At 37.8% G+C, this 144,179-nt stretch overlaps 4 protein-coding genes across 4 annotated transcripts in view; 2 read left to right on the forward strand and 2 right to left on the reverse strand.

Moving 5' to 3' along the window:
- The window catches only part of LOC139719823 (uncharacterized), a 12,971-nt gene extending 5,081 nt beyond the window's left edge, over nt 1–7,890 (forward strand). The window contains exons 5-8 of the mRNA XM_071631210.1: nt 366–473; nt 1,747–1,854; nt 6,084–7,543; nt 7,828–7,890. Of these exons, the coding sequence (XP_071487311.1) occupies nt 366–473; nt 1,747–1,854; nt 6,084–7,543; nt 7,828–7,890 (1,739 nt within the window). The remainder of the gene's footprint in view (nt 1–365; nt 474–1,746; nt 1,855–6,083; nt 7,544–7,827) is intronic.
- Nucleotides 7,891–8,044: 154 nt separating this feature from the next.
- Nucleotides 8,045–10,549, forward strand: LOC139719852 (uncharacterized). Its single transcript, XM_071631237.1, has one exon. The coding sequence runs from the start codon at nt 8,102–8,104 to the stop codon at nt 10,259–10,261; it is 2,160 nt and encodes a 719-aa protein (XP_071487338.1). The 5' UTR covers nt 8,045–8,101; the 3' UTR covers nt 10,262–10,549.
- A 17,539-nt stretch (nt 10,550–28,088) lies between these two features.
- On the reverse strand, nt 28,089–84,546 carry LOC139719824 (PAX-interacting protein 1-like). Its single transcript, XM_071631211.1, has 21 exons — nt 84,348–84,546; nt 81,499–81,636; nt 80,395–80,502; nt 80,077–80,190; nt 78,854–79,555; nt 77,893–78,007; nt 76,558–76,649; nt 75,357–75,452; nt 74,527–74,667; nt 73,237–73,358; nt 72,427–72,611; nt 70,660–70,703; nt 69,271–69,368; nt 67,953–68,070; nt 66,722–66,890; nt 66,003–66,103; nt 64,176–64,386; nt 62,138–62,239; nt 30,682–31,072; nt 29,343–29,495; nt 28,089–28,155 (listed from the first exon to the last, which is right to left on the reverse strand). The coding sequence occupies exons 1-21, from the start codon at nt 84,441–84,443 to the stop codon at nt 28,089–28,091; spliced, it is 3,363 nt and encodes a 1,120-aa protein (XP_071487312.1). The 5' UTR covers nt 84,444–84,546.
- A 13,024-nt stretch (nt 84,547–97,570) lies between these two features.
- Nucleotides 97,571–101,779, reverse strand: LOC139719825 (proton-coupled folate transporter-like). The gene is made up of 6 exons (XM_071631212.1): nt 101,356–101,779; nt 99,890–100,395; nt 99,249–99,429; nt 98,846–98,977; nt 98,439–98,522; nt 97,571–97,731 (listed from the first exon to the last, which is right to left on the reverse strand). The coding sequence occupies exons 1-6, from the start codon at nt 101,777–101,779 to the stop codon at nt 97,571–97,573; spliced, it is 1,488 nt and encodes a 495-aa protein (XP_071487313.1).
- Nucleotides 101,780–144,179: the final 42,400 nt, after the last annotated feature.

Consider the following 144,179-nt stretch of genomic DNA (forward strand, 5'->3'; position numbering starts at 1 on the left):
TTGTACGTGTGTGGGCGAGACACATTACGGCACTTGCCTTGTTTTGAGTGTTTGGTTTCATTAGTCATGTCATTAAATTACACGTTAAGCAATGCTAACATGTCTGATGTAATGCTCAGTATTTTTTTTTTTTTTAATATAACCCTAGATTTCATAGTTCAGTTTTCATGTATTGTATTAGTAGGCCTCCTATGTCTATTACAGGGAAGGTGCAAATTTATTTTTTTCCAACAAAGATATGCCTTTCCAGCCCTAAGAATACTTCAATGCTCTTTATAAAGCTGACTTCCCCATAAACAATTGGTTATTCTTCATCTTCCCTGTCATCATTCTTATTTGGATTTCATCCTTGATTTTTATTGCAGGGAATCTTCCTGGAGTCCAAGCAGTGAGCATGGCCGGCGACATGGCTCCAAAACAGCTTCAGATATTAGGTTGGTTCTTGGTCAGAGGCAGGGACCTCCACCACAGAGGTCAAGTATTTGCTGCTTCGTCTACTAGCAATTTATTACACACAAAAACAGGAGGTTATTAGGAGGTTTACAAAACCGATTGTAATGTTTGAAGAAAATATATTTTTAACCCTGTATTTAATCTTCCAATAATCTTCACCACAAGGTCAAAGGTCACAGGTAGGGGTTAATGAATTTTAGGGCCTAATGTTAGGTTTTTAGGGCCCTGTGTTAAGTTTTTTGGGCCCAATGTTAAGTTTTTAGGGCGCATTTCGATTATATACCATAACATTTGATCCGTAAGTCTATTTGTGACCAAACTTGGATGGTAGATGTACCTTGGGGAGTTAATGGTCACCACAAGGTCAAAAGTCACAGACAGTGGTCAATGAACTTTTAGGGCCCAATGTTAAGTTTTTAAGGCACGTTTCGATTATGGGTCATAACTTTTGATCCATAAGTCTGTGATTAAACTTAGGTGGTAGATGTCCCTCAGGGGAGTTGATGGTCATCACAAGGTCAAAGGTCACAGGCAGGGGTCAATGAACTTTTAGGGCCCAATGTTAAGTTTTTAGGGCACGTTTCGATTATGGGTCATAACTTTCGGTCCATAAGTCTGTTTGTGATTAAACTTGGGTGATAGATGTCCCTCAGAGAATTGATGGTCACCACAAGGTGAAAGGTCACAGACAGGAGTCAATGAACTTTTAGGGCCCGCGTTTTGATTATGGGTCATAACTTTTGATCCGTAAGTCTATTTGTGACCAAACTTGGATGGGAGATATACCTTGAGGAGTTGATGGTCACCACAAGGTCAAAGGTCACAGGCAGGGGTCAATGAACTTTTAGGGCCCAATGTACTGTGCATTTAATTATGACTCCTAACTTTTTATCCGTAGGTCCATTTGTGAACAAAATGAAAAAAAGGTGTTGTACATTTGTGGGCGAGACACATTACGGCACTTGCTTTGTTTTGAGTGTTTGGTTTCTGTAGTCATGTCATTAAATTACACGTTCAGCAATGCCAACATGTCTGATGTAATGCTCAGTATTTTTTTTTTTAATATAACCCTAGATTTCATAGTTCAGTTTTCATGCATTGTATTAGTAGGCCTCCTATGTCTATTACAAGGAAGGTGCAAATTTATTTTTTTTTCCAACAAAGATATGCCTTTCTAGCCCTAAGAATGCTTCAATGCTGTTTATAAAGCTGACTTCCCTATAAACAATTAGTTATTCTTCATCTTCCCTGTCATCATTCTTATTTGGATTTCATCCTTGATTTTTATTGCAGGGAATCTTCCTGGAGTCCAAGCAGTGAGCATGGCCGGCGACATGGCTCCAAAACAGCTTCAGATATTAGGTTGGTTCTTGGTCAGAGGCAGGGACCTCCACCACAGAGGTCAAGTATTTGCAGCTTTGTCTGCTAGCAATTTATTACACACAAAAACAGGAGGTTATTATTAGGTTTACAAAACCGATTGTAATGTTTGAAGAAAATATATTTGTAACCCTGTATTTAATCTTCCAATATCATGCCATATATTTCAAAATTGCACAATAGTTGTGATGATTATGAAAAGTTTAATAGGAATGATAGTAAGAAAAAAGGAAAAGTGGTGTTCAGTAGAGTAAGCTTGCCCTACAGGTGTTGCCCTGTAGGTACAGCTGTATTGTTGGGTTTTGCTGTACAAATAGCTCAGTAAGAAGTACATCTACAGTGCACTCCCGTTACAACGAACACGGTTATAACGAAATTTCGTTATAACGAAGTATATCTTCTGGTCCCAAAATTATCACCATTAAAGTCTATGGTACAAAATTCGCTTATAACGAACACGGTCATAGCGAAATTTCCGTTATAAAGAAGTCTTTTCCGAGCGCCACAGACAAAGAATAGCAAAAGAAATGTGCTCCGTTATAACGAAATTCGAATTGCTTTCGAAAATACGTAGCGGAACCACAGCGGAACAAACATTTATAGCGTCTCTGCATGGGTGAACGCTTCTCACCACTGTGTGTTCGCTCCTTGTGTCACGCACAGTTTCTGAGGGGAACTAGCGTTTATCATTGTAATAAAATAATCCCTTCACATTTCACATAGCTTTCCAGTGAATGATGAGTATTCAGCAAACATAATATATTATATACGTGGTTCCTTGGTTCGTTATATATGTGACCCTGCACCTCAAAACAAACAAAAAGTCGCCAGACATTAATTTTTAGTTAAGACCATATTCTGAAAGAGCAGACTTTAAGCTTTAAAATGATGTATAACTCAAATCAAATGGACTCTCCTAACCTATCTAAATATTGGAAAGAAAGCACAAACTCAGGAAAAGTGTGAACTGAGAAAACAGGCTCTGAAGTACAGTGACTATTCAAGCGCTTAATCTTTACCAAACCGTGCTGGCTGTGCGATGAATAGGACAAAAAAAGGAAGTAAACCACCAGAGTAATAACAATGAAGGGATTATCAGATTAAATTGAAATTAAGCATGCCTCATTAACACATTCTGTCCATAATTAATGTCAACTTTCAAAGCAATAGCACTATCCTGTCAAAAGTTATTAGAGTTTAAAATGAACAGTGTGGACAAGTTTTTTTTCAGAAATGAAATAGGGATTCTAAAGACACACCTAATCACACTATTCTACCAAAAATGTTCGAGATAAACTGCTAAAAAAACACACTTTCCTGCCCGTTTTATGATACCAAATTTTAGCATAATGTAAAAGAAGACCCGCTCTTTCAGAAAATATGAAAAAGTCAAGTTCGGCTAGGTTGACCCATATCACTTATTTTCAGTCCTCACGCAAAATCAGTGTGTGCGACTTTATGTTCGTTTTGAGGTGCACGGTCACATATTGTATTTGTTAGGTTGTAACGAAAGAAAACTGCCGGTCCCGAGCATTTCGTTATAACGGGAGTGCACTGTACCTTGTAATCAGATGGCTTGGGTTCGGGTCTCAATGAGTCCAGCCCGACAGTTTCAAGTGGAAACACACCATTCCCTTTGGTAAGACAACAAAATTAGTAGTTGGATTCCCTTTTTGTTACAGAGCCACGACTCACCTAGAATTGTACAGAAAACATCCCAGCAGAATGCAAACCTGATGAAGTGGTGTTCCCCGTATACCCACACTTGGGCAGATCCTGAAAGAACAGACCCTAATCTTTAACCCGTTGAGGATGAGTCCCAAGTACACTCTGGCAAATGTCTATAGGAAAAACATGTTGTGGGAAAATAAGGCCTTCCTAAACAGGTTAAAATGATGTACATGTACATGTACATATAACTCAATTTACATGGACTCTCCTAACGTTTCTAAATATGGGAAGAATACACACATTTCTGAGAAAGAGGCTCCTTAAGATAGGGTCTATTCAAGCGCTTAATCTTACCATGCCATACTTTGTGCAATTAAGAATCGGACAAAAACATACATGAAGTGAGCAACCACTACCGCTTTCCCAACTAAAGTCATTATTGTCAGCTTATTACTTCTCTTAGCAGAAAGGTAGAAGTAACTCATTACTTTTGATTTGAAACCATCATGGATCAAAAACTAGAATCACTGGATTTGATTTTAACCCTAACTAGGCCGGGGGGGCCTCCGAGGCCCCCCCTCGACGTTCCGCGCGATGTATCGCAATCGCAAAAAGCTATCGCCGCGACGTTTCATGACTTTTTTTTTCCGAGTCTCCCGCATCTTTTGACACCAAATTTGCGACGCCCGGGCGCACGGATCCGAAGTTACGCATAAATATGTAGGCCTACATGCATGTCAGACCCAAAATTGCTCAAAAACGTTAATTTGTGTACAATTTCAATGCAAACTGTGCTTACAGGCAAATTTCATAAAAGCATGATTATTTGGGTGTTTTATTGATTAAAATCAATGAATAACATGTTTTCTTGTTCGGAGCGGTGTTGACCCACCCCCCTCGACATTTCACGCCACGATTCCGCAACGCGCAAAGATTTTGCCGCGGCGTTTCATGACTTTTTTCATTTAAGTCTCCCGCATATTTTGAGACCAAATTTGCGATGTCCGGGTACGCCGTTCTGAAGTTACTACGCAATGTGTTTTGCATAAATGCATGTCAACCCAAAAACAGCTCAAATTCATGATTTTGTGTGCAAATCCAATGCAAATTGTGTTTTTTGGTCTAATTGATATAAATTAGATTATTTCAACTTTTAACCATTGAAATTAATCAATTCTAATGTAGATCAGCTTGGAATAGTGCCTCCAGCAAATTTTGGCAAAAAAACAATAGAAAACTAAAGGTCGAAAAAATAATAAAATACATAAGAAATTAACAAAACAATACAAATCAAAAGAAACTGATTTTGATTGCGCTATTTTTTTATAAGAAAATTGTTCGATATGTCTTGAGGTACTCTGACACAAAAATTTATCAATCTTTCAATCTTTTCAATGGAGTTATAGGTGAAAATATGATTTCATGCGTAAATTTGCATAATTAATTTATTCAAAAGTATAAAATCACATTTTTTCTACTGTATGACGATATAATCTTATAGTTGACATCCGGCTCTATGTACAGGCAAAATTTTGCGGCGATCGCGTGATGGGCGGCCGAGATCTGAAGGGGGTTTCAAATTGACCCCCTCCCCCCCCAGTAAAAACTTGGTCTCAAATAGCCCAGTTAGAATAGGGTTAATGCAAATGGACTCCCCTAATCTACCTAAATAATGGAAAAAAAGCACACACTCTGGAAAAGTGTGAACTATTTAAAGAAAAGAGGCTCAGAAGTAAAGCGGTTATTTCAGTGCTTAATCTTTGCCAAGTCGTGCTAGCTGTGCGATGAAAGAGACAAAGCACAGGATGTATACCACCAGAACATCAGGAATTGAGGGTTTGTCAGATTAAGCTGAAATTGAGTATGTTCTATGAACACATTCTCTACATGATCAATGCCAAATTTCAAAGCGGTAGTGTTATCCTTTCAAACGTTATTAGACTTGAAAATGAAGCGTGTGCAAAGGAATTCAAGAGATGGAAAGGGGCCTGTAAGAGATACCTTGTCATTTTACTGAAAACACACATCACCATTCATGTTATGATTCCAAACTAAAGAATAATGGAGAAGAAGCATAACTCTTTCAGAAAATATGAAAAACTCAAGATTGACTTGGTTGACCCATCCACATTTTTTTTTTTTTTTTGAGTCCTCACACAAAATCAAGGGGTGCAACTTTTTGTTCATTTTGTGATGCACAGTCACATATTTATGTTCGGCAAGCTTGACTGTAGTGGCCTCTCTGTCTGGTAACATAAAGCATGCAAAATGTCAAAATGCCATGGGCATCTTTGCATGCTTTATTTGAAATGTATATTTGTTTTGAAAACTTGCAGGGAAAATACTAGGCGGTAAATTACACAGTAATTGTGAGTTTCGAAACCAATCTTGAAAAAAGAGTCTAACATGACAATTTAAATAACAAAGTAAACATAACTAACAAACAGACATAGACTAGATCTGAGTTTCTTTTCGTACACCACATCTTCCTGCAGAGTAGAGCTACGTATTGCTGATCCTCAAGGTATAAATTGTCTCATTGTATTTGTATTTCCTACATGTTGAATTCCACTATACAGTGAACAAGAGAGACCCAAGGAAAACTAAGGTCAAGGCAAAGCTGAAAACCAAACCTGAGTCTGTCAAGAAGAACAGCCTGGCCATCAAGATTTCCAAGAGACCGACCAAGACAATAACCATGAAGGTGGCTGCAACAGCCACAAGTATCATCTGCCAGTTCTGCTGGAGGGAGTTCAAGAAAGAGCGCCTCTATGAGGTCCATAAGAAGACTCATGCCAAGGAGGATGAGCCGTACGTGTGCCGATACTGCAACAGCTGCTTCGAGAAGGACTCGCAGCGGAACAGGCACATGCGAAAAAAGCATGACTACTTGAAGTGCTTGCAGTGTGGCGCCTCGTTTGACAACAAAGTGTTCTTTGAACGGCACATGCTGATGCACAGTGGGCAGCCAATCATGTATGCCTGCAAAGTTTGCGGATCAACATTCACACGGAAGGACTACCTAGTCGTACATATGGAACTCCACAAGTCTGAGATGCCTGCTGGCTGGGATCCTGCCAGCATTCTACCTGAAGATAGTGGTGCACCCAAGAAGAAAGGGACAAAGGTGAAAAGGGGCACACTGTGCTGTCCACGCTGCAATAAAACCTTCAAGACCCTACTGCTACTCCAGAAGCATATTGCTATGCACAAGAGGAGGTTTAAGTGCCATTTCTGCCCAAAGCGATTCACGACAAGGATGAGGCGGGATGATCATATGAACGTTCATGCTGAAAATTCTCCATACAAGTCCCAGAAGGTGTTGGCTGACAAGAGCAGCAGTAGTCAGCATAAAAGCTGCCAAAGAATCAGGGAAACGGGAGAGAAGCCAGACCAGTGTGCCGAGTCCACAGTGAGGAATCACCAGCTGCCCCACACAGAAGGCAAGATTGAGTGTGACGTGTGCCACAGAAAGTTCGCGCGAAGATACGACATGCGAAAACACAGATTGTGCCATGGGGGCCAGGAGCACAGGGAGGCAAAGCTTGTGAGGTGTGACACTTGTGGCAGGGGTTTCCTTAATGCCAGCTGTCTACGAAAGCACCTCAGGGGCGATAGATGCAAGGCAAACTTCCAATGTGCTTTCTGTGAGCGGCATTTCAGTCGCAAGTCAGTTTGCACTGTGCACATGAAGGAACACATGGGTCTATCTGATGTAGCTTCCGTAGCAGAGGGCAGTCAAGGTGACAGCGAAAGGGGGAGTGAAGACAAAGGCAGTGAAGAAAAAGAGAGAGAAAAGACAAAGTCAGAGAGCTATACTTGTCCCATTTGCGGAAAGACCCTTGCCAGTTTTAAATCGCCGACAGGTCACTACAGCACCCATTTTGACAAGAAATTGTTCAAGTGTGATATGTGTGACCAATCTTATGCACAGCGGAGAAATCTGAGGAAACACAAACTGAGCCACAATGCGATCAATCTAGCCTGCCGCAAGTGCAACAAGGTGTTCTTGGACAAAAATGCTCTACAGAGACACATGGTTATGCATTCGTATGAGAAAAAGTATGTACATGTATGTGATGTGTGTGACAAGGCATTCATTTCAATGGCCTTTCTCAGTCAACACAAGAAATGCCACATAGTCAGGGATACAAGAAAGAAGCCATACCAGTGCAACGAGTGCGAACGTTCCTTTTTGGACCGAAAATCTTTGAGGAAGCATCTGTTGATTCATGCAAAGGGCGACATATCAAGAATCAGGAAGATTGAGTGCGAGGTGTGCCAAAAAATGTTTGTAAGCACTTACCAAATGCGAAAACACAGGTTGTCCCACGGGGGCCAGGAAAACAAAGAGGAAAGGCTGGTGAGGTGCGAACGATGTGGTAGGGGCTTCCTCAATGCTTTCTTGCTGCGCCGGCACCAGGGGCATAAGGGTTGCAGGGCGAAATATGTGTGTGCTGTCTGCAAGCAGTACTTCAGTCGTCGAGCCGACCTCACTGACCATATGAAGGAACATGATGCCCCTATGGACGGGAAGTGGTTCAGGTGTGATATTTGTGACAAATCATATGTGAGGAAGAAATGTCTAAGAAGACACATGCTCAGCCACAGTGGGAACAAAGAGGTTTGCCTGGTGTGCAATAAAATATTCTTTAGCAAGGCCGGGCTTAAGAGACACATGATGACACATTCAGGCGAGAAGCCATACGTATGCAATGTGTGCCCAAAGGCATATGCCACCAAGAGCGGGTACAGATACCATTTGCTTATGCACGCAGGGATACGATCACACAAGTGCCCAATCTGCGACAGAGCATTCATCATGAAGAATGACCTCACAGAGCACATAAAGATGGTGCACAAAGTATGTGCTGCAGCCAACAAACCAGGAGCATGGAGGTGTCGCATTTGTGACAAGGAAATAAACAGCAATGCAGAGGTGGTGGAGCACAAGAATTCACACGTGGAGGCTGCTAAAAGAGAAAGAGTGTACACACAAGATGGCAAGCCCTACTCCTGCACCTCTTGTGATCGGTCTTATACCAAGAAAGCCTTTCTTGTGAGACACCTTGTGCAGGTTCATGCAGCCGAAAAACCTTTCAAATGCGACGAGTGTGACAATTGTTATGCCCACCCACTTTCTCTGCGGCATCACAAGTTGGTTCATGCCGATGCTAGGCCACATCTTTGTGACATCTGCGGGAAGTCTTTCCTTGATGGTAGCTCCCTGAATAAGCACAAACAAACACATTTGGACCAAAGGATGCATGCCTGTCAACTTTGTGACAAGAGATACAGTGACAAAAAGGGGCTGTACAGGCATGTGAAAATGAAGCACACTGTAGGCGGCACTACATCGGAAAGCCACCCATGTAAGATATGTGGCAAGGTGCTCACTAGTCGAGCAGGGTTGGTGCTGCACCTGAGAATGCACACCGGTGAGAAGCCGTTTGAGTGCCAGATGTGTGGTAATGCTTTCGCCAGCAAACAGCAGCTGATCGGTCATACAAGAACGCATACTGGAGAAAAACCTTATAGTTGCGAAGAATGTGGCCAGTCCTTTGCACTAAAAAGCACTCTACGGCGACATGCCATTACACACACAGATCTGCGGCCGTTTGTTTGCAAAATTTGCAACAAGGCTTTCACCGACCCGAGTACGCTTTACAACCACAACAGAAAACACACTGGGGAGAAGCAACACCAGTGCAAGGACTGTGGAAAAAAGTTTTGGGCAGCATATAAGCTTAAGAGACATAAGCAAAGCCACCTGAACCGGACTGTTTTTAAGTGTCATGTCTGCAACCAGCCGATTTTCGGGCAGAGGAAACTGACAGAGCATCTGAATGTACATGAGAAGGAACAGCAGGTCGCCTCCAAGGCACTAGCAGCAACCAAGACCGAAATGGAGCACGTCATAGAGAATGGTGGATATGGGCAACCTCTGCAGGAGACAGGCAACCTGTTCTCAATCCCAAAGATGGAGGAATTTGCATGTAAGGTGTGTGGGAAAACCTACAGCCACAAGAAAAACCTCGTCAGGCATCAGAGGCAGACAGATCATGGGAAAGTATTCGGGAAGGAATATGATAGGCTGCCAGCAACCGTGACGGAAATACAGCACACCATAGAGGATGATGGATCTGGGCAACCTCTGCAGGAGACAGACAACCAATCCTCAACCACAAAGAATAAGCAGTTTGCCTGTAAGATATGTGGGAGAACCTACAGCCACAAGAAAAACCTTCTTAGCCATCAGAGGCAGACAGATCATCGGAAAGTTAGCATTAAGGAATATCAGGCTCTGGCAGCAACCATGACAGAAATACAGCACACCATAGAAGATGATGGATCTGAGCGATCTCTGCAGGAGACAGGCATCCAGTCCTCAACCCAAAAGAAGGAGCAATTTGCCTGTAAGACGTGTGGGAGAACCTACAACCACAAGAGAAACCTCCTCAGGCATCAGAGGCAGATGAATCATCGGAAAGTACACAAGAAGCAACATCAGGCTCTGGCAGCAACTGAAACAGAAATGCAACACAAAGGCAACCAGTCCTCTACCCCAAGGAAGAAGCGATTTGCCTGTAAGACGTGTAAGATAACCTACAGCTCCAAGAGAGAGCTCCTGAAACATGCCAAGATACATTTGTCGCAAAGGCCATTTCAATGTGACATCTGTGATAAGTCCTTCAGCAGACGATTGCTCCTCAAAGAACATGCCGCCTCACACAAGCGAGACAAACGGTGCGCCTGAGAAATCTGCGGCAAGATCTTCCGCACCCAGACCAAGCAGAAAGTGGCACATGAACACTCACAGTGATTAGCAGAAGATTACAAGTGCAATGCCTGTGAAAAACAGTTCCTAGAAAAGAGGGCTTCGAGTTTGCCAGACCTTTGAGGAGAGCAGAGCAAAGTCCTGGGAGATCTCGTGATTTGATTTTTTTTTTTTTTGAAAGCTAAACTGTACTCTAAATTCATCTTTGCTGCAATTGGCAAAGACAACAGAGAGCTTTAAAACTGCAAAACCGTTGATTCATGCATTCTGGAGTGAACTTCATTTAACACAATTCATACTACATGTATGAGGATTGTCGGCTGCATGTTGGACTTATTGATGCAGATGTATGTGAACAATAGAAGCTGTAAGTGCAACAGCTTTTCTGGAAATTTTGCTACAAACATGCAGAGATTATGTCACCTCTGGTATACTGGACTCCACAGGATAGCCCTGTTGTCCTTTTTTCTTTTGAAATCATAGATTATCATCTCTATAAACATGCATGATTACATATACAAAATGTATATTGTATACATGAGTTCAGAAAGAAACAAACTGCAATGCATTTTTGACCAATAAATTCAATTTTACCTAAGAAATGGTGCCCCAATGCCTTCCTCAGTAAAGTCTGAACAATAACGGTGTCAAAGTAAAGTAAAAATAAGTCATTTCGGGGTTCCACTTTTAGCATGAGCAGAAAAAGGTCATCTGTACCAGCAGAGCATGTTGGTTTTTAAATTCAGGTACTGCATGGTACCTCGATCTTGAAAGAATGCACGTTTTCAACTCTCTTGGAGGTGTGTCGCGTGTGAAGACTGGTCGATCATTTGTTTCACACTAAGTAAAAACAGCCCACGAGTTCGACAGATACGCACATGACTTTAATGGCCTGAATTCACGAAGGTGGTCCAAATGAAACCATGGTTTAAACCATGGACAAAAACCATGGAGCGCCAAGTGTTGCATGGAATATTCTGATACGAAATTGGTCATTTCGTCGACAAAATGACCGTTTCGTTCACGAAATTATCATGTCATGGACGAGATGTTCATTTCGTTACAAAATAATCATTTCATCGACAAAATGACTGATTTCATAACGAAATATTCCATGCCACACTTGGCGCTCCAACCATGGTTTCATTTGTATCATCGTCCTAAATTCGGGCCAATGTGTCGTTCTCATGGGCCTTGTTGGCTTAGTGTCAAACTAATTGACTGTATGACTCATGAGCTGTATAACTAATGGGCTGTAGAACTTGTGAGAGCTCTGCATGACTTGTGGACTGTATTATTCATTGATGTCGTCTAGTGATGTGCACCCTATTTCTTTTGGCAACAGTGAACTCATCCACCATTAAAATTTTAGATACTCTGTTTTCTGGGGAGGGAGGTTCCCCCCCCCCCCTTTCTCTCTCTCTCTCTCTCTTGCTCTCTCTCTCTCTCTCACTATCCCCTGGTGCCAAGCGCATGGCTTGCTGAGCATCTCTCTCATCTTAGATTTGAAAATTGATGAAAAATTTAGCTGCTATACCGTTAACTCCAATACGATGTGTCCTCCATAGGCGTTTTCACATCAGCCCGATAAAAATCCAAGCCCGAGATATTTTTCGCAATTGCGAATTAGCGCGCTGTTTCATTTCCTATTCACATCAGCCCGAAGAGAATCATCCCAAATTGTTGTCGAGCTAATTCGACAGCTGAGTATGTTCAAACAGCATCAGTAATGTGTGTGCCCTCTCAAAAATTCCTCTTGATTTGTGTGCAGTTTGCCTCGATCGATCGGGTCACACACGCTACGCATGATGGGATGCATCGCGCTGATTTCTCGAGTTGTTTTGACATTACCAAATAGCACGCTACTAGCCCACTATTTCAGAAATTTCCCGAGTGGGACTCGAGAAATTTTCTCGAGCAGAGCGATACAATTAGCGCGCCAATTTGTGTCCACATCAAATAGAGCGCTATTTCGTGATCGGGTTAATTTCCCAAGTCAGAAAATAGCGCGCTATAACGAAACATTGGGCTGATATGAAAACGCCTCATGATGGCTTTTAACGGTCATTCGGAAGTAACCTAAAGTTTGCACCGAAATTAAGCAGACCATTTCCTAATTGTCAGCATATCTCAATGGTTGTCGGAAAGTCATCCTGATTGTCCTTTACCAATTGTCTATGGTTTTATAATTCCTGGTGCGATCTTAGAGTGTGTTAAGTTTTTTGCAAGTCCTTAAAGACTACAATAGCATTTTGGGTTTGTTTTATATTGTTTTGTTTTGTTTGTCTTTTGATATGTTGAATGGGTTTCCGGCACTGAAGTGACAACAAGCAGTTCACCTGTACATAGGCCTACAGTGCATTGTGTGGAGCCGAATGTGAAATGGTGTGCATGCCCTGTGATATTAATGTGACTAACAAACATGGCGAGAGAACATTATGCAACTTATATGCAGAGTCGAGGAGAAGGTGCATTCCAATGTCTTTTGTTAAACATATCAGTACTTTGGCGATTATTGACAGATGAGGTCACAACAGGAATATTTGTTTGGAAGTATTTGTGTGAATGTGTGTGTGTGTGTGTGTGTGTGCGTGCGTGTGTGTGTGTTTGTGGGTGTATCTAAGCATTCTGAAGAAAAAATGGAAGAAAAAATTGTTAAAAATATATGGAATGTTCCTAGATATTTGCATCTCCGCAAAGTGATGTTGAGGGTATCATACATCAACACAAATCACCATGCATTTTTAAGGGACCTTTTCACTATAATTATTATAAATATAGTACACGTACGGTAGCTGCCCTGGCAGTTGTGACCAAAATATTTTCATTCACATATAGATGCCAGGACCATCCCAGTACTTGGAAGAAATGGACCCATGCTCTACGAGGACCCACATTATTTCCTCTGCATGACCACTGAAGGAAAAATAGATTTCATTTTAGATTGTGTAATTATTTTGGAAGTTATAATACTGGAAGTCTAATTGTATATAAATATATATATATATATATATGTATATATATATATATATATATATGTATATATATATATATATATATATATATATGTATATATATATATATATATATATATATATACAAAAATATAAATATACAGTGAAACCCCGTTATAACGAGGTCCGTGGGACCGGCGATATTACCTCATTATAACCGGTACCTCGTTATAACCGTACGCATCAAAAACAAAGAAAAACATAAGCATGACATCATATACCCATCAACGAAACTAAAGAACATCCTTTGCGTTGTTAGTACACAATTATGGATCATTATTATTGAGAGAATAAAGGGAAATTATTTGTGAATTAGACGAAGAAATAGGGGCTTAAATAAGTTAAATCTTTATTGTAATTCTTGTTTGTTTGTTAAGTTTTTTCTGAACACCAGCGCAAATAGAGTAAAATACAGGCGTTGTTTACCGTAACTTGCGAGGTATTTTTACGCTGTTGGTGCTCAGCGGGAATGCGATGATTTCATGAGTGATTTCGGCTGTAATCTTCTATAATGTATGATCGTTGCGCCCGAATGGATTAAAAATGCGTTCTTTATTTTCTTCCGAAAAATCTCTTCGGGTTTTGTACAACCGTTCTTGAAAAATATGCGACAGGATTGAATGTGGAAGGTTGTCATCGTTTTACGCAAATCTGTAACTGGTAGACCATTCTGAAAGAAAGAAATATCTTCATTGTGAAATGCAGTGTTAAAATTGTGATAATGAACAAAGCCAGATCTATTCAAATTAATAACTGCGTTTGTTTCTTTTTCTGATTTGATAGGTTAACATGCGTCATTCAACTTTTTACGCTACTGTCACTAGGCGAGATCGCGATGATTTCAGAGTAACATACAGGCGTTATTTACCGTAACTTGCGAGGTATTTTACGCTGTTGGTACCCAGCGGGAATTCGATAATTTCATGAATCATTTCGGCTGTAATTTTATATAATGTATGATCGTTGCGCCCGAAGGGATTAAAAATGCGTTCTTTATTTTCTTCCGAAAATCTTTTCGCGTTTTGTACATCCGTTCTTGAACTGTTGAATGCGCTTGTTTCTTTTTCTGAACACCGATTAAGTAGGTTAACATGCGTTATTCAACTATTTTTACGCTACTGTCACCTGGCGAGATCGAGATGATTTTTATCAATTATTTCGGCTTTGATTATACACACTCATATTTAAATTATATAATTTGTTAAATGATAATGAACTAAAATTGGAAAGGATATGATAACGATGAGTTTCACACGCATTCCAATTGTCCGTTTTTGGCCACAAGTGTCGCTACATGAAAAGTTTTTGAGTGCGTTATCTAATTTTTTTCTCGTTGCGCTGTGGTCTGACCTAATATCACGCACGTGTTTCTCGCGAAAGAGAAAATCGAATGACTATGTTTAATAATTTAGTAGGAACATCGGAAGGCATTCCTGTGTCTTATCGCGTGATTTAGAAGAAAACACGGAAGGAACGGTTCTCTGCAAAACGGGAAAAGACGTAAATAGCGTGAATTCGGTTTTCAATATTCCGTTTGTCGCGTGTTTGAAAGCGGCAATTTAGTCAAGAAAAGGAACCTCGTTATATCCGATCAAATTGCTTATGTTTTTCTTTATCATGATTTACCGAAAATGTCCTCGTTATAACCGGAATCTCGTTATAACCGATTCGTTCTGTCATAGGTTTACACGGAAAGGAAAACGGGACCGACGCGATCACCTCGTTATAAGCGGTTCCTCGTTATAACCGAACTCGTTATAACGGGGTTTCACTGTATATATTTACATATTTCGGTTTTGTTTTTGTTTTTGTTTTTGTTTTGTTTTGTTTTGTTTTGTTTTGTTTTGGGGGGGGGGGGCATACGCTTGATCGATGATGAGGTTGAACTGATGACCAACGAATTACGTTATGTTGACCTACTGTCTCTGGTGCACGTAGATACCATAATAGAGTACTGTACCGCTTACGGGCACGTTTGAGGCATGTTAGGTATAGGCGGGGGGCTGGGTGGGGCAACGTTACCTCATTTTTGTGGAATGCAGTAGACATTCCTACCTACAAAAAACAAAACAAAATTTAAACAAAAACGCATATTAAAGAGCTAGTAAGAGTATCGGTGGAGATTAGAATTGGGCTTTTAATTTCTTTTGCGAGATACTACCTAGTACCTGAATGGTACCTTGTTCTGAATGGTCAGGCCCCAAATCAAAACAAGAGTTACCTTAGGTGACCGATCGTTTTCTTCTGCTGCCCCTAGGTTATGGTATAGATTACCATTAGACAATCGGAAATGTCAGACTTTAGACAGTTTTAGATCAAAAGTAAAAACTTTTTTGTTTTAGCATGGGCCTATATCTTTTTGGTACTTCCCATGCAGCATTGTGCAACATAGGAATTTAAGAGCTCTTGAAGCGCAGTAGAATATAATATAGACATAGTTTCTGCGCTTAATAACCCTTACAAAAAATAACCATGAAATTTAAGGTACATTGTATTACCATGGTAAAACCTCAATTGCCATAGTAGAACCATAGTATCGATGGTAGGGGAAGGTGGGGCAAGATGGGACAATGCGATAACTAAGTAAGCATCAGAGGGCACTATAATCTGCACTGATAAAAAGCACGCTGTCAGGAAGCCATCTTTACGCTCTGTGAAGCTGAGATTCTCTTGAGCTTTGGTGGACAAACGCAAATATTGATATCGATGACGGCAGAATTTCTGCAGTTAAGAAATGTATGGTATCCCTGGCATGATATGAAGAAAGGTAGAGGTACGTTGATATCGTGTGGTTTTTATAGTATATACATCAAGTTTATTTCACAAAATGTATGGAGACTGTCTGTCATTGCATGTACATGTATTGTGTAGAGCTTAGAAGTGTGTGTGTGTGTGTGTGCATGGGGCGGGATGGGATACCACTTCGGGGGCAGGATGGGCGGGTGTCCCATCTTGCCCCATCATATTTGATAAGGTTAATGTATATGTTTTATTCTTTTTTTCAGTTTCAGAATGGTCCGGAATTACAAAAGAAAGAGCAACCGTTTTAAGTGGAACACGAAAATATGCGTCTTCATTGTTTGTCCCATCGTGCCCCACGTATGTGGGGCAGGATGGGACAGATTTGGCTATTTTGAGATGGCTATTACGTAAAATAAAAGTAGGCAATGAAGATGATATTACGTGTGATAGTGTTGCCTTACACAATCTTTGTAAATCCTGTTTCATGTGGAAGTTTGTGCCGTACATAGTACTACATTTGAAATAAAGCACATTTAGTGAAATTAGTGGCCCATCCTGCCCCATGAATCCCCTATTACTACGAGTACCACAAAAAAAAAAAAAAACATGGTGATGCATGGTGAGCGATACCACACAAAAACCATCATTACCATGACACGACCATGGTACTGATACGTATACCATAGAATAACCGTGAAGTCTATGGTATTTCCATAGTCTTACCATAGGCGCCACAAAATAACCATGGTAATAGTATGTTATAATTTCTATACCATAGCACTACCATGGTATTACTACCAGTACCATGGAAAAACCATGCCATCTACTGTATTTGCCTGGTATAACTATACAGGTACAATAAAGTAACTTTGGTGATGCCGGGTTATGGCCATCGATACCATGGCGTACCACGGTATTACCACTTGTACCATAAAATGTATATAGGACATTTCCTCAGTATCGCTGCACTAATTAACCATGGATATACCATAACCATCATACCATAGCACAGTTCTGGCACTACTAGGCCTACTTGTACCATAGAATAACCATGGAGATACCATATAATAACCATCATACCATGTACTACAACACCAGGGTCTTTAATTGTACCACAGCATATACAATGTATAACCATAGTCTTTATGTTATCTTCTGTATTTCTAAAGGTACACAAAAATACCCATGGTGATACCGTGGTTCAACAACAACATATCAATTACGATATTCTTATAGCTGAAAGGGATTGTACAGTAGGTACTGGATGAAATGAGGATTCAGATTTATAATTTTTTTTTTCTGTCAGATGGTAAACTTACTATGAAATATGAAAGAGCTTGTACAGCTGTAATTTCAAGAAGGATTCAACGTTTTGAAGAAAATTCGTCTTGAAATGGCTGAGATTACCAACCCCCTCCCCCCCCCCCAAAAAAAAAAATGAAATAAATAAATAGATAAAAATAAAATAAAAATAAAGAAAAAAATCAAAATGAAATTGACAGGCCCCATCTTTCACTAGGAGCTCTTTGTTTTAATTTGTTTTTAGATATCTCAGTCATTTCTCAGCCTGTTTTCACCAAATAAACGTGTGAGTCCTCAGTCTGCAATTTATTATTTCAAAGACTGGTTTCTAAATATCTCGCAAAACGTTACAATATGTATCCTCATCTCATCCAGTACTGAAATACTCTCTTTAAATGTCAAATAATGACGAAAAAAGGAACATTCTCTACTGGTACCACAAGGAAAAAATGGTCCCATTATAGCTATCCGTTTGACCCAAATTGTTCAAATAGTTGCAAACTGGAAGTAGGCCGATACTCGTTGACATTACCATGGTGTGAATTACCATACAATTAAAGATGAAAATTAATACCAACTCACGCCATTCCAGCTGCCACTAAATGGAATGAGCTGGCACACTCTGAAAAACACCAATCAATTCCAGCTGAATATAATGGCCCAGCTGGAAAACATGCCGCTCAACTGGCAGATTCACTAGTTGACTCCATTTAGACAAGCTGACTCCAAACTAACATTTCATTCCAACTGACAGACTGAAACAAATGAAATAAACTGGGCAATTGTCTACCAATTAGAATTCATTGACATAACCTACAGATTCACCACTGGATTCCAATTGCAAGAAACGGAATAAAGTGTCATACTGAAATATCAACTACCCTATTCCTGTATAGATACAGCTGGACATAAACGGGCCCTTAATACAGTGTAATTGTATTGAAATTGACTAGACACAACTGGCAGATTTACCAGTTGATTCCATTTGAATGCGATGGAATGGACTGGTACACTAGGCCTGTCTTCATCAGCCCGAAGTTTCGAAATAGCGTGCTATCTTGCGGTTACCAAACTAGTCCGATGTCAAAATTACGCGCTATCTGTGTAGTGAAGACGCAAATAGCGCGCTATTTGATCGGGAAATTTGAGAAAACATAGCTGACTCCATTTTGAACAAATTATGGATCAAACTGTGATGAGTGAGTTAAATGATTTATTATTATTATTATTATTACCGAGAGAAAACACATATGATACAGTACAGAGCATACCATTTTAAGAGGAATTCAATGTTTATTTGATGAAAATTGGGTTTGGAATGACTGAGACATCCAAAAGTAAAGTAAAACAAAGTGTGTGGGTCCCACAATTTATTACCATCGCTCTTTTTTTATATCTCGGCCATCATTTCAAAACCAATCTTCATCAAATAGGCTAAATGTGGAATTCCTCATAGAATTACCCGGTACATGCTCTTTCATAAGGGGTTTCTCATTATCTCACCAAAAAATGTTAGAAACATATAATTATGGAATTGGGTCTCACTCAAAACTATATACGATCCCTTTAAAAAAAGAAAATTGAATGCATACATTTTTTTTCTTTTTAATACTAATACCTTAAAAATGTTTCTGGTTTACATTGTGATATGCGTATGTATAGACGCTATTCATTTCTTGTGTTTGATTGACACCCGTGTGTTAAAGTACATATATTTATACATTTCAGTGTTATACATTTCAGTGTATAAATGTACGTACGAAAGTTGAAATCCATTTTTTTTTCTTTGAACATTAACGATCATACATTATTCCTGTGTGATGTCTGTACAGTGCATTCCATATTACAGCGAAATTCCCGGCAGCAGCAAAGTTAATATTAGGGTCCACAATAATCATCTACAGTATAATACTATGTCTTCAGCCACTTGATATAAGCCTGCTCGGATGCAACACAATTTCAATACAATGTACTGAGTATCTCTAAAAAAAAATCGAGTGAAAATTTTCACTCTAAAAAGAGTGAAAATGCTCATTTTCACTCATTTTTGAGTGACGTCAGGGATCACTCCAAAATCTTCGAGTGATCCCTGACGTCACTCCAAAATGAGTGAAAATGAGCATTTTCACTCAAAAATCACTCCAATTTCACTCGAAATTCACTCTTTTTTGTATTCACTCTTTTTAGAGTGAAAATTTTCACTCGATTTTTTTTTAGAGAGTATATAATGAAAGAAAACTACCGGTGTCAAGAGGACTTCGTTATTGATTTAGACTGTATTTGAAGTGCAGCAGGTGTAACGTCATCTTACTTGGTGTCTTTCTCTTTACTGACATTTTGCTCCTTTCTCTATACATACACACACACACGTACACACACTCATTATATGGGTGAGAATTTTGAACCATGTACAATTGCCAATTTTCGCACCTTATGACATTCTTTCCCTTAGAACACGCCAGGATGATCTAAGAAACCAGATTTCTTCATGTCATCTCAAAGATTGGTAAATTTCCTTTCAGTAAATATATGGTTTGGTTGACTTTTGCCTGATATTTTTCATTTGACAAGGACTTAAAGCGTAAAAATACGGTAAAAACGCTTTTTTCACAATAATTTTTGTTTTTCAAACTAATGATGTGCATTTTTTATGGGACGTGGCATCTAATATCTGACCATGTTCTGGATCTGACATATCATGGGTATGTACCACAAAATTATAAGAACTTTATGAGCACGTATAAAATTACAGAGAACAATTGAAATATCAAAGTCCTAAACAGACGAACGTCCGTGATGCTTTTATTTCTATCGCTGCTGCAAATTCTTCTTTGTTGTCCCAACTGTAACGTATACGAAAATTTGGTGTTCCACCTAACGAACATATCCTGCAAAAATTGTACGTCTGCTGGCTGTACATGGGACGTAATATTCTTTTATGCAAAAATTATACTCAGTTTTCGTCACGGACGTGCTTCCACTATTTTCGAATAAAGATCGTAGCACATTAAACGTTATTGGCGATATTGTTCTGAGTCATAATCAACTAAGATCTAGCCACACGATAATATGTTTGTTTTGAGTTTCTGTCCATCCTTTGTCAAATAATAGGAACCGAAATTATGTTTTTAGACGAACCTCCGAGAAAAAAAGAACGTCCGTGATGATTAAAACGTTTTCGAGTGGGACACCATCTCGCTTTGATGGCGAAGGTGCATTTTACCTTTGGCTCTGTAGCCGAGGAGCTGCATGTCATTTTTGGAGCGGACTGAGGTTCGTCCGCAGTTTTTGGACCATGCAATTCACCGAAAACCAAGCAAATAATTAATATTTTCTCTGAAAATTCACCTCCTGATCAACCTCTGAGCAATGTTGTAAGGATGTCAAATTTCTTATAATTTGCATTGACAATACCTTTTCAAATTTTTGAAAGAGTTAGGAAGGCTAGGTACTCTCTGCCGATTAGTTATCCGTCCTGGAACATGACCCTAGTAGTAGAACGAACGTCCGTGACAATTCCAGCTAACGTCCGTGACGAATGCAATCCCTTCGATAGGGATAACTTATCCCGAAAGTGTCCTGTATTCTTTAAAACTTTTGGCTCTAATAGCGACAAATAAAGTTTTACAAAGTAAACAATGAGTTTAGAGCAGTAGTTTCAGAATTTTTAAGGCGTTATGTGATCATGATGAACAAACAGTTGAAAATTTGCTCACAATTTTACGCTTGTTTTCCCTCTAATTATACAAAAACAGCTAAACACTGAAAACAAAGTTATAGGAAAATGGAATTTTGCGTAATCTGTAATTTCTGTGCATTTAAATTTCTTTCTAATGTGGTTCTGGAGACAATTTGTATAGCTACAGGTTCTGAAAGTTTTGCTCACGGACGTTCTGTCCGAGAAAGGAAATTTCTGATAATTACAAATATATCACTGCACATAAAGTTAATGCTAGTTGAAAATATTACCAAATCACCGAGCCGCTCATACCCGAAAGTGAATAACGTTCAGCACTTAATTTACCTGTAATAACAAACGGAAAACGTTTTGGTCACGGATGTTCGTTGGTAGAATAAGTCAATGGATTACATAGTAGGAGAAAGAGGATCAGTGCCACTTTTTAGTGACAGGTGCTCCAAGTGTTTATCTTTTGAGTATGGTAACTGCCGTCTCAAACAGAACACATCCAGTTTTGGTCTCCATAACGGACGTTCGCTGTAATTGTCATGATGTTAAATGCCTTAATTCATTCTTATTTTTCTCTTCATGATGATTTTTCTCTCATTCCCTCAATAGCCTGAACATGCTGCGACCAAACAGAAAACAAAAACAAAACAAACCAAAACAAATCCGAAAAGTGCTACGCATTCACATTCAGGATAATGACGGAAGAAGTATGTAATGGGCATGTGTTGAATAAGAAACGGAAAAGTTTCAAAAGGACGTGGAAGCAGTTGAATGAAAATGACTGAGAAACAAAGAAGGGATCGAGCTCCAACACATAGAGAAAAGAATTGCCAGTGCACTCCCGTTATACCAAATTCCTCTGGAGAAGTTTTTGTTTGTTTATGTTTTTTATTCATCGAAATGCCGTCACAACAAAAATAAAAATAAACAACAAAACGAAAATAATGCAGTATACAATTATTGTCTGATGAAAACACACAAATCCTCCGCTTATCATCACATGGTGTTGTTTTATACTCATCACTAAAAAGCAATGTTCATTCGTAATTCTTTCCAAGATTTTTTGTTTTCATTTTACATTTAAGAGACAGAGAGATCGTCAATTTGTTTGTGCTTTTGTGCTTACTTTGAAAACACATGTTAAAAAAAAGTAATGATTAAGAATAGGTTTACGGTTGCACTTTGATACGTTCGCTCTTCCACACATTCGTTACTCCGATGTCCAAAGGTTTGTTATTCCGAAAATGAAAAAAAAAAATGTTTGTAGTTAATTCAGGAGGTTTGTTATTAAAAATTTTCTTATTCCGGAAGTTTGTTAGTCCAAAAAAAAATAGATATTAAGGATCATTATTTTTAGGTCCGTCCTTCTAAAAGTGGAATGGGCCTGATATTCGTTTAGGTGAAAACACTTATTGCGAGGTTTTGAAATTTGGAGGATTTTAGTTGTTAACTTGTTTCTCCACATTTGGATAAGCGAACATGATTTTTCATGTTCCAATTAATAAACCTTGCGATTAACCTTCGGAGATTCCTATCATTTACCGAATAAAAGAGCTTCACATATACGAACTCTATCAATTCTCGTATTGACAAACTGTATGAATAACGAGCCTCCGAAATGACGCGCTACAAAATGTTTGTTATAACAAACCATATAGTACGATATCGAAGTCACAAACATCCATCCAAGTTATATGGACTTAGGCCTATTGTGTCTTGTTATGACGAAACTTGGCAGTATCGAACCTATTATCATTTCTGACTAATATAATAACACAAATTCTCCTCGGTAACAGTGTGTAACACAAAGAGCAAACACAGAGGGATTTCTTCCTAACGTATTCGTTTGCCCTCCCCAGCTAAACTTCGTATTTCTATAACGGAGCACATTTCTGTTGTTTTTCTAAGTTAATTCTTTGTCATAATTTTAGCTGTGACCATGTTCGTTATAAACAAATTTTGCATTGTATACTTTATATAACAAGTTTATGACCTGAATCTTTACTTCATGATAACGAAATTTTGACAAATATATTCGTTCTCAAGGATGGACTACGTCACTGAGATTACACGTACGTTTTTACGAGAGATGGAAAAACTGTTTTCTTTGATTCCTCAGTATGAGAAGATAAACAAGCTTATACAATTGAGAATTGGTAATATCTATTCAGGATTTTGCAGAGGAGTTTGTTCTCGACATGAAATTGCTGTTTGTTGTGAGTAGAATGCGTTTCCAACTCAAGAGAGCTGCATTGTTCAATATCTTGTTTGTTCCGAACGTCCGTGAGCTACATGCGAACCTCCGTGATGAAAACTATGCTATGTTTGTTGGGTTATAGAGATTGCCTAGATCAGATACATCTTAAAAAGGTATGTTATCTTTTAGCGCGTGATACCAAAACAAAAACAAAACAAAACAAACTATACGCGCTTAGACCATTATAGTATAGTTTGTTTTGTTTTGTTTTTATTTTGGTATCACGCGCTAAAAAGGCGTTAATTCAATCCGAATGCATTTCTGGGATGTATTTAATCATTGCCTGATGATTGCGCCTCATGGAGGTGGCATGAAACTCCGAGTAGCAATTAATACGAATGAACCTACTGTCAACTGAGCGAACTTGTTCCAATACTTCTGTCTAAAGCTCTTCCTTTGAGGATATCGAGCACTCTTCATAGAAGGATAGAATCACCAAGTGTATATATATGAACAGTTTGTTCGCAAAAACCGATAAGTCCATATTTGCCAAATGGAGATATTTGCGATTAAAGGTCAAGAAAAATAAAGACAATAATAGGAGAAATTTTGCTTCTTTTGACCATAACTTCAACAATGTACCTTTATAAGTAGTGACCAATATATTATTTAAAAGGTACATATATCATTGTTCACATTTTGGTTTGATAAAAAAAAAAAAATAGAACAGAACTCAAGCTCATGCTCTCAATACCAACAGTTTATTTTTATACACAATATGAATCAAGAACACAAAGGGGATGGAACAAGACAATGTATGTGAAAAACTGTTGATATTGACAGCATAAGTTTCTTGAGTTCAATTTCTAATATCATATATATATGATATGCTGGGGTGACAAGACCTTGTATCTGCATTTTTGGTGAAAATGACTTTTTTGGATTAATGGTCAAATAATGGGTTAAGTGATGTCCTGTCCAAATCCCAACTGCCTTACTCCAAAAATGAAGCCACCATGGCATGTCAAAGGAAAGGCTTTCCCATTCGCTCTAGTGCTTTGGCCGCCATGTTTTTTGGCTCTCCTGAACACATTTTGTAGATAAGAGGTCTTGTCGCCCCAGCGACGAATATATATATGAAGAGTTTGTTTGCCCGATAAGTCCATTTTTGAAGATTTTGAAGTACGGTCTCCGTCATAAAGTACAAAATAATACATTTTAAATGATATATTGGTCACTACATATGAAGGTATATTTTGGAAGTTATGGTCAAAAGAAGCAAACATTTTCTTATTATTCTCTTTATTTTTCTTGACCTTTAATCGCAAATATCTCCATTTGACAAATATGGACTTATCTGCAAACAAACTCTTCATATATATTATAATGTGTGCTAACACATATATTATATGTATATGTATAATAGATATATGATCTATACATAAATATATTGTACTAACATATATCATAATGTATATATATGAAGAGTTTGTTTGCAAAAACCGATAAGTTCATTTTTGAAGATTTTGGAGTACGGTCTCTGTGATAAAGTACAAAATAATACCTTTTAAATGATATATTGGTCACTACATATAAAGGTACATTTTTAAAGTTATGGTCAAAAGAAGCAACATTTTCTTATTATTCTCTTTATTTTTCTTGACCTTTAATGGCAAATATCTCCATTTGACAAATAGGGACTTATCGGTTTTTGCAAACAAACTCTTCATATGATTTGTAATACGTTTCATCCCTGTGGTTACCAAATTTATAAGAAGCGAGATTTGAGCATGAAATAAGGTTAAGGAAGACACAGCGTTTAAAAAGAGCAAATTATCCAAAATTGGATTACTTTATTTCACTCTGAATCAGAGTACATATCAAGGTTTACAATGTACAAGATTTTTTTCTTCACTTTAAGCGTAGTAAGAAATACAACATTTCAAATAACATGCATGTATGACATGCAGTTGCAATACAGACATCAGCCTATTCAAATATCATAACATTTTGTACTGACATGACTAAGACAACAAATAAAGAAAGCATCACGCTGGATCAAATGCCAAAAACACAGTTCCTCATCTATCTGGTAACACGAGTAAATACTAATACAGGTCCACGAAATACGAAATGGTTACAAATATATAATTGCTGGCAAAGACCCTGTAGAGATAATTTTATAAAAATCCATAGTACGATAGTTGGAATACACATACGACAATACCGTCTTTAAAGTGGACAATAACAATCAACTACATTATCAAAATTTCTCCCTCACATACGTAGCATCATCATTTCTTATCCCCTGTGTTTGAAGAAAGCAAGTTGAAGTGAGTTGGGGAAAAAACGAAAAGGTCTGAAAGAAATATGATTATTCAAAACATTAAATGACTTGTAACAGAGAGATTAAGAAAGAGAAGAAACAAGCTTCCTAGAGGAGCCAATGATACGGTGCTTGTCATTTTGCATCAGTGAAACTTATAATGAACCAGATTTGAATTATGTTTTTTTAATCCTCTATGACAGTGTCTTTTCTGGAATTTTCAGTACTACAGAGGTATGAAATAATCATATAGATATCATATACAATTTATTATGCATCACTTGTAATGCATTATCATTCATGCATTTGTCAGAGAAAGATTCACAGTTTGTGCGATGACTTACATCAATATGACAAAAAAAAAATCATGCAATCAAAGTCAAAGTATTCATTATTGAATTTTCAGTATTTATGAAAAGTATTCATTAGGCTAAGTCTGGAATGCATGAGGAATGTAATTTACAATAACTGTACCTGAGTTAGTACTTATAGTATAAAAATGTTCAACTCCTGTACGAAAACTCGACAAAAGATGCGGCTTGAAAATTGAATGTATGAACATGAATGACACTAGATACATAAACGAAGAGGAGAACTAACACACATGAAGCTACAACTACCAGTCTACGGCAGATTCTTTTCTTTCACTGTATTACAATAAATTCAAGAATATCATGAATAATCACGCTTTAAAAGTCAAGGTAATGTGGAAGTACTGCAGTTGCTGATACAGCTTACGTTAGCATTGACATCCATAGAACAACTAATTCATTTCGGAATTACGAATGTTTAAATGCATTATATCATCACATATCCACGTACAACACGCATATACATGAACATACATTAAGAAAGTCAGATGCTTCACGATAAATTCATAGATCCATACGCCGGGCGCACACGTACATTAGGTATACATGTATACATAGAGATATATTAAGAAATAATTTAAACAAGTTTATTCCAAAATCGTGTGCTGTACTTTCGTTTGTTGTACTGTCCTTTTGTAGGGAGAGAGATATAGAAAAAAAAAGAGAACTTCAACTTTCGACTTCATAACTGTGTTGCCAATATGGATTATGAAAAAAAAAATGAGATCCTATTTTATATTCTTTTACTAATTGATAATTAACAATGATTTACAATGATTTACAATGATTTACGCAATAATGAATAATATGACTTACAGTTATGGAAAAAAAAAGCAGCATCAAACCACAGATATACTTTTGTGAATTTCTCTGCTTTTGTGCTCATACGGACTAAAATAAAATGGCTGCAGGTGGGGTACTTTCTTCGTGCACACGAGCCTTCCAGAGTTACATTTGACTTCTGTGGTTATACTAGCTACTCTGGTACAGTGTTGTAGGTAATATGAATATTCTGCAACGTCATAGATATTGCGGGAGTGGAACTGATTACAATAGTTACATCTCTGCGAAAGTAGCAAAATTATTAAGAAAGTAAAAATTGCACAACTTGTTTACAAAGTCCTGATGAAAGCTGTTCGAAGAAAGTCACAGAGAACACGTACACACATTGGCAACCCACGCATGGACCCTCACCACAGACGCACACAAACATAATCGCAAGCACGTAGTAAAGTTTGATGACACCCATTAAGCGTAGCATCTGATGTGAAATCAGTTGAGTCTGCCGTAGCAGTCACCTTAACCGAAAGTGTAATACAATAGCTGAAAATTCCCATGCCCATAATTACGGGGGTAATTGAGGATGGATTCAAAACAAAACGTGATGAAGTCAAAGTAAATGACGGGGAATGGTTACGAAGTATTGGAAAGGAAAATTATGAGTGTTCCCTGTGCAAAGAAGCTATCTAGTGACGTCATAATTAAAGATCTTGATGTTAATCCTGTTGACTATTAATTTTGATTGGTATCTAATATCGAGTGTGTACAATCTTGATATCACATCAGTGCAGGAGAGCATTCTATGATCTCTACTCCAATGTGTAAGAATAAATACTGTCCGGTGGGATAGATATTCCCTTTTCATGGCAATGATGTCATAAAGGCAGTACTTCCGGTTTTGGGCAATATCATTATGATGTCATACGTAATTCTACCAGTTAACTTTCTTACTCTGCACGCAACAGAAAATAACACGCTCCTCCGTCATCGGTTTCACATAGTTGCAATCGAAAGTACCTGTCTCGTCCAAACCACAATATCTGACCAAATTTAATCTAGCGAATAGTCTTACATCAGATCAAAAATAATTAAAAATAAGTTTGACGACAGCTTACTCTTTGAGGTAATTGCTCCAGACTTGAGCAGAAATATTGCCATATTTTCAGCAATAAGAAATGAAGAATCATTGATATACGTAGATGATAAGAATGGCATACAAGACAATAATAGTAAAAGTAGAAAGCGCTGACTCGTCTCTATATCGGTGATTTAAAGAGTGAAACCGTACGGAGTACATAATTATGATAGACCATTATATTACGATATATATTACTATAGAATTCAAGACAATGATCAGGCAAATAATTCATAGTACTCATCGGTCTTCTAGATGACACGTCCACGGTCGCAAGCACAGCCCACAGGTACTGGGATTCGTTCTTCTTGGTCATACCTTGGAGAAAACAAAGGGGAGGAGAATAGTTATAAGCGTTTATATACTCGTTTATATTCGAATATATACTCGTTTATATATATATATATAATGTATAAATAATATTATATTTATATATTCGTTTATACGAATAGTATATTTACTACAGAATTATACACATTCACACGTATATCTATGGCGATTTCGATCTAAAAAAAAACGACTTAAGCGTCGTTTTGATAATCATTATACAGTAAGTACATACTCATATAGAGCAAAATGAACTCTTTCCATTGTTTGTTTTATTATATTTTCCTCGACATAATTCCATGCATATATCAAATTACTTTTCTGCCCCCAATACAACGAAAAAGTCAATATAAAATGAATATAATTTGAATGTAGTCGTACATTTTGTTTAGCAGATTCATGGCGAAAGAGTGCATTATAGCAAGTGTCCATTTAGTAAATTTGGATTTAGATAATGATATTGTACACAAATGTTTGATTGTTTCAAATTACTGCAGTCACAGTCGGGTTTGTGAATTTTGAAATGATGTGGACTTACGTCTATGGTATAGTGATGTGCATGTTTATTGTGTAGTTTGGCAGTTTTGTTTGTAAAACATTGTTTGCAGGTAATAAAACAATGTAAACGGAGGCCCAAACTACTAAAATGGGTTAGGTTGTTTGGGTGTGGGTGATATTCAAATTCAATACACTATGTCATAATGATTGGTTAATTCCTTTTGTACCATTTTTGCTGTCGTCTACCATATTCTATCAAGAGATTCCTCTGAAAAGATGCAACAACAACAACAACTTCGTCAAGGATTTACTGTTTTTAGTTATGGGAGGATGGAATATGTATCATCATAAAAGGCAAGTGCATGATTAAACACTGAATATCCTTACTATTTATGAATACAATTTTCAGCTTTTCTGTATATTGGAAGCAACTGAAGATAGAAATGAAATTAGAGTCAAACTCAAAATTTATAGGCCACCCCTCTATTTCGTTTTTAAAAAAAGTATAATTCATATAATTGTTCTACGCATCTTTGATATTAGATATGTAAAACAAACAAACAAACAAACAAACAAACAAACAAACAAACAAACAAACACAAATCTACATCAACTGTTAGCATCGACAGGTTTTCGTATCTAACTTCACAAACCGTCATGAATATTCATGAGACACTTACTGGTAAACGCCGTTTACACACTCCCCTCTTTTCAAGACAGTCCGCCATACGATGATCGGCTTGCACAGTGTTTCGCCCTCGAAGAGCGAGTGTGTGGTCGGGTTAATGCAGCGATGGCAGCGACACTGTGCGAAGAGGATATCCCTCGGGAATCTTCAAGTAAACAAAAGAAAAAAGAAAAATAATAATAATGATAACAATAATTGTTTTGGATGTAAACTCTTTTTTTGCTCAATTGATCGTGGGCCCGGCAGCCACTGAGTAGCGCCAGATCGACGTTGCTCTAACCTTTTCAACTGTTGAACGACAAACAAGGTAGCAGCAACTCCCATCTTTTAACGTCTTTTGGTACGACGCTGCCGGGGTTCGAACCCACGACCTCCCGATTGTGAGGCAGCCGCTCTACTTACTGAGCCAACACAACAACACAATAGAAACAATATAAGCATATGATGATTATGATAACATAATAATATTATAATAACGTAATAACATATTTATGATAATAAAGAAATAAAGAATTAATATTGGAATATCCGTCTTCAAGCAGCTGCTAAGCTCTCTGTTTATTACCACGATTAAAAAGAAAGAAGAAAGAAAGAAAAGGAGCAGCAAAAGATGACAGTTGCGGAATATTACGTTCCATTCCAACGAATTCTTCGTACAGTGAACTCCCGTTATAGCAAAGTTCTCGGGACAGGCAGTTTTCTTTTGTTATATCGAAATTTAGTTATTCCTGAAGAATGAACAATAAAAAAAAAGAAACGTAGACATGATAGAGTGAATAAAGCTACGACCTGATTTTTTACTTCGTTATAACTGTGTTCGTTAGAAAAAGGAGTACACTGTCATTTACTGCAGTGAATTTTCATGCAATTCAGTTCTAACTGAGTTCCCTCTTACGGAAAACTATCTGTAGTGTTCAAACTTCTGCCAAAATCTGTAATTCTTTATAGCAAACTTCTCTTCTGGAAATGGCACTGTTGAGAAATTACCTCTGAGCAAACAGTGTTAAAACGCTGCTTCTACAGTAAATGTTGGTATGATTATGATAAAAAACATCCATTTTATAATGAACCTGAGGCAAATCCGTCATAAACGTGCCAGTATCACGCATAGCGCAGCGTTTGCATTCAAAGTACGAATTAAAGTGTATTCGATGATATCGATCGGGATGCTGTATAGAGCGGTAGCTCTACAGTTTAGCAGATAGACAGTTGGAATGGTGCCGCCTCACATCCAACTAGACCCACACGGAAGACCAGCTATTGCAGCTTAATATGTGCTATATGGGGGAAAGGGGGGGGGGGGGGGGGGGAATGAAAACAAAAACACAAACCTGTCAGGGGCACTGTTAACCACATACTGCCAGGGGCAGAGGGTTCGATCGTTGAGGGCGCCGTCCGTCAGGTCCCGTTCGTAATATTCCGGTGGCAGCGTTTCGGCAGAGTAGACGTGGAAATCGGAGTGATTCAGCCACCACTGACGGATGCTGAGCGCGTCGAAGAACTCCGCGGCTTGGTGCGGTGGCGTTCTGGTACCGTCCGCGTCTCCCTGCTCGAGGCAGTCTATCTTCTTCCGGATTTCTTCTTCCGCAGGCTCGGTGCACTCGTCGTCAGTAGACGACAACCCGTCGCTGCCGATGCTCAGGAAGAGAGATTGCAAAATGCCGTCGACGTCGCCGTTGCTGTAGACAACCTCGCTGTCTGCCATGGAACTGCCATCAAGTGCTGGATATCCGAATTTGGTCAAAGATCAAGAAAAAGGATGCGTGAATTACAAGACAAAGAAAATCATTGTGTCTAAAAATATGATTCTCCTTGCATTACTTTTGCCTGTTGAATCGTGTTGGCAATATTACATAATACCGGGTTTCAGTTATGCTCAATAATATACAGTGTACGCATTGTTTGACGCCAATCATGCTTTTTGTTGTTGTTTTTTTCAACTGGGGCCCGTTGTCTTGCTGACCAAAAGTTTTTGATAATCGCTGTAAAAAAAAAAGTGAAGAAGTTTCAATTAAATCAACTTTCTTATTACACTCTTGCTATCCAAATGTTCATTATGTTGCTCTTACTTAACTTTTACTATAGTTATCTAAGGATGGTCTTGATTTGGTTTATTTGAAATGAATTTGTTTAAATTGATAATTACTCTTTATGATCACAGCACATTCTCGCTCTCTCTCTCTCTCTCTCTCTCTCTCTCTCTCTCTCTCTATCGTACTAACAATATTTCGCGTCTACCTAATCAACAATATCACACTGCAGAAAAAAAAATGTATTCATGACATGGTTCATTATTGGTTAAATTTACATGATGTAAATATAATTATAATGTACATATATATCTACGATGTCGTACTTTAATACGCACACGTTAGCAGATACGCTTACGTTAGCAGATACGCTTACAATGCATGTAGCATCTACACTATTAAGTAGTTTGCTATGAATTGCATTTATGATGTTATAGCTTTTGCAATAAGATCACATTTACACAGGCCGAAATGCCAAAAGTTTGGATATAAAGTGCGGAAACTATATTCGAATGAAATCTGATTTCAAGTACTCGGAAAGATGTATGTATATTGAGGTCCAGGTGAAAGGAAAACAGGCCACCAGGTCCACTGCACGCTTGGCAGGATATTTGCCAGTAATAGAGATAAAACTTCAATTGCCAGCGCAATTACCTAACAAGGTGGTGGACATTTTAAGAAACTCCTGTCAATCTAGACTACTAGAGGACAGCAGGTCACACTGAATCATGTTTGATGTTTCCTCCTAATAGCTTGTTTTGACGCGTGATGTCTGTGTAGTGTGACGGGCCTACTTCTGTTTTTTTTCTTTCTTTTGTTTTGTTTTGTTTTTTGGATCCCCGTGAATTGTTGTTTGTGAATGCTTGAGGATTGGAAAGCACCAATGTTCTTTTGTGAAACTACCTTCAGCCCTGTCCGCAACACCCCTCCCCCCCCCCCCCCCAAAAAAAAAGCGAAAGAAAAAGAAAGAAAGAAAGAAAGAATGAACAAATGGATAGATAAACATTTTTTTTTTTCAAACGTGCAAAAGTACACAGAAAACCATCCATCTCGACACGTGGTAATCAAAAAAAAAAAAAATCTCGCTACAAAGACTGTGTTTTTTTTTTTCACATCATGTTTCGGCATGAGAGGAAAGACATTACGGCATATTATAGCAACAACTCACTTTTTAGACGTTTATTCTTCAAACACATTCCCCACATCAATCTTTGCTAATAACTACATGCTAGGAGTTATATATGTCTCTATTTATGTCTGCGTGGGGGTGTGTTTGTCTGTCTGTCTGTCTGTCTGTGAGTGTGTTAGTGTGCATACATTTATTCAAACATGCATTATTTTGTATGTGAATACACATGCCTCAATATACCCGAATGAATATTATATACTATACGTATATTCTATGGTTCTGGGACTCTGCAGATCCAAGGGATTTTCTATGTATCTATTTCTTTCTTTTCTAGCCATCCTCAATCATCCTTCCAATCTATCTTCCACGCCCTGCTAATGGTTTCAAATGTCCTTGTTTACCCCCTACCGAGTGCCTGGATCGACTCCGTTGGTATATTCTTGATTATCTAATGAATGAAAATTCAGTCATCCGGAAATAGTAAAAGATCCATGCAACCGCAGCATCATTGTGATTGGACCAAAACAAAAACAAAACAAAAAGTCGACGACCTCGACTTAAAGTCCGGCAACGTATAAATACAAAACTCAAAATATAGACTTAAATGATAGATAGAGCATAACCATACGCATTTCAGTTACAGGCTCTAAACCCACGTAAGACATCCCCAGAGTAATAAATGCAGATGGCCTCAACTCCATGAATCAACGTAGTTGAGTCAAAGATGTCATTGCATGTCAACTATACAAAAAGGTGGCAAATCCACTATCATATCATGGTTGGGAGATAACCCTGAATTTTCATCCCACATGCTTCTAAGTGTTTCTTGCAATAAATTTCTATCAAATTAGTGGACCCATTATATGATAAAGAAAATGTGTTCTGGAAAATGTAAGGTTCTGCCCTATTATAGTATCCTTTTTTTTTGGGGGGGGGGGCGGGGATTTTTATAGATTTAGCACCTTCTGTAACAAAAATCTTAGCACTGTGATGTATATCACTTCAATTGTGTTTTAGTATCTAGATTCTGTGATTCTGGACATAGTTCTGTGATGAGTCATTCTTCTCCTCTTTCCATCACTTTAAAAACAAAATGTATGCATGATACACTTCACAGCTAATAATCAAGTAACAGGGAATCGGAAAAGCGCCACAATAGGAAAAAAATATAGTGAACCTGGGGGGTGTTTCATAAAACTGTTCGTAAAGTTACGAACGACTTACGAGCGACTGGTGATTGGTTCTTGTGCTAAATTATGGAAATTCTGATAAGTATAGCACATCAGAATTGATCACCAGTCGCTCGTAAGTTGTTCGTAACTTTACGAGCAGCTTTATGAAACAGGGCCCTGGTCTTGCTCTAGGGTTAATATGCACAGTCACGCATGCGCATCCGTGTCTAATTTGGATCCATCTTGACGTATCCAACACCTTTTGGAACAAAACTCAAGAAGGACACTTAAAGCGATCGCATGGAGTTTCTCACATTCCGTCAGCAACTGCATCTCGCGCGGTGGCCAAATCTTTGGCAAGCCCGAAAGGAATTACGTAGGCTTGCGAGTGTTCATGTTTGTATTATCACTATATTATGTGCCAGTTTGGGGCAGTAGGGTGCCCCCCCCCCCTCCCTCCCCCCGACCCTCGTCCCCCTAATGCGGCGTTGCCACTATCACGATTGGCGCCACGATTGAAATCGTGGTCTTAATCGCGAAGCAATCGTGATGATCTTAACAAATCGTATCAGATTTTGTGGTCGATTGTCACAATAATTTTATCTACGATTAACGCGATTGTTACGATTGAGATCAAGATCTGGTACGATCTGATAAGATCATCACGATTGCTCCATGATTTCAATCGTGGCGCCAATCGTGATAGCGGGAACGTCGCATGAAATTGGAGTACGGACCGCGGCTATACACATTTTGATTGGCACCATGCATACGGGGCAGTGTTAAGTTTTCTGTCGCTAAAGCCGACAGCAACGTTTACACGAATATCAGTGTATCGCTAATTGTCGGGCGACGGACCGACGGTAGACCCGGTAAAGTGGGTCGATTTCCAAGATAATTAGTTCTTGCATGGTAAAACGTGACTTAAAAGGTCACGACCTTTTGAGTATGATGCATATAAATGGGCTGTTTCATAAAACAAATTATGCACAGTTTCAAGTTTGTATCATACTTCTCTTGCTTTGGTTTTAAACTCTCGCTACCAATGAAGAAACCCTTTAAAACGCGTTCATCCGCCTCAGTGCACATGGATATGGGCGTTTAATATTTGCACACTATGGCCCGAATTCACGAAGGTGGTACAAATGAAACCATGGTTTAAACCATGGACAAAAACCATGAAGCGCAATATGTCGCATGGAATATTTTGTTATGAAATTGGTCATTTCGTCGACAAAATGACCGTTTTGTTAACGAAATTATCATTTCGTGGACGAAATGTTCATTTAGTTACAAAAATGTTGTCATTTCGTTACAAAATAATCATTTCATCGACGAAATGACTGATTTCGTAACGACATATTCCATGCGACACTTGGCGCTCCATGGTTTTTGTCCATGGTTTAAACCATGGTTTCATTTGTACCACCTTCGTGAATTCGGGCCTATCAGTCATGATACAATTATCATCTTTCCCACGCTTAACGACGAGCAGCTAGTTTCCATTTCAGACTGCCGGACTTAATGGTTTCTTACATGTGTGGAAAAGCAAACAAACAAAATGTCATTTGATAAAAATGAAATTATATTAAAGGAAAGGCGGCTTAAAACGATTACGCTTCGACGAAAAAAAAAATAGTCGAAAAAGAGTTATTGAGCAACCCATGCTTAGCCCCAATACGGTCTACAGTGTAAACATGGTGTCAGTAAAATCTAGAGGAGCTTTGTAATTTTCAGAGACAAATTTCGCTGATAGTTCGAGCCTCAGATCAAGGCCTCCTTTCAGGTATCTGCATCATCTTCGTTTCATTGAAATGATCATACTCATCGGACCAGTCTGATAAGAAGGCGGCATTTCTTTTCTTTTTTAATTTGTTAACTATTATCTGCAAGTCGAGGTGCACTACAAAAGAGGCCACGATAAGAGCCCTGTCAAACATGATGCTCGACTTACCATTTTTAGCCCCATAATCCTCAGCGTTTCCGGGAGGGCAGCAGCAGTAATGATCGAGGACGTGGATATCAACCAGATCCTTAGTGGAGTCAGTCGGTAAACAGTCACGGTATTGCTAATTACTTAGATCACTAATACGTGAATGCAAATATGCGTTACAATATCAATGCTATTGAGAGAGCTAGTTGTATAGGAACGTCTCTGGTGTTCGGTTATTAAAATAGCGCCTCGAGAGCTGTTCGCTCACCTTTAAACAAAAACGATGGACTTGTTTCTCCAGTGACGGCGCATTCCATATTTATAGCCTGTCTGCTTAAACGGTTCTCTACAGGTTTATAATCGCTTTCGATGATAGAAAAATGCAAATGAGTCAGACAACAATTATTGATTTCTTAATTTGGCGGGAGCGTCCGGAAAGTTTTGGGGATTGCTTCAGACGCCAGGAATTGCAGGCGACAGATTTCGTTCGCGGAGTGCAACACAAAATAGCGTGTATAACAAGGATGTCACTAGCTCTTCCTACGCACGTTTTATCGACTCTAATTTTCCCTTTCTCTTTTATCTTCGGATTCCCGGCCCTAACGCCTACTGCACACCGTGCTTTTTACCACCCGGAATCGAAAGGACCCTTTGATTCTTCGGGTAAGGATATTGTTGCCTTTACTTACGTTTAATAGTTCAGCCTGTTTTTCTCGTTCGAAACTTAAACAAAGCACTTGTGACTTATTGACTTTAAATATACCATTATCTGCGGTCAATTCGAAATAACAACAACGTTTTGTTTCGATAGTTATGGTACTGCTTGGATTCTTTGGCATTTTCTGCTCACGACATTCATTTCGCTAAAAAAAAAAAAAAAAAAAAATTGGGGCATTGTTTGTGGATTAAGTCAATTATTCAAATATCATTGTGTTGCTTCTCTTGTATGGTCACTTTATTGCGTGTATATATGAATATGGCTGTTGTTGATCTAAAATGACGTTTAGGTCCCTAATTCCTTCACCCCTCAATTTTCATTTTAAACCCATGGCCTTAATTACTTTCTTGGTAGCTTTTTGTAGTGACACGATCTACCTTGGGACGACGACGTTTAACAAATTGTTTTTCATCGAGTCCCCCTGCCATGTTCACTTTCCTTCTCTCTCTCTCTCTCTCTCTCTCTCTCTTTTACGTAAAACATGGTTATACTGCCAGCGTGAAAAAGCTGGAAATGAAAGTTTAATAACCTAAGCTTTTATCATTATGACGTCATTACGACAGTAAACCCGGGACCCTTGGACTTCCGTCGTGTAATTTACTGGGAAGTTGAATTGAATATTAGGTTTCTTCATCTATTTTCAGCTGATAGGATCCTGGTCAAACTGGACCAGAAAAAAGCAAAACAAAACGAAACAAAACCAAAAGAAAGAAAAACACACACACACACACACATACACACACACAAACATTCAAACAATAACAAAAACAAAGAGGAACCAAAAAAGAAACAAAAAACCTCATGCTTTTTCGTTTCGATGTGTTTTTTCCCCTTGAACTTACAAGTATCAACAAAGATGTGATATTGGAAATAAAATCTCATTTGAATTTGATTTTGAATTTAATGTTGCCTCCCCTGCCACCTGGACATTAAAACCAACCGATAGAAGGCCTATACCACTACCACACTATCCTTTCCACCTCCTGTTCTTACCGATAATTGTGTTACAATTATTGTGATGATTTTACCTTGCTGATCCTAGTACTATTGGCTGTGATTTGGCAAAACTAATTTGTGGCAAATTGCAGGTTCTTAACTGTTCGTCTACAGTTATTCGTTGTCTTTCGTTCCTTAAAAAAAATGGGACTTTAACTCGTTTTTGGTAGTTATTTTAACTTCAGTTCAGCAATTTCTGATTTCAGCTCAAAATAATTTGACAGAACCAGCAGGCATCTCCTCTCTCCGAGATGTAGGCTTACGTGGTTTTTCCAAATCAATAGCCTTACGTCAGAGTTGTTGTTTTGCAGCTTTGCCTCTTACCTCCGGGGAGACGTAAAAATGATTTACGTTTACTTGGTTAAGTTACGTGGTTTTGTCGAAACCATATAATACAACTGAAATGGTGGCGACTTTGTTGGCAAAGCCACGTATCTCGAGAAAGCCCCTGATAACTTGGAAAAAGAAAAACACCAACGACAGAAAGTGGTTACAATAATTTTGGTAGTGTAAATACTTTAAAATTGAATTGCATCATAATGAAGTACATTCAGCTGGTATCAAATGATGCAAGTGGTAGAAAAATTTTTAGGGTTATACAGCTGTGGGAAAATTCTCTCCTTTTAAATCCCCCCCCCCCAAAAAAAAAGGAAACAGAGATACGAGGTTTTGCCAAAGCAAAAAGGCAGTTGCAACTACAAGTGCTATCATTGCTACTACAGGATTCGCCATGACAATAGCTGTTTGTAAGCTTCTACAATTACCTCCTATACCTCTGCCACATGTATACCTATTACTTCTACCACGATGACTATTACAATATTATACTATTTCTACTACAACTATATTACTATCACTTCTACTACTACTAGGCCTACTACTATTACCACTACTGGTGTAATATACTACGTCGTAGTATATAGCCATAACAAACTCACCATATACTACTACTATACTACTACTACTACTATTACTACTACTACTACTACCACTACTGTTGCAATATACTACGTCGTAGTATAGGCCTATAGGCGCAACGAACTCACCATATACTACTACTACTACTACTAATACAAGGATACTCCGTCGTAGTTGCCATAACAAACTCACCATATACTACTACTACTAATACTACACCTGTACTACTTTTACTACTGGAACTACAACAACAACAACAACGACTACTACTACTGCTACTACTACTACTAGCAGTAGTAGTAGCAGTAGTACCTCAATGCTACTACTGCTACTATTACTACACGACTGATATTACTACTATAATACTTATATTTTAGTAATGTCATGCTACTGACACTGCTACTACTACTGCTATACTATACGTCCAACTTTCGCTAATCCTAACATACTGTCCTATCACGGAGGGATGAGGGAACGGCAAGCTCTCGTACCTTCATACTCACAACCTGGGCCCTGTTTTATGAACAGTTGTAAATGATTATGTAGCTGATTTCTATCATAAGTCTATGACAGGCAGTGTGAATACGAAATTTGTAATCAATAATATCTTTTGATAAAAGGGGGCCCAGATCCACATACTGCCATCATTGTTTTACCATGCTATACTGAAATATTATTTTAAAAACCCAGCATTTCCACAACTGTACAACAGCATGCCTTTCATTTGTCTTTCATTGATATATCTCATTTCATTTTGCAAAACAGTTGTCGTGACGATCTTTATACAACACCTTAATGCTTGCATTTCTTTCTCGATTCTGGCCTTTAAAGGTGGAACTTTTCTCCTCTCTGGTCTGAAAGGTGCAAAACTGCACCCGCAAATGTGCTCCCATTCTGATACGTGTAAACGCGCAAAATTGAACCTATTCTTCTTTTATAAGTACTGTAAAGTGAAAGTTTTGATGCCCAAATGTCACCTTTCTCGTCAGGAGAAAGGTGACGTTGTGACTGTTGTGACTATGTTGACGATGTTTCTTTGGTAAATACATTCATTTCATTTCATTTCATTTCATTCATTTCAGAATGAATCAATAGAATCAAAAGAAAGGACAAAAACAAACAAATGAATATCCATTAAAGCATGTTCAAATTATAGAGACTAAATCTCTAAGAAAACGATTTAACCCCGCCCCTCCCTCCTTCCGCTCCTTATTCCAAACACCAGGAATGTCGGCCTCAGCATCAAACCATTGGTTTTTTTTTCTTTTATGTGATAGCTTGTCAATAATCAGTGTTACCGAGAAAGAGACTACATTTCACGAAATCAATAAGAGCTTTATCGCAAAACGAGTTTTGTAAATTCTTTTTATGTTGAGATATTTGTGATTTAAGCTTCTAAAAAACAGAAGATAATAACAAAATAACGCATTTTATTCATCACAACTTCTAGAATTTAATTGCTTTTTCTTCGTTATTTCGCATGTTCGAGTGATCCCTGAGGTCATTCCAAAATGAGTGAAAATGTTCATTTTCACTAAGAATTCAATCCAATTTCACTCTAACTTCACTTTTTTTTTTGTTGTATTCACTCCTTCAAGAGTGAATATTTTCACTCATTTTTTTTTCTTTTTAGGGAGTAAAAATGACGCTGGGACCATTTTGCGATAAAACTCTTCATTGTGTACATGTAATAATGTAGGTGAGAGTGAGTGTGTAATGTGTATGCATATATCATACTTCCTCAAATTTTAGCAATAATTATTTCTTAATCTCTTTCTCTCCATCTCTATTATTTGTATATATGAAGAGTTTGTTTGCAAAAACCGATAAGTCCATTTTTGAAGATTTTGAAGTACAGTCTCTGTCATAAAGCACAAAATGATACCTTTTAAATGATGTATTGGTCACCACATAATTATAAAGGTTAATTTTTGAAGTTATGGTCAAAAGAAGCAAAAATTTTCTTATTATTCTCTTTGTTTTTCTTGACCTTTAATCGCAAATATCTCCATTTGGCAAATATGGACTTATCGGTTTTTGCGAACAAACTCTTCATATATATATATATATATATATATATATATACTGTAATTCGAAACGTCATTTTCAAAGCATAAATAGTAAACTATGTTTCGCAACTTAGCTAGGTGGAAACCAAAAGAAAAATGTCCGCCATTCACATTGACATCATACACACTAAGGAGTCATTCCTTTCTTCGATCTTAACCCAAAGTTGACCTCATTTTACACTCACACTTTTACTACTCACAGTCTGCCTCTCTGGGTAATCTTATTTCATTCAGACTTGAAAGATTTTGAAAGGATGGTACAGTTTCGATCGGTATGGGGCTAAAGGTTTTCAGCGTTTTTGTGATTATTTTTTTTTCTTCAGATAATGAGAAACCCCTTTTAAATCATGAAAGAGCGGATGATTAAGATGAATTCAAGGTTTATTGAATTGATGAAAACTGATTTTGAATTGGCTGAGATATCCAAAAACCAAGCAATCGTAATAATAGGTGTGACCCACTTTTTATTATAACCACTTGCTTTACTTTGTTTTTGGATATCTCGGCCATTTTCAAAAGCGATTTTTATCTAATTAACTTTCGATTCCTATTAATAGAATTGTGTGTTCTTTAACATTTCATAAAGACGTTTCTAAATCTCTTGCAAAATGTTAAAGGCTGAATCCTCACCTGAAACTACCGTACCCTGTCTTTGAAATCAGGGACAGTGTTGGAGAAAATGAGTTCAAGCTCGGACGTTACACTGTAAAAACATCGGTGTTAGATTTAACATCACGGGTGTTAAATCTAACACCCATCAAACTTCAATAAAGGACCACACCCACAGGTGTTAAAAATGCACTGTGATGGTGTTGAAAAGTGTTCACCTGACACTTCGCGGTGTTAATTTGACACTGTACCTGATGTTATTTTGACACTGTACTGGTGTTAATTTAAAAATGACACCACGTGGTGTTGATTTGATATTTGTTGGTGTTAATTTCAATGGTTTAACACTCGTCCAGCTTCAATAAGAGACCACACCAGCTGATGTTACTTTGGTGTAAATTTATTTTCACATTTTTTTTCAAATATCTAGTAGTTTAATGTAAAATTCTTGAACGTCTTGTTTAAATTAAAATCAACAAGAAGTGCAGTTACTAAGAAATTCTTCAAAAAACAGTTTGAAATTTGGAAATGACATCCGGAGGTGTTAATTTAACACCATAAAATGAGCACCGAAAATTTAACACCAGCTCGGTGTTCACTATTTAACACCGGACTTTTTGCAGTGTACAATGCTAATGGCAAGTTTCAAAGGCGGTTCATCCATGAGAAGAAAATAGTGAAACACGAACCAAAATGAGCAGTTGTTTAGTGAACCTAAAAAGGCTATTCTGTACTTTTGGTATCGACAAAGGTGTTAAGCCTGTTCGTTGCAAGTTCTTACTGCTGACTGCACAAAATTCCCACCGCCATACACATGGAATCGAAACATAAGATAATCATTATGTCAAGGACAGCAACTTGTCCTGACTTCGCCGATGTTAAATTTCGGTTTCGCCAATGTCTAGAAACTGCCCGTCAGGATTTTTGTAACTTTTATTTTTGACGCAAACTCAAACATTAATCACACTCTTTATGGCAGTATCTTATTGGTCAGTGAAGTTAATGTCAATGTATGTTTAGTGCTAGGTTATTGATCTGCCTAATCTATCCATTAAGGCGATGATAATTATTATCGTCTTTTAAAGCTTGAACAAAAGGTTCGCTTGAATAGTAATACACCGTCGCTTTTGTGGGTTTTGTTTTACCTGCATCCTCGACCTACAAAGTGAAACTGTCGACAGTGTCAGGATATAACACAACATTATAGGTTGTATGTGCAAGTACACGCATTTTTTTTTCTGTCCTCAAACTTTTCCTTTTGTGTATGTGTCTATATTTTATTGAGGGGAGTTGGTTGTTTTACAAGACAAGGTGAATTCAGTTTTGAAGGTAGAATATTCCTGAAGAAAGACGTGAGTCATAAAACTTGGACCAAATGAATTGGACTAAAATTGTGGTATACCCATGGGTTAGGGGGACAATAGATCTCTCGCATGAAAACAATAGATTATTGAGAAGAGGGTTGTTGTTATACGAGGTATGATTTTTTTTTTTCAGTTTGTCTGCCATCTGTAGAAAATGAAATTTGCAAGAACGCAACTGCTGAACTACGCTTTAAACAAACGTGTCGAAAAAAAAAAAACCCTACACATGATATCAGGTCGATTCCAGCTGGTTTATTTGATCATTTTGATATCTCATCTATTTCTAAACCGATTTTCATCAATGGACTTTTAATTCCTCTTAAAGTCATATGGAATTCAAGTAGTCATATAAGTAGTTCCTAATCATCTTGCATAAAGTTAAAACCTGAAGCCGAATCTCACCTGAATTATACCATAATACTTCCTTTAAGTTCACCTCCTTTTTTTTTTTTTGCTTACTTCTTTTGTTCTACTCCCTTTGCGCCCAATCATGCATTCTTATGCGAAGCTGCTATGTCATCATCCTTGCTCATTGTGATCTTGAGAGTATTCTCATTTCCTCGTTAAAATCATTTTAAGTTCTTAAACTCTGTGTCCAGTCTTTCATATGACCAATTTATAACGGTGCCAATGCAAAGGTCTAGAAATCATCTGGAAGTCTCCTTTATTACATGGACGATCTGAGTTCTAGCCACGACATGGTAACTGTGTCCATATGCGAGAAATTTTACGACTTGCAAAGTTCTACGACAAGCACAGTACATGATGAAAAAGAAATGAAAGCAGGAATTTTTACCATCGTCATTTAAGGAGATTTCTTAATGATTTTCAGATTTTTACATTGAAACATGACTGTGTAGATTGTTTGCACTGACTACAGAGTTACAGAATTCATATTGACTGGGATGAGGAATAGGAATGTTTTCAAGATTCGTAACAAATCACAACGAACGAGTTTGGTAACAAAGCAGCATCACGTAAGCATATTATAGGATTGGCTACTCAAGGAAGCAGAACAATAGAAACAAGCAGGCATAATTCAGAATACTCGATACAGTGAAGATGAACTCCCGTTGCTACATTACTAGAATATTAAAATGTGCCTACCATTGTTATTATCTTTGTTCAGTGTATCATGTTCGGGAATTTTTTTTCAGAGTATCGCTGTATTCCAGAAATTCCAGAAATCAATACAGTACATAGTAGTACTCTCGATTTATGTACAGTATTATCATGATGTGAATTAATATATAAATCATTAAGAATCCCCCCTTAAGGTGCCTGGTTTTTCCTCACCTTGTTGAAATAAAAAAGTGCCTTAAAAAAACACCTCTATCTCATGACTTAAAGTGGACTAACGCGGACATAGGGGGTGTGGGCTGTAATTGTGTTTTAGTGTGGGCAGAAAAAAAAAACACCTCTTGCAATGTCTCTTTTACTTTCTTATACTCAACACTTTCTATTTTTACTGGTACATTACTACATTGCCGTAGATATTTTTGTTTTACACATGTAATGAAACACTTTTGAGGAAAAATGTTGTAATGTTATTATATGTAACTCCATTATTGATTAGTTGATATATTTGCAGTTAAAGCTGCTAAAAAGAACGAAAAAAAAAAACAACAACCAGGTTTAATATTGCTCTATCTGATGACGGGCTTACTTTGATATGTTTAAAGATGGTGCTGAGCTCAATTGCAATAAAAATCTCTACATTTATATATGTGGAAGGTTGCTGGACTGTAATGCAAATCGTAACAAAAAGGCGACAATACGATCTGGCTCTAGTGTTTTGAATATGTATTTCATTCATTTACTTTCATTTATTCCATTTCAAGCCAAGCACAGTTACAGCATAAAATTTGCATGCATGTATACACACAAAGTCAAACGAAAGTGTAATATTTGTACTTCTTATCCTTCTTTTTTCTGAGCGTATTACTTTAGGTCTCTCTCTCTATCTCGCTCTTTACTACTATCACCTCTAAAATCCGGTGGAATTTCCCGATGCATCCCGTGATAAGTTTGCTCCAGTCAACAATGGTGAGTATTATTCACACAAATTATCACTTTATCAGCAGACTGGGAGAACGTGTTTCTTATTCTCATGGTTGGGTACAAGTCATTTCCGGTGTATTCGAAACAAACAACAGGCTCTCCTGTATACATGCGTGGAGCCGGAGTGTGGATCGACGTGAATGCAACTGTGCATGCACAAGATTAGTATCATGAACGAATTTACTTGGTAATACAGACGACACAGCGTTGACTTTCAGAATCCTCGATTTACCTTTTTTTTTTTTTGCTTAATTTTTCAGTAAAATTTCTTGTCGCTATCAGAAATGTTAAGATGTGCCCTATTTGCCGTTTTCATGGAAGGAAGGTATATATTAATTTTGTATCCACAATGCGCCGATCGTTGCTGAATTCTACATGTCCGACAATGAGAACTGACTTTGTTGCAATATAAGTCAAGAAAATGGATATTGTGAATTAATGGAAAATGCGTATTGATCTTTGTCGGTCGTATAAAAGCATTGATTGAACGGAATATAATGTCAGTGAAAAAGTTGAGACAAAAATATATATCGTCAAGGTCTAGTGCATGATTTTTAATGTACTGTCTATAACCTTAATTTTCTATGTAAGGTGACATCAAACGAGATTTTTTTTATGTGTGTGTGTTATTATCATGATTGTATACATACATTTATGAAAATACATTCTGTTTATTAAAAAAAATTTACAAACATATTTTATCATTTCATTTCATTTCATTTCATTTCATTTGTTTTTTTTTTTCTGTAATTGCTGGAAAACTTTCAGCGGCGTCGGGAAAAAAAAGTGTGCATTCGCATCTGCTGATTTTTACTTCCTGCTTTTCTGTTCTCAAAGGGAAAAATCAAAACAAAACATAACACAAAATCACGATGTAGGCCTACAGAAACGTTTTTTTTTTTCCAGTGAGATAGGCGGAAAATATCAAGGCTGTAAAGGAAATGATACTTTGATAAGAGAAAAAGAAAAGTTTTGACCTGTCATCAGTACTCGGAAATCACATGTTTATACGAGAAACCCTAGCAAAATATCCGGTCGAGGAGTGGTCTTGCGAGTCAAATAGTTACCCATAATATTATCTACATCGACAGAGTGGCAGAAGGTAAAACATTGGTTTGTTTGGTTGAATATTTCACCATGTAAGTCCCCACACGCATATTCATACAAATCTGTAATTTGGTGTAGGATTACTGTCATTTGATGATTATTTCGCAGTGTAGAATGACAGCCCTTTTATTTCAACCCTTTTTATTTCTACTTTTGAAAGGAAAGTGGTCTAATACAATTATATAGGCCTATTTTGGAAGGAGATTAAAAACGCCACAAAATTATAATTATAATCCAAGATTAAAGTTTCCCCATGAATAGGGGACATATTTAAGAAGATTAAAGATAATGGTTATTCTCAATTGGATATTCTAATAATATTGTTATATGTGATACATCCAATCTTCCTGAACGAGCCTAGATATAGAGAGTTACGCCATTTTGATAGTCACAAACCATAATTATGTCCCTGCGTAGGAAGAGAACTTTAAAGGGTCATTCGAGAAAATACTAGTAAAATCCACATCACGTAGTACATACATCGATAGTGTCATAGATTTACGGAAGTCAGTGTGGTCCTTAAGCAGATAAAACAGCACTCTGAAAATCCAAACCATAATTCACTGAACAAGGATGATGACATAGGAGGCTCACAAATTCCAGAAATGTAGCAATGTAATTCCCTTACAATACTGCTTGCTTTAAAATTCACTTTTGTAGAATCCACGCATCCTATCTCTTTTCTTTCTTTCTTTTTTTTTTTTTGCTTTAATGAGCACCTAATCATGGATTCTTAATGTGAAGCTGCTATGTTATTAGCCTGGTTCATTGTGATTTGTAATGTATTCTGAAAACATTCCTTTTCTCATCCAGATCACTATGGCCCGAATTCACAAAGGTGGTTTCAAAAGAAACTACGATTTCTACAAACCATGGTTTTTAGAAACCGTGGTTTCGAGTCTGTGATTCACAAACGGTGGACTAAAAAAACTACGGTTTCAGTTGAGTCCACTGTTTCAGACCACCCCAAACAGTTGACTCAAAATCGTGACGTAGAAGGCTATACGGAGAAACCATGGTTTCTGCCGAAACCACCTTTGTGAATTGCAAGTTGAAACCATATATGGTTTCAAATCTGAGGTTTGAAACCATGGTTTCGAGCAAAACCACCTTTGTGAATTCGGGCCTATAAGTTCTGAAACTCGAAGTTCTGAAGTTTTGAAACTGTACTCGTAACTAATTGAGTATATGAATATAAGAACGACCCAAGTCCACGGAAGACCATTTCGAGTAAACTTAAAAAAAAAAAAAAATCAAATCTCTTTTATTTGTCCAATATATTCTATTTAACTGTGATGGGAAGGCAACATTGTACATAAAAATCAGAACATATATTATTATGACAATTAACATTTACATTAATTGTGGAGAGGCCATTTTGTGTGATGGACTTGGGTCGTTCTTTGATTCATAATTTATGTGACCCTGCACCTCTAAACAAACAAAAAGTCGCCATACCTGAATTTTTAGTTAAGACCATATTCTGAAAGAGCAGACTTTAAGCTTTAAAATGATGTATAACTCAAATCAAATGGACTCTCCTAACCTATCTAAATATTGGAAAGAAAGCACAAACTCAGGAAAAGCGTGAACTGAGAAAAGAGGCTCTGAAGTACAGTGTTTATTCAAGCGCTTAATCTTTACCAAACCCTGCTGGCTGTGCGACGAATGGGACAAAAAACAGGAAGTAAACCACCAGAGTAACAACAATGAAGGGATTATCAGATTAACTGAAATTAAGCATGCCTCGTTAACACATTCTGTCCATAATTAATGCCAACTTTCAAAGCAGTAGCACTATCCTTTCAAAATTTATTAGAGTTGAAAGTGGAAAGTGTGGACAAGGTTTTTCAGAAATGAAAAAGGGATTCTAAAGACACACCTAATAACACTATTCTACCAAAAATGTTCGAGATAAACTGCTAATAAAAAACACTTTCCTGCCCGTTTTATGATACCAAATTTTAGCATAATGTAAAAGACGACCCGCTCTTTCAGAAAATATAAAAAAAGTCAAGTTCGGTTAGGTTGACCCATTTCACTTATTTTCAGTCCTCACGTAAAATCAGTGTGTGCGACTTTATGTTCGTTTTGAGGTGCACGGTCACATAATATACATGATATTCTGCTATAGAGATGAGAGAAGGACGAGAGAGGGCGCTATAATATGAATGTAAGAATGACCCAAGTCCTTCATTCTTACATTCATATAAGATTTAACTCATTTATTTCAGGCACTTCCGGGGGTAATTAGGATTTATCATTTATACACAAGATGGATGAGTCCATGCATAAGCTACAATTTCCCATGTCAAACAACAATGAAGGGATTATCAGATTAACTGAAATTAAGCATGCCTCATTAACACATTCTGTCCATAATTAATGCCAACTTTCAAAGCAGTAGCACTATCCTTTCAAAATTTATTAGAGTTGAAAGTGGAAAGTGTGGACAAGGTTTTTCAGAAATGAAAAAGGGATTCTAAAGACACACCTAATAACACTATTCTACCAAAAATGTTCGAGATAAACTGCTAATAAAAAACACTTTCCTGCCCGTTTTATGATACCAAATTTTAGCATAATGTAAAAGACGACCCGCTCTTTCAGAAAATATAGAAAAGTCAAGTTCGGCTAGGTTGACCCATTTCACTTATTTTCAGTCCTCACGTAAAATCAGTGTGTGCGACTTTTTGTTCGTTTTGAGGTGCACGGTCACATAATATACATGATATTCTGCTATAGAGATGAGAGAAGGACGAGAGAGGGCGCTATAATATGAATGTAAGAATGACCCAAGTCCTTCATTCTTACATTCATATAAGATTTAACTCATTTATTTCAGGCACTTCCGGGGGTAATTAGGATTTATCATTTATACACAAGATGGATGAGTCCATGCATAAGCTACAATTTCCCATGTCAAACTGAGTTTTGCCAAAAATTGGACTTGGGTCGTTCTTTATTATTCAGGTCTTCAATTTATTGGTATTCAAATGCAGAAGTCTTGAAATCATCGGGAGACATCCTTTTAAGGCCAAGTCGCTAATAAAATACTGAAGAATTCAATATTTGTGTCCAACAACAACAGCAACAACAACAAACATGACGAACAACAAACAAACCTGAGCGTTCGTACTGCTCTGTGTATGGTCATCTTTTGATAATTGCAGTGATTTCACATTCTGGTAGCGTTGGCTGAACTGCACGGATTGGACTTCAATCAACTGATTGCTATTCAGTAAGTAATTAATTTAAAGGTTGGAAAAGTTTCCTAAAATTGGGACTGAAACTAAAAGATAACACAGGTGCTAATTCTGGTATTCCTGACAAGTTTCCAGTTCATCGGTACTCAATTTTTCCTTTCCAGGTATTTCATTTCATTTCCACTTCATTTGATTTGTTTTAGATATCCAAATTCAAAATTACTACAAAATCAACTTGAGGATTTGTACAAGAAGGTAAAATGGAACGAAGCTAATGCAAATGTGTACATTAAAAAAAAATCAAAGAATAGTATCGTATATGAATGAAATGTACTTACACTCACCTGCACAAACATGCAAATACAGGTATATTATATGCATAATGATCAGATCTTTAGGAAAGAAACAAGAGTTGAAATGGCACTAAGTAGTTTGGAATATGAATATGAAAAAAAAGGAGCTTTAACAATAAGAAAGATCCCTGATTAAAGAAAACAAAAAGAAAACAAGCATACATTTACATTCATTGTAAGTGCTTCGATATCAAAGTAAAGACATAACGAATTTCAATGCATGTGCATATAACCATAATTATATGTTTATGATGTTTGTAGTCCGCGTGTTGATACCAGTACAGAAAAGATGACGAAGGGATAGTGAGCATCTCAGTCCAACAGTGATATTTATAAATAGCACTGTTTGACTAAAATGCATTGATAGCCTACTTCGTCATCTTTATATATATATATATATATATATATATATATATATATATATATATATATGTCTGTGTATGTGTGTGTGTGTGTGTGTGTGTGTGTATGTGTGTGTGTGTGTGTGTGTGTGTATTCTTTGCAGCAAAGTCAAGTCGTCTACTACTGTACTGATCTATAGCAATACTGTGACTTTTAGCCGGTAATTATCGGTTGCTCATTCAGGATCAAACATCTGATACTTTCGGCATGTTTCAGGGTATTATTGCGTGGGAGTTCCGACCGATATATAAGTTGTGATCTAATATCATCGTAGCTACACCTAGCTTTTATGTATAGATACGACGTATAGGCTTGCACCTTTATTCCGTTAAAGGGCTGGTATGGTTTAGGGTTGCGAAGGAGATTCAGATTTTAACTCCTTGCGACCACTTTGCCTTACTTAGTGTTTGGATATCATACCGTTTCGAAACTGATTTTCACCAAATGAGCATAAATTCTGTATTAATGCTCTTTCATATTTCATAAGTGGTTTCCAATTATCTCAAAAGAGTTAAAATCTGTACTTCTACATAAACCAAACGTATACAATTTTGATCCGAAAACTCTATGATGTCATAAATCTTTGATTTTGCTGAAACTTTGCCGTGCTGCTTGTTTGATTATCCTTCAAATTTGTTTGAGTAACGTTATTCGAACCTTTTAATACAGCTTGTTATAAAACTCTCTTTCTCTCACCGTGTTGCTCCAGTCGCCTCATTAGATCTCAGATTATAGTTTTGGCTTTTTAAAATAGGATATCTTAACAGTTTGGAAGAATGGAAAAGTTTAATCAATAGTCTGCAATGATAATCAAAACTATTATGCTCCCTAAAGTTTCATAAATTGAAATGCAACTTTTTTTTTCACTATTCCACCTAAATTTAAGCAGATATTTTATGTTTCCTTTGTTCTTTCACCCTCGATTCGTGTGTGTGTGTGTGTGTGTGTGTGTGTGTGTGTCTGGATTTTTATTGCTGGGATGGATTTATTTCTCGTACAAAAGGCATCAAAGCAACATGTCTTACATACAAGTTCATCCTTCAACATTAAAGGGACTGTACAGTACTGGTTGAGGTAGGGATTCATGTTTTGAACATTCCTAAGTGAAATAATGAAAAGCCGTCTTATGAAATATGAAAGAGCATGTAATTTTAAGAAGAATTCAACGTATACTTGATGAAAATTGGTTTTCAAATGGATGAGATATCCCAAAATGTGCTTATAATAAAAGGCGACCTGCCCCAACTTTATTAGTATCTCTTTGTTTCACCTTGTTTTTCGATATCTCAGCCATTTCAAAACCGATTTTTAACTTTTTTTTAAACTTTTAATACCCATTAGAACCGCATGCTCTTTGACATCTCATAGAATGGTTTCTGAATATCTCCAAAACGTTAAAAGCTAAATCTTCACCTCGACCAGAACTGTACACACCCTTTAATTTTGAATCTTGGGATAATTTTAGGTGGTAAAGACATTCATATCAATTTTCAGTAATTTTTATAACCTTACCTTTGAATTTTCGGACCTACAGTTTTGCAAACTAAATTCTACGTAGGCCCCATCATATTTGCGGTAATTTTTATGAGACACCTTTATACCATGACATGACCATTAACATTTGTTTTCAGTATGTTCTTTATTTCATGCAATAAAGAAACACAGTTGTATATCCATTTTGTACTCTGTTGTGTGTGTTCATATACAAATATTTAGCCAAAGTTTCTTGATAGTTATTCACACTAAGAATAGTTGTGATAGTAGATAGATGAATAAATTGTATATTTCTAACTTTACTATGCTTCAAAACACAGGTTTAAACATGGGGCCAGTATTTTGGAATGTCATTCCATATTTGATAAAATTATTTCACAGACTTTCATTATTCGAAAAAAACAACAACTATAATTTTGCTTTATTGTCGATAGACAAATATTATAAATTTCCAACTGTTGTGTTGTGTCTCTGGTCAAAATGTTACCTTGTATTGTTCCTTTGTTCTATAATATATATTATTGATCCTTTTTATACGATTTGGAAATGAAATGAAATGAAATGAAATGGAACGAATGAAATGAAAGAATATAAATGATTTATTGATCAGCATTAAGGGGAATTACTCACTACAATGCATAATATACGGGCCAGAATGGTGCAACGAGACAGAGTACAGTAACTAAGATAACTGCATATACCTGCGGGGTTTGCGGACGTCAGCCAAACACTTACTTTCACAGTGTGTTACATGGTAATGGTGTAATTTCCAACAAGAATTGCTTACATAATTATGGAAAGTTCTTGTAGCGCCTGGGAAGTTTGATTTTGAAATTCTTCAGCACCTGAGAATAATGTGGGCTTAACTTTGTGGCCTCGTTTGGATCAATACCAAGTTGGTTATGAGGATTATGGTAATAAGATTGACATTGTAATCGCCAGCACGAAAGAAAAAACGAACAAAGTAAATGAGAGAATAATATCTTCGTTTCAAATGTCTTCATCATCCTAAGATAGTAGGCCGAATCACCATGAAAGGCGGACATAAATAGATCTTAAGCATAATCAGAGACTTAAAGGAACACAATGTATTGAGAGAAAGGTGGAGTGTAGGCAATCAAGCAAAGGCAACGAACAGTTCGTAAGACGTCTTTCCAAATACTAGATCAAGTTCTGTTCTATTTTGGGTAACTGTTAACCGCTATATGTAGCCTACATGTACTATTCAACACAAACCAATCAGTGCCAGTATCTTTCCGGTTTGTGGTCGCTTGGAGCTGTGTTCAAAACACAAAAGCGGGTAAGCTTTCAATCGCTCATTAAAGACAGTTTCGATTATTTCTTTAGTTTCTTCTTCAACTTTTTTTTTTCTGTAGCTTTGCTCTATGAGTCGATAGCGGTCCAGACCCCTAGTCACGGAATACCCTAGGCAAACCATCGTGTTCACTGACTTCACGACATCGAAACTTCACGGAGACGGAAGAAAAGTCGAAAGTCGGAAGAAACTTGACCTTCATAGAAAATAGGCCTAAAAATAGAACATTCGTCGGGTGACTGGAACTTTGATAAGGGCGTTAAGTTGCCACTAAACCCATAGTGTTCGAGACAACTTAACGCCCTTGTCATTTCTCATCCGATGATATGGTCATTCTCGAGTCCCCTCCCCCTCTCTCATTTTCCCTCTTCCTTTCTTCTTCATAATCATATTCTTCTACTTTTTGTTGATTGTTTTGCTTTGTTTTGACGAAGAAAAAAGAAAGAGGTCCGTCTGGAAGAATGAAGCCAAGATGTTTCCCTTTTTCTGGTTTCGCAACGAAACCACACGGTGCATCCAAATATATGTATGTATTTCAAGCAATGGGGCAATAATGCAAATTTGTATGAAGTTTCACGTTCACCTCGATAAGAATTCTCCGGGAGTGTGAACAAAACTTGCTATGTATTCATTTACTTTGGAATGATTGGTTTTTACTTTTGGGCTTATACAGTTCGTGATATGATAAAAAAATGATACGAATTCATTTTCCACTTGTGGGTCTCAAGTCCTTTCAACAAGCTCTTCTTTATTATAATATATACGAGATTATTCGAAAAAAAAAACAACAACTATAATTTTGCTTTATTGTCGATAGACAAATATTATAAATTTTCAGCTGTTGTGTTGTGTCTCTGGTCAAAATGTTACCTTGTATTGTTCCTTTGTTCTTTGCATATTATTGATCCTTTTTATAAGATTTGGAAATGAAATGAAATGAAATGAAATGGAACGAATGAAATGAAAGGATATAAATGATATCATATTGATAAGCATTAAGGGGAATTACTCACTACAATGCATAATATACGGGCCAGAATGGTGCAACGAGACAGAGTACAGTAACTAAGATAACTGCATATACCTGCGGGGTTTGCGGACGTCAGCCAAACACTTACTTTCACAGTGTGTTATGGTAATGGTGTAATTTCCAACAAGAATTGCTTACATAATTATGGAAAGTTCTTGTAGCGCCTGGGAAGTTTGATTTTGAAATTCTTCAGCACCTGAGAATAATGTGGGCTTAACTTTGTGGCCTCGTTTGGATCAATACCAAGTTGGTTATGAGGATTATGGTAATAAGATTGCCATTGTAATCGCCAGCAAGAAAGAAAAAACGAACAAAGTAAATGAGAGAATAATATCCTCGTTTCAAACGTCTTCATCATCCTAAGATAGTAGGCCGAATCACCATGAAAGGCGGACATAAATAGATCTTAAGCATAATCAGAGACTTAAAGGAACACAATGTATTGAGAGAAGGGTGGAGTGTAGGCAATCAAGCAAAGGCAACGAACAGTTCGTAAGACGTCTTTCCAAATACTAGATGAAGTTCTGTTCTATTTTGGGTAACTGTTAACCGCTATGTAGCCTACATTTACATGTACTATTCAACACAAACCAACCAGTGCCAGTGTCTTTCCGTTTTGTGGTCGCTTGGAGCTGTGTTCAAAACACAAAAGCGGGTAAGCTTTCAATCGCTCATTAAAGACAGTTTCGATTATTTCTTTAGTTTCTTCTTCAACTTTTTTTTTTTCTGTAGCTTTGCTCTATGAGTCGATAGCGGTCCAGACCCCTTGTCACGGAATACCCTAGGCAAACCATCGTGTTCACTGACTTCACGACATCGAAACTTCACGGAGACGGAAGAAAAGTCGGAAGTCGGAAGAAACTTGACCTTCATAGAAAATAGGCCTAAAAATAGAACATTCGTCGGGTGACTGGAACTTTGATAAGGGCGTTAAGTTGCCACTAAACCCATAGTGTTCGAGACAACTTAACGCCCTTGTCATTCTCATCCGATGATATGGTCATATTCGAGCCTCCTCCCCCTCTCTCACTTTCCCTATTCCTTTCTTCTTCATAATCATATTCTTCTGCTTTTTTGTTGTTGATTGTTTTGCTTTGTTTTGATGAAGAAAAAAAAAGAGGTCCGTCTGGAAGAATGAAGCCAAGATGTTTCCCTTTTTCTGGTTTCGCAACGAAACCACACGGCGCATCCAAATATATGTATGTATTTCAAGCAATGGGGCAATAATGCAAATTTGTATGAAGTTTCACGTTCACCTCGATAAGAATTCTCCGGGAGTGTGAACAAAACTTGCTATGTATTCATTTACTTTGGAATGATTGATTTTTACTTTGGGGCTTATACAGTTCGTGATATGATGAAAAAATGATACGAATTCGTTTTCCACTTGTGGATCTCAAGCCCTTTCAACAAGCACTTCTTTTTGATAATATATACGAGATAATTAGAAACGGTTCATAAGATATTAAAGATCCAACAATTCTGAAAGGTATTCAATGCTTGTTTCAAAGGGGACAAATACGTAATAATTGAGTATATGAATATAAGAACGACCCAAGTCCAATTTTTGGCCAAATTTAGTTTGACATTGGAAATTGTAGCTTATGCATGGACTCACCTTGTGTGTAAATGATAAATCCTAATTACCCCCGGAAGTGCCTGAAATGAATGAGTTAAATCTTATATCAATGTAAGAATGAAGGACTTGGGTCATTCTTACATTCATATAATAGCGCCCTCTCTCATCCTTCTCCCATCTCTATAGCAGAATATCATGTATATGAATCAAAGAATGACCCAAGTCCATATGAATCAAAGAACGACCCAAGTCCACCACACAAAATGGCCTCTCCACAATTAATGTAAATGATAATTGTCATAATAATATATGTTCTAATTTGTATATACAATGTTGCCTTCCCATCACAGTTAAATAGAATATTATTGGACAAATAAAAAAAGATATGAAGTTTTTTTTAGTTTATTCGAAAAATTCTTCCATGGACTTGGGTCGTTCTTATATTCATATACTCAATTATGAAAATACAATTGAATTACATCAATAGTTACAGTAGGCCCTATATCACACATACAAACTACCAAAAAAAAAAAAAACACACACACCACACACACGAATGAATGAAATCAAACACATCACAATGAAGTACACAAACGATTATTTTGCAGTACGAGCAAATGATACAAACAAACAAACACACACACACACACACACAAACACACACACACACACACATACACACAGTGAGTTTACACTGAGTTACCAGATAAAGATCAAAAAAATATACAGCGAGCCAACTATGCCCCAGTACTGTCTAGTTTGTTTGATTGGTCGGGTTTTTTTCTCTCTCTCTCCAATGCGAATATTGACATTAATGAATTGCGCTTGTTCGAAATAAAATTACATACATTTTGACAGATAGAGTAAATGAATGCAAACGTATATAAGAGACATAGTATTACTGCCCCTTTATGATACCGATATTGGTAATGACAATCAAGATCATACTTATTAGTTTAAGATGAAACTTAAAATAATCAATATAAAAGTGGTGAAGTTGAAACAGTATAACGATACTAAGGAAATATCAATTAGAGCAATTAATTTTTTCAGTCATAACGTTTAACAAAATAGGACTTTTTTATAAGCATCTGTACATACCAGATGAAAATAGTATTCATAAATGTTCGTTTTGTGAAGAAAGGTTGAAAAAAATATTAGGCTTTCCTTGTAAAATCTGTAATGCAATCTGGAATGAAACAGAAGAAACGGATAAAAGGGAAGCTTATATAGAGAGTAGAGCTAAATTTACATCATAAGACAATACTTTCGGTTTTAAAGATAGGAATATTGCTTGAAATTGTGTAGTGATTCTAATTAAAGCAACATGCTCAAGTACAGCCCAGACGCTGGATGATCGTCTGCTAAGGAGGGCCATAATGTTGTTAAGGTGTATTGGTTTCTATTCGCCATTAACTGCACGCAAAGTCGCGTCATCTTCGTCAGATTATTATGAATATATATTGCAAAGGGAAACTACAAACTTCCAAGACATTCAGAATGCAATAATTTGTATAATTGTCTGCTTGATTTTATTTCAGGTCATCACCGACTGCTTTTAGTTCTTTCCTAAGATCGTCTTCTTCTTCTCTTTCGCAAAAAAGAAAGCTTCGTATTGAATAATGTTTGATACCATTAATTGCTGACTATAAGCCAGTTCACAGTTCCAATCTGATCATGTGCAGACAAAGGTCATTGCAGACCTACTCTTGAAATGGATTTGCAGCTGAGGTATTCAAAACCTATATAGGGCTTCTTGACAGCTGTGTTGTGAATAAACCACGTGCTGTTTGGTTTTTACTGGTGAATGTGCGCTCTTTTCGGCAATATCAACAAAGCCATTCATGCAGCACTAACAAGTAAATTATCACTTCCTGCATGGCTGTTTTCAACTGCTCTTCTGGAAGACCATTCCATATTTTGCTAAGTCTGTGGTTGGAGAGATCATTTGAGGCGAGTTCCAATTGTGAACTGGCTAATTGCTAGTCAATGCTACTGTCGACTCGGCATCATTACTCGCCCGTTTTTCTTAAAAATTTGGATAGGTAGGCGGACAACTTCACCGCCTTAGCTACCTGCTCTTTACAATGAATGGATTAATGAAGTGGGATCTTTTCCCTGCGTGAGACATGAACAATCACGGGACCTCCATTTTAATTTCTTATCCGATAGATAGAGTGTTTTGCCTCTTATTAGAGGGAAGGGTATGATTGCACACGTCATTGTTCAACTAGACTCGGTGGATTCGAACCCGGGTTATTTGGATGATTGGGAGACTTGGCGCGAAACTGAGCAAAACCACCGCCCAAACCTGATGGACTTGTAGGCAATGATGATAAGAATTAATTCTTTGTGCTGCTTAACGATATAACCTTACAACCGGACTAGAATCAGACTCAGATTCCGTGGTCTTACGGACAGTGTCGCAACAACTACTCTTAAACGTGTACGAAAATAAAAATATTGGGAAGGCACACATCAAGATGTAGCGTGAAGTTGTGTTCATTCTAAAGTTTGATGGCATGAATTTGGTTTGAAGTTTCTAATACAATACGAGTATGAGAGTATCAATCATAATGTTAATGTTGTAAGAGGCAAGCAGTTTTCTTGTTAAACATGAAACCATTTCAAAGATTATCTTTTTTTTTTTTCATTCCTGACTTGGCGTGCAATAATTCCGTTTTGTTTCCACAATGATTATCTCGAATGAGAAAACAATAAAATAGGTCATGTTCCTTTTTTTTTTTGCGTATTTTTTTTTTCTTTTCATAGAAATGGGAATGCGGTCACCACCATTTAACCATGAGTCGGAACGATATACATTTTGATATATTTTACTTCTTTCCAAATATTCCATTAAAATTATGCATCAGGTCGGTGAATTTCAGTACAAACAACAACAACAACAAAGAGATACAACGAACAAAATCTCGTTGTATGGGAGGGGGACTCGCACCTTATACCCAATTTGTCCATCTCCATAAACTTTTAAAGTACACAATCGGCGCATAGGCCTACTCCATCAATCGGGAGGTGACAAATCACAAGTTAGCCGTTCACGTTGCCCTGAATATTCATATTCTTACTGTTTTAACGGAATATTTAGGAAATTCTCCGCCAAAACGTGCGCACCAAGTTGTTGAATTTTAATAATCTAGAACTGCAAATATCCCTCGTGTGAGAGGGGAATACCCTGGCCGTCCCATACCCTGAATTCCCTCGTTTGGTGACTGCGCCCCCTCGCTTGTGCATGCTCCTCACCTCCCTCCCCCTCCTCACCCCCCCCCCCCCCCCCTCTCCCCTCTCCTCCAGATTGAACAGGATATTCTTGACATGTGCTCTCCGACTAGATGCCATCCATAGACTGTCTAAACTTTGACCTCTTCATTAACGGTCTTTTCCTTCAGTGTGTCTTTGATTTTGTCCGCCTCCCTCGATTGGGAAAAAAAAAGAAAATAAACTATACAAAGATATTCATTAATCAATCAATTAGTAATGAATCATTAATAGATAATTTTTCAACGACAAGATTTTGTATTTCTTTGTTTCTCTTTTATTCTTTTCCTGTAAAAGTAGACAGTGGAAAGCAAGAAGTGGCCTACAAAGTCATGTAAACGTAGCTTTTATTCAACGCTTCTCCTATACTTTTGAAAAACAAAATTGACGTGGAAAATTGACGCATCATTGGCGATTGCGATGGGCGAATGATATGCATTGGATCAAGCACGTCAGTGGTGCTTTTTGAGGGCAATCGTGTGTGTGTGTGTGTGTGTGTGTGTGTGTGTGTGTGACCATGACGTATTCTGTTACGACATCAACTGCCCCATAGGGATCTGTACAAGTGGAGAATATTCGCAGTGTTGAAATTTACTCACATTTCTCGCTACAAGAATTTACCGCGAAAATAATAGCGCGCGATTCTTTCCCCTCGTTATTTGTAATATTGTTTCGTAATAATATTGATATCAATGACGTATTGTAGGGGTCTAATTGTTTGTGTTATTTGAAGATTTCGTAGCATTTGCTAGTCCTGTAATGTGAGTATATTTGACCACTTCCCTTTTCACTTAATTGGCGTGACCGTCCGCGATATCAAAACTATGAGAGATTAATTTTCCCCGTCTGGGGTTGGAAAATTACTCGCGCCAAAATTTGCGGTTTTACACAATGAGCGACAGGCTTCTACAAAATAGCAACATCAATATAAGACGAAACCACACTAGCTCACGCTCTTACACATTACGGAAATATGATACATATTAACAAATTGAAACTAGAGAATTAAACAAAAGCCCAACAAGCATTATTATCGCTTTGTACGGAAATGTCTTCTGTCTATTGAAAGCTTTTCTCTTTCTTAACCGAGCTCTCTTCATTTACGTATGAGTTAGTAATTATGGAACGCCAGACTAACATCACATTGTGTGTGTGTCTGTGTGTGTGTGCTTTAATTTTTTTCTTTCCTTTTCCCTTGTCTGTTTTTTCTCTCTCAGTCCCTCTCTCTCTATCTATCTATCTAATCTCGTCTTTTCTATTATAGTGAATATCTCCTTCTCTTTTTTTTTTTCATGTACAAATGTAAACAAACTGAAGGCACAAAGAATTCTTACATGATTGCGTTGCCTTTTAATTACTGTCTTAAAAACAACAACAAAGGTTGCATTATGACAAACATGTTAAACACTCTTTTCTTCATAAATCTATGTACATATTTACATCATAAAATGGACACTCCCCACAGAGGGTATGGATTGACGCATGTTGAAGATGGCAACAATGCCACATGACAGCTAAAAGGTCATAAATGCCAGAAAAAATGACCACGAATTACATGTAAATCTCCCATCATCTACTGCCTGAAGAAGTTTTTAGAGATCTTTTTCCAAAAAAGAAAAAATGCTTAAATGTTGAAAATCCTTTTCCAGTATGTAGTAGTTACCTTCAAAATGGCACAAGAGTCTTCAGCAAACAAAGAGAGGCCTTGACGCACAGACTCATGTGTGGATCTTACATCTCTCTGGCCCTCGAGTGGCTAGAGAGGATCACGTGCCCAAGGTAAATTTCTATCTTTTGGAACGTACAGGCTGGATCCAAAGTCTAAGACTCAGTGTTTTTTATCATCACTGAAAGCATGCAAAGCAAAAGTAAGCAAAGAAACAAAGAAGCAAACAAAATACAAAACTAGACAACATTAAACAAATGAACAAAATCCCGGGGGGCAGAAATGGATGAATGAATAAATGATGAACTTAATTGGCAACATTTTTGGTGGAATGGTTATGAAGAATCAATGGGTTCAAACAGCACCGCCTTGTATGGTGGCGATGTCAAAAATGGATAAAGTGCTAATCTCAACTGGCCTTTTGATTCGACTGTTGCCCCTGGCTAGCTCTGCTTACTACATACAGATCTTATCAAAAAAAAAGAAAGAAAAAAAGAGCCAAGTTTGCTCAGCTAGATAGCCAAAAAGAGCCTGCATGTGAATGCACAGAACAGTCAACAAGTTGCCTTGTCCACAGTGTAAGACTACATCACCATCTACTTAAGATCGATATGATCGTTTCAGTCCACCACGCACGTAACCGTACTTATCTATGTTACGTAGAGCGAACTGTGTATGACTAATGAACCCAAACAAAAGAGAATGGCTCTAATTTTTACTCGCAGTTGAGTATGGAGTCAAGTGGACCAGGCACACAATGTGTCCATTCAAATGCCATCTTACTAAGCTCTGTATTTCTTTAAGATATTAATGAACACACTGTTTAACTACCAAAATATTCTCACCGTCTGAAGTGGGGACAATGGGCAGCTACGATTTCACATTACAACTTGAAATTGTAGCTGAAGTTTCTCACTTCTCAACGAACTCACATTGGGGCTTTTCATCCATGAAATTTGTGTCCTTATCAAGGTTAAGCAGGACAGACCTGTCCTTGTGTGAATGAATACATACATTTCTTGTTTTCTTTAACCAACCCTTATCACAAAATAAATTTGGCCTCTCTGTTTTGTACACATGATCAAATTTCATAACTTCACCATATCAGAAAGTCCAAGAGGATGATCACTGGATTGACCGTGCACTGTCTCAGTCCCACATGTATCGTTTCCTGTCAGGTTTGCAGCTTTTAATGTGCATCTGGTATTGTGAATTGCTGCGGTGAGAAGCTACTGATGCCGAGATCTAGAAGAACATCTTCTCTTGCATTCCACGAAATTAGTTACCTGGGGGATCTGGGCCTATGCAGGAGCCTGACGTTGAACAAACTGAACAATTTTTTTTTTTTTGCTCCTCATTAGCTGTCTACTATCTAGCTAGCACTTTGCAGGACCGCTGCAAAAGGCTGGCGTTTAGTTCTGTAGCAGAACAGAGCATGCATGTGTGTGTGTGTGTTTGTGTGTGTGTGTGTCTAGTGTAGAAGAATGGGATCATTGCTGCTGCAGGTTTCTCCATCAGCCGTCTATTACTTGTCAAGCAACATGCAGGGTCCAGGGAGAAGTGGATAAGAATCACAATATGGGGAATATGTAGTCTCTCTTCCAGGCCAAGAGTTTCCTCAAAAAAGCTGGTGTTAAATTTGAATGTAGTCTTCAGTCAAGGCTGAGATTCCTGTAAAACAATGGTTTACATCTGACTGTAACCCCAAGTTTGGGTAGAGAGTCCTGTCAAACACTGGATTCAGCTTTAAATGTAGCCTCCAGACACAGATGAGAGTTCCATCAAACACTTGGGTCAAATCGAAATGTAGTCTTCAGTCAAGGAAATATATAGAAGAGAATAAAACTGAACGACAAAGAAGGTTTAAATAAATAATATTCTTTTTTTTCCCCCTCACATAACATTTTCATTAGACCACATTAGGTAAGAGAAGACTTCTTTCATTGTCAGGAATACAATGTACTCAGGATGTAGAGACCTCAGGGCATAAACTGCTATTTCTGAGACATTAGTAGTTCTTTAACACAGCATTTTGAATCACTGAATGGAATACAGTGGACTCCCATTATAACAAAATCATGAGGATCAGCAGTTTTCTCTCTTTATAACAAAATTTTGTTATAACTGAACAAATAAACAATAAAAAACATAGAGCAAATAATGTAACAACCTCAATTTTTACTACGTTGGAACTGCAATTTCATTATAATCGTGTGTGTTATAACGGAAGTGTACTGTGTTCTGTATTCTGTAGGTGCTATTAAGATGATAGCACAGCAGCTTGACTTCTTTGTACGGCGTAAAAAAAGCCCATGAGATATCCAGATACATCTTAAAGAGATCAGTGGTTAAAAAGCCACAAAGTAAAAACAACTGATCTTCATAGTGTGTCAAAGGATATGATCTGTAGTCCAGCCGCTGCCTGAGTACTCCAGTCAGAATGAACTCAGCATTGTGGACGTCTGAAGAAAATACAAAGGCATAGAAGTAACAAGCACAAAATGAATACTGATTTTCTCTTTTACTTCAATCACTTTATTTTCATCAGACATAAAATGCTACATATTAAGACAAAGTATACCCAACGCTGCACCCTGGCACTGGTCCAACGGTCCACGACCAGTGAAACTCACTGTTGGACCAGTCACTTTTTCAGGAATGGACCAGTAAAACACGGAAAAACTAGGTACCTACTGGTCGGACAGACAGGTCGGACCAGTAGAAAAAAATGGTTTAGTGTGCAGCCCTGGCATACCTTTGACAAATTGTATTTCCGAGCTATTTGTACTAGTTCTACAAGTTCCAGTCATGAAATATAATCAAAGAAAAAAACAAATGATGATATGCACATTTCAGTTTCTTTCCGGACAAATACAAATAAACAGACAAGAGTTAACTAGAATATCTTCGGCAGAAAAATGATTGAGATGAGATTAAATCAGGTAAGTGTAATTTCCCAAGAAACCTTTCATTCCCTATCAGGCACATAAGTCTGACTTCAAATTCCTCTTTCCTTCCCCCTCTCACACTGACATCCCTCTAACCTAAAGAGTGCCTGTCAAAGGCCACCTGGAGGTCTGTTTTAACAGATCTTACCCCAACATCTTCTGGACAATGTCTGGAAAACAAAATTTCTCCCCTCGGGCAATGAAACTGCAGGATAGAGAGCGAGGGATATCATGCTAACAGACCTTCTCGGGTAGGTTTCCATAACAACCTACCCGTTCATGCGCGAGGGGGGTGTGGTTACAATCTATGCACATGATCAGCGAGTAGTGTTTTATTCTGTTTGGACTATTTTGCGTGCGTGTCGAGTGTATCAAAGGAATTTTACTGCCCGAGTGTTTTTAACAGAAGGGTTGACGGGTTAATGTCGGGGTAATTACCCTTACTAGCTAGGGCACAATTTGGTAAAAGTTACCCTACTGACAACTTCTCAGCAACATTTTTTGGGGTACAGTTTTAACAGGCAGGGTAGAAAAAGAATTCAGTGTATCAGTTGAAGAGTTAACTCCACTCTTGTCGATTTGAGATGTTTGTAATTAGATCTGCTAAAACACAAATAAATTGATAAAATATGATACCTTCCTACATATGTATCACAATGGCCAGAATATTCCTTATCAATGCAACAAGGGAGAAATTAGTTGTAATGGTTTAATTCACCTTATCTGATTATTGACTTACTTTAAAGGGGCATTCCAGACGATTTTCATAATTTTAAATCGTGTAGTACACAAATCGATAGCTCCATGTATAGATTTGTGGAATTTTAATGTGATCCTTGAGCAGAGAAACCAATACTCTGAAAAATCTTAAACAAATCACACTGAACAGTGTTGACGACATAGATCCTTCACATACACTGTATTTCAGAAATGCAGCAGTGTAATTCCATTACAATACTGCTTGCTAAACAAGTTCACAAGTGTAGATTCTATGCATGCCTTCTTCTTTTGTTCTGCGTCTGTGAGCCCCAACTCATGCATTCTTACGGTGACCTTGTCATGTCATCATCCTTGTTCATTACAATTTGTTACAAATTTTGAAAACATTCTTATTCCTCATCCCAATCACTATAAATTCTGAAACTCTGTACCCAGTATCACTAATTTATAGTTGTTCAAGTCTAAAAGTCTGAAAATCATCCAGAGGTCTCCCTTAGCCCGTAGAGGACGAGTCCCGAGCATACTCGGGCAAGTGTCTATGGGAAATTTGTGTTGTAGCAAAATCAGTTTGTCCTCAACGGGTTAAAATATTTGGAAATGGCGCTTAACCTCTTTTGCAATCAAACTCTTTCACTGCAAGAGAAGATATTACTAGTATTATCATCATCATCATCATTATCATTGTCATTATCATCATTACACTTTTATCATCATCATCACATCAACTCACCAATGTTGTGACTAAAGAAGTCTCTGCAGAGAGGCATGTCGGACGGCGTGCTGATCACGACGAAGGCCCCTTTACCCAGGGTGCTCTGGATGTGGCTAATCTTCCTCAGGGAGGGGCGGGAGGGGGCCAGCTTACCCCCCGCACACTCAACGATGTCCCTCATCATGTCCGCCCCCGGCTTGACGCCCGGCGTGATGTATATGGTTACATCCTGTCAAGGGGACAGGGAGAGGGAGTGTTAATGGAGCAGGGATAGGAGTGAGGTGGAAGAGTAACAGAGAGTTTAGAGTGGGGACAGAAATGGAGTGGGGGTTTGGAGATGGGAATGAAGGGGGTAGGGAGAGCAGGGGTGAGTAAAAGGAGATTAAAGTAGTATTGATTAATATACAAATGATGCAAAGTCAGCGTGGTTTGGTGAGAATTGGATGCACAAGTTTAACTTTGGAACTGATTAAACCCACGAGCGCTGCAAGCAGGTTTTAAACTGTTTCCAAAGTTAAACTAGAGCATCCAATTCTCCTGATCAACATCATTCGTTTTATAAAATGGGCCCATGAATTCATGAAATTCAACCTTTTTTCCAACCATGCACCGGTACATCGGTATGCGCCATGTGTTTGGATTTGACTGGACGAACGGCTCAGTGTGGATCAGTAAAAATCAATGCATGATAATTGAGCAATTTCATTACAGAGAATCTCAAGCCCATTTGACAAATGCTTCTAATTGACTTTAGTGTTGGTTTTGGATTCATAGAATGAGAGGCTAAATTTGATCGTGCCAATATTAAAGACTTTTGCACATCTGTATCTTTCTTTTTGAATTTGGTAAACTTGTAAGATGAAAATTTCTAAAATTGTGTTGCATACTTACAAACAATTAAAGTTTACAACTAAACAACACCAAGCAAAGGCTAAAATTTAGAATTTTTATTTTGATGTGATTTCAAAATGGCAAAGTGAAAATTACAAAAGTAAACTTTCACGTCTATTTCTGTCTTATTCTTTATCAATTATACCTTTCTTAAACTGATCTGGTAATTGTTGTGCATGCCTCAACTGGTCAACATGTTAGTAAAACACAGGAAGGGAGGTAATTTTGCACTATCCTTGGCACGTCTGCCCCCCAATCTATGTCTAAGATGGGGTCTAGAGTAATTACCCCCTGGGCAATTACCCCAGACCCTTCCCCTGACCCTAACCCTGATCCTTATCCTGAACCTAATCCTAACCATAACTTAAACTCCTACCCTAATCCTCACTAACTGATCCCGCTTCATTTATTCATCACAAAGAGAAAGGTGTTTAACCCGGAGAAGTGGTTCCGCCTAACTTCCACCTTTATGAAATTTCGTCAAAAGTGGAAAAATGAGCAAAGAAAATGGGATTCCATCGGGATTTGAACCCGAGACCTCCGGATCGCTAGCCTGGTGCTCTACCGACTGAGCTATAGAAAGCCCTAGTACAGTGTTCGTCCCAGAAACCCTTCATTCTTAATGCTCGATTGGTCAGAAGCCACAGCAGTGTGTTTGTGTGGAAGACACACGCACATACATAAACCTGGCATAAACCCGAAGGATAACTGAACTTGGGGATAAATGCAAGGGATCATTATCTCTTATCTCGTTAGTATTCAACAATCGCAAACAGAAGAACATAAACTGACAAGAAATTCATATAATTCATTAGTGGAAAAAGGAGCAAAGAAAATGGGATTCAATTTTTCCCCCACTTTCTTTGCTAATTTTTCCACAAATAAATTATATTCATTTCTGGTCAGTTTCCTTCTGTTTGCGTTAATTAGATTAAAGATGAGTATTCCATTTACCTTGAAGAGTTTCTGTCTTCCCGCTCTGACGAGAGACTCTCGGAGTTGGAAGGAAAAGAGCGTCTCCATCTCTTGATCATTCAGCACAAAGTTATTCACATCTAGGAATAAAGAGAGCACAGAAAATATAGTTTCCTCATCACCTTGAACCTAAACTGTTACTTTAACATGTTGGGGACGAGCTGAATTTGCTAAAACACACGTTTCCTATAGACACCTGCCCGGGTATACTCACGACTCAACTTCAACAAGTTAAAATACAAAGCAAAGTACAACGTATCATTTTGACTAGAATGAATTAGCAAACATTTTTCTTTTCAATTGAGACAACAAAAATCACATGACCTAGCTAAGTGATGACATTTTATGTGACCCCTAAATGCTTAAAACGAAGGCTAAAGGCTAAATGACAACACTGGTCATGCCACTGATCTCTACAGGAGATATCTGGATGTCTCACAGGTCAATCCCTTTGCAGCCACTGTGCCACCATCTTAACAGGCACATCACCCATGCACTTGTGTGAGGAGCTCACAACATCACATGATCTTGGTGACAGTCTCAGCCGAAAAGTGTGCGCAAGTCCCCATAGGGTGTGCCTAGTAAGATGGCAGCACAGTGGCTTCACATGTTTGTGTAGCGCAAATGGGCCAATGTGATATCCAAAATACCTCTTTTAGAGATCAGTGGTTTTCAGTGACCTATGACCCTTGACCTACCTAGAAACCATCTGCTTTTGTAGCTCTCCTCTACCCACAATGGGGTGACGATGTGCTTGCAGACTGAGACGCCCGCCAGGAATTTGACGGTCCGCATGATCTTGGAGGTGATGAGGTGCGTGCACTGTGTGATGCTATCCACGATGCGGCCTCCAAGCTTTTCTATCTTCTGCAAATTGGCAACACAGTCAAGTGAAAATTGGAAAATGGACTTTTTTTTTTTCAATTTACCATGCCAGAATTGACTGGCTTCAATGGTTATATGGCTCTGGACTTTGAGAATGCACATTGGAAATGGTGGTACTTCGACTTTTGCAAAGTGTCCTTCTACAAATTGGCAACATCAACACTGCAAAAACTACCAAAGACAGTTTTTCTCTAGAGTGCCAGACATGCAAATGTGCACCGGCCTTCCTAAATTATGTTTTTCAGCACTAACCTTAAAAATCTTGTAGAAAACACTTTTTTGTCACCAGTGGTAGCTGTCCTGGAAGGGCTTTCAACAAAAGTTAAACCTGTTGAGGACGGACTGATTTTGCTACAACATGCACTTCCCATAGACACCTGCCCGAGTATACTCGGGACTCGTCTTCATTGGGTTAATGGTTTTCAAAAACTTTTCAATATAATTTCACTGGGATTTTAGAGACTTTGCAATGAAATTTCAATGGGATAAAATAATGGGTTTCAAAGAATTTTCAATGAAATTTGAATGGAATTTCAATGGGACTCGCATTACAATTTCTAATGAATTTAAGTGTTAGTTTCCATGGGATTGCAGAGATTTTCAAAAGACATTTCAATGAGATTTTCAATAGTTTTCAATGGTTTTTCAATTAATTTTTAATGAACTTTCAATGGAATTTCAGTGGGACTTCAAAGACTCTTGAATACTATCAATAGAATTTCAACGAAATTTCCACGGGATTTCAAAAACTTTCCATTTGAATTTCAATGGGGTTACTCCATGGGTTTTCCAAGAATTTTCAATAACGTTTTAATGGAATTTCAATGGGATTACGTGTAGATAACTTTTCAATACAATTCCAATTGAATTTTCACAGGATTTTAGAGACTTTCAAAAGAAATTTCAATGGGACTTTCATTTTTTTTCCAAAGTAATTTCAATGAAATTTCAATGGAATATTAAAGGGATATCAATTTAAAATATATTTTCAATGATATTTTAATGCAATTTCCAAGCCAAGTTATTTGAACATGTTCAGCTAACCTTAGAGAGGTCAGCGATGCGGGCCACCTCGATACCGGTGAACATGATGCGAGGAGCTTTGTCCGGCGCAATTCTTGGCGTACCGACATCCCAGTCATCATCCATCTGAATCATATTCCTGATAAAGAAAATTGAAAATGAAATAGAAGCTTAAATAGTTGTAACATTGCAAAAACCTCCACACTGGGAGAAATGAAAATTGAGAAAATGATATTTGCATTTGCATTTGCATTTTGCTCTAAAAGTCATAGACATGGATGTTGCAGATAGGACTTTGCTTTCGGGTTTGTTTGATATTTCAAAAGTTATCAGTTAACAATCTTTAGTTTTTCACACTTTTCACATCACAACTAGGGTCAGTTTTATCTAGATACACCCTTCTGCCAACAAAACTGAACAACTGCAACATTTTCATGCATCTCTTTATGGCAAACGGGTGTATCTCTAGACACACTCTTTTGCCTTCAGATTTAAACCTAAGCTGTGGACATGACCCTCAATAGCTCCTGGCAACAAAGAAACACAAACTGCAATGTACAGCTGAGAGCTGGCTAAATCAAAAATTTTCACCTCAGAGACCTCTCAGGTGGGAATAATATTCATAAAGTCCACAATTTCCCGAGTTAAATGTATGTAATTTTGCAATTGAATGGTCAAGCAATGGATGGATTTTCAGAAGTTGTTGTTAACATTTGACCTATCATCCTTTAAAGGAAAGCAAATCCCAAAGAGCAATGTGAATTGAGTGTAAGCAGCAACATTAGTAGAACATATCAGTGAAAGTTTGAGGAAAATCGGACAATCAATTCAAAAGTTATGAATTTTTAAAGTTTTGGTGTTGGATGAGGAGACTAGTAGAGGTTATGACGTATGTGTGGACAACAATATAAAGAAAATGTAAGGAAAATTCCACAAAAATTCGCTTTTCTAGCATAATGAAAGAGCACTTGACTAACCGCTTTTAGATAGCAGGGGGAATAATTGCTACCCTTAACATTATGTCAGTGTCATTTTGATGGAATGTGTAATTTTCATGAAAAATTAATTTTTGTGGCATTCCCTTCATATTTTGTTTAATTCTCCCTCCATCCAGCTCTCTCTTTGCATCTCTTCCCCCCTCAATTTCAATTCTTCTCTCTCCCTCAATCTTTCTCTCTCAAACTCTGCTCCTCCCTCTCTCTCTCTCCTTTCTATTTTTATCTACCTACCATAGCTTTTCTCATCTCTCTTTCAATCTCACTGTTCTTTCTTTTATTTGAATTATCTCTCCATAAACCTCCTCTCTCTCTCTCTCTCTCTCTCCCTCTCTTTCTCCCACCTGATTTTCTTGGCTGCACTGGCTGGAGATTGAGGGTCTCCTTTCCGTTTGCCGTTGGCCAGGTTGGCCGTCTTCTGGGCGATGCTGGTGATGTAGCTCTGTTAAAGACCAACAAAGTGATAGAAGTTAAACTCCACTTTCTTGTTATAACCTTTTGAGGACAAGCTGATTTTGTTTATAACACACTTCCCCCATTGAACCTGCCCGAGTATACTCAGGACTTATTTTTGACGGATTAAGATATATGACAAATTTTGCTCTCATCTTTATGTCTTTTCCACATCTTTTTCTCATTTCCATGTCTGGTTTCTGCATAGAAAAAAAAAATATCCAAAGTTGCAAGTTAGCTTCATCATACAAAAGTTTTATCTACAGAAAACTGTTTATGGATGATTAGTACAATGTGTATTTTTACCTATAATGCTAACTGCAAGTTGTGATGATTGTCTTTGCTCACCATGGGCATTTTTTTAAATAATAAAATTAAAAGGTGAAATGAATAAATTGTCAATCAGTTGCAATAAAGGTGGAAAAAGCTTTTTATGGCGCCCTCCCTTTAAATTATTTAATTTGGAGATTATATGGATTGAATTACAACAGAATGGCATTAAACGCCATATAAATCTATGTTTAAATTCAAAATGAGCATGACAGGACAGGATGAAGATTTGATCAGAAGTCTGCTGTTATGTGCTGGGGTGTTTGTTAGCTCTTTATGTGCCATGATGGAACCCCCTGTGTGCCACATTATTCTGAGACACCAACATAGTCATGCTTTGGGAAAACATTCTATTTTTCACATCTAAGTAACTTTTATATATTAGATTTTTGTTAAGCTGGACATGTAGTGAGCAAAGTTGTAGAGACAATGCCAAGTTTTGCTTTGATGTAAATTGTACGACAAATTTATGTTTGTTTTTCTTTCAAGCGACCAGTAGCTACATTACTGTAAAGTTATTACTTTTGCTTACAAAACAGTGACAAAAACCTACTAGAATTTACATGCAAATCCAGTAGGGAACAATACTTGCAGGTCAATCACCACTTTAAATGCAAGCTATATGTGAGAAGAATGGAATCACAAGAAACGCTTTCATTGTACTGTGACATTTGGCTATTTATCGATCGGTTTTGGCAGGTTTGTGAGTTTGAGCAGAATTTTATGCGAAGATGGCATGCCGTCGACAGAGTCGGACGTGCGAACGTGGCGCATAAAGAGTTAAACACTAAAAAAATCCAGGTAAAGGCGCATGCTCCTTGTTGTGTATGGTTTTCATGGGCGAGCCCTTCTTGTACATTGTAGCAGAGTCCACTCTATCAACGGATGGGTTGCTATGGAAAAACTTAAATACACATCATATCTGAGATCTTTTAACAAAGTCAACTTACCCTTCGTATGGACTGTGATATCTTTAGAGGAATTGTCCATGGTTCTGAAAAATAGGAAGAGCAAAGCAATAGAGTGATGCTATGAAGTTTCCGGCTAGCATTCAAATGACAAAGAGGGTACTGTAAAACCAAGGAATGTTCGCTTGCATTTGTCATTCCGCGAGTTTCGCGAGCCAAGATTCATGAAATTAAAAATGCATGCGAAAGTTCTTGCCTACACTATATGCATTGAATGTTAGAGACAACTCGCGTATATTTCATGTTGCAGAAATATTGCGTTTTACAGTAAATGAAAGCCTTATTGGTAGTAGCAGTAATAATAACAATAATAATAATAATCATCATCATCATCATCACCATCATCATCATCATCATCGTCACCAATCATCATCATCATCGTCATCATCGTATCAATTCATAAAGCACAATAAAATGTACATACTTCTGTGCTGCAAATGCTTCCAATATGCTCGAAAATAAGGCACAGCTTAAAAAAAAAAAAAAAGAATGTGTCTTGAGTCTTGATTTAAAGGCTGCTACAGCTGGGGATTTCCTGACTTCTAAAGGTAAGTCATTTACAGTTTAGGAGCCGTGAAGGCAAATGCTCAGTCTCCTGATGTTATTTTTGCTTTGTTTGTTTGGATTTGTAAAAGAAGAGTGTCTTTAGAACGGCACAGATTGTGAGTGTGTTTATGAGATTGACGCACTAGTAGTTCAGATAACAAGGGGCTTGACCAATGAGTGCTCTGTATACAATCAGCAAAATCTTGTTCACAAATTGTGGCCAGTGTAGAGCTCTTATAAGAGGAGTAGCTCTGTGATCCTCACGAATCTGAGAATGTTAAAAATTAGACTAGCACAGGCATTTTGGACTTGCTGCAGTCACACATGGTCAGTCAGATCCTGCAATTTTGCACATTTCAAACATGCCTGGACACACAGGTGAATGTCAAACTCATTCACTGATCACGCAATCATTCAGATCTGGAAATGTAAACCCCTTCATTACCCCTGACACTTTCTCTTTTGTTGTTGGTTCACTGAACATCACATAAAGTAGATACACATACTCTCTTAGATGAATGTGGTTCTTCAAAGACATTTACTTATTTGACAATTCCACTGGCATTCTCATTTTCTTTACCTATTCTCTTTGGCCACTCGTCTCATTTTCCTCGCTGCAACACTTTTTTTTTCTCCTCTTTCTAAATTCAAACATCAACTTGAATTTAAGTCACTTCAAATTTCACATCCAATATCACATAATTTCTTGGACTTATATTAATTACCCCCCCCCCCCCCCCAAAAAAAAAAAAAAAATCATTGAGATTACCAAATATGAGCATATCTACACTTGCAGTGAAAAGAAAAAAAAACAAGTGCATAACATACAAATGTACATTATATATTGTACACTATTTAAAACAAATGTGTGTTGAGTGGCCCACTTTTTAAGGATATGGACCCTTCAAAGAATTTAAAGTTAAAAACAATGGGAGCAACCAAAAGCAACTTTAAGCACACCCACACACACACAGAAAAAAAAACAAAACAAAAAAACGGACACAAACAACATGGAAAGAAAGACATAGACAGATGAAACAGCAAGAGAGGTAGGGATGGGGGCAGTCAGAGAGAGAAGGAAGAACTGTCTGAGGTGAAGAGGAGGCAGGGGTCCTTAGCACATACAAAGCAACAACCAGACAGTATCCATTTGCAAGGACACATACGTGTACATGAACAGTACCAATGCATTTGTACACTCACCCATTAGCTTGGTTGGCCTGAGATGTTCTAGCTTGAACGGGTCGTCCACGTCGAAGATCTGGTACCGGGGCATGACGAAGTTGTGCAGGGCGTCAAAGTTCCCAAGAATGACCTCACTGAGCCACTGGACATTAGTGACCGGCGTCCGCCACTCTTGGGCTTTCTCGTACTTTGCTCCTTCCAGTCTGAGATGTAAAGAGAAGGGGGGGGGGGGGGGGGTCGGAAAAGAACGGGTATTCATATTTTGTGCCCTGGTATAGCATGATGATAAAGCTTTCAAAGTGCCTAATGCACTTGAAACTATTCCAAGTACAGTATGCTATATCATTCAATATGAAATATGCAAAGTGGTTTATAGGATATACTGATGTAGCTTTTAAAGATTAAAAAATTATCATATTATTACTTACAGTGAGAAAATGATTCTGATAAATATGATGATCATGCGATATTCTGTTTCATAATGACCTGAAATCTGTACCAAGCTGAAAGGAAATGAGTGAATGAATGAATGAGAGAATGCCTTGGGGTCACAACTGCTGCTGCCACAAAACCTGATCCACAGATCTTATAACTGATAATCCATGTTCTTATTAACAGAACCACAGCCATGTGGCAATAATTGTGGTGACCATGGTAACAAGTTACACTCAAAGCTGATTGGTGGATTTCTGACTGCCACCATATCAAATGCGCTTAGTGTGAAGTACTGCATGTACAAACCTCTATCATGGAAATAGAGGGAGAGAGAGAGAGAGAGCATTGTAAAAGCAGAGAAGGTCAAATCCTTCTTGAACTTTGACCTCTGACCTTTTGCAGATGAGGAGAGTGTTACCCCGGCTGAAGAATCCGGTGTACTTGGCTCCCGTCATTTCGATCATCGTCTTCACGTCGTTCCGCTCCCCGCCCTCAAAGCCAGTCACTGCGATAATCTGTGGGATGCAATTTTATTACGGGGCACTCCTGTTATAACAAAGTTTTCAGGACCGGCTAATGTTTCCTTTCCTTTTATCAAAATTTCATTACAACTGAACAGTAAAGTATATACAGAAATCTAAGGACTGCATTCCTACTTCATTGTGACAAGAAGTTAGTTACAACTAACCATGTTCGTTTTAACTATCTCCAAAAAGAGGTCAGGTCTGCCAACATTCCCACATCCAAATCAGGGAGATTCCACACAGTAATCAGGGAGATATCTGAGTGTTACGTGCATTTCAATGGGCAAAAATAATTCCCAAATCAGGGAGATTCTAATATTTTCTTATTCAGACATGAACAGATTTTGACATTATTTTCAGGGAGACTCCTGCAGAATCAGGGAGACTTGGCAGCTCTGAGACATGCTATAGCATGGGGAAACTGTGTATTGTGAAGGGTGGTCCAACTCGGATATAGTTGGGCATGCTACAGCTTTACATGCAGCACATACGAAGCCAAAGAACGTCAGCTGGAGTTGAAGGTTACCCGCAGTTGTTGGCTGTGGTGTACATACTGTATTCACTGATGAGGCAAATCTGTTCTTTAGTAGTCATGCACTAGTTGCAGTTTTTAAATGTACCCTTGTTGGAAGCTAATAAAGATCTGTTCAATAGGGCACACCTTCCCATTACACAGTATCCTATCATAAACACTATATAATCGTGTCTCAAACGGGCAAAATGTTTTAGCACATTAGCACTTTATTGTTAATAGTCATTATCAATTATCTAAGTGTGCATATTCTCTAGGTAATGATATTGGATCTTGTACAAATGCTTTGGAATGGCAATAATCATTATCATCACTTTTCAAACAAAAGGTTATTTGGCTAGCAATATTTCGCAGTGACACAAGAGCAAATTTGAGGGCTAATTTATGAGAACATATAACATAATCTTTGATCTAGTAGATGCAATATACAGAAAACACGTTAATTATATCTCTTCATCTTGACATTTAATATATCACATTCTATCCCTGTGGTTCTTAATCAAGACCCACTTGCAATATTGACTTTCAAGTCCTGACTCTCAACACGATTTGCTCATGAATAACACGGTGAACATGTATATGGTGACATCAGGTGTATAGGACCTAGCAAGCCTATACCAGCCTCACCTGTTCTTTACAGAGCGGTGGCTGGAGTGGGTACGACGGGGCGGGGAAGTGCAGTGCCCTCCACGGTGGAAGCATGGCCTTCTTCTTGAGACAGTCGTTGAGCCAGCTGGCTGTCACACAGCGCTTGCCATCTTTCATCGCCTGACATGAACGGAGAAAACATTCCCACCTTTCTTCAGGGTTTCAGTGAGTAGCAGTTCCCCCACAACAACATTCAAGCACCACTGTGCACACAAGCAATCATTTCAATATTTCTCAAAATATCCTTTTCTATCTATGCCATGTACGTGTAACATCAGACAAGAGACCCAGTGGGTGTAAAGCTCACCTGAGTGTCACAAAATGTTCACCTTCTATGTATTCCTGTAGACATTCACCTAAGAAGAACACAGCAAACTGGAGGGAGCTTTGTCTGTTTGGACCTTCTATCACACTGGCAATAATGCCTCCTAAGTGTCTATAAAATCTGTCCATACTTTTGTTCGTTTGTCAATATTTTTTTCCTAAATGATGATCAACAATGTTAAAACTGGCCCCAAATTTGGTACAAACTCTTAGTATGCTTCGACTGTGGATTGTCACAGAAACCACACAGCCTTGTACACACTGCCTCAAAGTCCCAGGCACAGAAAAGGTTAACCCAGCCCCACCCCCCTTCCCCTCATTCATATTAAAACGAAAATCACTGTGAAAAGATGATGCGCCCAGAAAAGAGGATCTTTTTCACAGTTATCAATTTGAATGGAATCCCATTTTCTTTGCTAATTTTTCTACTAGTTATCAATTTTCTTACATAAAAGTACAGAAGGCAAAAAACGGGCAGAACTTACCAGCCTGAAAATGTCTGTTCTCTGCGTGTCGCACAAGACGTGCGTAATCCTGTCCGAATAACACTCATCCACAATCCCACCATGTTCGACGATCACCTGCAAAAGTTGATACACAGAGGCTTATGCTCAATAACAAGCCCATTTCGGCCATCACATCCAAGACAACACTTTCTAATGTGTGGTTTGTATCTTTTGATTACAATTCATTGTATGATATCTTTTGATTACAATTTACTGTTCGTTGTATTAGGTAATCCGTGACTGACAACGTTTCACCTTTCATATACGTATCTGTACAAATTTTCCATTCTTTTTCCTTTTTATAAGTCTAGTCAAATCTTGTGCAGAGGATAACTCAAAAATTTTTCGACTGTCAACTTCAAACTTACGTCATCTGAGTATCATGTCCTAAGGATGATCGATCTAGTGTACCATTGCAATTAGTCATCCGTGACATTAGATGACATCATCTGAAATCGCGTTCTCAACCATATCTCCTTAACTCTTTATGTGCCACGTTCACATGTCCGGCTCAGTCGACGACGTGCCAACTTCACATATTCTGCTCAACACACAAAGCCGGCAAAACTGATCGATAAATCGCTCATCCCGCGGTACAATGAAAGCATTTCTCGCGCTGTTGTTCCTCATACATACGGCTTGCATTCTATGTGGTGATTGACTATCAAGCTGTGTTTTGGACTATATTTGTGTGTAAAACTGCAAGTTTCTGTCACGGTTTTATGTGCAAAAGTCATGCCTTTACAGTAATGTAGCAATTAGTTATTCAAAAGACAAATTGAAAATGGATTTGTCATACAATTTATATCAAAGCAAAGTTTGGCATTCCTCTATTTAACTTTGCTTTACTATAATGTCCACCTTAACAGAAATTTGTAAAAGTTATACAAATTGCAGAAGCAAAGCATGACTACCTTCATATCTCAGAATAATGTGGCACACGGGGGGTTTCCACCATGGCACATAAAGAGTTAACGGAATTTATTTGTCATATAATCAAAGTTAAGGACTATGCATACATTCCATCAAATTCATCTGCACAAGGTAAATGGACTCTCATCAATATATATTTTTACTTCCAAATTTACTGAGGATTCCACAAAGGATAAAATTGACGGGAGCTTTTGCTGGGTTAACATCATCATGATTATATCGCCATCACCATGGCGATGACCCTCACCTTCCTCCACGTGTCGATGTAGTCCATTCCAACCAGCTGGGTGTACTCAATGATGAGGAAGATGCACCCTAGCAAACAGGAATCTGGTGTCACTGTAACAATATATCAAAGACAAAGTCATTCATGTTTATACAACACCTAAAAAGAAAGCAATTTGGCTATCCGATTGGTCGACTGCCCATCATGTGACATTCAATTAAAAGTACCATTGTACAGTGTGGCTGTCAGCCTTGCAATTTTGTTTGAGCAAAAATGACATGACAAATTTCCACTGACTGATGCTTCCCAACAAACAGGAATGTAGTGTCACTGAGACATAGCATTAAAGACAAAGTCATTCATGTCAGGATTGGTAGTTTGGATCAAGGTTTCGTGAACTTAACCCATTCCTTCTGCAAAACTCTGAGAACCTTCCGTAAATCTCTGAGAAACTTCCTCAATTCTTCAAGAACCTTCAAGGTCCCAAAATGCGATTCGTTTTGCTCATTGTTAAAAAAAAAAGAGGTTGGTATCTAACCGTCCTGTGTGAAAGCAGTCAAGCAGTACATGCATCTCCTTTTCATGGTCAACGGCATGTGTCATCGAACAGTGCAAAATACTGATTGGGCTTAAAATTTAGAGTGTGTGCTGATGGTTTCGCATATTCTTTTATTATAAACTAGAAGCCTAGAAGGGCACACAAATTGGATCAACAAAAGTCCAAATCTAGTGAGCTCAGCCTTGATTGCTACAGACGTCTTCCTACAAGTCTTATAGCGAATCAAACATACTTCCACATTTCCTGAAAAAGGTAAATCAGACAAAAATACATGCAGTTTTGATAGGAAAAGGAAACTGATATTGATAGAAGAAACTCTACTTTTTTTTCTCTTTGTCAGCATGACAGAAATACACATGATATTAGGCCATGAATGCAGACACTCTTGTCTACATTTTGGGAACCTGGTATACCAGGTTCTCGTTTAAACAGGTTTTAATAGAGGTATCAGCAGGGGTGGACTTTGATTCTGCTATGTGACAGATAGACCACTCAAAAACACATAAATGTATATCACAACTTTTTTCAACTAAAAAATTCCTACAGACTCCTCAAAAGAACAACAGTGGTATGGAACTTTTGCTGCATTTATGCTGTCATGGATGTCAAAGGCCTTGCAGTATTTTGAAAGCTAAATAAAAAAGCCTATTCTCTTTGCAGTTACTATCGAAAATATAAAATAATTTGTGGTCACATCGTTTGCGATGAAACTTGGCATAAGAAAGTTTGAAATAAATTGAATTGAATTTAATTGAATTTAAAAAATGGAATCTGCGACAAGATGAGCAAATATTTACCACCAGCGGAAGCATCGTGGCCACAGTAGTGAATCTCTGGAAGCGGCTGGAGCCCACCGTAGATGTCCAGTCTGCCCTTGTGACCCCCTGGTCTACCACCAACTGAGTTGAGCACCTGTAGTAAAGAAAATGGGGAAGTGGGGGGGGGGGGAGAAAAGTTCTTGAATACCAGGCTGTCTGAATTTCTCACTTCAATTTCAAAGCAAAATAAATTTCCATATTTCGACGATGTTTTATAGAAATTGTAGTTTGTAAAAGGCTATAATAATAAGGCCCCCCCCCCCAAAAAAAAAATGTTGTATTGGCGTAACATGAGATTTTCAAATAGGGTCGGTCGGGCAGATTTTTTAAATTTATTTTTCTTTTTTTTGCTACCTGTATTTTACGTGTAAAACTCATATCTAACAAAACCCCATTCGATAGAGAGGGTCTGTTGCATCCAACGTTTGTTATATCACCGGTTTAAAAGCCGTCACGACATACCGGTCAGAATACGAATGAACAAATTCCTGGGCTAAATCACCCAGCGCCACAGACAAATCGATTCTCCGAATAATATTGAATAAAATCTTTGAACCGGACTTGCCGGTCGCCGACACGCTGTACTGCGCGGCCTTTTTCCGACACCAGCTGTTGTTGTTGTTGTTGTTTTTGATAATTCGCAAACCCGTTTTGCGCCCTCTCTCGGTAAGAACGATGTATTTCCTTTTTTCTTTTTTTTTGGAAAAGTTCAGGGTCGGGGTTTTTTTTAGGGTTGGGCGGGTTACGCCAATACAACGATTTTTTTTTTGGCCTAAGGTAGATTATAATTCATCTTAAATCCATATTGAACAGTTTTTGTGGGAATATACTCTACTGAGCATAACAATGAAATCAAAATAAGGGAAAAACAAGCTGTTTATTAGTATTTATTTTCAGCTACTGCTAGGTCAGTTGTGTAAAGGAGGCAAAAGTAACAAACCTGGGATATTCTTCTCTTGTCTGCGGGTGTTCCAGTCATGGAAGGGAGAAACTCCGCCTTGTTGGTGATGTTGCGTAGCAGACGATTCTTGGTGCTGGCTTCAGCAGCCGGGGGCATGCTGGGGGGTTCCGGCTGGCTGGGCGTGGTTCCCGTTCCGTGCTTGTGTTTCTTCTTATCCTTCTTCTTCTTCTCCTTCTTGTGCTTTTTCTTCTTCTTCTTCTCCTTCTTGTGCTTCTTCTCCTTGGCCTTGTGCGACGGCGTCGGGGTGCTGAGGCCGGCGCTGGACGTCGTGCCGCCGAACGACTCGCTGAAGCTGCCCGCCGATTGGCTGAACGTCGATGAGGTAGCCGTGTTACTAGACGGCGGGGCATCGCGGGCCGGCTCCGGTAGAGCAGATATGTCTGGCAGGGGCATCAAATCATCTGCCCACGGAAGTTTGAGTTTCGGTCGTGCTCCTTTCTCCTTCTTGTCCTTCGCGGCTTGCTCCGTCGCCGAAAACGACTCCCCCTCCTCTTCCGCTGCCGCTTCCTTCATCTCAAAGTCCGTGTTGAGGGCGCTGTCAACGACCGTTTTATCAATGATATAACGTGGATGGTATGGTCGCTCCTCCTCCATCCGCTTCGCCTGAATGGATTCCAGGATCCACTCTGGGCTGACGATCTTGATTTCGCTGTCATGCTGTGCAGCACACTCGTACTTTGCCTGGAGGAAATTTGATCAGCAAATTTAGAGCCTATTGAATCAAAGGTAATCTACGATTACGTACATGCCTTTTGACTTGTGTGCTGATCCATGATACCCTCAACATCACTTCAATACAGAGCAAGGCTCAACAAAATGACACATTTGCTTAAAAACTTTGTTAAAATTGCAACTCTGTATATGATCTGTCATTTTTATATACAGTATCGAGGAAACATTCATTTCTGGTAGCAACATGAAAAGCACTCACTTCACTGTTTAGTTTCTTCTCTTTGTATTATAACAACCCCTTACCGCCTTTGTTTGTTGCAATGCAAGTAAAGATCAAACGATGGGATGGCAGGTACTTCCCATTCCATGTTTAACTCTTACATTGCTTTCTTCTTTAGTGATCACAGATGTCTGGAAACCGATTGTCTACGAACAGAATTTAACCCTCTTCACCCCCTTCCCATCCCTAGGACTGAGAAACATTGTGGGAAAAAAAAAGGTTTTGCAGATGAATCGTACGCAAAGCTCACCCCTTCACACTTGGCCGTTATGAGATGGGTGCACTCCTTGCTCAGGTTCGCCTGGCACGTTCCCCCAAAGAAGGTCACCATGGCCCACAATGCATTGCGGTCTGAAGCTTGGAGCTGGGAGAAGGAGGTAAAACATGGATACTTTCAGAGAACTGAAATAATAATATTGTAATATCAAGTATACATCATTGAATACAACACTCTGGGTCATCATGTGAGAACAGCCACATGAATATTAAGACAGAAAATTCAACATATTTTCACTTTGCAAGTATAATGAAAGACCATTTGACTCTATAAAAATGACGCTATACTCACCTGTGAAAAGCAAGCCACCACCTTGCTGAATAGACGACTTGATTCTGGAGCGAAGGCCTTCCCAGGAAGGAGGACTTTACAGTGGATGGACATAGACACCCATTGTGGCTGGAATATCAGGATTGTAATAAATGTGGTTTAGAAAGGAAACTCTAGTACCAGTAATGATAGTCACAATTATAATAAACAAGATTAATAAGATAACAACAATGATAATAATATACACTACTCCCATAATTCATTTTGATTAATATATTTTTCATAAGCTGTTATTTTTTAGAGGGTTTACTTTTCGTGAATTTAGCAAATCACAACTGGATCATGAATTTAACAACATGCGAAAATGTCTTGATGCTCTTGAGTGATAGTGCATTTACGTTAGCGTCGGCATCAGGTTGCGAAAACAACATCTCACAAAAACGTCCTCATCATTCTCTAAAATATCTGTGTGCGAAAGTAACAGTGTACATATGTATACAGTAAATGCTCATGGTGCTTCATGACATCGCACAAAAAACAAAATGGTATAATAATAATGATAATAATAATAACAAAAACATTAATAAATATAAATCTAATTTCTCCTCAGGTTATTTTAATGTCATCCACTTTCTGGTGAATTTCATGTTTGCCTTGATTATGTATGTACTTTTTAAAATTAAGAAATAGAAGAATAACAAGTAAGCCTGTGTGCATTTGACAAGATATTCACAAACCTCTCTTTGAGATGTCAAAGAGCATGCAATTCTAAGGGGCATCAAAAGTTTATTTGATGAAAATCGGTTTTGAAATGACTGAGATATCCAAAAACAACGTGAAACAAAGAGATCCACATAAAAGGCGTGGCCTGTCGCCTTTTATTAATTATCTTTTTTTTTTTTGATATCTCAGCCATTTGAAAACCAATTTTCATTAAATAAATGTTGAATCCTTCTTAAAATTACATGCTCTTTCATATTTCATATGAGGTTTCTCATTATTTCACTTAGGAATGTTCGAAACATGAATCCCCACCTCAACCAGTACTGTACGGTCCCTTTAAGAGATTTTGTAAGAGAGTTTTGATCACCCCCCCCCCCCCAACCCATGACACACACTACTCACCGAAATGACCGGAACCTCAAAGAGGTCTCTGGCCTCGCTGACCTCCGGGTGGTCTTCATCCTGGGCGATGACGTGAGTGACCCGATCAGTCAGGTAGGACTCCTCCCTGGCCCCGCCCTTTTCAAGCAGCTCAGTGATCTGGAGAGACAATTTGATTGAAGCACGAAGGATGATATTTAAAAGATGATTGTATTTAAGCACGAAGAATGATTAATTTCACACAACTGTTGTGCTGTTCACTTGTTTAAATACTGCATGTCTGATAAATGGGTCTGTGTGTGTCTGTTAGGCATTACAGGATCAACATTAAGTCAACAGTGGTCGTGTTTACTCATACGTACACTTGTAGTATGACAATGCAGTGAAGGGTGCACAATGGAGTTCTACCCTAACATTAGAGAAGTACAACGTGTATGGGCAACCATGTCAGGTAAATTTTCTTTTCTATGTTACACACAAACTATCCAGTTTCTAAAAAGGCATTGTCTACACATGTGTGGTAGATTGTCAAAGACAGGGTGGTCAGGGGCCACGAAATCGGGGAGGGAGGGCTGTAACCCCCCCCCCCCCCCCCCCCACCTCCACTTTTGATTTTTAAAAAAAAAAAGGGGGGGATCATAATACCCATGAATTTGAATTTCCAAAGATTCCGCCCTAACATTTTTGAGTGTGTGTGTGTTTGTGTGTGTGTGTGTGTGGGGGGGGGGGGCTTGACCTTGAACCCCCCCTCCACACACACACACATACACACACACACACTGGAAAATGTTCCGCGGCCCCTGAAAGACATACACCTGTCGAGTTGTCTGGCTGTAACGACTTAGCTGCCTGCATATCATTATCAAAATTATCTAGAACCGAAACTTTATACGACTAAATTACAGCAATTCCCATATTGGCACTGCCAAGCCCACCCACTGCACTACTTGTAACCACTAACAGTTAGTCTAGACTACGTCACGTACGTGATTAGATCTACTTTAAATGTACACTTCAGTCCGGGAAACCCGCTCATGAGGACCGCCCCCGCGTACGAGGATGGTCCCTCCTCATGAGGACCTCCCCCCGCCTCATGAGGCCCCCCATTCACTTCTTATTCATCTCACATCTGACGTACAAATTGTCGCAACTTTGCACGGTGATTTTTTGTTACACACACATGTCCACTATCCATGATGAAAAGAAGAAAAAATCCTGTCTGTTTTTTTTTTCAAAAATCGAGTTTTAATCAACCGATGCAGAGCGCCCATCAAAACACGGGCGCCAGCGCGTTCGCACAATGCAAGACTGCCGCACGTAGCGGCATGATCCGACTAAATATTTTCGATGCTTTTTTTTGCGGCTCTCACCTCTCCGCACACGAATCAGCCTCGTGAAGCTGAAGTCTGACATCTTTTTACACAAATTCGTAACGAGAAAAATTAAATCAGTACTAACCTGATCTTGTCCATATATTCCAAATTACTATTCCACACTGATAGAGTAGGTGGGTAGATGACATACTCCAGTTTGTTAGCAAAATAATCACTTTGTAGGTATGACGAGTTCACTTTCTTCGTCAATTCCGCCCACGATTCCGCCGTTTGGGCGCTTTTTCTGGAATCATCCCGCGACGCGACATACGTCGCATCACATCACGCATCCAGCACATACCAGACTGGTATGTGCTGGATGCGTGATGTGATGCGACGTACGTCGCGTCGCGGGATGATTCCAGAGAAAGCGCCCAAACGGTAAGCGGGAGGCGGAATCGTGGGCGGAATTGACGAAGAAAGTGAACTCGTCATACCTACAGAGTGATTATTTTGCTAACAAACTGGAGTATGTCATCTACCCACCTACTCTATCAGTGTGGAATAGTAATTTGGAATATATGGACAAGATCAGGTTAGTACTGATTTAATTTTTCTCGTTACGAATTTGTGTAAAAAGATGTCAGACTTCGGCTTCACGAGGCAGATTCGTGCGCGGAGAGGTGAGAGCCGCAGAAAAAAGCATCGAAAATATTTAGTCGGATCAGGCCGCTACGTGCGGCAGTCTTGCATTGTGCGAACGCGCTGGCGGCAGGCGCCCGTGTTTTGATGGGCGCTCTGCATCGGTTGATTAAAACTCGATTTTTGAAAAAAAAACAGACAGGATTTTTTCTTCTTTTCATCATAGATAGTGGACATGTGTGTGTAACAAAAAATCACCGTGCAAAGTTGCGACAATTTGTACGTCAGATGTGAGATGAATAAGGAGTGAATGGGGGACCTCATGAGGCGTTCCCCGGGGGTCCTCATGAGGCGGGGGGAGGTCCTCATGAGGAGGGACCATTCTCGTACGCGGGGGCGGTCCTCATGAGCGGGTTTCCCGGACTGACTTTCTTCCAATGTAAGTTGTAACACTAAGTCTACAAGCAATGGCACTGCGATGCCTGCTGGGAGCTGGAGCGAAGCTGGATAGCTTCTCGATCTCTTGAGTTTTGTAGTACTTTGTACGTCTGTAAACAAAGTAAAGTAGAAACATGATTAAACATCGAACATCGACTAGAAGAGAACACAGCCAGCGCCAGCAGCCAGCCTGCGCCGCCGGGCGCGCCTGCTGAACAGCGAGTTTGAATAGGAACACAGGTAAAGTTAGCAGGTATTCTATACAGTTCTTCCTTTTAGTGTACAGCTCGTAGATTAAATTGTAATAGCTAGATTCTAGGTAAGTTCTACTTAACTTTAAATAGGCCTACATTGTATCTAGATGGGGTTCTATACAATTTACTGTAATTATACCGTAGGGCCTACTGGAAGTCAACGTTCGATCCAATCATACATGTACTAACACGAAATACAACATATGGGACTGCCCAGTCTTACCTCATCGGGAACTGTGCCAATTGGATAGTAATTGACCTCCTTGAAGAACCCCTCTGGAACATCTGGTTTTTCATCCTTCTCCTCTTGTTCTCCCATCGTTCTGAAAACGGTAATAACCCTTCAAAACTCACATTTTTACAGATATTCAACTCCTCACACTAATCTCTGTTCGCGCGTCTTGACGCTACCACAGCAAAGGTTGAAGTTCATCCGGAAGTGGCTTCTCAATACAGCGCAGCTGCTGCATACAGTCATTGTGTGTGTTGCGAATTACTTCAAAAAGTAGTACGGCGGGGCCTTGTAAATTAGACCATTATTATTGTAGACGCTCCATGTTTTTTTTTTTTTTTTTTTTTTTTTGTTTGTTTGTTTTGTTTTGTTGTTTGTTTTTTTTCAGCTGAGCTCCAAAAAGAGCAGACCCGCATGTGTGCATGCTGGTTGTGTTAAAAAAAGGTCTGTACCGCGCTGACGAAAAAAAAAAAATCAATTCAATTCAGTATATTGAAAATCCGATAATGTCACAGTAATGAATTAACATGAAGCAAACAAATCTCCTTTTTGTCCGCTTTTCTTTTCTTTTCTCTTTTCTTTCCCAAAGTGTCCTGATAATGACTTTATCTTGACATTTTGCCTTTTTCTGTACTGGTAAATTCGCATTATATGTCGTATAGGGCCTACCGCCATAATGACATGCCTGAGATGTAGTCCCACAAAGTGCATGTTTAATTATATTTAAAAAAGAAAAAAAGAAAAAAGAAAAAGATGCCTCTCAAAGGCGCGCTTCTGTAGGCCCAATGTTTTTTTTATGTTGCAGCTTGCGCGCGCAAACTGCAACATTAAACATTACAGAAGCATACCAAATGAATTTCCTCTCTCTCTCTCTCCCTCTCTTTCTCTCTCTCTCTCTCGCTCTCTCCTGTTCAACCCTTTCTTTTCTTTATCTTTCTTTCGTGTTGCTTTGTCAGCGGTTAACACATGCAGGTCAATAAAAAAAAAATGTTATTGTTCCAAAAAGTAAGACTCCCTTTTTTTTAATCGTTATTTCCATTGGCAATGATCTGACATGTTTAAAGTCATCATTTATCTGTTTTGCTTTGTTCTTTCTTTCCTGTCTTGTTTTGTAAGTTATATTGTTGATTCCTTGTATTTTGTTGAACTTTGTTGAAGCGCTTTGAGCGTGGAAAAGGCGCTATAAGTATTCGTTATTATCATTATTATTTGCCAAACAGAAGTTCTAGCAAATAATTATATTGATCTAACAAGTTGTTTCCTTTTAATGTTTTTTTCCCCAGTTATCGAAGTAACTTTTACTTTGCGACACCATTTTTTTTTTACAAGTTAATACCAAACACAGACACTGCATCAAATAAGAAAATAACAATATAGTAAATGGAATCCTTTATCATATTGAGAGATCATCGCAGGGTCATGCACTGCTTGTTGCTCCACTAAAATTACTGTTTTCTCTCTGACAACGTGGCTGAAATGACATCTGAGAAATAATTTTCAGCCTGACGTCGACGATGTCGAGCTCAAGAAACATTGGATAAGCTCTGTTACCACCAACTCCGTTCAAATAACTGAATTTTGTGACAACTTTGAAGTGGTGACGATGCCTGTGACACGACAAGGCAAGGAAGCACGACATCGGACCACAACTGGCCCCGGCAACTCTGCGGTAGATTCCACTCCCACCGGTCCTGAAGGGAGTTCAGCTGGTCATCCAACCGACACCACGGACAATCAGTCAACAGACAAAGGAGACAATGACCTTGATTGTCTCCTATCTGAAAAGATACGGCGTGCCCTCCTTTCTCAACCTGTCATGGCGGCCCTCATTCAAGCCGTGAAAGAGGCCATTTTGGAAGACGTCACTCAACAGGTATACGAGTCCCTCCGCTTGGACATGGAACGACAAGAGAAAGAAGTTCAGGCTCTTTCCAACCAGCTAAAACAACTTCATCGCAGACTTGATGAAGTCAACGAGGAAATCGACGACCAGGAGCAGTATAGTCGTCGAAACTGCTTAGTCATCCATGGTCTCCCCGAGAACGAGAACGAGAGCACAGACACCGTCATCTCGCAGTTCGCCAAGACTGAATTGGGCGTCGACCTCCACGCCAATCACATCGACCGCAGCCATCGACTTTGCAATACACAGCGACCTCGACAACAAGCCGACAACGCGCGAACAAGTCGACCTCCGAAACCGAGAGCCGTCATTGTCCGCTTCGCCACGTACAACGCGAGGCAACTCGTCTACAAGTCCAAAGCGAAGCTGAAAGGGAAGGGAATCTACATCAACGAATCTCTGACTTCCTACAGGCAGCGACTCTTCATGCAAGCAAAACGTCGCAAGAACGTACAAAGAACGTGGACCCAAGACGGACGAATCACAGTTCTAACCACAGACAACAAGAAAATACCAATAAACACTGTAAACGATCTCGAAAAACTCGGAAACGTGTAAGTCTGAGACTTCTTTTCCCCTCTCTACCTTCTTCTACCTCTCTCACTCTCTCTATAATTGCAACTGTACATACACATTTTGTGGTTATATTCTCGTCCAACTGGTTTCAATTTCATAAATGCCTCCGAAATACCCGTGTATCGTTTGTAATACCTCCGTGCGAAACAATCAAAACGCACTCCTCTGTGTCTCGTGTAAGTCATGGTGCCATTTGAAATGTACACCCTCAAGCCTCACCATTTTTAATGAAACATGTGATTGGATATGTGACAAATGTTTGTTTTGTGAACTACCTTTTTCCACTGCTGAGCGAAATCCTGGTATTGTCAAATCGAATCCGTTATACCCTTGTATATATTGTTCCAAACAGAACTGTTTACGTTATAATTCATTCTGTTGTACATGTAATTCTGAATTGTTTCCATTTAATCACTACGATAGTAATGATCAATTTCTATGGTCATTATTCTCATATTTTAAGTTAAATGAAATTGTTGATGAAGAAAGATTCTGCTCCCTCTCTCCAATGAGCATGAACAAGTTTAATCCGATAACCAATGATTTTAATGCTGCATTGAGTGCCTACGACAGTGTCAATGACTCCAATTTTTGTAATTATTTGTTCTGTGAAGATTTCCTTCATAAAACTAAGGCAACTTCTGATGATTTTGCATTATTACACGTAAATGCAAGAAGCCTTGTCCGAAACCATGAAGAATTGGAACTACTCTTATTTGCTGTAGACTACAAATTTACTGTCATTGGTATTTCAGAAACCTGGTTTCGTAATGATACATCAATTGAGTCTTTCTCTCTCAATGGCTATACACTCGTTCATGTTGACAGACCGAACAGGCAAGGTGGCGGCGTGGCCCTCTATGTAAGAAACGGTGTGGAATTCACACTCTGTTCTAGAATGCCAGCCAGTAGTAGTGTTTGTGATTCAGTGTTTATTGAAATACCCCAAACGAATAAATCCATTGTAGTAGGTTGTTGCAATATAGAGTACCCAATACTGACATCTCTACTTTCACGCAGATTCTCTCCGACTACCTAAGAGATACCAATATTGGCAACAAAGATTTTTATTTGATGGGCGACTTCAATATTAACTTACTCAATTATGAAAGAGATAACAAAACAAATAGTTTTCTTGAATCACTCTTTCAGTTTGGTTTGTTTCCCTCTATTACAAAACCTACAAGAATTACGCCCCATACAGCTACTTTGATTGATAATATATTTTGTAATTGTATTGATATAAGTTACAAAAGTGGTCTTATTTATTCTGATATTTCAGATCATTTTCCTTTATTTCATGTCAGTAACCGAAACAAACCCGAAAACCGAAACAAACCCAAAATGGACAAAGACAAGATTAATAACCGTGAGTAAGATAGATCATTTTATCCAGCGGCTCCAGTCGGTTGATTTGTCTGATATCTATGACACTGACAATGTTAACAAGTCGTATAATATGTTTATTCAAAAATTCTGTCACTTATATGAAATGTGTTTTCCGTTAGTTCGAGTTGCCATAAATAATTATGTCAAAGCCTTGGGTAACTCCGGGAATTTTGAAATCGATAAAACGGAAGCAGAGATTGTATAGAACTTATATCAGAAACCCAATTGATAAAACACGCAAGGTTTATGTCATGTATAAAAACAGTTTGACGAATACTATTAGAATATCAAAAAAAGAGTATTTTCACAATAAGTTTATCTCTGTAAAAGGTGACATGAATAAGACGTGGAGACACATAAACAATCTGCTTGGCAAAAAGAGTAATAATCTTCCTACAACTATGTATCATCATCAAGATAAACTGAACACCAAAAAGTCTATTTCCGAAGCGTTTAACAAATACTTTTTGAATACTGGAAAACGTATCCGTCAGCATATCCCAATGACAAGTAAGAATTTTGATAAATTTCTCCCAAAACAATCCTTCTCTTCTCTTTTTTTGAAACCCACAACAGTCTCCGAAATAATAGATATTGCTCGCTGTATGAAATCATCAGCATCGTCTGGACCTGACGAAATCAGCAGTCAAGTTATTAAGAAGTGTATCCATTATATTGCTGATCCTCTTTGTTTTATTTTTAATCAATCCATGACTCAAGGTACGATCCCAGATAGTTTGAAAACAGCCAAAGTAGTTCCCATTTTCAAGAAAGGAGACAAAAACAGTATAGAAAACTACAGACCTATTGCCATTTTACCCATTTTTTCCAAGCTCCTTGAAAAAGTACTCCACGCCAGACTACACGGTCACCTTGTTCGCAATGACGTGTTGATACCACAACAATTCGGCTTTAGGAAAAGCTACTCAACCGAACTCGGTGTACTGAACTTGGTGAACTCAGTATCTCGCGAAATAGATGCTGGTAACTATTGTGTTGGGGTCTTTATGGATCTTTCAAAAGCGTTCGACACCCTCGACCACCACATACTGTTACGTAAACTGGAATGTTATGGTGTACGTGGTATTGCTCTTGATTGGTTCACCAATTACTTGACGAATAGAAAACAGTACGTTGCGGTGGACGGTGTTAAATCCAGTTTTGGTAATCTTTGTTGTGGTGTCCCACAGGGATCAGTTCTGGGACCCCTTTTGTTTCTTGTTTATATTAATGACATTGTATCTTCTTCTAATATAGTCAAGTTTTTATTATTTGCCGATGACACAACAATTCTCGTATCCCACAAAAATCCGAATGATCTTATAACAATAGTTAACGCAGAACTGGTTAATTTATATGAGTGGTTTAATTGTAACAAATTATTTTTGAATCTTGATAAGACCAAATATGTTTTGTTTAGAACAAGAAACAGAAAAATACCATGTAACCACCCAAATGTATGTATAGGAGGTCACGCTGTGTCAATGGTGGATAATATAAGATTTCTTGGTGTTGTATTAAACGAATATTTTTCCTGGAGGCCTCACATCAGTGCCATTTCACTCAAGATAGCAAAAAGCCTTGGTGTTCTTAGAAGATTGAAGCATATTTTACCCCAAACTGTATTAAAAATATTGTATAATAGTATCATAATGCCACATTTGAATTATTGTAATATTATCTGGGGTCATACAGTTGTACATACAAAAGTCAACTTCGAAAAATAGAAATACTCCAAAAAAAGACAGTCAGAGTTATAACTAATTCTTGTATTTATGCCCACACGAGCAACCTGTTTTCTCAGCTTCGTGTATTACCTATTACTGATTCGATATCATTTAATTCTTTAGTCTTTATGTATAAGCTTCACGCTGGATTATTACCAAATGTGTTTAATGATTTATTCGTATTAAATAGTTCTGTTCATTTGTATGATACCCGTCAGAGAAACTCACTGCGACAACCAAAGGTACGCACAATATTAGCCCTGAACTCATTCCGAGTAAAATTCCCAAAACTATATGGAATGCTCTTCCAGAAGATATAAAGCATAGTGCTACTTTATCACGATTTAAGAGATTGTCCTTCATTTGCTCCTTCCGAGGGAAAACTGAAAAAAAATCTACTGTCATCCTAGTCACACTTGTACTCACATGAATGAAAATCATTGCTTGCGAGCACTACGTCTATTGTCTATAGTCCATCTATCGCTTATATACTCCCACCTTTCAATTCATACTCACCTTGTTTTCTACTCTTCTTTCATCTCTCCTGGATTTTCGCTGTTGTTTTCCATGGTATCTGTGCATATATATATGTATTTATATATGCATGCTGGTTGTTGTTGTTTTTTGTTTTTTGTTTTTTTCCCTTTCCCATTCCCACCATACCAAATGTACAACCTTGAAATGTATATTAATTCTTTTGCTTGTTTGTTTTACATGTATATTAATATTTAAGCATTACTGGGGCCCCTATTTATAAGCACTGCTTCTCCTGGGGTTCCCACCATCAAGTTTAATTGTTTTCTGTTTTGTTTTTGTTTGCTTTGTATATAGTTATGTATCTTTGTGTATGTTTTTTATTGTATACTCCTAAATTGATGGTGAATAAAACTGAACTGAACTGAACTGAACTGAAAATCCGAAGATGAATAGAAAGTGCGTAGGTGTAGGCCCTACTAACGAAGCTTTGGAATTATTTGAGTTTATTATACCACCTTCTGAAAAAAAAATACTCGCTTTCACTTATAGGACCCTAAGCTGTTTTGCAACAAGGACGTGAAATGATACACGTATAACAAAAAGTAATAATAGGTAGAAATCACACAGTGAAGAGAATGCAACTTAAAAGATAGAAATAAAAATACAAATGAAAAAAAAATGACGGGAATTTGAAGAATCTGAGCTATAACATGGCTGCGTGATATAACTAGGGTATAGGTTTTTGTGTAAATATGAGGCTAAATAAAATCTTAAATGGTTTGATAAATGAATGATTCAAATGAATGAAATAATTATATTATGATTTACAAATATTTTCCTTACACAGTTTAAGTTTTAGTTAGTTTTATTTACTCCACTGGCAGAAATGAAATCATTACAGCAAGTCAAAAGTGTTTACATCAGTATAATTACGGGTACCTAAGAGTATCTAAGAGAAATGTAGGCCTATAAATAACAATTGCGTGAACGTCCTTTACAGGATATACGCGAACATGCATTTTATTGTGTCTTGAGGTACAGGTGGAGGAGATAGTGATGTTACAATGAAGCATTTGAGAAACAGTTTCTTAGCAGGACGACATCTTGTTCATTGAGCTCCCGAGAGCTGCATCATTCCCAAAACTTTTGTGTGGTGGACTGATCATTTTTCCCCGCTCATTACGCCGTTCTCGTACAGCATGGTTATCAAAGTTCGACAATTTCTGAAATACACAATGTGAACCCGTGTCTTTAACAAGGGAAATTCAGTGCAAGAAAAATATTGTGCAGTTAACCACATCCTGGAATTCCATAAATAGCTTCGTCACCAAGTGGTCTACATGGCTGATGAATTTAGGTCATCCTACATTTTCGGCAAGGCCGGTACCAAATTCACCTGTTTCTACCAGGAAACAGGATGCATTCTTGGGAGAAAGTCCTGCCGCTTTGTTACGTTCTCGAATAAAGTAATTTCCGGGGTGGATACAGTTTGCCGACTGTTCTCGTGGTAGCCAGGGGGAAAACAGCAAGGACACGGAATCAGTCGCCTAGCAACCGTCGCGTGAGGAGCGCATCCCTTTAAACTTTTAAACTCCTCTCTTTGACCAGAGAAGTAGAGAGGGATCTGTGAGTTACGTACGTCTCTCCAACACGCGGGACATCTATTCAATGTCCTACATCCAAGGTGTTTTCCTTTCTTATAGAGGAAACGCCAGGATCACGCACACACAATGTATTTTTAGTTTGGTTTCATTTACTTCTGCCTTTTCTTTCTCCAAATAACAAATGAAAACAAAGTGATACAGAGTATGCAAAAAAAAAAAACCAAGCAAACAAACAAACAAAAAACCCGAGAGTTAGTATACAAATCAATATAAGAAATATCAATTTCATATACAGCATCAGGACATATGAATTACAGCAACACATTAAGGCATACTGTATTTATGTATTACGTTTACTTATGTATAACGTATGTACATGTATGTGTTACGTATATTTATGAATTATGTATACTTATGTATATCATGAAATTGGAGAAATAAATAAATATCAAATCATTTCATAATTACTCAGCCATTTTCAGCGAGGATTGAACCCTAGACCTCTTTTGCAAGATCGACGTTTGGGGTTATAGCGCTATATACGTAAAGCCTACTTTCATGCAGGAACCTATAACAGATTACAAATACGACTTGCTTAGTTGTATTTGAGTGACATAACATTTGCCCCTGCGACAATTGTTCCGGTCTTTTTTTTTTTCTTCAAGGACGTAGGGTCAGACAAGTATTATGGACTGTGATATATATATATTTATATATATATATATATATATAATATATATAATATTTATAGATATATATATATATATATATATATATGTTATATATGTATAATTATATATACATATATATATATATATATATATATATATATAATATATATATAGATATATATATATAGATATTATATATATGTATATATACATATATATATATATATATATATACATTTCTTTTTTTAAGGTTAGGTTTGATTTGAGGATTGGGATTATAGGGTAAGGGTTATAATGTTTAAGGGTAGCATTTATGTTTGGCTTAGCGTGCAGATATTTCAGGGGAGCACTGTCGCAGGAGTAAATGTCGTGGAACCGGTTTTACCAGCAATGTCAGTTTGAATATCAGAAATTATGATATTAAAAACGAGTCAGGAGTTATGCCTTAATCAGTATGAATGAACAGAGTTTCCACGCTAGCAAAAATTAGCACGTTTCTCCTCCACCAAAATTTATGTGTGTTAGTAATCAGTAAATATCAATCCATATATTCATTATTATACATTATTATAATCTCTTTCCCTCTCTCCTACAGGAGAAAAATGACTGTGCATCACAAATATGTATCAATGTATGAATATATTCATAAACTTTATACTAGGTGTGATTACATAACTGTATATGGAAATAGTACTGTGCGTGCTTATGATACGTTTGTATCAGATACACACACACACACACACACACACACATAGATTGGCATTCATCAGAATTGGTGATTACTTTTTTGTACGTTTCGTTTTTGTATGTAAATGACATGTAATATTATATATATATATATATATATATATATATATATACATATACATATAAATATGTACTATATTATGTATATGATTATGTATAACATAAACACACAACTATAGAGGAGTGCTTCTTGCTCGATTTTATTATAAAGATGAAGACCAGAGTATGTCCTCTACGGAGCTGGAAAACATTCATCTTTTGCTTAAAATACACGCACTAATTAACATGCACGGGGTAGGTCTTCACTCACTCAATCCAGCAAAATGGGCGAATTAAAAAAAAAAAATCTTTGAACAATTTTCTCTTCTTTATTTCATTGACACATTCATCCACTTGTCACGTGGGCATTCGCTGTTTAATGAATCATTGTAATTTACACATAAATAGTGTGTGAGCAAGCGAAATCTTTTATGAACATAATATAGTGAGACATTTAGCAATTGGTGTAAATTTAGTTGGTGTTAAAGATTTGTAATACTTTTTTAGAATCTGTTCTGGAAATAAGTTGGAATAGAAAGAAAGGATATTTGTGACATTACACACTTTACCTTATTCCTCCATTCCTTTCAAATATCCTTAACTTGATTTGTTTTATTTTTAATTGCGACTTTGCGTTTCCTCTAAAAGTTTATCTTCCCTCTTGTTGTTTTCCTCTCATTGATTGACATCGACAACTTTTTTTTCTTTTTCTTTTTTTTTTAACAGAACTTTCCCGGGTCAAACTGTTATACATAATTATATTATCATTATATTGAAGGGAAATTTTCGCATATCCCCATCCCCGGATATTCACGCGCATTCAGCACACGAACAGGGATTAAAATGACACTCTCTTTTTTATGGACATCAGATGATAGTAAATTGACCCGTCTCTTCTAAAAGGCATGGAGAATGATGAAAGTATATTATTAAGTATTAACCCCTAGTATTATTTCAAGAACTTTTATCAAGATTTGTGGATTGTCTTCCGACGTTTTCTCTCTTCACTTTCATCACGCTGACGTCATGAACCGACGTAATGTTCTCACCAAGAGAGGGCGACACAGGGACTTTAGTAGTCAAAAGTGATGAAAAAACGTTTTGAAAATAGTGTGCTATGTTTCTCACGTTTCCGAATTCCACATGATAGTGATCTTTATCATTGGAAACTGTAGTCGAACCAAATTAGAGCATTTGCTAGTTGTTTCCTCCCCCTTCTGAGAATATAGCTGGATCACCAATATTCAGCTCCACGAGATGGTCTTCTAAGCTGATTACCAAAATCCTTGCTATTTTTTGGATGTCGAAATTGGACAGTCAAGTTCTCGTGAAAAAAGAAAAAAAAGAAAAGAGAAGCAGATTTTGAAAAGTAAATTTGACACTTTCTTTTTTTACCAAGAAAGAGCCATATCTCTGAATTTCAAGTGTTAATATACAAAGACTTCCTGGATGGACAGGAGGAACCCCGAGGGCTTCCTATAGCTTATTTTGTGCCCCCTCCCCCGGGCAAATTAATACATTCAGCCATGCGTCTCCCTTATCCTTTTTTTTTTTTTGCGAGGGTTTAATTTTCACGAATCACGAATTTTACTGTTGGACCGCGAATTCAAGAATACGCCAAATGTCCGTTACCTCCTTTGTCGCGATCGAGCAGTACGCGAAAATAACATTTTAGTAGGTCTACCATAACAGCACCATACTATCGCTTCGCTCCCTCGGAAAGGTCCATTCTAATTAGTCCATTATTTCCAATTTTGACCCCAATAGAAACCCAAGTTACGGGTCTGTGAGCGCCTGGGTGCATTGTGATTGTGTGTGAGTGCGTTTGTGTTATCTCTGTGTACTTGCTATAGCAAGTGTCTGGACGAATTCGTAAAAACATATCTGACTGCTAACTGCTTCTTAATCTGTATAACCTTTTTTTTTTTGTAGGTAAGATTAATGATTATTAATGGAATCATCATCCAGAAGAATTTGGGAAGATGGTCTCCTTTCCAGACGCTGGAGTACCCTGCAAGAATGAGACGAAAGAACGGACGAGTAATTTTTTTTTTCAACAATGACACAAATAGACACATATTATTTAATCAAGATATAATCAAGGTACAGTATATCAAGAAACTCGTGACTGTTTATGTGGATAAAGGTTAGCCCGTGGAAAAGTATCAACTGTAAGGTGCCACCTTTTTCATCTTACCGTCGATCTTTCGTTTTAAAGTGACAATTCAAAGAGAATAATAACTTGGCAGAAATATGCCATGTTTATCAATGGATTACTTTCCAATGGATTTAGCGACTTTTAGAAGCAAGCTCTTCATATGTTATTTATATACATATAAACGTTCGCCTAGGAAAACAGTTACACCTTGGAACCTATGCATTGTCTGTACCACACGAAGCCTGTTTTTCTTGCTGATTCCATTCAGTGACGTCACAAATATCAGTCGTGTTCGGCGAGTTTCGGTATAGGCTTTCAAAATAGAAAGGAAAATGGCATTCTCCTCGGTTATGTTGCACGTGACTTTTCCGTAAGATCGGGAATTGTAATAATTGGGGCTTTATTTAAAACTCTCTTTGCAATTTCATTAAATATCATTGATGTTTGATATATTTTAATGCACAGTATTGATGGTGAGTTCATTGTTTTAATTGTGATATGTTTCAAAAGTAAAGAACGGTTACAACATTGTCTATACTTGACACGTCCATTCTTTAAAAAAAGAAACTCATTAATTTTTTTCCACCACTCTCAAGTAGCCCAGAGTGTGCAAACCACTAAGATATCAACAGAATATATGCGTTCTTAAAGGGTGTGTACAGTTCTGGTCGAGGTGAAGATTTAGCTTTTAACGTTTTGTGAGATATTCAGAAACCACTCTATGAGATGTCAAAGAACATGAAGTTCTAAGGGGTATCAAAAGTTTATTCGATGAAAATCGGTTTGGAAATGGCCGAGATATCAAAAAACAAGGTGAAACAAAGAGATACTAATAAAGTTGGGGCATGTCGCCTTTTATTATTAGCACTTCTTTGGGTATCTCAACCATTTGAAAACCAATTTTCATCAAATAAATGTTGAATCCTTCTTAAAATTACATGCTCTTTCATATTTCATAAGAGGCTTTTCATTATCTCACTTAGGAATGTTCAAAACATGAATCCCTACCTCAACCAGTACTGTACAGTCCCTTTAAAGGACAAGTTCACCTTCATAGACATGTGGGTTGAGTGAATGCAGCAATATTAGTAGAACACATCAATGAGAGTTTGAGGAAAATCGGACAATCCGTTCAAAAGTTATGAATTTTTGAAGTTTCTGCTCAGTCACGGCTGGATGAGAAGACTACTATAGCTTGTGATGTCATATGAGTACAACTACAAGTGTATATAAAGAAAGTATAAAGAAAATTCAAGATATTCTCACTTTTCTCACATAATAAAAGAACACTCGACTTCTCTCTTTCAGAAGTCAGGGGGAATGATATTACCCCTAACATAAGTCAGTAACAAGTTGAGGAAATGTGAACTTCATTCAAAGAGTCAAATTTTGTGAAATTCTCTTTTTATTTTCCTTAAATCGTTGTACGCATGTGACATCATACACTGTAATAGTCTTCTCCTCCAGCAGTGATTGCACATATTTTAAAAATTCATAACTTTTGAACGGATTTCCCCCAAACTTTCCCTGATGTGTTCTACTAGCATTGTTGCCTTTACTCAATCCACATGTATATGAAGGTGAACTTGTCCTTAATTTTTTTTTTTATATATTCGCACCCTAAAGTTAATCCATTTTCCTTCCACTTAAACTTCCATTTTTTTCAACTACGACATGACATACATGGTTAAAACGTGACTTCTTTCTTTTGTTATAATGAAGGATGAAATTTATATAGTGTGGTTTCTGAGCAGGTTTTGTGTCTTTTTTTCTTCTTTATTTGTTTATTTATCTGTACATATATATTCTGATTTATGTATTTATTTACTTTTTTATTCATTAATTATGTTTATTTGGTTGTCACTTTGCTGGCTTGCTTGCCTTTTATACCTATGGATTTTTATTTCATGGAGTTGAAGGTTATTACCCAGTTGCCAGGCTTGGTAGGAGTAGAAAAGCAGCCTGGAAAAAGAAGACAAAGGGCGGGTAGAAGAAGACCGTGGCCAAATAGACATACTGAGACATGAGGGGCGTGATGATATAGGCCGCACTGTTCATGCAGCCAGCCGTGGCAAGCATCAGACCTGAAAACGGAAGATAATCATCGAGTGTTATCAAGGTACACCTGTATACTTCCGGGTCAGTAGAGTACTCACGTGGAGAGGGATCGGAGTTTATGATTAGGACAGTTAACTACTGGTTGCATTTCGAATTCTTTCGCTGCATGTAACTGTCTTCCGTGATTTTTTTCTGGAGCGGGAGTTAAAATTATTTCATGATAACCACTAAGGATGTATTATAGCTACGTATAAGTGATTATATATTAACTGTTATTATGTGACAAATTTTGTTGAGTACTTCTGCTCATCAGCGATAACTTGTGATGTGTTATGACACATTAATTATTGCTACAATTCATTTCCCCTTTTTGTTCTTATTCCATGGAAAAGACTAAACATTTACAGTACGTGATTATAATTGTAATTGTTTGCCATATTTACATAGTGAGTGGTTTTCGGCCATTCACACCCTCACACACAACCTGTCCGCCCAGGTAAAGGATAGTGATCCGCTATGGCTTGCTTAAGGTAGATGCTTGAAGAAAATAACTCCCGACAGCATATATAGTGCTTGCGAATGAGCAAACAAAGTTATGCAACACTATGAACACCAAAAGCGGTATAGCTTCAAAATATATCCTGTAAGAATGAACTACAGAACAATATGAAAATGTTGAAAGGCTCACGAAACACGTGGTTATAAAACACAATCCCGACGCGGAGAAACTTACCACGCTCGTTGGGCTGCGCCAGTTTCGATAGCTGGGATCTTACCAACGGGAAGCATAAAGCACTGAGGAATGCGACGGCCACACCTATTTAGAATTTAAAAACATAATCACTAAAAGGTGTTTTCCATTGGGAGCAGTGATTTGAAAAATGTTCGAGATATCACATTTTGATGCATTGCCGTATGTGTAGGTCAATTGTATCACGCAACATCCTACAATATAAAATTTGGTAATAAAAACTACAATATAAAGAGATATCACTATTTCTTCCCACTAAAACATAACTGAAAACGGTTTAGCCTAGCCTTTTGTCCAGCCTTAGTGAATGATATGTAACAACATTTTTCTTTCCTGAGGGAATATTAGCAGTATCCCGAATGTTAACCGTGTACTGTCCTGTATCTCACCTACAAACAGACCAGCCTGGTCTCGGGCAAACCCGATGATGACGTATACCAGAAGAGTGTTCCAGATGCTCAGCTGCAGAACCCAGTTTTCACTCAGAAGTCGCGGCAGGATCGCACCCCCAACCATCATTCCTATTGGGAAGCGATTAGAAGGATTTTATATAATATTTCAAGATACATATGTGTATAATGTTTATATATCTATAAATTACAGGGTTCGACACTCATTATTTCTTCTCTGGTGAGTCGAAAGAGAAAATAAAATGTAGTGGCTCGAAATGAGATGAAATGTACACATTCATTTTGAATAATATTTAGCTGCCCGTCGTACCACCGAAAGAAGTGATTTTGACTTGTTAAAGTAGTTATGTCTCAACTTCTTATTTTCCGCTTGCTTTCTTACCAATCGCGCTGACGATGTACAAGGTCACTTGGAGAAAAGACACAAAAAGAGGTGTGAAGCAGAAGGGCGCCCCCATGCTGTAGATGACGATAAGGTTCGAGAGACTCGCTGAGGCGACAGCGACGCACACCATCACAGCCATGTAGAGAACCAGCTTGTATCTTCGCATGTCGATGTTCACCTTGGCGGTCAAGACATAAAAGTTATAGTGACTGGTTTAATGCATCGGTATTTCAAATCTCCACAGTAAAGAGCTGCAAATGGTAATGAAATAGGCGAACCAACGCTACCTTTTAATACTTTCAATAAAACCTCAAATATAAGAATATATTAAGTCTTCATAAAGAAGCATGGGTCTGATACTTGCCAATTCCATTTTCCATTTTTTTTTATTCATTTTGAAAAGGGACAACCCACAGAAATTGTTCATGCATAAAATCAGTATATCAAGTTTATCAGGAACCTCGTGCTGTTTTTATTTCTTTTTCATTTATTTATTAACCAAAAATAGTTTAAGTTCTCATGTTTAATTGCTCAGTATGTACGCTGACTAGGGTTAAAATTCGCAAGGAGAGGTTTGGTGTAGGCCTAGACATTATAGACATCTCTATGGATCTCTGTAGGGTAGGTTCGACACTTACCCGGAACATGTTGACAACACCAGAAAAGAGCGATCTGCCTGTGGCCGTCCGTCTGTCTACAGTCTCGATAAGTGCCCGGGGGAAGACGATATAGACCAGAGATGCACTAGAAGTGGCGAATGCCAGAATTAAGGGCGTAAGGAAGACGTTATATTGCCCGCCGCCTTCGCCTCGGCTGCCAAACTGCAACAAGAGTCCGAGCGAAATCTGCCCCAGCGCGCTGCCGACAAACGCGACCGTCTCTAGCACCACTACGCGAAAAGTGCGCGACTGTACTGACGTCACATCCGTTACGTACGCTGCCGCCGTTGACAATATGAGGGCGGTAGACCCGCAGAAGCCCGATATGAAGTCGCCGGCGATGAATACGTACAGAGGGAGCTTGAAGCGGACGACAGCGAAGTACACGATTGACTGGCACCAGAATCCAAGGACGGGAACGAAGAGGGCGGACTTTCTTCCTGCTCGGTCTCCCATGGAACCAAACCAAAGTGCTGTGAATAAGTCTGTCGAAAAGGACATGGCGGATGATTAATTTTCTTGATTTTATTTGCATGATCTTAATCATTCCGAACCTTTGTCAACCCTTTTGTAGGCTACATAACTAGAGCTTACACTGATCTCCATTCGCAATCCCTCCCATAACAAGAACTGTCGAATTATCTGGATCTTGTTGGTTAGAAAAACTCATCCTCGCAACTTGCAAAATTAAAATGACGGATTGTATCTGAGAGCACACATATGATTATTCTTAAGGCGTGTAAGGATCCAATTCACAAGAGTAATGCCTTCACCACCGAAACAAAAATAGAGGGGTTTATTGACGATGTATCGGCAGTCGAGACATTATTCAAAAATGGCAGTGATTTTTTTTTTCCAGTTCAGTACTCTATAATGAGCAGAGACAATGATAGCCTCAAAATATTTGATTCCGTCTGTGGTTATCAAACAATGAGAATAGAATATTTCAGGATTCAGGGAAACGTGACTTTCCCTGTCATAATACAATGGCGCCCTGTTTCAACGCTTTTGTACATACAATCTTAAACTGCATACAATAATGATAACGAAGATAATTATCAATTATGTATGACTATACACTCATAATATCTACCAAAAAAAATGTCGTTTTCTCTGGTCAAGTGATGTCAAGGCAATGTCAATGAGAGCCCACCCCCACCCCCCCCCCCCCCCCCGAGGAACAATACAAACACTAACGGGGATACTTTTGGTAGATAAGGCCCAATCATATTACTTAAAGTAGCGGATCCAGAGGGCCGCGGGGGGGGGGGGGGGGGGGGGGGGGGGGAGCGCACCAGGTGCGCGCCCCCTCTTTATTTGTTGGTAAAACAAAAGAAATAAAAAAGATGGAACCCGGAAGCAGCACCAGAAATATTGTTTTCGCCCCCCCCCATCCCCTTTAACGGAATTCCTGGATCCGCCCCTGTTACCTATGATATACTTACTCGGAACAAACATTGCTAACCCTAGATACAGCAGCCAGAGTGACGTCACAGACTGGACTTCTTCGTTTATGTTCCCAGAGCTACCGTTCACATTTCCGTTCCCGTTGCAAGTAGATTGGGAAGCGTTGGGAGTCAGCGAAAAGTTGTAGTCCGCTGCGACACGCGCGTGAATGTACTCTGCTTCCAGCGTAACCAACAGTCTGTATGAAAAACATGCGAGTGTCACAGGCAGCTCTATTGTCACACAACGTGATTTCGCCCTCTCCAGTTCACGTTTGGCAACAGCCTCTCCGTTGTCTTCAGAGTTATTTATGAGGCGTTGAGTCGGTGAGTCTGCCGAGCTGTCGGGAAGGTATTCCGAAGAAGTGTGAACAGCGCCACCAACCGCTTTCCTGGCATGTACATCGCTGTCGTGATTGGCCATGGCGCACAGAAACTATCGCAAACTGTACACGAAAGAGAATAGAGGAAAGAAAAAATAGTCAGAAACTCTCAAAGCGTAAAGAGAACAAAAAAAATAAGATTTCAAAGCGCAAATAAGTTTCACTGAACATTCATAACCAATCCCCCAAACCAGCAAACAAATAACTGTGTTTATTATTGTATCATTGATCATAATCATAATTCATATCAACATGTGCACGGAAAATTTCGGATACAATATAGCTAAGGACTGGGGTGGAGAGGAACATCTGCATACATCCCAAGGAGGGGGAATTCTTTTGCAGGAGGTTAAGTCCCTCGACCTCGTCTCGGAAACGCGTATACCCTTTTCTTGGATGAACATTCAAAAAATGTTCTACCTACTGGGTATCATTACAAATGGACTATGTTTATTCAATTGCTTATTGGTATGTGTGAATACATAATCATGGCACATCCACGCCAAATATCGATATAAGAGACCGCAAGTTTAAAGATAATAAAAAGTTTTGGTACCTCAAAAGTGTCCTTGAATTTCCTTGTCTTAGTTTGTGTTTCAGGTTAAAGTACCTTTCATATAACTAACACTGTGAGACTTACTCGCCCCAAAGTGCTCTCATGTCTTAGTAATCATGCAATTAACTGCGATCAGCAGCCCCATACGCATAGCGACCAGCAGTCCCATACGCATAGCGTAATCGGGCTTCGCATTGTAGCATTCAGGATCATGACAGATTTAGTATCGCAGGGTAAATGTCAACTTAAAATCCCATAAATTCTTCAATTTGAAGACTTACCAATTAACTTGAAGTATTGAAAACAGGCTTCGGGCAACGTTTGGTTCTGCCTATAGTCCCTTTCTGTTCGAATTGATGACTGAATGTGACTCGGTCGACAGGACCTTCGGAGAGCTACATACAGTACACTGAATACTACAGCCAGTGCATGCGAACACATCACATGCACACACATTTCAAATCCATGAACGGATAAGATGTTTGTGTGCGCATGCGCTGGCCATGGTATCCAGTGTATGTAGCTCTCCCAAGGTCCTCTCGACCGAGTCACATTCAGTCATCAATTCGAACAGAAAGGGACTATTGGTAGAACCAAACGTTATTCGAAGCCTGTTTTCAATACTTCAACTTAATTGGTAAGTCTTCAAATCGAAAAAATTTTTGGATTTTAAGTTGACATTTACCCGCGATACTAATTCTGTCATGATCCTGAATGCTACAATGCGAAGCCCCATTACGCTATGCGTATGGGGCTGCTGGTCGCAGTTAGCTATGCCTACAATGGGCTGCACGCTGCTGGTCGCAGTCAGTGGTTTCGTACAATATTTATCGACGCCGTATAGCGTCGGCTCTGGTACGAAACCATTATTGCATGATTACTAAGACATGAGAGCACTTTGGGGCGAGTAATTCTCACAGACAACGTACTTTAACCTGAAACACAAACCAAGGCAACGAAATTCAGGGAAGCTTTTGAGGTACCAAAACTTTTTATTATCTTTAATAACCCGTAAATCCCCGTTTCCCAGGAATCTTCATAATACACGATAATTTTGCCTTACTCCATAACTCCACATCAAACATCTTTTTTACATGATTTATTATTATCACTATCTTATATTTCTGTTCTTAAACTTAAATCGATCAAAACTGATATTCAAATTTGTTCAACATGATTGTGCTCTCCATTAATTTCTAGATTGCAATGAGACATGCGACATAATGATATATTCATGAATGAAAGTAAGATTTTTTTAGATTCTCTGCCTGTTGTATTTGAAATTGAATTGAATTGAAGAAAATTGAATTGAAATTGAATTGAATTTAAAAAAATGAAAAACACTCCCAGGATAAATACTATGACTTTATTTTTTTTTTACATCGCAGAAAATCTCCCCTCGAATGGTACAGTAATGAGGGCACAGATACTATAATTATTAACTATTATTGTTATTATTATTATTATTATTATTATTATTCCTATTGCTATAATTATTGATTCATTAAACACTTTCTGCTCAAGTCTACTTTGAATAGACTCGAAGTTTCAGGACGAGCACAACTTATTCTAAACAGCTGTCGTATATTCCCTGGGGAAAAAGAAATGCCCTTATGATAATTTTCATAGGCCTATCGTTTTTTTGAGACGTTTATTCCGTCTATTAGAATAATATTCGCCCTATTTTCCTTTAGGATATAGGCATTTTTAGACAATAATATCACGTAAAGTGCAGTGACCTGTCTGCCCATCCTCTCCCGCCGCTGCGAGGACCTTAAAGGGAAACGGACTCAGGATTCAAGAGGGCGCCATTGCATGGACCAACGCTTTCATACGCATCTGCCAGGTTCCGAACGTACGAATAAAGACGATGCTTATATGGCATGTCGAAGATGGTCGAAATAATGTATTATCTCGGTTCGTCTCTTGATTTAACTGTTATCCCCTGTTGGTTCCGCTTTGATCCTTTGAAGATAAAGTTTGTCTGTGGCTAGCAGCGGAAACTAGTCTATACATTATCGATCTGCGTAATGAAGCTGACGGTGATCATCATACTATTCAACAGCGCCCTCTTTATACACAGAGCGTGTCGGTCTACCTTTAAGTTGCACCGGTAGCTGCTGCAGCTGCTGTTGACTTTCCCGTCTGCAAGATGCGTGGCATTGAAATTCAACCATGAACAAATAGAAAACAAAATCGTCAAACTGATAAAGCTCTGTGTTTGGGCATAGGCCAAGAATAAATCGAAATAACATTTCGGAAAACCATGTCAAGGATATTGATCATTATGATTGTCCAAAAGCAGACATACTCTCCTTGAGCAATATAAGAAAGGAACAAACAACCCCCCCCCCGAAAAAAATGGATCAAAATAGACAAATACATGCACTAATACATTTTTTTTTTCAAATGATATTTATTCACTTCCAGTCAAATAATACAAAAAACATTAATTTCCTTTGGTATTCGTTAACTCTACAAACATAAGAAAATAATTATTCGTTTAAAGATAAATGAAATAATAATAAATTTTCATGTTTCCATATTACAAATAAAATAGCAATAGTACAGCAATTACCGAAAACAAGGATGGAAGTATATTATAATTATCTAAAATAAACACTGCACATCCATAGTATATGAACAGGACATGAAGCTGATATTTAACGAAAATGCACCGGCCTTGTTGCAACTGACTCCTGCCAGGACACATAAAAATGTCGTAGGACCTCGCCTTTCTCATTTAATGCCTCTCTGTCGTGATAAACTGCCACCGGCCCCAAGCTACAAAATGTATGACGGCAACAACTGGGCAGCCTCACTGCAGGCAGATCTGAATCTGCAGAATGCCAACATGGCCCTCCAGAATTAAATTGCCGCCCGGAGGAGGCAACGCAAGCAACGGAGCAGGCAGGTGTGGTCCAAGAAGTGGCTTGGTCCTGAGAGACGCAGGCCATTTGGTTTCTATGACTGATTGTCTTAGACACAAGATGTAATAAAGGCAAAACAAATAAAAACTTCTTTGCTAAGTCTCCCCGAATTAAACATGCGACTATTGTTTTTCAGGTGAAAAGGTGAGATGCACATCAAAGAGAGAGAGCAAAATGCATCATAATTATATGCTTCAAGGTTGGAAGGACATGGGGAAACAACTTTCTCACCCATCTGTGACTCTTCCGCAAGTTATTTTTTCGGAAAAGCAAGATTTTCAGCCAGTTTAATCTCATGCATGTCTGTTATAAGAATATTGTAAATAATGGGAACCTGCAGCGATCTGAAGAAATTTAGGGAAGCATCATAATCACCGATAATGCACTAGTTGTACCACACGAAAAAAGGGCAGCCCTTTATGATCAGATTCGCCGTCATGACCATGATGCACATACAACGTGACTTGGCATCGGCTGACATGAACTGTTGCATATTAACAGGTTTAAAGTTGTGAGTTTCGTTGCTCTGATAGCAGAAGTGGCGAACTCCGAGTTGAAAGTGAGACAAAAAGAAGAAGATTTATGTCCTCAAAATTAAAACCCATGAATGATGACAAGGTTTGAATAGCATTAGGAAGTCTAAATGATCCATCTTACTGTCCTGCATTCCATATGATGTATCACAGAAACTGAGAGAAAATAGAGACTGCTTCAAACCTTGAGTCCATGTCCCAACATGAAAAATGTATTGCTGACATTGATATTCTACGCAGTCAAGTATTCTTTGATTTCAGGATCTTCTAATACAGTGGATGAGATCTATGAAGAATATCCCTATTATGGGCCTTTACTAGAGGAAATTAATGTTGATCCTACTATTGATCACCATAAGAAGCATCTGAAAAAACGAAATTAATCAGGAAAGAAACAAAAACATAGCAGCTGCTCCTTAGAATCTAATTTTCTGAAGTAACACTGGGTATGTATGAAAGTGCCTTTGTATAAAGTGAGAAACTTTCAGGTAAACCTGTAAGTGATATTTGGGACCCAAATGTTGAAATTGGTGTCAAAAGTCTAGCAAAACTAGCCACCATATTGAGGAGAAAACTAAGTCTTGGCCTTTGATCCCTTTGGCATGTGGATGGAAGCTGATGAGATGTGCAGTAAAGTATAGAGGTGGAGAGGCAGAACTGGTCTATAGTAGTGGACGCTGCAAGATTATGCAAGTTTCTATAGCCCAATAGCGTGAATGGATCTTTGGCGTTCGACGTATGTCTCATGCGTCACCCATTTCTTCCTCGTGAGTTTTGTACTGTGGGCATGCGGTTCATATTCGTTTCTCATGCGTTTGCCCACGTTCCACTGCCCTGTACACAATCGCACAAGGTGCGTTGATTGTTCGTTTTGTTCAGCCCTAGACCGTGCATTTGCATTCCTCTAAAACGGAAACTTTACACTTTGTCCACCAGATTGAGTATTATTGAACAACGGATGAGCAAAATATCGCCGGTGTCTTGTACGTTGGGCCTATCCGACAAAGTGTTACAGGGCTTTAAACGCGCACTTTGGCACAGACAGAGAATGTGCACTACGTACATTGTCGTCTGCTGCATGGGGAGGCAATCCCCCTTCCCCCCCCCCCCCCCCCCACACACACACACACGTACCACCACCACCACCACCAGAACCACTACCACCGTCGCTTTGATCGATCGGGCTTGATCACTCCAATCTCTCACTCGAAAGGCAGCCCCGGTGATAGCTTCCGCGTTAGCTGTCATTTTACCCTCATGAAAGTACAATTTGAGAATGAACATGTAGACCCATATACGACAAAATTAATAAGTAATCATCGTCATGCGAAGCTCAAGGTATTCAAAACCAAGCGAAAAGACACACATACTCGACCCCAAGCTAACTAAATGCAGGACTTCTTTTAACCTGTTCCATACTGAATTCCGGATTCCCCATAGACTTACTACACATTCCACCAGGTTCCTGTATGAAATGGGTTTAAGTGAATGCACTTATTTGAAATATGGCTGCCTTTTCGGAAATATGAACACCGACGAGATTCCGTCGCCGGCTTGACGTGAATTTGAATGCTCATTGCTGAAATACTTGCTGCTATTGAGATTTGAATTACTCAAATAAACAATTGTTTGCTTCAATATTGAATTCAGATCGCCCGATTTGATAGTTGATTCAGTGCTGCAAGCGTAAAATGCGTAAAATTGAATGCTCGGAATATGAACTTGAATGGGAAAATTACACCTTGACCGGGAAATCCTATAATTGCGTATTCTGTCTGAAATTCTTCTATTCGTCGGGTATCGCGGTCGCCCAGAACTATTTCACAACGTATCAAGATTACCTTAATAGTCATTTGAATCAAATATACGTACTCCATGTGACCATTCCAGTTGCCTCTCTCTATCCGGCGCAAACATACTAGCATCCGCCTGACGCATAGCTTCGTTCCGGGTATAGGCCCTAGCCATTTTACTGCACAAATTGGTCAAGCGCGAACACAGTGTCCAGACCCAGGACACAGTGTTCTGCGTCAGAATTCGAACTCGTGACCCTCACGTTGAGAGTTATCCCCCGTACCATGTACGTTAGTCCGTATAAGGTGCAATGGAATAAAAACATGAATGAGAAAACAATTTCATGACATTTTCAACCGGGCAAACTTTACTGAAGAAGTACTTGTGACCATTACGGTCATCTGAGGACCTGATGTGCCGTGGTCCAGGCTCCGCAACTGCTGTAACCTCCGATTCTTGCTCCTTTGCTCACTACTTTGATACCTCTCTCTATCGACAAGAACCATCCCCAGATTCACTGAAGCCAGCTGTTGTGATTCCGGTGATACATAAATCCTCATGTGACAAAGACATTCTCAAGAACCACAAACCAGTTCTTTTAATCTCGAGTCAGTTCCAAGATCGTTGAACGAGTAGTCACATCTCAGCTCACTTGTTCAGTACATGGACAAGTCTCATCTCTCCGAGTCCTTTTAGTTTTCAGTCTGCCTATAAGAGTAAACATACGTGTTGACAGCCCTCCTCAGAGTCTACGATGATATCCTTCGCAGCATGGTGACCAAAAAAAAAAAAAAAAATGCTAGTAATGCTTGACCTGTCTGATGCGTTCGATACAATCGATCATAAAATTCTGCTTGATCGCTTACACATCACCTTTGGCATCAAAGATTCAGCTCTAGAGCGGATGGCTTCTTACCTCACACATCGAAGGAGACGTGTGTGCGTGTCTGGTCACTTGTCTAGCGAGTGTTCTTCAGAGGTTGGTATTCGATCCACAGAGAGCTGTAATTGGGCCCCGATGGTTCACTATGTAGGCCCTACATCAGTCCTCTGGAAATCTTCTTCGTGCTGAAAACGTTAAGTATATGCTGATGATGTGGAAATCTATCTTGAGTTTAACCCCAGTGATCCTTCCAGTGTTGAGCTCACTCTGAAAGCACTGTCCACATGTGTGGGTAAAGTGCAGGAATGGATGACCGTGGACAAGCTGAAACTCAGTGAAGATGAAACGGAGTTTCTGAAACGGAGTTTCTTGTTCTTGCCTCCCAAGGCCATCTTCAGCTTGTACAGGACATCAAATTTGCTCTTGGTACAACTCTCATCTTTCCCTCGTAGTCTGATCATGTGCGCAATTTTGGAGTTATCTTTTCCTCTGATGCAAAGATGAGCACTCATGTTTCACAGATCTGTAAGTTAGCTAGCTACTACATCAAAAATCTGTGGAGGATCAGAAAATTTATTGATGCTCCTACTTGCCACACAGCAGTCCGTGCGTTGGACTTATCGCGACTCAATGACAACTACTGTAATGCTCTTCTTGGCGGAATCAGTCAGGCTGATGTGGATCGCTTTAGAGAGTACAGAATCCCGCTTCTAGACTTGTGTACCACGTTCATTCACATTCTCGTGCCACTCCTCTCATACGTCAACTCCACTTGCTGCCAGTCAAAGCAAGAATGTCCTTCAAGCTTCTCCTACCAACTGGTCTACAAAGTAGTCAACAATAGAGCTCCAGAGTACATTGGGGAGTGTCTGCTTTGACATTCTCACTCTAGACTCACTCGTCTTTCATCATCCGTTACCTTCGCTCAACCACACAAGAACAAACTTGCTGGCGACGCAGCTTTCTCCTCTACTGCTCCCAGGCTGTGGAATAATCTCCCTCCTCTTCTGGAATCATCACCAACACTGGATCACTTCAGACAAAATTTGACGATTTTAATTTCCCTATATATGCACTAGACTTGTACTGTCAATGTCTGGTAATTTGTAATTACAGGGTAATTTGTAATTTGATTTGAATTGAATTGTATATATTTTATCTGCTGTGGCAACCAAGGATGACATCTCATAGCGCTTTGTATCAAGTGGAAAAGGCGCTCTAAAAATAATCATCTACTATCATTATTTATATGTATGCAAATTCATATTAGAATCCAATTGAAATGAAAAGTTATTACAAGCTATGGGACCGAAGGCCTCAGGTACGATTTTCATTTGTGAGGAACATCACTTTATACTGAAAATGTAGGCAATCTTTTTTATGATTTTACGTCAGTAAGCCGTTGGACTAGAGCGTGAAACCTCAACAGTTTCGAAACAAGGCAACATCCGCACGGCTGCATCATGTTAACTTCCATAGTGTACATACTCCGCGCTCAATAACAAAGTATAGACCTATATTCTAAAAGATAAGGAAAGATTCAAACCAGCCCTACCTTCTTGCTGCCACGAATATTCAAGCCACCTTTTCCATGCCTATAATCCAATTCCTAGTTATCGTATCACAACACTCTGAATGTACGATGCAGACGTACGTACTCTGCCAACTATCAGGGCGTTCTAGATAGAACACAGCGGATAATTATTGTCATTGTATACTAAAGTATACTATACGTACAGCTAGAAACGAAGAATGCACTACCAACAGGCAACAATATACTTTACAATGGTAGTTATGCTGTTCGTTGGCTTTAATAGTGTCAGTAAACTTCAAGTGTCCTTTCAGGGGCTAACCGGCGCTGCTTCCGCTGGCCTCCTGTGCTTAGTCGATGTGCACTTGTACGTGCATTTGGATAATTTATCAATTAATATACATCGCTTCAGCCCCCTTATCCCAAAGTGACTTACTCAGGCTGCTGTTTTGCTCTGAGTGGTTTTTCACTCACATATGCAAGTTCAATTCGAGGTTGTTGGAGGGGGGGGGGGGGGAATCATTACTATTATAATTGGTCCAACATTATTTTAACTCTATCCATTATACCCAGCCTTAATATGATGGAGAATAGCACTTGAAGGAAATGACAGGGTTGTTAAATACGTTTGTTTCGATTCAGACAGGCCCAGAATGTCCTCATCGATGTTTCGGTTTTGATGCGGTTTTTTTCTTTGGTTGTTTCTTTTTTTGTATCATTCAAAGTTGTCTATTCAAGTCTGTGTGGCGAGAAATAAGGATAAGGAGGCAGAGAAGGAACGTAGCTTGGCTGTATACATTCATGGCGATGCAACGGCAGTGCTCAGTGTATGTAGGCCTACGTGAACTGTATGATTCGATAAATGTCGTTTGTCACACAAAATGTGTGTGTGTGTGTGTGTGTGTGTGTGAATTATATGCACGTAAGTTGGATCAGGCAGAGACACAAACACACTTACACACAGACACATTGATCAGTGACGAGGAAACCATTCTTTTTGTATTTTAATTCACAGTCAGCGTTTGATTGATACCTTCGTAAGCTATTATAGCCTTCTTATTTCTGCAGACGTCATCACATTGGCGGTGACTCACCGTAGATGGGGTGTGTGGAGCCGGGAAATGTGAATATTTCATTAACGTGAATTGTGCAAACGTGAAATTTTGCCGGGAAATGTGCAATTAGCGATATTGTGTATAATAATTGTAGATAAACACCATGTCAAAACTGTGCATGACCCTCCACCGTTTATAATTTCTCAACAAAATCTTTGATAGATTTTCACCAAAATTGGCAGGTAGTAGGTCCATCATTAAAGCCGATGGAATCTCAATTTGTTTGATTTAGTTACCCCTTCTCCCTGAAACAATATGCAGCGATATTTTATTGAAAACCAACATCACACGAGCCGTGCGTGCATCAAAAACTTCCAACCTTTCGAGTAATATAGTATTATACAAATGATCATTCGTTTTATAGGATCATCTTGACAGAACAAAGTAGGCCCTACTTGCCGAGCACCACGAAATATCATGGGTACTAGTCTGGGTCAAACTGGCCCATGTTGTGTCACAGTGTAGGGTATGTCTCCGCTTGTTGGAGTGAGAATCGACCGCTTTGTAGGTCCTTATTTGTGTGCATTTTTGTATGCATGGTGATACAAGATTAAGGTTAATCATGCATGTATGCAATATATATATATATATACATATATATATATATATATATATATATATATATAATCTACACTCAGCAAAAAAAGTCAGTTCCCCCTAGTATTTTTGGATATATCTCAAAAAATATTTTACCGATTTTCATAATTCAAACGGAAATGGATAAGGAATTTTATTACTCATAACATGAGTGGCAAATCATTGCCACCAGATATCATTATTGGTGTAAAAAAAATGCATTTTATGTCAAAATGTATGGGAAACAAAGTTGCACTTTAGTGATTTGCAATGACTTTTACACAAATAAACAATCACTCATGATTCTGAACATTTAAGCATGGTTGATTGCATATTTCTCTATCTCTTTCTTTTCATGAGCATACAGTGAAGTATTTGATAATTGATATGTCCACCATCCGCTTCAATGACCAGCCGGCATCTCTTCCTCTAATACTGTTAACTAAAGTTTGTACTTGGCGCTGCTCAATGTTGGCCCATGCTCTCTGCAAGATGCGCTTAGATTCTTGCAGCGAAGTGTCATCTTTCACCTTCTTGCTCGCTTTCCGCTTAATGACATCCCAAAGATTCTCTTCTGGATTACAGTCAGGCTATCTTGCAGGCCATTCCATACGTTCGATGCCATTTCCCTCAACAAACTGATCAAAAACTTGAGCGCATGATGCAAAATGGCTATAGGCACATTAATGTGATCAACCCAGATTGGAAATAAAAATCACATGGCTTCTGCAAACATTTTCATATTGAAAGGGCTATTGTGTAAAAAAGTATGCATAACATCTGTTTAATAGGGAAACACATTGAATCTGAAGAAATTCCTGAGAATTGCACAGTTTAAAAAGGTAATTTGCTAATTTACATAGGAAATGTATACAATATGCTTCATATAGCCTGAAGTGCAACTTTTTTCCCGTGCCTTTTGACATAAAATGCGTTTTTTTTTTTACACCAATAATGATATCTGGTGGCAATGATATGCCATTCATGTTATGAGTAATGAAATTCCCTATCCATTCCCGTTTGAATTATGAAAATCCGTAAAATACTTTTTGAGATATATCCAAAAATGTTAGGGGGAAACTTTCTTTTTTTGCTGAGTGTATGTATGTATATATGTATATATATATATATATATATATATATATATATGTGTGTGTGTGTGTGTGTGTGTGATGTATGTATATGTTCGTGAGTGTGTGTTTGTGTGTGTGTTTGTTTGTTTGTGTATGTTTGCCTATCTGCACGTGTGTACATGTAAATGTGAATCAAGTAACAGTGGAAACAACTTGAACAAAATTGTACTGACATGAAAAGAAACGCGAGTCTATATTCGAGCTCAAAAAGAGCGCGAAAGTTCAGTCTTCTCAAAAGTTTTTGAAGGATGTTTCTGACCGGATCGAGAGAAGATTTAAAGACAAAACATTCTTTGTATAGTTTGAACAAAAACTCAAACGTCCATTTTTAGTTTTTGGTAACTATTAGAGAGAGTTTGTAAGATCCAACGCAAAAAATGATAGATTAAAAAAAAAGATCCCTATAGGAGGTGATTATTACGCAATCAACGTTAAATAACTGGTCATACTCCTAGCAAGACTCACAAATATTCTCTTGCTTACAAGTTTTATATCATTTATCAATTACCTTATTAGTTGAATGAAATATAAGAAAATGAAAATAAATAAGATAGAATAGATAAAAATTGTGCATCTATAACCTCACATTGATAATCCAAGACACACATTATCATCTCGGGTTAACATGCTTTTGTTTTAAAACTATCCAAAATAGTCATTCACTAATGAAGGGACTTGGAAGTTTATAGAGATACACGGTTGCGAAAAACCTGTACTGATCATTTTTGTTGTTGTTGTTATTGAGCCTACTTTTACTTGATTGCAATGACATTAACCTGACAAAATTATCTGTCAGTTATGAGTATCATACTATTTCCTCACCATCACATGCTCGTTTTCAGAGAAATTTCTACCTTTCCAGTTTTGAGGGAAAACGAATGAGTCTGGAGAGAAATTGGGATACAGAAAAATAACTTATGACGTCAATATCAATCTTTGCTTTGCAAACCATAACGATGACTCATCCGATTTACATCCGGGTCCGCATTGGGACCGCAAAGTGGCATAGCCAACCACGAGAGAAAACAGAAGTTAAAACACACCGGTCTTTTTTTTTTTTTTTTTTTTTTTCGTCTACGGTATCAGAGGAAAGACTACACGGTGTACTACCCTAGCGGAAACCACGAAAGTGGTGTTGCTACCCTGGGTATTTTTGTAAAAGACTTTTACAGAGCCGACGTAGAGGGCACTTTTTATTTTTTTCTATAAATTTGTTTCTTGCACTCCCTCCTCTTTCACTCTCTCTCTCTCTCTCTCTCTGTCTCTCTACATCATTCTTTGCACGTGAATAACTCATATCAATTAAAACTGTTTATCTGTCTGATTGGTCAACATTCTAAAAGTAGAATAGTATGTTGGTTTTATTTAGCATAATTATTCTCTGAACACTTCCTAGTAGTAAAAAAAAAAGACGAAAAGATCGAAATTTTAAAAGTTATACCTACCAGGTATCGAAATCATTTCAATTATCTTAACGATTTCGATGATACTTTCCATAAGCAAACATTACATTTACGGACGAAATTATATCGACTACAACTAAAGTCAATGCGATGGATAAGAGAAAAATGGGTAACTGATAACAATAATTATGGTAAAAGGCTTTCGTAGGTTTACTGGCCATAGGCAACATACACTGCACTTGCCTCTTTGAACTATTACATTAAAGTCATTATTTACCTTTTCCAGATGAAACAGAATGATTCTAAATTGTGAGTTAGGGAATAAAAACATTCATTTCAATAATTCAGTTAGTATAAGTAATGTTATTTATTGTTAAATGTACAAAGTATGAACAATAGTTATAATGAAATTGTTTCTATTATAAAATAAATCGTTTACGGTTATGGTTGATTGAAAAAAAGTAGTGATATCTCTTTATCTTGGGGATTTATTGGGAAAATTTTGTACATAATTATGTTAGGAAGTTTTCCGATACAACACCCGACCTTCATTATGCACCATATGTGATAATTTCAACACTTTTTTTAATCGCTGCTCCTAATGGTAAAAAGTACCTTTTAGCATATTTCGTTTCTTCAACAAGTGAAGGAAGGAGACACAATACTCTGCAGGGAAAATGTTCTATCGCCAAGGGCATAATTTACGCCTATTAACTGATTGATTGTCACATAGAAACTTATGATAACCTTGTGGTGTCAGAAAGCAACAATGCAATGTTTACTAGTTCTTTTGATTCAGATCCTCTGATGTATGGTGCGCCAAGTGTCGCATGGTCACTTTCGTTACGAAATCAGCCATTTCGTCGACGAAAGAGACCATGCGACACTTGGCGCCCCATACTGATAATGGTGCCATTGTCTTTACGGCAGTATCATCTTTCCGCCCTCTAACCCTCTCTCTCTCACTCTGTCTGGCTGTCTGTCTGTATCTCCTTCTCTTTGCTCTACCTTTCATACAGTGCACTAATTTGACCAATTTTGATTAAGGTGTCAGAATATCAGTATTTCATTTAGCTCAGTGAAGTCTATTGGTGAGGCACATAATTTTAATATAAAACATCCTCGTTTCTCCATACCACTTGAAAGTTTCTCAAAACTAGCGCAGTAATACACAAGAGCAAACACATACAGATTCAGAAGAGAAATTTATATTGTTCACACGCTTCATGTCGAACACATCTGTTATGCAAAAGTCCAAGTGTACTCCGGGAAAAACATCACCAAAAAAAAAAAGAAGAAGAAAAAAAAAAAAGAGGAAAACTAAACCCAAGCAATATATAACAAATCTTTGCACATTGTAGTGCGAACTGAGATATTACATGAGTACAGTATTGTTAAGATAGAGTGCATACATCTTTATAATCTCTCAAATATCTCTGTGTACAAAATATATCAAAGAATAACTACTGTGATATATATATATATATATATATATATATACATATACATACATGTATATACATACATACATTATGTACATCAGATACATTTATTCATTTATACATGGATAAACTGTGTACCTTGCCAAGCATTCCCAATATTTTTTGTTGTTGCTTTGATTTGATTTATTTCTGCATTCGATCAGATACAATTTGAATACAAATTTCAAAAGTACAAAGACAAAAAATAGCAAGTGCAGTGAAATAAATCGATACCAGTACGGAAATAGATACACATAGGTCATGGCATTGAGCAGTGTACATACACAAAAACATACACAAATAACATAAAATATACAGTATTTTTCAGTAAATGACAGAGATCATTGAATGCAGAATACCAATATAGCATGGTATTTCCGTTCTAAGTTCCTCCAGTAAAGTTTGGTGGATGACGTCAAATCAGAGCTAGTCTACCAGCCCAGCAAACAAGCTGATAGAGAGGAAGACAACCTCAGCCGTTGGCGGATATTCGTGTCGCTGAAGCCTGAAAACCGAACAGGGAAGTATATAAACATCAGGGTAAGGAGGATTTCCCCTGGCAAATATACACTAAATAGTACACACACACACACAGACACACATACACACACACACAGACACATACACACATTTAAGTAGGAATCTACTTGTCCCTTCTTTAAGAACCCACTCATAAGTTGCGAAAAATGGATGTTCGGGGTTTTTCTTTTCTTCCGAAAAGTCCTAGTTTGTCTAGTTCAACTTTAAAAAGATAGGCCTACGTATTGGTTCCAAATGCTTTAAGACTCGTATTTTTTGTGTTTAGCTGGCCTTGAATTTAATCCTTGTTATACGACGAAGATGTAAACGAAAGTGTTGCTATTGCTCCTTACAGAAACTCATACCGAAGAGAAGAATATCAACACAATCAAAAATATTTCATTATTAACAATATACACATAATGCAAAATTATTACAAAGTAACAATAACGATTTGGGAAAGAACAAGGTGAAATGGCATGAAGTAAAGAAAATAAAAACAACAGTGTAAAGATAGTATGATATAAAGGCTTTACTCACCTGCACATACATACATGCGCATATTAGAGATACGAATATTCTGATCTTCAAGAAATCATTGCGAGTTTAAGTAGCACTAGAACATTTATCATAGATTCAGCACCAGTAGGGGGACCTTGCAGAAAGGTCACTTGACTTTAATAAAATAGAGATCCCGAATTTGAGTCGTGTCAAGGCTTTTGTCAGTATCATAGACGAGATGTTTTCCCCTGGGGGTAAAGACAATGGCATCACCATCTACAATAATGGTAAAATTGAACAGGCCACTCTTGGTAAGTGAGTTTATTATTATCACCATCATCCCAATCCTCACTATCATCATCATCAACATTATAGATGATCATCGTCATCATTATCACCATTGCCATCAGCCTCAAGATTGTCGTCACCCATATCATCCACATAATGATCATCATCATTATTATTATTATCATCATCATCATCATTACCCTCATCGTCATTATCATCATCAACACTATTATCAACAAGTGGAGTCTAGAAAAGATACCGCAATGTTCTAGATTAAGCAACAATCTATTCGCTTTGCGTTTCTGCCACAGAAACGATAGAGTGTTAAATTTCGTTAATTCTCTTTAATCTCTTCTGTAACACTCAAGAAAAGGTTTAGTTACATCACTATATTAGACTCTTTTTCCTACAGCCTATTTTCTCAAAAGTTCCACTCCAACGTGAAGAAAAATGAACTCAAGTGGAGTGCTGTCCTTTAATTCACCAAAATTCACCGTACGTCACAAATCTGTTTGTAAGTTTTGACGTCATCTTAGCAGAATTGCGAAATACACAGACACACAATATACACAGGGAAAGTATATTATTGATTCAGTAACTTGGTTCTAATCCACCTGCAGTTGTTTATTCTCGAGGGGGGTTTCCCCTTTTGGTGCCTTGATGCACTTTGTTACTACCGGTCTGGGTGCATTTATTTGAAAAAAAAAAGTTGGCAGTTGGCAAAACTCCCACAATGTAGACTGACAATCACATTCTTTTCCTCTGATTCTACCAAAAATATTAAAACTGGTAGTCCAAAAAGGATCACTTCTGTGCCAATATTTTCCATTCATTACCAAAACATATCACATTATAGTGTATAATTCATGTAACATCTTTTATAAATCTATCTCTGCAAAGTAGGATAATCATAATTGCATAATACGTTTGCTTTTATAAAAGACATTAAAATTAATTTTGTCATATTGTACCATTGTTTTTTTCTTTACAGATGAATGGTAAAAGCTATCTTCCACTGATGAAAGTTAGATAAAAAAGGAACATACACTGCAAAAAGTTCGGTGTTAAATAGTGAACACCGAGCTGGTGTTAGATTTTCGGTGCTCATTTATGGTGTTAAATTAACACCTCCTGGTGTCATTTCCAAATTTTAAACTGTTTTTTGAAGAGTTTCTTAGTAACTGCACTTCTTGTTGATTTTTAATTTAAACAAGACGATCAAGAATTTTACATTAAAATACTAGATTTTTGAAAAAATGTGAAAATAAATTTACACCAAAGTAACACTAGCTGGTGTGGTCTCTTATTGAAGCTGGACGGGTGTTAAACCATTGATATTAACACCAACAAATATCAAATCAACACCATGTGGCGTCATTTTTTAATTAACACCAGTACAGTGTCAAAATAACACCAGGTACAGTGTCAAATTAACACCACGAAGTGTCAGGTGAACACTTTTCAACACCAGCACAGTGCATTTTTAACACCTGTGGGTGTGGTCCTTTATTGAAGTTTGATCGGTATTAGATTTAACACCCGTGGTGTTAAATCTAACACCGATGTTTTTACAGTGTATGGACTTCACTATAATGATTTGCTTCTTTCAAAGAGGTGAAAAAAAAATCAAAAAGGAATTTCCTCTTAGCAAAACCAAAGTGCAGACATCCGTGGTGAGTCTTATATGTAACGAAATAACGGAAAGTTCGATGATAGCGGATATAAGGTAAGACGGGTAAGATGTCTGAAATATGGTAGCCTCTACCTATGGTAGAAAAAAAACATCTGGGTATGTCTTAGGCGGTAATATCTTAATAATATATAAATAGACACTGCCAAACTTTCTCCCGGACCTGTAGAGCGAAGATTTTGGATCATCAAACAAAAATATATCGGGGTTCACTCTTGCTGTGCCCCATTAGGCAACTTCTTGCAAATTCCCTTCCCCACTACCAGTCTAATCATAAAAAAGTGGGTCTCCAGAACTTTGGCAATTTCAGCAAATGACCAAAGTGATCAGTAAGATGTTTGTAAAGCGTGTGTAATTCCTTCAAGCAGCACGTCGGTTACTTCGATTTTTTTTTATTAAGAACGTTGAAGGAATAAAGAAAAAAAAAATCTAACAGCATCCTTTTCCAGGGAATTTCTACCCATGGACATTTTGTCCCAACAATCCCAAAATTAATGTTCCATTTTATGGCTCATTGCACTGAGTGAGAAATGTCCCAAGTTTTAATAATGCTGGGACTCCCTAGTACAAAAGATCATTTTAGCATCTGAATATTATTTTATTCTTTATGATTCGAGACATCCCGTATTTTGTTGTCATTGTGTGTTTTGTTTTGTTTTGTCTTGTCTTGTCTTGTCCTGTTCCTACATTTTACTTCAATTGAACACACTATAGATACATGTAACTGAAATTGAATGAATGATTTTAGGTCAGCTAAAAATAAGGGACATTTCCTTTCTGGCTGCTACCTTCCATAGCATATCTGTGAAACCTATGTATGTATGTGTTATTCTCAATCTATTTCTGTTGTATTTTTTTTTTCCTTTTCACTGTATTATTGATGTTTGTAATCGTATCCGAATATTGATGTATGTATTGTTTTTTAATATGTTCCATGCTTTGGTGAAATAAAGAAACTTGAAACTTGAAACTTGAAATTATCCGTTGCCTTTTTCTTTTGTCCTTTCACTTTACTCTGTGTATGTGTAATGTGTTGTAATAGTTGGAGATATTTCCTACACTGATATGTCCACTTTATTATCTGCGTTGTCCGAACGTATAGATGATGAGGCCATGTTGACTTGATGTATTATCTACCTTAGGAACATTTACGCTCAATACATAATACGCCTTTAAACGTTATAGACAACATTACTGAAATAAGAAAATCACCTTCGTTCGCAATTTCGTAAAACACCCATTCTTTCTGCAGAAGAGGACAGCTGGGGTTGAAAAAAAGAGAGAAAAAAGGGCCTATTTACCAAACCAAAGCAGTCACCTCACTTCATCCGTTGAATATGAGCTGTTTCTGCTATTACACAAATTTCCCATGCCACCCCCCCCCCCCCGTACACTCAGGACTGGTCTAATCTTAAGTGGATTAAAAGGGACAAGCTTCTGGAACACAATGTTATTGCTATTGGCATTTAAAGATGTCAAGGTATCAATACACCTTGTGCAAAAAGGACCTACAGATATGATATTTTGCAACAGGATATATTCACGGACTATATCCCGCTAATTCGGGATTCCTTTTCTAACGCGCAAAGTCCCAAAATATTTGAGCTGTGGTGTTATGAATCAATATATATTTCTATACAATTCGATGCTCGAGTTATATTGGGTAGAGAAAGAAGTTGTCTTGAATTTGGGCCTCATCTTATACATCTACTCTTCTTGTGGTTGCAGACTTATGAAAAACCCCTTTCCATTAAATCTTAAAGCGGCAGACAAATCCCTAAGAAATTCTCAAATTTGTCACAAAGGACAAGCTCCTACCAAAGAAATCCAACGGGTATGGTGGTTTAATTTTGAAGAACATTTTGGATCATCGGTTGGCTAGCCGAAACATGTCATGACTTATTCATCTGACATTGGTATGGCGGTTTAATTTTGAAGAACATTTCGGATCATCGGTCGGCTAGCTGAACCACGTTATCATTAATTCATCCTATAATGTCAATGATATTGTTTAATCATTTGATAATGTTATCGATAAATCATGAGTTTTTTTTTTATTTTCTTACTGAAAGGAAATATGTAATTGACAGTTTTTAGGGTCTCCATTAAGGCTTTAGGTTACGAACATAACCTTGTAATATTGCCTCATACATTTATTGTACATAATGAAAGAGCATGTTCTAGCTCTCTTTACGTTCTCCGGCAATTGAATTCAATCGATGCAATGATTTCTCTTCTCTTTTGTATGGGCCTACAGTTTAAAAGCTGAGAAGTGATATGACTATATTGGTATTTCTTTACTTTCATGTATATTGTGCCTTTATGTTAGTGATTGTGTCGAAATGAAGAGAAATAAAAAGTGAACTTGAACTTGAAGTGAATATGTAATGGAAATATAAGTGAAAAAAAAGTTTACAAGTAATCGATTTAAATAGATGACGTCTTCTGAGGAGGTTCCTGAGAAGGAATTTCGGGTAAATTCCATAGGTGATACTTGCAGGAGTTACACATTGATTTCCCCCAAGAAAAAAAAAAAGGAGGAAGAACAACAAAAAGAGAGAAGAAATTTTCGTTATAGGACAGGTGCCATCAAGTCCAATTTGACGCTCATAGTCTCTACTGGCCTGAAATTCTCGCACCAGAAGCCGGAAACATCCATGGGGACATTCCCGTCCCGCCGCGTTCTATTTTTAGACACTCGTGAAAGCGGCAAAACAGAATCGATAGCCTAATGTCAACCTTGACTGAGATAAAAAAGAAGAGCTTGGCTTTATACTTTGTGCTGTAACTAAATCGAACAGGAGAACTATTGTTTCCTCGTCAGTTTGTCTATAAATGCGACGTTCAGTTACCAGTAGGTCCACAGGACTACAGGGATATCAAACAGATCGCACTACATAAATACATGAGACAGCATCACAGTATAGAAGAAGGCACGAAATAAGACAAGTCTCATTATCGATACCAACCTTGAAAAGCGCCGTTTCACCCGCACGTCTTAGTCATCTGACAACGACAGAGATCTAAAGAATAAAGCCCTGCTATTCGTATTCAGCTTTAAACCACCTTGAGGCCATAATGGTAAGATATTCTTTTTTTATATATTTGTGAGTGAGAGCGTTTTGATTTTTTTTTTGTCTCTCTTTTCATATTGCTTGTGGGGAATGTATTCAAACGTGCTAGTTTACTACAGGGAATACTTATTTCCGAATACTACCCAGTCAACGCATTCACTGTTTTTAGCATTAACTTCATGTTTCATACGATAATTTTTATATGTTCGATTGAAAGGCTTAAGAAAACTGTGTGACTTCAAAAGTGAATCTTGTCAGATATCAACAAATCTAATGAGAGAATGAGAGAACATGAGTAAAACGAAAAAGTGATAAAACGAAAGTAAATAGACCAGTAAGGGTGATGAAAGCAACGTACAAATTAATACATTTTGATTACACTTTTCCAATTCACTCTACTCGTTCAGAAAAATTAAAATGGTACCAAATAAAAACTTCAAGAACTTCATAACTTTTTCACTTTCTTCCACTACTATGGACATTTTCCTGGTTATCATTTTCTACCACATTTGACATTAGTCTGATGATGTTTTGAAAACACTGCAGCTAGTACACAATAGTGAGACTAAGGCTTGTATGTCAAATAAACAGGTTACTTGGAGCTTTGCTTTTGTTGCCATATGTCTTCATTTCCACGCTAGTGAATGTAACTTTCTTTGTCCTTTCAACAGCATGGTTCTTTTCTCTGTTCATCTTCCAACAGGGTAATTTCTCACTTTTTTGCACCGCACTGCTGGCTCTTATGCTGGCGACAAGAGCATATGCATTCACAATGGGGAGAAATTCAGAAAGTGTATTCACGACATCATCATCAGAACACGGTCTGGTAGCAGACTACGGGGCGAAGCACCAACAGGAAAAGGAGAGCTATCCGATGAGGAGTAGAGTAGACTCTGCCACCCAGTCGTCATCAATCGTGCAAGCATTGCTTGAGTCGTCCCGAGTGGGGCTCAACGCCTGGCTGGCGGAGTCTACGAGTTTGGCGGAAAACCAAGAACTTGGTGTTGGGGACGTGCGGGGAAACAAGGCGCTGCTGTCAAGCAGCGGTCGTAATGAAGAAGTAGACAGTACGCCACACGCTGTAGCGGGGATTGTGGAGCCTAGCAGAGACGTTGAGTCTACCTCGACGTCTGAGGCATGGGTCGAGGATCAAGCGGCCGAAGGAGAATCTAGGAGTTCCGTGGAGGACATAGTGAGCTTAGCGACCATTGCAGCCACAAGGGTCTCTGCGGATGGCGCACTCAGAAAGGTGCTTGAAGGTGGGCGTGGAAGGCGCTCTTCCCCTTCGGACGAGTCCACCGGACATTGCGAGGAACCGACTGAAATCGAAGCCATTCGGAGCGCCACTCTCGATCAGCTGACGAGTGGGAGCACTAGGCTCTTGAAACACGTCTTTGCCGACACCTGCAACACGACCTACCTTACGGGAGACCTACAGATCCTCCAGGACAAGGCACTGTGTCCCTGGAAGACGGTCATTAACCACGACCCGAGCAGGTGAGTGTCCAGTGGAGAAAGTTTGAAGAGATTCCTGGTTTGTTTTTCCCATATACCTGTTACAATAAACTTTCTGGGTACTATCAATCATCGTTTTAAAAGAGAGAATTACAGACGCACTTCTTAAAAGAGAGATAAAAATGGAAAACCTGAAATTCCTCGGGGCTGTAGGAAGGCCACGAAAACAAAGGTATTTAGTGTAACGATAGCAGTCACTAAACTGGGCCGGTGCAACCGGAGGGGAGGGGTAGGGGATCAGGTGGGCTCGGAATCTTTCCTCCACACTCTTTCGTTTTGCATGGTAGCCCTACATAGGAATGAATAGGTCTTACCACTTGCAAACTCTTTACATGTTAATCAGCAGTAGCTGCAACCAATTACATACAAGCAGCAAGATAAAATAGGCGTGTTTTTTAATCTGAAAGTTAATGCTCTTATCCTTTCTGTTCCTTCACTGTCAGATACCCACGTGACATTCCGGTCGCTCAGTGTGGGTGCAGACGTTGCATCAACCCAACGCCCGTGTTCAGCGAATCATCAATGAGATACAACTACGACACTAGCGCCCTCTTTAGGCAATGCAAACCCGTCGAGCGGGAGATCACCGTTCTCAAGAGAGGAGACTGTGAGAATGGCGTCTACAGGTACGTGGATTCCGCCCTCTACGGCCACCTTCTAGTCCTTTTCTAATTCACAATCTCTATTTCTGACACCGACATCGAAATTACAGTCAAAAAATGGAACCTCACTACTTAGTAGTACCATTTTGAATATGACTGAAAAACCATCCTGACCCCTCCCAAAAAACAACAACAAACATTTGATATGATTATAATCCCGTGAATTATGAATTTTGAAGTAAAAAAAATTGCATTGTATTTTCATGGGAAAAAAATGAGATAATTATCAATGTAATTACCGTTTGTTAATGAAAACAAGTAGAAGTGATTTAAGTTCGTTTGTTGTTGGCCAGGCTAGTTGATTTTATTTTTTCCTTTGTTTTCTCTCTCTCTTTCGTATAATAGGTACAATGCGACGAAACTGAGGATCCCTGTTGCCTGTGTGTGCAGCCGGCAAACAGTGTTATAAACACAAGACAGCCTATACAAGTCACTAACAACACCACCTCATCTTGACTGGATTTAAGATCGATGTCTGACAACTTCGGGCTTCCCTAAGCTTGTCTTCAACAACATCACCTTCATTGTATGCAATATCAACGGTATTTCAAATCAACTGCTCTGTCAGGGTTAAGTGTAAACAATTAAGCCCCCAAATACTTTGGGTACCACTAATCGCAGTTGAGTTACGAATATGTTAAGCACAAGTTACAAAACATTATCATAAGGATTATTCGGTTATTTGATTATTCAATGAATTATTTGTGACCGTGCACCTCAAAACGAACATAAAGTCGCACAAACTGATTTTGCGTGAGGACTGAAAATAAGTGAAATGGTTCAACCTAGCCGAACTTGACTTTTTCATATTTTCTGAAAGAGCGGGTCTTCTTTTACATTATGCTAAAATTTGGTATCATAAAACGGGCAGGAAAGTGTGTTTTTTGAGAAGTTTATCTCGAACATTTTTGGTAGAATAGTGTGATTAGGTGTGTCTTTAGAATCCCTTTTTCATTTCTGAAAAACCTTGTCCACACTCTTCACTTTCAACTCTAATAACTTTCGAAAGGATAGAGCTACTGCTTTGAAAATTGGCATTAATTATGGACAGAATGTGTTAATAAGGCAGGCTTAATTTCACTTTAATTTGATAATCCCTTCATTGTTGTTACTCTGGTGGTTTACTTCCTGTTTTTTGTCCCATTCATCGCACAGCTAGCGCGGTTTGGTAAAGATTAAGCGCTTGAATAGACACTGTACTTCAGAGCCTCTTTTCTCAGTTAACGCTTTTCCTGAGTTTGTGCTTTCTTTCCAATATTTAGATATGTTAGGAGAGTCCATTTGATTTGAGTTGTATATCATTTTAAAGCTTAAAGTCTGCTCTTTCAGAATATGGTCTTAACTAAAAATTCATGTCTGGCGACTTTTTGTTTGTTTTGAGGTGCAGAGTCACATTTATCCTGCCACGCAGTGGTCTTCCCAATCACCTCAAAACACGCGTATCTACCTCAGCTATACGTTTAGAGGCTACAAAAGAAGAATCAAATCGATTACCAAAAAAAGACGCGATAACACAAGAGAACTGGATTGATTATAGTGAAAAACACCAAGCGGCAAATATTGTAGGTTTAGAAATTTTGTAATACTAGTTTCTACGTGATGTGCTGCTTGATTGATCGTTGGCTGCCGCTTAACATTTCTATGAATTCTCATATTCCTTGCTCGTCTACTGCTTGTTTGGAAGAAAAACCTTAATGTACCGTAAGTCGACTTGAGTATTCGTGTGATAACCGCATTAATTTATTGTTTGACAACTATAATATTTATTATAATGTATGTGATGCTGTATGTGTGCTTGAGTCTTTCTGTATGCTGTGTTAACATGGATCCCATGGATTCTTCTATACCTTGTAATCATGTGATTTAATAGAATCACTGTCATTTGATAAGATATTGATGCGTTCTATGTTACTTTAAAAAAAATGGCAATTCCCAACAGGGAGAAAATTGAATCAGAACATAGAAGAAATAGAGGAGTTGCAAGGGATTGAAAAAGAAAAAAAAAATCAACGAAAATGTGCACCATGACGCTTTTATAATATTTCTTAATGTGAGCTGCAATAATCATTAAAAAATTATACAAAGCTTTGTCCTTCGATTGAGACAACTTACATCTCAACTCCTCGAGATGTATACTGTCCATGAATAGTTCATGCCACATAGTTTGCCAAATACTTGTGTGGACATGCATTTAGTATGTTACATGCCGCTTCACGTTAGTTAAATGTTCTTATAGGCTTCCTGCATATACGGTGAAAAAGCAGGAATTAGGCAATATAATAATGAACAGTAAATAGGCATATCAGTCCATTTTGTGATATCGGCTTGGTCTTTCCCACACTGTGATATTTTGATTTCATGGCATTATTATCGGTTGAGAAATGGATATTGATTTAATGTTTATGCCAACATTTTTAAACTAGATTAACAGTAAGGCCACTATGCATGGACGATTATATTCTCAACATTGTACCTATCTAAGAATGTTCATCGGGACATTAATGTTTCTCCATACGTGAATTGTTTCAAAATTTGCAACTTCGTGACTGTGTTCTTGCATGTATGTACTAGCATAATTATGTACTTACTTCTTAGAAGTTATCTTAGCTAAAACAGAATTTAAGTTTGCATATTGTAATTTTCGCCAAGTTATGCTATTGATTGTCATGTATGTATTCTCGCTTTATTTATTCTGTCAATGCATATTGTATGCCTTATCAATACCTTCCGTGTTGACTGAAATTCAGTCAAGGAATATAATAAGGCAACATGAAAAATAAAATGATGGTAATATCAAACCAAAAGCGCATATTGCGCCAGTACGTAAAAACTTTATTGCGTGAAAGTTTTTTGTGAGATATATTTAACACTACTTATTCATGTAGAGTAGAAATCATATTGTTAATGTCTAATTATAATATTGGTTTATTACACACATTGTGTACTGAATGAATGTTCTGAATCTTATGTAAGATTTCGTATGTAAAAATTTCATGTTGAGATGGTAAATATTATTCTTGATGAACACTATGTGGTTCTATGAATAAAGTTTGAGGCTGAATGATAAAAAAGTAAAGTTTGGATCTTGTCGAAGTCTGTTTCTTCAGAACACATCGTAAGAATCAGGTTTCTGTTTACTGTTTGCTGTTCATTGCTAAGTGCTAACGACCTATTACATTTGTATCAACAGACTCACGGGCAAATGGTATTATGTAAGTGTGTATACAGTGATATCAGATCTCGACACTGACAAGTTTCTTTGGCGGCCAGTTGTATGAAATTTTAGTGGCCTGACATCAATTTATATTGACAGGGGGCCACTTGGCAACATTTAATGTCGAAATTTGTAATATATCACATGTTTCTGTTTTACGAATTGGCTCAACGAAGAAATGAAGAAACAAACTGTTAAGCCAATTTCGGTCAATAATGCAATAAAATTCGAATAAACTCATCCTTTATAGACCAAAAATGCATTACCAATTTGCTTCTATACATATATATTTTGTATATATATATATATATATATATATATACATATATATCGTCGGTCTTACGCCTAATGGGGCTCAAACCACAACATAAATTGATATTAGAAATATGCATATACGGCACATAAATGCACCATGACACATGCAATGACTGTGACATAACAAGTTGAACGCATGGGTATTGCTCACAAACCTTTATGTCTTCGTAGTTCTTTGTATGTGTGATTGTGTCTGTGTCAGTATAACTGTGTCAATAACTATCTAATTGAATAACTTATGAATTGCGAGAAACGAAGACAATGTGAAATACGCATATTCCGTTATCCGCTAGATCTCAAAGAACCAATTAATGGAGTTACGAATATCTATACAGGTTTGACATTGCTTTAGATTTATCAGTCCATAACTGCATTTTATATCAACTTAGTGAGATAAGGCTACAGTCTGAGATAGAGAATAAATAAGAGAGAAAGATAGATAGATAGACAGATAGATAGATAGATAAAGTAAAAATGAAAGAATGGACATAAATGTAATGCCGCGACTTGAGCTTCTGCATACAACGTAAAACTTCAACTGTTGATTTTGGACACTGGAAGGCAATATGATGTCACCATTTATCCTGTACTGCTCTTGACTCTGGCACATTTCCCCCTGTGTATCTTAAGTTTACTATTTAATTTACTTGCTGTGACAACGGAAATAGGCTTGAAGTAGTCTACAGAGGGGATTACATTTTTCATTTGTCGGCTCCATGTCCCACGAAAAACAGCTAAAAGTTTTTATTTTTTGTCTCTTTTTAATCACAAACTTCCCTTTAGCATGTCAAAATGATGTCATTTCTTCGATGTATCGACCTTGCTTCTTGTGATCATACTTATATGCTCACTGTTTAGACAATGTGATATCTATTTCTGTATCACGATTGACAGTTTATGTGCCTTCAAACCTTTTGAACTTTCAAATCAAAACGTCTTGTGGACGTTTATATCATTTTCCAGAAATATTTCAAACACCATCAAGAACGTTCAAAATGAATGTCTCAAAAAGTATTATGACCCTTTCCAGAACGTTTAGAGAACCCTTCACATCCGTGTATGGGTGCGTTTATCAACTCCTTTTCTCGGCAGAAACAGGTTATCCAAACAGCTTTCAAGGAATTTTTACGAGTTGATAAACGCAAAGCTGTTTTGAAAGCCCTTTAGGAAAGCTTTTACGAAAGGGTGCGTTTATCAACTATCCTTTCTCGGCAGAAACAGGTTATCCAAACAGATTTCAAGGAATTTTAACGAGTTGATAAACGCAAAGCTGTTTTGAAAGCCCTTTAGGAAAGCCTTTTCGAAAGCCCTAAATTTGTGGCTATCCAAACAGGTTTTCTAAACAGGTTTTCAGAAACCTGTTTGTAAAGCCTTTTCGAAGTTGATAAACGCAAAGCTTTTTTGAAACGGCTTTGTAGGCTTGTACTTCAGTAGTTGCACTTCTCCTCGGGTCGAATAGCGCAGTGCAGCCGCGCAGTGACAGGCCAGTTAAAAAATCGTGTTCGTGAAGAAAGTTGATAAAACGCAAATATTTTGAAAACCGTTTCTAAAGAGCTTTGGAAAGGGCTATCGAAAGCTGTTTAAACAGGGGAAAGTTGATAAACGCAGCCAAAGTCTCATGCCGTCACTCAGAATATTTGAAGTATGTGCTAAACTGGAGCTGAGTCACAGATAGGAAGACAATTGATTCATGTGGCATTGCATCATGACTCGTCACTCTCAAAGGGAGATATGTCTTTATGATGGTAATCCCTTTTTAGAAAACAAGCGGCACATTAATAGTACAGGCACTCTGGGCTTTGGAAAGGGCTCTCGAAAGGGCTATGGAAAGGGCTTTCGAAAGGGCTATCGGAAGGGCTATCGAAAGCCGTTTAAACAGGGGAAAGTCGATAAACGCAGCCCATATCGTCCAGAAAACCTTTCAAGAACGTCTGTGTAATTTTATTGGGCATAGAATAAAATACAGTTATATGATTATACAGGGAGAATCTGAGAATAATGTACCCTAATCCTAATCTCATATAATCCTACCCTAACCTGTTTCTAATGTCTTACAACCTATACCTATACCACATCCTATTCCCAGCTGATATGTGTGTATCACATGCTTTTTATATACAGGCAAAAATGTTGTAATGTTATGACATGGTTACCAAATTTAAATCACACATACCGTAATTAGGCTTTTCTAAAATATGAAAGTCCCTCTTTATAACACAATTTGAAATTGTGAATAACTGAAAAATAACGTAATTATAATTTTAACACAGCTGGAAAGTTTGAACCCTGCATGAGTACTTGAGATTTCAATGTCTTTTATCCTTTTTTCACTAATTCTAAAATATCACATTTCCTTACTTGAATATTCGTCAATATTCATGAATATTCATGATATAGAAACTAATAACGAAGTAATAGCGCACCTAATACAACGTTGTTATTATATTTTTTGAGCGTTCATAAATACGAAGACGTCGCAGACCAAATAAAACGTTTTGTGGACGTTTATAGATGACAAAGACGTATCGGACCTAATGAAAACGGTTTGTTAATGTTCTGAAAATGTTTTGTGCCTGCTTTGCAATTGTGTTGACAAAATAATACCATGCTTGACTGAGCACGTTAAAGGGACGGTACAGTATTGGTTTAGGTGAGAATGGGGCTTTTAACTTTTTGCAAGATACCAAGAAAACACTTATGTAGTACAGAGCATACCATTTTAAGAGGAATTCAAAGTTTATTTGATGAAAATCGGGTTTAGAATGACTGAAATATCCAAAAACAAAATAAAACAAAGCAATCGTAATAAGTGTGGGTCCCACACTTTATTGAAATCCCTCTTTTTTGGATATCTCAGCCATTTCAAAAACCAATTTTCATCAAATAAACGTTAAATTCTTCATAGAATTACATGCTCTTTCATATTTCATAAGAGGTTTCTCATTATCTCACAAAAAAATGTTAGAAACCTGAAATTTGGTCTCAACCAAAACCATACGATCCCTTCAACTTTGAAGATAACAATGACAAGTTACAGGTTTTCCAAGTTTGACTACTCGAATGAACACTGAGGAATGTTGAGTTTCAATTCATTAACACATAGGTCGCAGCGACAAATAAAGTCTTGTGCATGAACAGAGAAAATTGATTGTGTGAGTTGGCCTTTGTGGGAGTGACCAAATTAACAGACACGTGGCCATGTTCAGAGTTATGGACCATGAAAATGTTAGAGGAAATTCTAGACACAAACCTGCAGTCGTGCAGGCTGGTCTTAGAGGGTTAATTTGACCACGTTCACTGACAGGTCCCATCCATTTCAGCAAGGCATTCAATGTTCCTTCATGATAACACACTTTCTTCCCCCCCCCCCTCCCCCAAAAAAGGGAGAAACAGTTAAAGGAAAATTGATTTCATTACGCATCGTTTTCTCTTTACTAATATCTAATAAATTTTCATACACGTGTATTTCTATTCATAAATTTGTGTTTATAGTAGCACTGTTCGTTTCTTTGTTTCATTTCCATCTGAGAAGATGGCTTGATAAAACATATTCATCTAATATTCACTGTAATTTACGTCAAATGCTAAAGGTGTAACCAAAATTATTACCTATGCTAGCCAAAGCAATCAGGTAAAACTGAAAATTTCAAACGGGTTGTAATACACATCGAGCTTTATTTCATGAGATAGTAGCAGCATTTTTGTATGATAATTTATCTGTTTGTGATGCATTATCGTGTAAGATGGTAACATATGATATGTTACAGATTTATATATATATATATATATATATATATATATATATATACATATGTATATTGTGAAGAAAACCCCCTCAATCTTTGACTAAATTCATTTTTTAAAATCCCCCCTTCCGATTCATTTCTAAATTCTAAAGCGTTAAGGGATATGTAAGTGCGTTCTGAGTGATCAGTGTACCCACACACACAGTACCACGAAGGGTCAAGGTGACCTTGTTTTCCCTGTAATGTTACTACATAGTGTACAGTGTATACATAGCCATGTATTGTATATGTACGGTGTGCGAAGACGGTACTTCACCCCATAAAAGTGACCTGATTCTCCTTAATTTCGAGTGACAGAATGCAATCCGTTTTTGAACTGATAGATTATACAGAGGCCCGTTGTCTAAAGATGAGAAAAGAGTACAGTCTTTCACGAGAAGACGAGAATTCATGTGATGTTCATGTGACAGCCATACAGATAATTCCATATGTGGGACTGGTATTTACGCAGTATAACGATCACGAGTTACGCCAAATGTGAAATCCATATTCATGAGTGTTATAATAAATTGAATGGGTTGAAGTTGTTTCTCACAACAATTATAATTATTAAGCAAGATATTTCCAGGATAAATACTAGTTTTTGTTATTTCAACACCAGATTCCCCATGGTAGATTTGAATCTCCCGCAGTACAAGTACGATGCGTGCGCAATTTGTTCCCCATAAATATTAATTAGTTCGCGGGTGTCGTATTACATAACATTGCACCAATGGTAATTTCGGATCGGCCCGAGGGTATATAAAGGGGTCGCCTGAACGAGAAAATTTGTCTTGTCGAGAGATAAGGCGTAGAACAGTTAGAAGAGAAAGAAGAAGAAAACAGACTACAGCCTCTAAACAGATTTAAACAGTTGAATTGTTTTCCCATTTCTCCCTACAGTTAGCGAATCCCCATTCAACGTGAGTAGAAATGTCCTCATATATTTTGCTGTTAGGATTATAGATCCTAGGTATTTATTGTCAGTGCATATAATTATACAGATAAGATATAAGATAGCAAGTATTTGATTTTGCAGTCAGAACTATGACAAAAAACTCTGTTAAATCTTTCATGGAATATTTTGATTGAGTGATGAAGAGATAGAATTTGTGGAATATTTTGTTGTCTATTCTGTGTATTTTGCAAAGAAGTGGATACATGACAGTACGTAAAATATAGCAAGTCAACAGAATGATTAAGTCATGAGAAGTCTTGTATTTTGGTACATTCATAAATTTATTGGGAATTCTCTCTTCTTTTCTTTTGTAGGGCTTTACACCAAACATTTCATAGATCGCAAATTAAATAGCCATGATGGTTACTTACGTGCTGCGTTCAGCATTGACGTAGTTGGTACGTTAGGTCAAGCGTACATCCCGTTGCATTATGCAACAAACGAATCAAATATGTTATTGTTGTCTAATTATTAAATGTACACACTGTTGCTTTATGCAACAACTAGAAATGTTAAAGAGAATTTAGTGAACACCGTACGTTGCTTATGCCACAAAACAGAGATATGTTATAAACAGATGCAGCAACCAGATATATGTCAATGCTAATATGCTATGTGATAGAATTCTAGAGATGATATTCTCCAGTGTCGGTATAAATTGTAGAAATTCCAGTCATGAGCTATTATATCAGTGACGGATACATTGATGATGATATCTTATAGGAATATGTGAGGTTGTCCGTTGCTACGTGATTGAGGTAGTTGGAGTTAGTTGTTAGTTGTTCTTGTTTTTCATATAGAATTCTAGTTGGTGTTCAGTTATTAAATTTCTTTTGGAGGGTAGTAGAAACAATGACAAGAAAATGCTCGTAGAGCTTAGTAGTAAGTTATGTCATGTCTGATGAAGGTCAGTCATTTGAGTACCGTATGTCAGGAGTCGTGATATAAAATGGAATAATAATGGTTAGGGGTAACAGTTAGGAATAAGAAGTATTGTCGTTATGTATTTGCTGTTGCTTACTTGACAAGCTCAGACAGTGAGGGTCGAGGCCACAAGTTAGTATACGAACTGTGATTGCCTAGAGGAAAGCTTTTTATGTTGTTAGCCTGAATAATTGTCTATATAGGGGATGAGTTCCTGAGGCTGTATAGATAATTTTGGAGTTGAAGGTGTACCGGTTATTAGCTAGGCTCGCACCGACATAGTGAGTGGGGTCAGAAGCTAGGAGTGGTTATTTGGTTTTATTGCTCGGAGAAGAGGGGGAACGTGGATCTGGAAATTGGTATAAGGCAGAACGTGATGTGTGGGGTTACAATTTTATTAGGTTGGATACTTTATTGGCTGGGACGTGATGGTTTATGTAACATGGGTTACAGAGGATAACGCATAAAGTCAAGCTAGTTACGCCAGATAAGAACCAATGATCCTGGAATCATTGTGGAGCGTAGTTTGTCGGTTTAATAGCATGAACAATTACATCGACCCAATACAACTCTACGGAGTATAAAGGTAGTTTTATTGATAGGGAAATATCTAGTATTATTATTTCAGGTGTGGGGATAAAATGACTGAAAGTATAGGAAGTGTATGGAAGATTTAACTTATAACAGATAGGGTTATAGAGATTATAAGGTATCCTGTAGTTATTATAAGGTGTACGCTGACATGGCTCTCATATTCTTGACATGGCTCTTATATTCTCGACATGGCTCTACCTCAAAATTTACATTGTGTAAAATGAATTATTGATGATTGTTTATTGATGGAGGATCTTGAGTTTGCCTCCGGAATTAAAGTTCCGTTGAACTTTACCCAAATTCTCAGACAATGATTTATTTCCCTTGTCCGATACACACGTGAATGTGAAGCTGTCAAGTTTGTGTTGTGATGTGAAGGGCTTGTAAAGTTAAGTCTAGTCATGATATCTGTGTGTCTACAGTAATAAGGAGTTGTTGGCAGAATGAATGGTGATGTAGAATGATGCAGTTTAGTATGGCACAGAAAATTAGTTGTTGGTTATAAACATGCAAAGAAACCAAACCACCATCGTAGACTTCGAGAAAACGAACAGTCATCGATTGAACAACTCGTGCTACATCTACATAACAATTCAACATCTACAGTTGATAGTTACCCAATTATGTAGAAATGCTACTAGGAGACCTAGGAAGATGTATGGATGTACAGTGATAAGAGGGTGAGGTCGTGTTTGTCATGTGTGTATTGAAATGTGGATTCCGTGTTAGTACACTGTTCTAGATCTTGAGACTGCGTCAAAGGATAACTTGTATGACGTGAGTGCAATGTATGATGTAGACTCTATGTGCAGTGCAGTGTCAGTGAGTGATTGACGATAGCTACAAGAACACCAGTATCAGTACGTAAATTCCTTAATTTATAGAGAATGAATTGAATTCATAGCTTATCATAATCTAGAAATGATCATTCACAAATAGGCATACAAATATCACAGTCTACTTACCATACTGAGGAAATAACACGATTCTTTGATATTCACGGTCAGTGGTGATCGACACTCCACAGTTCTGCATATACGCGTAGCTAGCTCACATGTGATGTACGAATCAGGAAGTTCGCGCGGTTTGAGATCACGTGATCATGGTGTTGTAGCAGGTACTCAAAACACTAGGTTCCAACGAACATGCTCAGTGACAATGACATTACCATCCACACGATCAGATAACGGCCAGACTCTCGTTAGTGTAACAGTGTTGTGATAACATTGAGAACTGGAGTAGTATAACACTCCTGAATAAGGTTTGTTAATTCCTTTCAAAGATTAACTGGTGGCAGCAAATTAGTATGATTATAGGTCACCAACTCCCCATGTCACATTTGTATTAGTGGCAGCCAGAAGGATTCATTTCTTTCTCCCCCCCCCCCCCCCCCCTCTCGCGTGACAATATATATATATATATATATATATATATATATATATATATATATTTATTTATTTATTTATATTTATATACATGAAGAGTTTATTTGCAAAAGGAGCTAGATCCACTTTTAGTACTTTGGAGAAAATTGGTTTGTTTGTGAGAATTTGTACACAAGTGTATGGAAAATCAAAATCTAATTTTGCGATGATTTCTATTCAAACTGTTGTCTTGAGTTGGAATTTTCAGTGTAACTAACTCAAATGGAATGCTGTGCGGTGATGCTAATAACTAAATTTTCACTAAAAGTGGATCTAGCCCCTTTTGCAGATAAGCTCTTCATATATTTCTTAATTTATTTATTTATATACGTGTGTGTTGGTATGTGTGTTTGTGTGTGTGTACCTCCTCTACAGAATAAGATGTTAAATCAACTTTTAAATGTTGTTACTCCTACAACCTCTCGAATAATGTTTAATTTAACACACAGAACGTTTGCGTCGCCATTCCTGAAATGATAAATGCAATATATGAGTGTTGAATTCCACATTTTGTGACTTAAATTCAATATTTAACAAATGTTTGGCGAAGTGACAACATTAAAAAAGTTGATTTACCATGTCATTTCTAGAGTGTATACATACATATAAATGTGTATATACTCGACTTATTTTAGCTCATTATATCACTACCACATTCGTATCTTGATCCGGATAACTGGTAAAGCAATTGCAGCCCCTATCAAGCAATTTCATCGTGTAATCCAAATGCGGATATACCTACATTTGATTTCATGTCACGGTGTTTGATACAATAGTGTGGACTGCTTTTCATTCTCAAGTGTTATTTCTACCCAATAATTATACCTATCTATCTATATGTCTATTTAAACAGATATTTGTATTGCAATGATATTACACGGGGACATTTTTCTGAGGAAAAAGTTCTGACGTGTTAATTCTTGTCAACTAATGTCTTTTATCCTTTCTTTAAAACACTTTTTTTGCGATCAATATCACGTATCTTTCAATGATGAAAATGAAAGCAATCTTGCCAGCTTGGCTTCTAATGTGTGTGTGTGTGTGTGTGTGTGTGTGTGTGTGCATATGTTTATTTGCGACATTAGTATGAGACACAACTTTTACAGTTTTACAATAATATGTCAAAATGTTCACGAAAGACATTACTCTATCGAGTTAACACGACGTTTATATACAATTTGAATATAAAGTAAGAGGTTGTGTTAAAATGTCTTTTCCATTTAACGAATTATACATGTCTTAAGGATTAGGCACTGTGACAACTTACAGTATGAACTCACATTTCTTTCGATGCATTGAATTTGTTCAAATATTTTCAAATATCTATGGCGCGAACATACACACATACACACAAACAGACACAAACACATACACACACACACACACACACACACGCACACACTCTCTCTCTCTATTTCTATTTCTAACTCTGTAAAAACACAAAAGAAAAATATACAGGGAAAACTGGGAAGCCAAGATCACCCGGATTTGCACCCGTCTCTTCGTCGTCTGTGGCTAGTTGACTAGTCCGCTCAAGTCCGCCCGACCATCCGATGGTTACGTGAAGATAAAACTTTCCCTGTGACGTAACAATGAAGATTCCACCGCAAAAACACATTTTCTGCTCTTTCGAGAGAATAAGGAAAAGGATAAAATCCCCTTTACTCAACCATTTACCCTATACAGAAAAAGAGAAAAGATAACAAAAACGATTATTTAAAAGAACTCCTTAACGCAGCTATTTTGCAACACTGTCGTGAACGATTCTGAGTAAGCAGAATAAAGTAGATTTGTTAACGATAAACTTTCAAATGACCGAAAAGTTTTGTATCCATTTAAACAAACGTAGATTTCAATCGTGGAAACGTTTAAGCACTATTTTTGAACATTCTAAAGTGACTACAACATCAGATAACAAAGAATAAAACAGTTTCACTGACATCTCACCTGTTGCATGATACGGAATATTGTAATGAAATCACAGACGTGTCATAATTAACAGGTATGGAGCTAGATCGATTTTTTTTTATCACACGCTTGAAATATGATCAAATGCATCTGAAGTTATTACTATTTTCCCTTACTTTTTTTTTTCGGCAACCGCAAAGTCAGTTCAAATCCATTCCTTGAAAGAGAGCTAACTTTCCAGATTAATCTTGAAAACTTAGAATAACGACAATGGCACAACTGTATCCATACAAATAATGAGCATACACATGTAACGAGCTTTAGAAAAAAAAAAATTTATATATATAGATATGTATTCACAGCACATTGTCAGATGAAGTAGTTTGCAACAAAATATGACTCCTGTGCTGTAATAAAAGGAAATGATAAGATACATGACTGAAAGTTACTTTCTTTTTTTACATAGACTTAGGTTTCTGTTTTCAAACATTTTGTCAACCTTAAAATCTAAAGTGCATATGCTTTCATTCATTTATACAACTGTGAACAATTTGCGTATATGAAGGAGGCAATGTGCAGCACACGAATCTATGTATATGCTTTTAAATTACCCGAGTTGGAAAGAACCGTTTTATGAAATTACTATCATATTTGAGTTTTAACCATCTTTGATTATAGCGCGGAATCACGGTTTCCCCGCCATTTCATGTTTTTTTGTTCTTGTTTTCAGACAAAACAGGTTAAATCTTGAGGTGAGTTTGACTTGAATGAGATTCCATGCACTTAAAGATAAAAAAGTAATGCGTTAAGACATTACGCAACGGTCAGACGTCTTTAAAAGTGAAGTTGAATTATCTACAAATAATTGTCAAAGGGAAATTCAATCTTGAAGAGTATTTTTCCAAGGTCAAATCAAGGATATATTATCCTCCCTTTCTTTATTGTTATCATCGCTGAGAATCCAAACCTAAAGTCATGCCAGGTTGGGCAAAGATGTCTATGCCGCTGCCCGAATTCCTGTGATATCTTTTTTTATTATGGTAATCAAAGATCCTGCTCAAATTACATCCCTCATCCCCCTTTTCAACATAATGTTTTAAGTTTGGTCTGTATTCAGGGCCGAAACGGATGATTATTATATATATTCATTGGCGTGGCGTGATGGTTTTCCTCCTGTCCCGGTAGCATTCTTTTTTTTTTCTTTAACAGCAGAAATAAAAACACAGCAAGAAAAAAAGTCATAACGGGGAACGTCCGCGTAGAAATAATGTTTCCATTTTTAGATACTAAGTACATGCAGATACTTTTTTCCTCATTTGAATGAAGCCCAAGCCTATCTAGACAGGTTTTCAGAAAGATAGAAAGAGAGAAAAGGAAAGCCTGAAAGGGGAACAAAAAGGCGGTTAACAGGAGACGGACACGGAAATGGCAAAGTCAAAATGTGTATATATTGTTCTGCTTGGACTTGTTAGGACCATCACACTCGCAACGGCACACATTCTTCATCATCTCATCTGGCGTGGGTAATCTTCTTGTCCCCTCTACAAAGAAAAAAGAAAAGAGTTAGAGTTCCCGACTCTCTTCAACAACTTCAAATCCAATGACAATGGCTCCAACACAGGTATGTATTCACAGTCGACTACTCCATTTGGTTATTCATGCGTTTATTCCAGTCCATAAGGAAATTACAAAACAGATAGTACCTCTTACTTCTACTGAACTTATAATTCTGCTTAGAATTAACTTTTCTAGGCTACTTAATTTTCTTTTATTTTTACATCAATTCTACCAGCAATAGTGACAAATAAATGATTTGATGATCTTAAGAGATTCAAAATGCCTGAATATGGAGAAAGATTTATTATCTATTTACCAGCCCACACTCCTTTCTTCTCATATTCTTTGCGTCCAATTTGATCTACTTAATACTGTCGTCCTTAGTAATATTAAACAATATGATTGAAGACGGAACAGTTCTTTTGATATATAGATTAAAACTATTTTTTTTAAACCGCGGAGAAGATAATACTTATCATGGAATGGCAGTGTTATCGTAAAATATTCAAGCTCTCATTTTCTCTGTGAACAATAACATTATGAGGATAAATAGCAAATGCAGTAAACAAACGTTATGTATGCAACTGTCATTTTTCTTCGCAAAAAAAAAAATAGTTGCGTTATACTGTGGGCATGCATAGAATATCTGTAGAAAATTCACAATGTCATAACTCTTTGAAGCGTGGTTATTATATGTTTCGGCGTAGAATAATTCAGGAATCAACTTTTTGTTTTTAGAAGGGCAATGACCGTTAATGTATTTCAATCCAATACATCACGATAAAACGAAAACCTTATAGCATTTTATTGTGTTGTGTTTTCCCATGCCTTCAGGTATTCCTCGTAATTGGCAGTATACTCATCTTCTCGACTCTAAGTGTAGGCTTTGTTCTCGAGCCTTCTACACTGTCCACCGTCATCAACACTGAGATTGAATGGCAAGGCATGATGGGAACTGGTGAACCTGACGACGTTACTGTAACGAATTTCTCCATGGAAGGTACAAGCCAAGGAGAAGGTCTTTCTGATCTCGAGTTCCTGAGGATAGATGACGTCACTGAAGAGGCTAATGGGACAACGGCCGAAGGAGTCCTCCGTCTCACCCGAAGATCAGTCTGCGTGTCGCCGAGCGATTCCGAACTTCATCTTCGGCTGGCCCTGCTGCGTAGTGGCCAAGCTTGGGAATCTTCTACGACGAGTCCGACGGATCCTGCCGAATTTCTCCGAACGGCCGGATACGTGACATACTGGGGCCAAGTCGAGTGCTCGGTCGCACCTTCGGCCCTTCACGAAGAGTTTCCTCTAACTTCTCTCGAAGGTCGAGCTACGTGTCCATGGAGGGTAGTCATCGATTCGAATATCGACAGGTTTGTGTCTCTTTGATAGATTTTGAATGATTTTAATGAATTTGAAAACAGAGCACTTCCTATGTTTGTCCCTCACTATTAAATCTGCTCAGGAATGTATTGCATAATGCATAATTGCATTTGTAGCATAATTGCATTTTCTCACCTTGATCAATGTTAGAATACAAAATGATCTTTTAAAGAAAAAAAAACCCTCATTTATACGACCTTGGTGCATATGAATTAGAAATGAACAATATCTACAGATGGATTAAGAATAGGATAAATGTTTGATTAATTCTCTGCGCGGAACAATTGTTTTTGTTTGATAAAGTACATATCATTGTATTTCAACTCATGTTTCATTTAGATATTCTCTAATTAGGCCTACTCACTCGCATTTGATTGGACATTTAATATGAAGTGATTGATCGGAAAGCAGGTTAAACTCAATTTTTAAAGCATTTTAAAGTTCAACAATAGATGAACTTAATCCAACAAAATACAATCTTTTCAATGATGTATCACTTGCTATGTAGCAAGGAATACTCTTAAAGAATATCGCATACTTCTCTTAATATTTTTTCACGTTTTAGCAGATTTAATCGCAAATATTTCAAATCAAGAAGAATTGAGCTAACTCATTTTGCCGTTAAAAACGTCAAATACTTATGGGAATATCAACCTTTCTAAAAGGTTGTTTTGTTATACTACCTCCATTAAGTGTCTACTCCTCTTCCTTTCCTTTTGGAGATTTGCCAAACTCGACAATTCCATCCGCCTGTACACCTATTAATAGTGCGCTGAAGCTCCAATTAGAAGGACATACGGTTTACCTAATGAAAACCTGGGACTTTAAACTAGTTGTTTGTATAAATGTTGACATCATTTTAAAGTGTCGACCCCGAACTCGGTCACTCACTTGCGATATCTCGCTGATATTACACAGATACCCAGTCGACATTCCATACGCCCAGTGCGCTTGCCAAAGATGTGCCTCGCTGAACGGAAACTCCTTCGACTTGCTGAACGAGTGTCGACCCGTGATCGCACATGTCAAAGTTCTGCGCCGAAATGGATCAACCTGTGGACCGTCCGGAGAGTACATGTAAGTATTGTTCAAACAAACTTTTTCATTGTTTGTTGGTATCATTTTGGATGAAAATATTGACCGGAGTCAACACATTTAAAAAAAAATGTATGTTGCGCAGTTTGTAGGTGTTTTTGAATCGTTTGAAGTTTGAATTACCATCCTTTGTTTTATTTTCTCTTTACAATTCTTTCACTTTACCTCTTTTGTTGTATTGCAATGTTATATGGGGAAACCCATTTAACTCCAGACTAAAGAAATTAATCATATTACAAAATCTCCACTATAGCTCACACCTCACTGACTCAAGTTCTAAATACATTTGTTGAAATATTCTTCCGGGGGAAAAGGTTAACTTAAGTAGCATAGTCTTCATGAATTTTGTCTAATGAGGCAAATATGTATTGGCTTGATTAGGTTGATCAAGATAGCTTTTTCTTATAGTCATGTAGAATTTCATGTCATTTCTCTTTAATACATGGTATGATTTGAAATAAAAAATCCCCAAATATGTTTTCCAGTTTCAGATTCAGTAAGTTTTATTTCTCCACTTTCTTGTACATAAGAAGATAAGTATATATTATTCACAAGTCATGAAAATGGAAACAAAATGCGGCATTACAAATATATAATCAAGTGAAATAATACATAAATATCATTTCAGATCTTTAAGTGTACAAGTTGTACTGTATGTCGGAAAAAATGATTTAGCAGCACAAGCGAGTAGAATACAGCTGCTTTTTTTTCCATATCAATTTCGTTGTTGACATGGACTTGATATTGAATGAAATTCAAATAAAGAATATCATAACGCAAAGAAAAGTTCTTCTCAAAAAATAAGGAGTAATCTCCTTCTCTTTGTAAAGCAAGCAGCGTTATACAGTAACTGTAGAATGGAATAATAATTCGTATGCTAATTCATTTGAATTCATTATGCTATGGCCGTTTTCGATTGAACTTTGTAGTTTTATGATAAACTATTGTTGATAATGTAGAGTATATTACCATTGAAGCTGCTCTATGTAAATGTCATTTACAGATATACCCTATTTACGTGAAAAAGAACATGTCACGCAGCGACATGAACACGTATAACTTGTTTTCGAAATAACAGTCTGTCCATCACCATAACATTGCACACAGAAATGAGAACAGGATTTTGAAAACTTTTCCCCCGCTATTTTTTTTTCTCTCTCTTCTGATATATTATCTACTTCCTGTGTAGATATGAACCAGCCATGGAACCCGTACCAGTCGCCTGCGCCTGTGTCAGACCACGTATTTCCAGCGGCGGAACCAACTAAATGGAAAATTATATTTTCATCTTTATATCACTGAACTTGTAAAGTTCCACACAGACACGTTCTCAGTCAGAGAAAAGATTTAATTCCGAGGCGCCATTTTGGCCTCTCAAAATAATGTAAGTACGTTTAAGTGCTACTTTACTTATATCACAATCTGTCAAAGGAGAAAACAATTTATAGTGTAACATTTTTCGCACCTAACTTTGTCAGTACTAGTACCTCTTTTTTGAGGACACAATAAAATCACATAGTGTATCAAACTGATACTACACTGTTTTATAGTACATTGTACAATATCATTTCATATTCGTACAACACCTTGATGTATTATACTCTTAAATACTATGCTTTACTCTACAATGTGATAGCTCATCAATTTCACAATTCTACACAGTCCGTCATAGTATGTTACCATACTCCTCTGTTTATACTAGATATTAGTCAAACTAGAGTTCTATCGCAATACGAGCTAACTCCATTCTTGTTAAAGGGGATGGATAGTAACTGATCAGTGGAAATGCTGGAGGGTAATTGTTCCAATCCTTGTGGGATTCATTTAAGAGTACATCATATATCTATTGTTGTGTGGAAATTATTTGCTTCAGAATGGTCTCATATTCAAGTAATGTACAGTTTAATGTTTCCAGGTTAGCGTGCCTGGTCAGTGACGGGGCATTAATCTGCGCATTACTTGAATATGAGACCGTTCAGAAGCAAATAATTTTCACACAACAGTAGATATATAATGTACTCTTAACTGAATCCCACAAGGATTTGAACAATCATCCCTCAGCATTCCCTCTGATTCCCACTGATCGGATGCTAGCCATCCCCTTTAAGTTGAGATAATTGTGTATAAAGAAATACAGTATATTTTTAATCATCAAATATTCCTTTTGAGGTCACAAGTGAGGTATTACTGGAAAGGTTTAATTTCGCCCTATCCGATGATGAACTTACTTTGAAATGTTTAAAAATGGCGCTTAGGTCATTTTGCAATAAGAACTTTTCTGTTGTTTTTTCGAATATGAAGTTCGTTCGTTGTACAAAACTATAGGAACAAATATGAATATCATTCTTATTCAATGTGTACGAATCTACATTAAAATTGCATTTCTTTAAATTTATACAGACATATACTCACAAATATATACTAACTAGCGTTCAAGGCAACCCCATTTTGCTTTAAAGCAAGTAGTTTTATCAAACAGAAACACAAACATGGTATAAAAACACCCGTTGATAGACCAAATATCCCTACCATAAAGTTTAATCCTTGGAGTTTGATAATTATATTTATTGTCATTGGTGAAGAGAGAGAGCGTTGTAAGTAGGAGCAGACAAATTAGTTTATTCATATGACACAATTATTTTGTTGTGGTTAATACCGTTTGCTGACTTTTTTGTTCAGTATGTATACGGTAATCCACTTAACTAAATCGTTCTCATCTATTCTGTTGTGTGTATTTTGTGTCTAAAAATAAGATACAATAAAAAAAGTGAGAAAATGTTAAGAGTATAGTGAATTGTTTTAACAAAATTACTCGTAGTGCAAGTAATTTCATTGATTTCAATATATTGATGTTTATAGTAGGTTTAACTTCTGCAGTTGTTCATATCAACGCAGTCTTGTAATTTATCTTCGTAGTCCTTGGAGAACAAGAATCCTTGATTGTGTTCACATACAATGGTGTTGATATTTCTGATTGACGTTATTTTCATTTTGGGTATTACAATGCAGCACTGAAATGGTATTTTTATAACAGAGTCATCACAGTAGTAGAACCAGTTATCAACATGTATAAAGAAAAGATCGGCTAAAACGGATTTAAAGCATC

Source organism: Diadema antillarum, unplaced genomic scaffold (assembly GCF_040938485.1).
Source record: "Diadema antillarum isolate AM-2024a unplaced genomic scaffold, OU_Dant_1.0 scf00000115, whole genome shotgun sequence".
Lineage (NCBI taxonomy): Eukaryota > Metazoa > Echinodermata > Echinoidea > Diadematoida > Diadematidae > Diadema > Diadema antillarum.

Bases quoted from the DNA above. Each gene is read 5' to 3' on its own strand.
- LOC139719852 (XM_071631237.1), top strand. From the start codon at position 8,102: ATGCTCAGCCACAGTGGGAACAAAGAGGTTTGCCTGGTGTGCAATAAA.
- LOC139719825 (XM_071631212.1), bottom strand. From the start codon at position 101,779: ATGGCCAATCACGACAGCGATGTACATGCCAGGAAAGCGGTTGGTGGC. The intron at 99,430-99,889 runs GTAAGTGTCGAA...TTGACCGCCAAG, and splicing joins GTGTTGTCAACATGTTCCGG to GTGAACATCGACATGCGAAG. The intron at 97,732-98,438 runs GTAAGTTTCTCC...TTCCGTTTTCAG, and splicing joins GGCGCAGCCCAACGAGCGTG to GTCTGATGCTTGCCACGGCT.
- LOC139719824 (XM_071631211.1), bottom strand. From the start codon at position 84,443: ATGGGAGAACAAGAGGAGAAGGATGAAAAACCAGATGTTCCAGAGGGG. The intron at 31,073-62,137 runs GTGGCTTTTTAA...TCGGATATCCAG, and splicing joins AGATCAGTTGTTTTTACTTT to CACTTGATGGCAGTTCCATG. The intron at 29,496-30,681 runs GTTTGTGTTTTT...GTTTACTTGAAG, and splicing joins GTTAACAGTGCCCCTGACAG to ATTCCCGAGGGATATCCTCT.